Here is a 144,179-nt window from a genome sequence, read left to right on the forward strand (position 1 = left end):
TTCTATTAAAATAAGGAATTTCCCATTGAAGGCAGAGAAAAGTTTTTTTTTTGCTCTCTCAGCAGATCCTAAGTCTCGGGAGCTATCTTTCTCAGAGCAGTGTAAGCAGAATATTTCAATATTTTAGAGGGAACGATAAGTAGATAATTGACAAGGAAGGAGGTGGAGGTTGAACACTGATTTTGCGGCAGCCTCAGGTCCAGAGCCTTTCTGGATAATCCATTTTTCCCGTACCAGCAGAGGCACGTGATAATGAAACAAGAATACACGCCTGGCCCGCTAATGACACCTCTCCCTTGTCTCTAAAGCACCATGGAGTGGCAGAAAACAAAAAAAAACAAATATAAAATGTAAACTGAATGTGAATGGAGTGACCTGCTAACCTATCATCGACTCCCACGTCCCCCGGCCATTTAGGGTCCCGGCTGTGGAACTATGCACTTGTACTCCTTGATGGTTCTGCTCTACAACACACCATAGGGCCCATTTTGAAGATCCTGCCTTGGTTCGACTTCACCTCACATTTATCTGGATGAAACGCCATTTGCCATACTATGGCAAAGCCCATTGGCCCAGCTGATCAAGATCTTGTTGTAATTCTTGACAACCATCCTCACTGTCTACGATACGTCTTATCTTCGTGTGATCTGCAAATTTACCAATCATGCCTTGTGCATTCTCTTCCAAATTGTTGATATAGATGACGAACAGCAATGGACCCAGCAACTATCCGAGGCACACCACTCTTGCCTCCATTCTGAAAAACAACTTTGCACCACCACCTACCATTGAGTTAATTCTGTATCCAGTTGGTTAGCTCTCCCTGGATCCCAGGCGATCTAATCTTCTAGAGCAGACTATCCAGAACCTTAAAGGCCTTGTTGCAGTCCATATAGACGACAACAATGACCCTGCCCTCATTAATTTCCTTAGTTACTTCAAAAATCTCAAACTCATGAGACACGATCTCTCATGCACAAAACCACTGACTATTCCTAATCAACACATGTCTTTCCAAATGCATGCAAATCTTATCCCTCAGAATCCTTCTCAATAGTTACAGAAGAAATTGATTCATTTCGACATCACCCATCTCCCATGACTCCACAGATAGATGATCACACTGATCCTTAAGGGGACGTACCTTCTCCCTGGTTACCCTTCAATATACTTTTAGGAATTCCCTTTACCTTCTTGCCAGGGATATCTCACGTTCCTTTTTTGTCCTCTTGCTTTCTATCTTAAGTGTACTCCTACATCCCTCACACTCAAGGGATTCACTTGATCCCAAGTTTGGAGTTTGACATGGGCTTGTATGAAATTCTGAAGTACATTGGTGAAAAGAGTGTCAGATTCAGAGGGCGTAGTGATTACAGAGGTAATGCAAGGAGAAATAAAAGCAAGCAATAGTGAAGGCTGAATGTCATTACAAGATCTGAGGTAATAGAGGAGTGCACTTTGACCCAGGACTGAAATTTAAGCCAAGTAGACTTGGCTGAAAGCAAAGAAACAGTCAAACCAGTTTGCAGTTATGAGCAGGCATGATTTTAAACTTAGCGTTACCTTAAGTATTCCAGCACCTGGGGCTAAAATGGTTTTGTTGTAATTATATGTATGTCTAGTCAGCAATTATTTTGGCACAGCATCACTACAACCCAGTATTACAGGAGATCTTGTACATCTCATGTAATCTAAAGACCATTTGCTTTAGAGTCATACAGGGTGGAAACAGGCCATTTCACCCAACTTGCCCACACTGGTCAACATGTCCCAGCCACATGTCCACCTACCTGCGTTTGGCCCATATCCCTCCAAACCTATCCTATCCATATATCTGTCTAACAGTTTCTTAAATGTTATGATAGTCCCTGCCTCAACTACCTCCTCTGGCAGCTTGTTCCATACACCCACCACACTTTGTGAAAAAGGTACCCTTCAGATTCCTATTAAATCTTTTTCCGTTCACCTTAAACTTATGTCCTCTTGTCCTCGGTTCCCCCACTCTGGGGAAGAGACTCTGCATCTACCTGATCTATTCCTCTCATGATTTTATACACCTCTATAAGATCACCCCTCATCCTCCTGTGCACCAAGGAATAAAGTCCTAGTCTACTCAACCTCTCCCTGTAGCTCAGACCCTGGAATCCTGGCAACATCCTAATAAATCTTCTCTGTACACTTTTCAGCTTGATAACATCTTTCCTATAACATGGTGCACAGAACTGAACTCAATACTCTAAATGTGGTCTCACCAATATCTTACTGCAACATGACTTCCCAACTTCTACACTTTCTTGGTTATTTCTGAGGAGCTCTGCAGAAGGCTCTGCTTTCTCAGGTAGACTGTCATGACCTTGTCCTTGGCAGAGCAATTTACTAGCTGCTGAACCAGGGCACCCATAGCTTTCCATCATCTCATTTAAGTTTTCAAAACAGACTCCTGTATTATTATGAGACAAACCACCTATATTACTCTGTCAGTAGTAAAACACACGATTGCACTTGACACCAACAATCCCCTTGTGTCGGCAAACCAGGACATCATCTTGCATAACAAAGGAAAAGGGCAAAATGAGCAGCGGTGAAATTTGAGGCAGTTGCCAGCAAAGAGCTAGCAGCTTATGTCAAGAAAGAACCTTTACTTCATCAATTATCATTATGAAGTATAATGCAAGCGTCTAACAGGATACCGCTAGGGGTGATGGTGGAGGTAGAATAGTGGCTTTGAAAAAGTTTTAGATAGGTACTTGGATTTGCGGAGAATGAAGGGATATGGGTCATATATGCAGGTGGATGAGATGAATTTATATCGCCATCAAGTTTAGCACGTTGCAGCCCTGTTCTGTATGTATGATCACACTATCATGATCATCTAAAGAAATGAGATCCATATTGTCTAGAGTTCAGAAGGATGAGAAGGATCATTTTAAAGCATAAATTATTAGGTGGCATGACAAGGTAGGTGGCGAGATGTTTCCACTAGTGGGAGAATATTGATCAAAGGGGCATAAATACAAGGTCCGGAGGAGATATGTAAAACTGACATTGGCAAGCAGTTCTCATGGAGGGGGTGAAACCCCACAATTCTCTTCCAAAGAGTTATGGAGCCTAAATCTTTTGGCACATTTAAAGAAGGAGATAATTTTTTGAAAGATTGAAGAATTGAGGACTGAGGGCTGTGGGGAAGAACAGCATGATCATATTGAAGATCATATCCACGGTCATCTCACAGACGACACCACCAGTGTGGGCCGGATATCAATTAATGATGAAACGAAGTATAGGGAGGAGATTGAGAACCTCAAGCTTCTGTAACTTCTGCCAGACGGGAGCAGGGAGGAGGAGGAATGACCAGGGTTGGACGTCTGATGATGTTGGCTGCTTCTTCGAGGCAGCAGAAAGTGTAAACTGAGTCAGTGGTGGGAAGTCTGGTCTTTGTGATGAACTGGGCTACATCTTACTGCTCCCATACTGACAGCACTATCAGCAGCAGTGCTGCACTCTCAATGTGAGCAATCCCACCATGGAGAAACAGTGGCTGAGCATTCATCAATATCTCGTATAAAGGCAAGGCCAGAAGTGATGGTTTCAGATGTTCTGCACTCTGGGTAAGAAGGAACAAAGATGAAAACAGGCCAGACAGCTGCTAAATTGCAAACAAATATGTAGCACATGAAATAAAAATAGAAAATGCTAGAAGTACTCAGAAGATCAAGCAACATCTGTGGAGGTGGAAAAATTGGGTTATACTGTTTTCTTAGTGGCGGAGCCAAGAATCAATTATTTAGGGTATGGTGATGGCACAGCGATTAAATTACTAGACTATTAATTCCCAGCTCTAGAATTTAAATCCTGTTAACAATCTGGAATTAAAAAAATAAAACAGAAATTAGTGACGGTGACCACAAAATTAGCAAATTATTGCAAAAATCTCACTGGTTCATTCAAGTTTTCTTCAGGGAAGAAAACTGCCGTCCTCACTCTGACCTATACATGATGTTTCAGAAACATTTAGACAGGTACATGGATAGGGCAGCTTTAGAGGGAGGTGGGACTAGTACAGATGGAACATGTTGGTTGGTGACCTCCCAGCGGAGCGAGCTGTCCGTCGGGGAATGTTGCCGACTGGCCCGCTGCAGACTGCAGGAGTACGTGCTGAGGGACGCACTGAAGCTTGGTGCAGCCAATGCCAAGGCTCTGTGGGGGAGGACCACAGTCTAGGGTACTTCCGCTGCTGGACATGGGGGGCAGGGTGTGGTGGAGACCACCATAAGGGATTCTGTGTAAATTTCTGTGTAAATTTGGAAATGAATATCTGCATTGAATGTGTAACCTCTGGAAATGTCGGATGGGGTATTTGAAAAGAAGATGGTTTGTAAATATTTATTACTTGAATAAAGTATTTTTTGATTTAAAAAAAATGTTGGTCGGTGTGGCAAGTTGGGCCAAAGGGCCAGTTTCCACACTGTATAACTCTATGACCCCAAAAAGTGAATAAATATAAGATCACCAAGTATCAACCACTGAATTTAAATGTGACAAAGTTGCTACCAGCCCAGTCGACCTTGTAAGGTCCTCCTTGTGAATTGCTGAGTCTAGAGTACAGCTGAGTCTAGAGTATAGAAGCTCGATAAAGCCATCCTCACAAAATTACACCTTCTAAACAATGTTCCATTCATCCAGTACAATCCCTTGTCACACTGGCAGTACAAACCGACCAGTCGGAATGTCACTTTGGTGTGCAGTTGAGAAGGAGTTACCCTCCTCTACATTGACTCCAGATTCATGAAATCCTGCCCCAATTCAACAGTTGAATCAGTGCTGCTCAATTGTGCACAACTATTAAAGCAACTGAAAGCAGCGAGGGCACAGATTGTGCTCCGGAGAATGTCACCAAGAGAGGCCAGGTGGCCACTTCTGGCCAAGTCTCGAAGGATACAACTACCAGTCTGAATGTGCAGCTGTTAGTGAGCAAACCAACACAAGGGATTAATCTACTCTAGTTCATTCTCAGCAGACTCCACTGTTGGAGTCATATCTCATATATAGGACATGGTTTGCAGATGAATCATTCCTGCTCCGAGAAATAACTGCAGATATGTCTCTGGATCATCCCCAGGTTTCTTCAGCTGACTCATCAATGACCTTTATTTCAGTAAAAGGCTAGAAATAGTTTGCTGATGACTGCATGATGTTCAATTTCACTCAAAACTCCTCAGCAAGTGAAGTTTATGCCTGCATTTAGCAAGACTGAGACGATGGGTTGACAAATGGCAAGTGGCACAGAAATGTCAGAAAATTGCCATTTCCAACAAAGCAGAGTCTAACCACTAACTCCAATGTGACAAAGGTCTTAACCCAAAACATCGCCCATCCATGTTCTCCAGAGATGCTGCCTGATAGATTCATTGAGTCTTACAGAATGGAAACAGGTTCTTGGGCCCAACTTGTCCACACCGGCCAACATATCCTATTTACACTAATCCCACCTGCCTGCATTTGGCTCATATTCCTCGAAACCTGTCCTATCCATGTATCTGTCTAAATGTTTCTTAAATGTTGTGATAGTACCTGCGTCAACTCTTCCGGCAGCTCATTCCATACACCTACCACTCTTTATGTGAAAAAGTTGCCCCTCAGGCTCCTATCCTTCCCCCCTCACCTTAAACCTATATCCTCTGGTTCTCAATTCCCCTACTCTGGGCAAGAGATTCTGTCTGCCTACTCGATCTATACCTCTTATGATTTTGTACGCCTCTAAAAGATCACCCCTCCTCCTCCTGCGCTCCAAGGAACAGATCCTAGCCTGCTCAACCTCTCCCTTATAGCTCTGGCCCTCGAGTCCTGGCAAGATCCTAGTAAATCTTCTCAACACCTTTTCCAGCTGGACAATATCTTTCCTATGACATAGTGCCCAAAACGGAACACAATACTCTAAATGTGGTCTCACCAACACCATATACAATTGCAACATGACCTCCCAACTTCTATACTTAATGCTCCGACTGATGAAGACCATTGTGCCAAAAGCTTTTTGACCACCCTATCTACCGGAGAGGTGCCACTTTCAACAAACTATACCTCTGCTCTACAACACTCCCCAGAGCCCTACCGTTCATTGTGTAGGTTCTGCCCATGTTATTGCTCCCACAATGTAACACATCACATTTCTCTGTATTAAATTCCATGGAGTTTATCCGAGGAGTTACTCCAACACTTTGTGTCTTTTTTAAAAACCAGCATCTGCAGTTCAATCCGCCAACATCCTGGAGGTCACCATTGAAAAGACACATTGCCGACAAGTGAGAAATTGAGTATCCTGACGCAAGTGACTCAGTCCTTGACACCCTAAAGCCTTTTTATCATCTACTAGGCACAAATCAGGAGCATGATTAAATACTCTCTACATGCCTGGATGAGTGCAGATCCAAAAACATTCAAAAGGGTCGATGCCATTCAGGGCATAACAGTGCACTTGGTCCCAACCCAAAACATCATCTGTCTATTACCTCTGCTGCCTGACCCACGAATTTACTCCAGCAATGTGACCTTTCATCAGAACTGGGGAAGAGTGGAGGGAAGTCATTTGGGAGCTGCACTTTGCTTAGCACTCATGACATTGATAAAAATTACTTCAATTAATTAATGTTTGTATGTGCAATTGCCCAAATCAGCCCGTGTCATCAAAAACTATATACCTGGTGAGGCACCACATTGAACAGGTATAACTAATGATTTGTGTGCAATACAAGATGGCACTGGAAACGTGGGACACTTGCATAGCACTTCAGTATAATCTACTATTTTTAAACTCTTGTACTTGGGTATGATTAGGCACTAATAAGCAGTAGTTCATTTGCCGAACTAATTCGATTTTTTTTTCCAGCGTAGATATTTGCCCACAGATAGAATTTACATAGATTTCAACGTGGTACCATTTTTGTAAGTGGTATAGAATAGCCATTGGATATTTATTGTTAACTTAAATTTGAATGCTATATTAATTTTAACATTTCATATTTTGCATCAAATTTGCATCAATTTTAATTAATGTAATATCTAAAAAATGTTACAATCTGGTAATTAGATTTTGTTGTTGGAACGTAGCGTAGGAAAATAACTGCAGATGCTGGTACAAATCGAAGGTATCACAAAATGCTGGAGTAACTCAGCGGGTCAGGCAGCATCTCTGGAGAGAAGGAATGGGTGACATTCCTTCTCTCCAGAGATGCTGCCTGACCCACTGAGTTACTCCAGCATTTTGTGATACCTTCGATTTGTACCAGCATCTCCAGCATTTTGTGGTACATTGTTGTTGGAACGAGTGAATTAACATTATTCACTTCGACCTGACAATAACCAAAAAGCAGTGGATACCATCCAAAATATAATTTAAATAACAAATCTATATATATTACTAAACTCTCATCTTGTATGTGCTTCTATTAATTCTGGAAAGACAGCCGAAACGGTACACGATAGCGCCACAATTTTAGGCCCACCCTACTCATCATTCCCCCGCGGTCTCAATAAATCAAGTTTTCAAAAACAATAAACTTAATAAACTTTAATAAATGCGCCCCCACCCCACCCCCGCTGGGTGGACCAGCGGGAGGACCGGCGCTTGTCCTGAGGGTCCAACAAGGTGACTGTCGCCACCGTTCACCTCCGAGCTGCAGGAGAGGTTTTGGGTCCACGGCTCGCTTTGGCTGCAGAGCTGGCCGCACGAGGCCGAGGTGAGTGGCTCCCTCTCCCCTTCCCTGTCCCCCCTCGTCTGCCCACGGCCCCGGAGGACACTCCCCATCTGGCAACGGGTCCACGGATCATCAGTTGGGGGAGGGTTGCCGGACCCGCAGGAGAGGTTTGCACCCAATAGGGGTTGCCACGCCCGCAGGAGAGATTCTAACCCAACGGGTCCACGCCTGACTAGTTTAAAATAAATATATAAACAAGAGTTTATTGAGGTCTTTCAAAATATACCACATACATGCAAAGGCCGGGTTCTGTTGCAGAATCAAGACTCCACTGGCATTTAGAGATTAATACAGGCGGAAATAACTGCAAGATGAACACGTCATATTTTAATTAGGACAATAACCCACAGACTATAACCTACAGCTTCCTACTACAATGTTTGAAGAGTTTTAAAATGTTTAAAAGATTAATTTTCAATGATGTTGGCTAATTATTATATATACCAAAATAAAATCAAAGCACAAAAATATTCTTGAGACACAGGGATAATATGCAAATTCCAACAAGACCCAAAGTCAGGATCAAACACAAGTCTCTGGAGCGGTGAGGTAGCCGTGCTAACCACTGTGCAATTGTGCTGCCCCAATTTATTACTAAATTACTATTTATTTTCTGGAAATTACACAAATTGTATAACTGTTCCTAAATGCTGATTAATTTTAATATATGTGCAATTATATTTGGTATTTATTGGAAATTTTATTTATTTTTTCAGCTATACAAAAACAATATATATTTTATTATATTTATGTTGAGACTGCAAGGACCGTTTTATGCCACCAATGGCTTAAAGTCATGGCATCATATTGAATGGAGAAACCAACAAATACATTTTAAGCTTTCCTAACAAAAGTATTTACTTTAGTAAGTCACCAATACACATGCCTTCTTTATGTTGTTTTGCATTATTGTGGTCTTTTATGCAGTTGATTTTAAAATTACATCAGGTCAAAGTCAAGAATATAAAACTTCAGAATAATTGTCAGAATCATTTGATGTAGAATAAGTCAAGAGGCCACAAAAGGAGCAACTGTATCACCGTTTTCCTGCTGTTACTATTCACTGGATGAGCCAATGCCAATGCAAGGCTCAATAAATGCGGCTTAGATGCACAAAGGAGAGTGATTACAGTGTGGTGCTCCTTTTACACTATTCCAACAATATCACCTGAAGTGTCATATTACTGTTTTCCATGAGTCAAACCATGTGTGAAAGAATCAGCCATTGGATTACTAAACTGTAAGCGATTTAGTCCTTTAAAGTGACCTTAATCCCTACTTAGTGATTTTAGTGAGGAACATTTCATATGGTAGAAAAATGTAATGTAATCTGACAGATTCTGGCACCTAGATCCTTTATAGAACCAACATTAATGAAGGGTTATGAAATCTCAGTTGACAAACTTTATCCGAAATAAAATACCAACACTGGAATAAAGTTTGGAGTAACCTTGACTAGTTTATAACCACTCCTGCTCATGACTGGGAAACTGGTTTGACTGCTTCTTTGCCTTCAGCCAAGTTTGCTTCTTGCCTCAAGTTTCACAATTGTGGGGCAAAGTGCACTCCTCAGTTACTTCTGGATGCTGTAATGAACTTCAGTTTTTATTATCGTTCATTCTTCTCTCCAAATCCTTTACCTCTTAATTCCCTAACTCCAGTGCTTTTGAATCTGACGTTCTATTCCACAAGTACTTCTCAACTTCACCTGTCACACTCATCTTCAAACTTAGAAGTCTTTACTCTGCCATCGAAACACTGATTTTATTTACATTATGCTTACTCACCTGAGTTTACATTTTCCACTCAGTTCCAGATCAATGTGATTTTCACGCATTTCCAAGAAGAATTGCGGATTTATTATGTTAGTTCCTATCCTACCCTTTTCTCAGCTGGTAAATTGGATTAACATTAAACCATGCAAAAATGTGAAAGCATATGATGTTAACAGTATTTTTGGAGGAAGAGAAATAAAGTATGATGAATCATAAACTCATTTATCCCATACTGGTGAAAGGTATAAATAGATTGTCTTCTCAATTGATGTACTCTTTCGGGTGAACTTGCCCCAGCAAATGTGAATAGGCAGCGAGATATTGAATAGTGGTGTCGCTTGAATACTTGCAGCAGTTTCTTATCTAAATATTTCCAACAACCACTTGCCAGAGTGGCACAGTGGTGCAGCGGTCGAGTTGCCGCCTTACAGTGCCAGAGACCAGAGTTCGATCCTGACTACGTGTGCTGTCTGTACAGAGTTTGCACGTTCTCCCTGTGACCTGCGCGAGTTTTCTCTGAGAACTTCGGTTTCCTCCCACACTCCAAAGACATACGTTTATAGGTTAATTGGCTTGGCTTGTTAGTGAGTGGGGATCACTGGTCGGCACAGACTTAGTGGGCTGAAGGGCCTTTTTCTGCGCTGTATCTCTACACTAAACTGAAAGGGAGTATGATAGGTTTTAAAATGCATGAAAACTTGGTCATTCTAGAGCTATCACACCACTAACACATGAAAGGTATGACTTAGAAGCAGAATTAGGCTACTAAACCCATCAAGCCTAATTTCCAGTAAGAATGGAGCATGCTGATCTAATTGCAACCACACATTCTAGTCTACCATAGAGTTATACGGCATGGAAACAAGGCCCTTAAGCCCAACTTGCCCATATTAACCAACATGTCCCAACAACACTAGTCCCACCTGCCTGCATTTGGCCCATATCCCTCTAAAGCTATCCTATTCATGTACCTATCTAAATGTTTCTTAAACATTGTAATCATACCTGCCTCAACTACCTCCTCCGGCATCTTGTTCCATACACCCCGCACCCTTTGAGTAAATAAGTTACCCCTCAGGTTCCTATTAAATTTTTCCTACTTCACCTTAAATCTATGTCCTCTGGTTCTCGATTCCCCTACGCTGGGCAGTAGGGAAATCACTTTTCATCCCAAAACCTAATTTCTAGCTCTTATGGCGAGTCGTAGGCGAAGTACGTTGAGGTAGACGTTTATTGTAATATTAACAACCGTGACAATCAACGCACCAAACGACAGACAACCATAAATCTTACTGTCTCTCTCGGAGGACTAAACCAGACTGCCTAGTTCCTTTACCTGCGCACCACCTCACCTCTTCTACCAATCAGAGGGTTCGATGGTCTGGACCAATCCCTGTGTCCCTACATGACCCCCCCCCAGAACCCTCTGTGCGGTACCGGGCAGGTGCCCGGACCACCCGACCGGAGCGGGTGCGTAGAGGAGAGGGGGGCCCTGCCGGGGGTGGGGACGGGGAAACCGGCACCGCGGGAGGAGGGGAAACTGCCGGAGCCGGAGGCGGCAGTGGCAAGGAGACCGGGGGAAGCGGGGTCCCGAACGGGGGCAGCGAGGGGGAAAACTGCTGTACGGGAGCCGCGGCCGGAGGACGGCCCCGGCGAGGAGGTTGAGCCGGTGACGGGCTGGTCTGGGTCCAAGTAGGCAGGCTTGAGGCGGGACACCGAGACGACCTCTTGTCGTGTACCCACTTCTAACGTGAAGGTGACTATGCCTCTCTTCACTACCCTGAACGGACCCTGGTAAACTGGCCGGAACGGGGGGCGGTGGGCATCGATGCGCCGGAAAACGAACTCGCAGTCGCCCAAGGCCGGCGGGACGTGTGAAGGGGGATCCCCGTGACGAGAAGCAGGGACCAGGGCCAGGGACCCCACCCGCGCTCGGAGTGAAGCTAAGAGTGCTGGAATGGAGGGATGGGGGGGTGGAACATTGGGGGAGAACGTCGCCTGGTACCCGCAGGGGCGAGCCATAGACCAGGTCTGCCGAGGAAGCTCCGAGATCGTGCTTCGGAGCCGTGCGGATACCCAGGAGAACCCATGGGAGCTGGTCGGCCCAGTCGGGGCCGGACAGGCGGGCAGTGAGTGAGGCTTTAAGCTGCCTGTGGAACCGTTCCACCATCCCGTTGGCCTGGGGATGATAGGCGGTGGTTTGCTGTAATCGGGACCCGCACAGCTGAGTCAGAGCCACCCACAGGGATGAGGTGAATTGGGCGCCCCGGTCGGTAGTGATGACGTCCGGGACGCCGAAACGGGCAATCCAATTTAGTGCCAGAGCCCGCGCGCAGAAGGCTGCTGAGATGTCGGACAACGGGAGCGCCTCTGGCCAACGGGTGAACCTCTCGACTATCGTGAGGAGGTGGGTGTAGCCCCTGGAGTGGGGTAACGGGCCGACAAGATCCACATGGATGTGGAGGAATCGGACTGCAGGGACCGTGAACTGCTGGACGGGGGGCCGAGTGTGCCGGTGTACCTTGGAGGTTTGGCACGGAATGCAGGAGCGGGACCAGGCGGCCACCTGCCTCCGCAGCCCGTGCCAGACAAATCGAGCCGCAACCAGAGCCGAAGTGGCCCGTATGGACGGATGTGCCAGGCCGTGAATAGTGTCAAAAACCTGGCGCCGCATGGAAGTGGGTACTACCGGGCGGGTGCGCGGCAGAGAAACGTTGCACCAGAGTTTGGTATGCGTGGGACCACAGGCTACCTGTGCCAACCGCAACCCCGAGGTGGTGTTGGGGTACAGGGAGGGGGTGTCTTCCAGGCGCTGAGCCTCCGCGAGCTCCTGGAAATCCACCCCGGAACTTACCTCGGCAACCGGGGAAACCGCCGGTCTGGACAGGGCATCCGCCACGGCGTTTAGCTTTCCCGCAATGTGCCGAACGTCGGTGGTAAATTCCAAAACGAAAGTGAGGTGTCTCTGCTGGCGGGCCGACCACGGATCGGAAACCTTAAAAAAAGCAAACGTCAGTGGCTTGTGGTCAGTGAAAGCCACGAAAAGGCGACCCTCTAAAAAATAGCGAAAATGACGGATCGCCAGGTAGAGGGCCAGGAGTTCCCGATCAAAGGCACTGTAAGCTATCTCGGGGCGAATGAGCTGGCGGCTGAAAAAGGCCAAAGGGTGCCAGAGGCCGTTAACCTGCTGTTCTAAGACGCCCCCCACCGCCACGCCGGAGGCATCGACGGTGAGGGCGGTGTGGGCAGAGGAGCGCGGGTGGACGAGCATGGTGGCGTTCGCGAGGGCCAGCTTGGCTGCCGCAAAAGCCGCGTCGGCAGCAGGAGACCACACGAGCTCGGTGGGGTTACCCGCGAGGCATTGGAAAAGGGGGCGCATGATTCGGGGTGCTGCCGGGACCAATCGGTGGTAAAAATTCACCATGCCTACAAACTCTTGTAACCCTTTGATAGTGTCGGGGCGGGGGAAGGAGCGGATAGCAGCCACCTTCTCGGGCAAGGGAACGGCACCGGCCTGTGTGATCCGATGGCCCAGGAAATCTACTGCTGATAGTCCGAATTGGCATTTGGACGGGTGTAGGATCAGACCGTGGTCCTGCAACCTTTGGAATATGGAGCGTAGGTGGGACCGGTGTTCGTGAGCCGACCGACTTGCCACAAGAATATCGTCCAGATATATGAACACAAAAGGCATACCCCGACCCACATGATCCATGAGGCGTTGGAACGCTTGGGCGGCGTTTTTGAGGCCGAAAGGCATCCGCAGCCACTCGAAAAGCCCGAACGGGGTGATCGTGGCGGTCTTAGGGATGTCTGCGGGGCGAACCGGGATCTGGTGATACCCTCGGACTAAGTCCAGTTTTGAGAAAACCGTGGCACCCTCTAGGCTGGCAGAAAAATCCTGAATATGCGGGATCGGGTATCGGTCAGCCGTGGTGATGGCGTTCAGACGTCGGTAATCGCCACATGGTCTCCACCCCCCAGATGCTTTTGGGACCATGTGTAACGGTGAGGCCCACGGGCTGTCTGACGGGCGTATGATCCCCAGCCGTTCCAAAGTGAGGAACTCTTCGCGAGCGACTGCCAGCTTATCAGGGGGTAGGCGGCGGGCTCGGGCGAAAACAGGCGGTCCCCCCGTAGGGATGAAGTGCACGACTCCGTGCTTGGCGGCAGGTGTGTCGAAACGCTGGACTAGGAACTCTGGGAATTCAGCGAGTATCGCAGCAAACGGGTCGGAGGTCGTGGTGACGGCCTGGACGGTCGGGCTGGATGACAGGAGCAGGGGGGTCAACGCTACTGGACGACGACTGCAGGCTCTTCCCGCGGACGTCAGGGATTAACGAAAAAGCCCAAAGGAAATCCGCTCCCAGGATTGCCTGGCCTACATCTGCGATGATGAAAGTCCAGTTGTAGGTCCTGGAACCAAAGGACAGGGACATGTCCCGTGTTCCGTAGGTACGGACAGGGCTGCCGTTGACCGCAATGAGTGGGGGGCTGGTCTTACCTGATCGCGCTTCCTGGCAGGATGGAGGCACAATGCTGACGATCGCCCCAGTGTCCACGAGGAAAACGGTACCCGCATGTTGCTCCGCAAGGTAGAGGCGATGGTTCTGGCCGATCGAGATTGCCTCTACATTTGATCGGCCGAGGTATTTCCCGAGAATGTGCAGGGGCTTCTACAGTTGCGTGCCGCTGCTCCCCACCGTCTATGAAAGAAACACCAGCCGCGCTGGTGTGTTTCTATGTCGCGGGCCTGTTTCAAAATGGCCGCCGTCGACGTAGCAGCCTGGCGGGTTTTTTGAAAAGTGGCGGGCGGATGGGCGCCATCTTGGCCGCGCGGTCGGTCGCTCACCTGTGTTGAAACCCGATTTACTGAGCCGGGGCGCCTCGCCTTTGCCGCGACCAGTGCGTCCGCCTTTTATGCGAAATCCATCGGGTCCCCGAAAGTAACGTCTGCTAGGACGACGCGGACGTCCTCTGGCATCTTCTCGCGGAATGCCTCCTCGAACATGAGGCATTTGGTGTGTTCTCCCGCTAGAGTCATCATCTCCGTCATGAGGACCGACGGCGGTCGGTCCCCGAGCTCAGGTAAGTGCAGGAGTGTGCTGGCCCGCTGTTGTTGGCTGCGCCCGAAGGTTTTCAGCAGCAGCGCCTTGAGGCCTGCAAACTTGTCGGTTTCTGGCGGGTCGGTGACGTACTGTGCGACCCGTGCGGACGTCTCCGACGGCAGGATGCTCAGTAGATGGTAGAACCTGGTCGCGTCCTCCTGTATTCCCCGGAGGTGGAACTGTGCCTCCGCTTGGGCGAACCACAGGCGCGGTTGGTGGGCCCAGAACGGGGGCAGATGAACGCCGACTGCGTTTGGCGTCGATGCCTCCCGAAGGGACATCTTGGTGATCTGTGATCACGTCGGGGTCACCACTATGGCGAGTCGTAGGCGAAGTACGTTGAGGTAGACGTTTATTGTAATATTAACAACCGTGACAATCAACGCACCAAACGACAGACAACCATAAATCTTACTGTCTCTCTCGGAGGACTAAACCAGACTGCCTAGTTCCTTTACCTGCGCACCACCTCACCTCTTCTACCAATCAGAGGGTTCGATGGTCTGGACCAATCCCTGTGTCCCTACACTCTCACTTTAAAACATTGCAAAACTTGCATTGCCCTTTTAAGAAGAGTTCCAAAGATTCACGCTCCTCTAACGGGGAAAAAATTACCTCATCTTAATTGGATAGCCACATAATTAACCAATTCCTCCTAGTTCTAGATTCCCCCACAAAGAAACATCCTCTCCACACCCACTGTGTTAGTGGCACTCAGGAGCTTTTATGTTTCAAACAAATTGCTTCACCCTCTTCCAAACTCCAGCGGATACAAGCCAAGCTTGTTCAATCTTTTCTCATTAAGACATTCAGTACATTCCAAGTTTAAGTCTACAAAATCTGCTCCTGCAGCAAATTAGAATCGTGATTGATGGAGCCCTCAGTTGCATTTGCTGCATATCCTACATGTCTGGTCTTACCCCCTTCTGCCAGACAAGAGATGGACATCCCTTGGTCCTCACCTTTCACCCCACTAGCCTCCACATCCAGCATATCCTCCTTTGGCACTTCTGTCAGTTGCAATGGGATCCCACAACCAGTCACATCTTGCCCTCTTATTCCCTTCCTGCTCTCCAAAAGGATCACTCTCTCTGTGCCTCCCCGATGTATTCATACCTCCCCACCTACTCCTCCTGTGCTCTGTCATAATGGTCACCCTGGAGCTTGCAGTTGCCTGTCATTTCAGCATCCCTTCCCATTCTGCTTTCTCCAGTGCCAGGTTGGTCAAACATTAGCTAGAAGAACAACACATCATATTCCACATGGGTAGCCAACAACACCAATGTATGCGCTAAATTTCTACCAGTGTGTTAACATCCTTCCTTAGATAAAACCAGTACTGTACATAATATGCTAGATGTAGTCTGACCAACATCCTGTACAATTGAAGCACATCTTCCCTATTTTTGTAGTTCATTCTGAGAACTGTCCAATGACTTGCTGTGCATGAACATTAGCCTTGTCAGAATCATGTATCAAGACACCCTCTGCATCCCAGAACTCTCCAATCACTTAACATTTAGATAAAACTAGACCAAGTGGACCCGTTGGGCCCAAACCTCTCCTGCATTGGTGCAGCACCCTCCCCTCCCCCCCCCTCCCTCCCCTCCCTCCCTCCCCTCCCTCCCCTCCCTCCCCCCCCTCCCTCCCCTCCCTCCCCTCCCTCCCCTCCCTCCCCTCCCTCCCCTCCCACCCCCTCCCTCCCCTCCACCCCCTCCCTCCTCCTCCCTCCCCTCCACCCCCTCCCTCCTCCCCTCCACCCCCTCCCTCCTCCCCTCCCTCCTCCCCTCCACCCCCTCCCCTCCACCCCCTCCCTCCTCCCCTCCACCCCCTCCCTCCTCCCCTCCCCTTCTTCCCCTCCCACTCCATCCCCCTCAACCCCCCTTCTCCCCCCCTCCCTAGGAGATAGATTTAAACTGTAAAATGTGAATAACTTAAAAAATAGAACACCAATTTCAATTAAACTTCTTCCATTAGCACCAAAGGGATGACGGTGAGTAAGGTGGGCCTAAAATTGTTGTGCTATCATGTACCGTTTTGGCTGTAGTTCAGGAACAAACAAGAGTTTTAGTATATAAACATAGCACAAAAAGTAAGGAAATTTGTGTTTGGTAGATTATTTCTTTGTTGTAACAATGCTTCTTGGCAATAAATCTTATACCGTTGGAAAGCATGTTTATTTCCCTTTTAAATGGTGCCACATTTGTAAGGAACATGCATTTGTGGGATGAGCAGCAGAGCTGAGTATGTGGGTTGCGCCCATGAAAAATCTCCCAAATCTTCTCTGCCAATGCCAAACAGTTTATTCTGCCATTGACTCTTGTTCTGTGTTGTTTGGTGGATTGGATGATTGAAGTCTGAAGAAACAAGACATATTGGCAATTTAACAATTTATTCATTTAATAAACAGGAGCCTCAGTAGCGTGTGGAAGAACCATACACAGCCACAACAGCCTGGCACCTCCTCCTCATGCTGGTCACCAGCCTGGTCACACACTGTTGTGGGTTGGCATCCCATTCTTCAACCAGCATTTGTCGCAAGTCAGCCAACGTGGTTGTGTTGGTCACTCTGGCACGAACAGCACGCCCAAGCTGATCCCACAAGTGTTTAATGGGGTTGAGGTCAGGACTGCTGGCAGGCCATTCCATCCTCTCCACTCCCAAATTCTGGAGGTAGTCTCTGAGAAACCCTGCTCTGTGGGGGCGAGCATTGTCATCTTGGAGGATAGAGTTCGGTCCCAGACTGTGGAGATATGGGATTGCCACTGGTTGCAGAATCTCATCTCGATATCTCTCTGCATTGAGATTGCCTCCAATGATGACAAGCCTCGTTTTTCCAGTGAGGGAGATGCCGCCCCACACCATCACACTGCCTCCACCAAAAGATGTTACTCTATCGGTGCAGCAATCAGCATAGCGTTCTCCGCGTCTTCACCACACTTTGACCCTATGATCCAACTGCCGTAGGCAGAATCTGGACTCATCGCTGAACATAACGTTCCTCCACATGTTCAGGTTCCAGTGCATGTGTTGCCGACACCAGCGCAAACGGGCCTGACGGTGAAGGGCAGTCATGGCAGGCCTCCTGGCAGCCCTATGAGACCGGAGATCGGCTGCGTTCAGTCTGTTCCGAATTGTCTGGGCAGAGAGCCGTCGGCCATATCGTCCTGCAAACCTTGACTGCAAATCTGTAGAAGACAGCCTACGGTTCCTAAGTGCTGACAGGGTGAGGAAACGGTCTTCTTCGGGTGACGTCTTCTTGGGACGCCCACTTCGCGGCCTGTCTCTGACATCCCCCGTTATATGGAACTTGGCCTTCACTTTGGAGATGGTATTAGGGCTCACTCCAAATAATGCCGCAACTTGGTTTTGCGGAACACCAGCTTGAAGTTGCCCTATCGCACGGGGCCTATCCAGATCAGTCAAACGTGGCATGCAGATTCTTGGAGCAGACACCTACTGACCACTGTAGCAGGGCCCATGCTCACAGATGCTGCCAATCAGGTGCCAATCAGGCACCTGATTGTCAGCACCTGGGGGTACCAGAAGCTCAAAACAAGAGTCAATAGCAACAGCAGAATAAGCTGTTTGGCATTGGCAGAGAAGGTTTGGCAAATTTTTCATGGGCGCAACCCATATACTCAGCTCTGCTGCTCATCCCACAAATGCATGTTCCTTACAAATGTGGCACCATTTAAAAGGGAAATAAACAGGCTTTCCAACGGTATAAGATTTATTGCCAAGAAGCATTGTTACAACAAAGAAATAATCTACCAAACACAAATTTCCTTACTTTTTGTGCTATGTTTAGATGTTTTTAATAAAAAGATTTTCTTGTCACAATGTACAATTTAATATTTTCTCACATTATTCTTCATTTTCCAGATTTTTGTTCACTCTCTTAACCAACATGTAACTCTTCTGTAACATCTTTATGTCCTCTTTACAATTTACTTTTCTACCTACTAGGAAGTCTAGCAATCATTCCTTCAGATGACAAATTACTCCAGCATTTTGTCCATTTTTGTAAACCAGCATCTGCAGTTCATTCGGTACCTTCATCCAAGCCATTTATATAAATTGTAACTTGAATCCCCAGCACTGATTCCCATAACACATCTTTAAAAAACATATTACATTAGCATTTTGGAAGGTCATGTTTGAATGAGAGAACTTGGAAATTTGTAGTTTGTTTGAACTGCCTTAAATATAGCACTCAAGTAAACTCATGGGGTATATCTGCATCAACACTACAAACTCAGCATTATTCCTCATATTTTTGTCTTTCATCCCCACAAGTCTATTGTTGCGCATATACTTTATGAAAGAGAAGTGCTGCAGATAACAGAAATCAGCAATACCAAAAATGCTTTAAATACTGAGGTCAAGTTACGTCTGTGGAGAGAGAAACAAGAGTTAACATTCCTGATTGTTGACATTCCAACATATGTTCAAAAAGTTAGAGGAGAAACAACTTTAAAGAGAGCGGGGATGGGGGTTGGGAAGGAGGGGGGTAAGTGAGGTTGCAGGGAACAGAGAAGACATTTGTCATTCCACCTTTTTTCTGAAATTTAGAAATAAAGAATGTTTAATTTTGCCAGTTCTGATGAAGGCCTATAAATCTGAAACGTTAGCTCTGTTTCTCTTTTGACAGATGATGCATCCAAGTCATTTATAAACTCTTCCATCATTTAGAGTCATACAGTGTGGAAACTGGTATTTCGGCCCAACTTGCCCACACCGGCCACCATGTCCCAGCTACGCCAGTCTCACCTACCTGTGTTTGGTCCATAACCCTCCAAACCAGTCCTATCCATGTACCTGTCTAACCATTTCTTAAATGTTGGGATAGTCCCTGCCTCAACTACCTCCTCTGACAACTTGTTCCATACACCCACCACCTTTTGTGTGAAAAAGTTACCTCAGATTCCTGCACCCAGGATGGGGTGCTTCACACTAGGGCATCAGAGATGTCCTCATTCTTCAGGAAAAGGGGCTTCCCTTCTTCCATTATAGATGAGGCTCTCACTAGGGCCTCCTCTATATCCCGCAGCTCGCTCTTGCTCCCCCTCCCCCCATTCGTAACAACGACAGAATCCCCCTTGTCCTCGCCTTCTACCCCATCAGCCAGCGTATCCAACAAATCATCCTCCAACATTTCAGTCACCTCCAATGGGACCCCACTACTGGCCACATCTTCTCATCTCCGTCCCTTTCTGCATTCTGCAGAAACCGTGCCCTCCGACACTCCCTGGTCCACTTGTCCCTTCCTACCCAAACCACCCCCTCCCCAGGCACTTTCCCCTGCAACCGCAGGAGGTGCAACACCTGTCCCTTTACCTCCCCCCTCGACTCCATCCAAGGACCCAAACAGTCTTTCCAGGTGAGACAGAGGTTTACTTGCACCTCCTCTAACCTCATCTATTGCATCCGCTGCTCTAGATGTCAACTTCTTTACATCGGCGAAACCAAATGCAGGCTCGGCGATCGTTTCACTCAACACCTTCGCTCAGTCCGCCTTAACCAACCTGATCTCCCGGTGGCTGAGCACTTCAACTCTCCCTCCCACTCCCAGTCTGACCTTTCTGTCATGGGCCTCCTCCAGTGCCATAGTGAGGCCCACCGGAAATTGGAAGAACAGCACCTCATATTTCGCTTGGGCAGCTTGCAGCCCAGCGGTATGAACATTGACTTCTCCAACTTTAGATAGTTCCTTTGTCCCTCTCTTCCCCTCCCCCTTCCCAGTTCTCCCACTGTCTTCCTGTCTCCACCTATATCCATTCTTTGTCCCACCCCCCTGACATCAGTCTGAAGAAGGGTCTCGACCTGAAACATCACCCATTCCCTCTCTCCTAGATGCTGCCTGACCTGCTGAGTTACTCCAGCATTTTGTGATACCTCAGATACCTTTCACCTTAAACCTATTGTCCTCAGTCCTCGATTCCCCTACTGTGGGCAAGAGACATCAACCCGATCTATTCCTCTCATGATTTTATACACCTCTATAAGATCATGTATTGTTTATGCATTATGCTCTTCATGATTTTGGTCACCGACAATCCAGTTCAAAATTTTGATAAACAGTGGGTATTCAATGAGAATTATGAGTTGTGAAGCATTTTTATTTCTCATTTCTAATAATTGATGGAAATGTACTTACATTTTGTTAATTTTTTAAATACTCAAATTCAACATCATATTTCCCACAATAAGTTTCTCAGTAGGATGCCCTGTGCCCCATTTATGTTCATGTTCTGTTCAGCCAGGCCTTTTTGGGTTTTATTTGGGGACCCATTGCAACTGCTCGAAATGACAGCAACCTTAACAGCAGTGCAGACCCATTTCTGAAAATCAGTAAGCTGCACAAACAGGGAGCAATTTTATACCAGAAACAAAGTACTGCAACTAAAACACTTAATATGGAGGAAATCAAGGGCAATTTACACATTTGTTTAATCCCTGCTGAATTCAGCAACAGTTAATCAAATCACAACTATTATCCCAATTTGAAAAGTCCGGGAGCAGAGCAAGGACGCCCGTTGGCTGAGCAGAAAAGTAAGTGCTAATTACAGTTGAACAGGCAGTTTAAAAAGAGCACCAAAAGGAAGCTAGTAGTCAATTTGAAAAGTCCGGGAGCAGAGCAAGGACGCCCGTTGGCTGAGCAGAAAAGTAAGTGCTAATTACAGTTGAACAGGCAGTTTAAAAAGAGCGCCAAAAGGAAGCTAGTAGTCAATTTGAAAAGTCCGGGAGCAGAGCAAGGACGCCCGTTGGCTGAGAAGAAAAGTAAGTGCTAGTTAAGTGAGAAGTCAGGTAAATTGGACAATCAGGCAATTTAATTGGTGATATAAGCAATAGTTGCAAAAGGGTGCAGCCCAGTGAGGGAAGTGCCCAGTGAGAAAAGTGCGAGTCTTCGGCGAGGAGGCTGAGGTGAGGAGGATACAATTGTTTTAAGCCAGAGCTGGTTATAGGCACAAGGTGATGGCGGAAAAGTTGGTGCAGTGTGTTTCCTGCAGGATGTGGGAAGACAGGGACGTCGCTGGAGCTTCTGGGAGCTACACCTGCAAGAACTGTGTCCAGGTGCAGCTCCTGAAGGGACGTGTGGTGGAGTTGGAGAGGCAGTTGGATGACCTCAGGGCCATCCGGGAATGCGAGTGTTTCCTCGACAGGACCTATTGTGAGGCTGTCACGCCAAGGGTCCAGGTCGAGCGAAGGTGGGAGACTGTTTCAGGGGGGAGTGGACGTGGACTACAGGAGACCCCAGTGGCTGTGCCTATTGCAAATAGGTATACCCTCTTGGGAACTGTCGGGGCAGAAGATGTTTCCAGTCCGAGTGGCGGACCTGTTGGCAAGGATACTCGACAGGGGAGACCGAAGTCTGGAAGAGCCGTAGTGGTCGGTGACTCCATAGTCCGAGGGACGGACAGAAGATTCTGTGGCAGCAGGAGGGACTTGAGGATGGTCTGTTGCCTCCCTGGTGCCAGGGTTCAACACATCACGGACCGGCTTCAGAAAATCCTAGTGAGGGAAGGCGATCAACCTGAAGTCGTTGTGCACGTGGGCACGAATGACGTCGGGCGGAAGAGGAAGGAGGTGCTACAGCGGGAGTTTAGAGAGTTGGGAAAAACACTGAGAAGTAGGACGTCGAAGGTGGTTATCTCTGGACTGCTACCGGTACCTCGTGCTGGTGAGGCCAGGAACAGAGAGATAGAGGGTATGAATTTATGGCTGAGGGACTGGTGCAGAGAGCAGGGATTTAGATTTCTGGACCACTGGGATCTCTTCTGGGCTAGGGGTGACTTGTACAAAAGGGACGGGTTGCATCTTAACAGCAGGGGGACAAACATTCTGGCAGGCAGGTTTGCTAGTGTGACACCTGTGGCTTTAAACTAAGTAGTGGGGGGGAGGGGTTAACAAATTGTGAATATGAAGATGAGGTAAAAGGGAATACAGGAGATATTGCAAAAGACTCTCGGAAGAATGGGAACAGAAGTTCTAGAGGGGAAAAGAAATTAAGGGCAGGGCCAATTGTGAACGATGTGAGAGGGGAGGTAAATACAGAAGTTAAAGTGTTGTACTTAAATGCGCGTAGTATAAAAAATAAAGTGGATGAGCTTGAGGCTCAGTTAGTCATGGGCAAGTATGATGTTGTACGGATCACTGAGACATGGCTACAAGAGGACCAGGGCTGGGAACTGAATATTCAGGGGTACACAACGTATAGAAAAGACAGACAGGTGGGCAGAGGGGGTGGGGTTGCTCTGATGGTAAGGAATGATATTCATTCCCTTGCAAGGGGTGACATAGAATCAGGAGATGTTGAATCAGTATGGATAGAAATGAGAAATTGTAAGGGTAAAAAGGCCCTAATGGGAGTTATCTATAGGCCCCCAAACAGTAGCCTCGACATAGGGTGCAAGTTGAATCAGGAGATAAAATTGGCGTGTCAAAAATGTAATGCTACGGTGGTTATGGGAGATTTCAACATGCAGGTAGACTGGGAAAATCAGGTTGGAAATGGACCCCAGGAAAGAGAGTTTGTAGAGTGCCTTCGAGATGGATTCTTAGAACAGCTTGTACTGGAGCCTACCAGGGAGAAGGCAATTCTGGATTTAGTGTTGTGTAATGATCCTGATCTGATAAGGGGACTAGAGGTAAAAGAGTCATTAGGAGGCAGTGATCACAACATGATAAGTTTTACTCTGCAAATGGAAAGGCAGAAGGGAAAATCGGAAGTGTCGGTATTACAGTATAGCAAAGGGGATTACAGAGGCATGAGGCAGGAGCTGGCCAAAATTGATTGGAAGGAGGCCCTAGCAGGGAAGACGGTAGAACAGCAATGGCAGGTATTCCTGGGAATAATGCAGAGGTTGCAGGATCAATTTATTCCAAAGAGGTGGAAAGACTCTAAGGGGAGTAAGAGACACCTGTGGCTGACAAGGGAAGTCAGGGACAGCATAAAAATTAAGGAGAGGAAGTATAACATAGCAAAGAAGAGTGGGAAGACAGAGGATTGGGACTCTTTTAAAGAGCAACAAAAGTTAACTAAAAAGGCAATACGGGGAGAAAAGATGAGGTACGAGGGTAAACTAGCCAATAATATAAAGGAGGATAGCAAAAGTTTTTTTAGGTACGCGAAGAGGAAAAAAATAGTCAAGGCAAATGTGGGTCCCTTGAAGACAGAAGCAGGGGAATTTATTATGGGGAACAAAGAAATGGCAGACGAGTTAAACCGTTACTTTGGATCTGTCTTCACTGAGGAAGATACCCACAATCTCCCAAATGTTCTAGGGGCCGGAGAACCTAGGGTGATGGAGGAACTGAAGGAAATCCACATTAGGCAGGAAATGGTTTTGGGTAGACTGATGGGACTGAAGGCTGATAAATCCCCAGGGCCTGATGGTCTGCATCCCAGAGTACTTAAGGAGGTGGCTCTAGAAATAGTGGAAGCATTGGAGATCATTTTTCAATGTTCTATAGATTCAGGATCAGTTCCTGTGGATTGGAGGATAGCAAATGTTATCCCACTTTTTAAGAAAGGACGGAGAGAGAAAACGGGTAATTATAGACCAGTTAGTCTGACATCAGTGGTGGGGAAGATGCTGGAGTCAATTATAAAAGACGAAATTGCTGAGCATTTGGATAGCAGTAACGGGATCATTCCGAGTCAGCATGGATTTACGAAGGGGAAATCATGCTTGACAAATCTACTGGAATTTTTTGAGGATGTAACTAGGAAAATTGACAAGGGAGAGTCAGTGGATGTGGTGTACCTCGACTTTCAGAAAGCCTTCGACAAGGTCCCACATAGGAGATTAGTGGGCAAAATTAGGGCACATGGTATTGGGGGTAGGGTACTGACATGGATAGAAAATTGGTTGACAGACAGAAAGCAAAGAGTGGGGATAAATGGGTCCCTTTCGGAATGGCAGGCAGTGACCAGTGGGGTACCACAAGGTTCGGTGCTGGGACCCCAGCTATTTACGATATACATTAATGACTTAGACGAAGGGATTAAAAGTACCATTAGCAAATTTGCAGATGATACTATGTTGGGGGGTAGTGTGAATTGTGAGGAAGATGCAATAAGGCTGCAGGGTGACTTGGACAGGTTGTGTGAGTGGGCGGATACATGGCAGATGCAGTTTAATGTAGATAAGTGTGAGGTTATTCACTTTGGAAGTAAGAACAGAAAGGCAGATTATTATCTGAATGGTGTCAAGTTAGGAGGAGGGGGAGTTCAACGAGATCTGGGTGTCCTAGTGCATCAGTCAATGAAAGGAAGCATGCAGGTACAGCAGGCAGTGAAGAAAGCCAATGGAATGTTGGCCTTCGTAACAAGAGGAGTTGAGTATAGGAGCAAAGAGGTCCTTCTACAGTTGTACCGGGCCCTGGTGAGACCGCACCTGGAGTACTGTGTGCAGTTTTGGTCTCCAAATTTGAGGAAGGATATTCTTGCTATGGAGGGCGTGCAGCGTAGGTTCACTAGGTTAATTCCCGGAATGGCGGGGCTGTCGTATGTTGAAAGGCTGGAGCGATTGGGCTTGTATACACTGGAATTTAGAAGGATGAGGGGGGATCTTATTGAAACATATAAGATAATTAGGGGATTGGACACATTAGAGGCAGATAACATGTTCCCGATGTTGGGGGAGTCCAGAACAAGGGGCCACAGTTTAAGAATAAGGGGTAGGCCATTTAGAACGGAGATGAGGAAGAACTTTTTCAGTCAGAGGGTGGTGAAGGTGTGGAATTCTCTGCCTCAGAAGGCAGTGGAGGCCAGTTCGTTGGATGCTTTCAAGAGAGAGCTGGATAGAGCTCTTAAGGATAGCGGAGTGAGAGGGTATGGGGAGAAGGCAGGAACGGTGTACTGATTGAGAGTGATCAGCCATGATCGCATTGAATGGCGGTGCTGGCTCGAAGGGCTGAATGGCCTACTCCTGCACCTATTGTCTATTGTCTATTGTTTCAAGTAATTTGCTGCAAAATATATGGGAAAATAGAATGAACTAATTTGAAAAATAAAATTCTCCGGATGATTTCTCCCTCTGACCCTAAAAAAGTTACTCACTAAAATCATGAGCAGCATTGCCTCGGGATAAACATAGAAAATAGGTGCAGGAGTAGGCCATTCGGCCCTTCGAGCCTGCACCGCCATTCAATATGATCATGGCTGATCATCCAGCTCAGTAGCCTGTACCTGCCTTCTCTCCATACCCCCTGATCCCTTTAGCAAAAAGGGCCACATCTAACTCCCTCTTAAATATAGCCAATGAACTGGCCTCAACTACCTTCGGTGGCAGAGAATTCCACAGACTCACCACTCTCTGTGTGAAGAAATGTTTTCTCATCTCGGTCCTAAAAGACTTTCCCCTTATCCTTAAGCTGTGACCCCTGGTTCTGGACTCCCCCAACATCGGGAACAATCTTCCCACATCTAGCCTCTCCAACCCCTTAAGAATTTTATATGTTTCTATAAGATCCCCCCTCAGTCTTCTAAATTCCAGAGAGTACAAGCCCAGTCTATCCAGTCTTTCCTCGTATGAAAGTCCCGCCATCCCAGGGATCAATCTGGTGAACCTTCTCTGTACTCCCTCTAAGGCAAGAACGTCTTTCCTCAGGTTAGGAGACCAAAACTGCACACAATACTCCAGGTGCGGTCTCACCAAGGCCCTGTACAACTGCAGCAGAACCTCCCTGCTCCTAAACTCAAATCTTCTTGCTATGAATGCCAACATACCATTCGCTTTCTTCACTGCCTGCTGCACCTGCATGCTTGCTTTCAATGACTGGTGCACCATGACACCCAGGTCACGTTGCATCTCCCCTTCTCCCAATCGGTCACCATTCAGGTAATACTCTGCTTTCCTGTTCTTGCCGCCAAAGTGGATAACCTCACATTTATCCACATTATATTGCATCTGCCATGCATTTGCCCACTCGCCTAATCTATCCAAGTCCCTAGCATCCTCCTCGCAGCTAACACTGCCACCCAGCTTCGTGTCATCCGCAAACTTAGAGATGTTGCATTCAATTCCCTCGTCCAAATCATTAATATACACTGTAAATAACTGGGGTCCCAGCACTGAGCCTTGCGGTACCCCACTAGTCACTGCCTGCCATTCCGAAAAGGACCCGTTTATTCCTACTCTTTGCTTCCTGTCCGCCAACCAATTTTCTATCCACCTCAACACTGAACCCTCAATACCGTGTGCTTTAAGTTTGTACACCAATCTCCTATGTGGGACCTTGTCGAAGGCCTTCTGAAAGTCCAGATACAACACATCGACTGGTTCTCCCTTATCCACTCTACTAGTTACATCCTCGAAAAATTCTATAAGATTCGTCAGACATGATTTGCCTTTGGTAAATCCATGCTGACTTTGTCCGATGATTTCACCACTTTCCAAATGTGATGCTATCACATCTTTAATAACTGACTCTAGCATTTTCCCCACTACCGATGTTAGGCTAACTGGTCTATAATTCCCCGTTTTCACTCTCCCTCCCTTTTTAAAAAGTGGGGTTACATTAGCTACCCTCCAGTCCTCAGGAACTACTCCAGAATCTAAAGAGTTTTGAAAAATTATCACTAATGCATCCACTATTTCTGAGGCTACTTCCTTAAGCACCCTGGGATGCAGCCTATCTGGCCCTGGGGATTTATCTGCCTTTAATCCATTTAATTTACCTTACACCACTTCCCGACTAACCTGGATTTCCCTCAGTTCCTCTATCTCATTAGACCATGAGATAAAGCGCTGACTGAGAGATGATATTGATAAACCTTAATTCTAGAGGATATGTGGTAGGGTTGGGAATTACGATTGATGGACTAGTTCATCCTCAATTTGAATAAGTTATTAATCTGGTACATTCCTGCTCCCCATTCTTATGCTCTCTTATGATCTTGTTATATTATAAAAAAATAAGATCCTAGAAATACTCATCAAGGCACACAGTTCTAATGTGGTCTTTGTCCTGAAACATTAACTGTTACCCCCTTCACCGATACTATTTACCTTGTTGAATACTCCCAAGATTTCTTGTATTTATTTCTGTCTAATTATCAGCAACAGCAGTATTTTGCCTTTGTTCATGCTTAGTCACCTCTGAAAGATTTCCACCCACTTTCTGGATGCTATTTTTCATTTCACTTATTGATTTTGCTGTTACTGTGAACCATATTTCCCATATCATTTGCATCTGTGTTATTGGCCAATTCTTTGGACTATTGGATGCAAGCCAATTGGACAACTTGCCCAAATTTGCAATTGGACAACTTGCCCAAATTTTATTTTCCAGAATTTCTCCAATCTTTTGTTCCGAATCACTTGTGAACATTCAGCATAAAATGTTTTCCCCGTTCACACGGCAGAGATATATAATGCAAAATATCATACTGTTTAAATCATAGACAGCTTTGTGCAGAACATGGAGAAAAATCTCATATTACTTACCTTTAACTATTCTTTAGTAAAGAAAGTCCAACCAATTTCCCTCCAAGAGTTCTGCTTAATTCCTGCTCTGTTATTCTAATAGATTCAGAAGTCAGTCCGTTAGGAATTATGGCCATGACTGTTTGTGGTATACAACAAGCCTTCATCTGTATAATCATTGTACTCCATTCAGTTTGTGGATGGACAAGTCTTGTTGGCATGAAAGCAGATAGATAAACGAGCAAGATATCATTGATCAGTTCTAACTCAGATAATTTATTAAAATCCTTGTATCGATCAGTTAGATTGGTGCCTTACAATTTATGTGATTTTTGTTTATTCAAAGCTGTTAAAGAATAAATTGTTTAAAAATGTAGGTAGTTGGTCATTTATTATGTGCAATGCAGAAAAAAACAGAAAATTCCATGTGCATATTTTTGTATTTCAGACAATATAGGCCACAATGGGGTTTTGTAAATGTCTTAATAATGCCCTGCATGAGATGCCTTTAGTGGTCTTCATTATGGCATTGAGTTAAAGTTTTGGATGAAAAGCTTTCTAGTTTAAAAGGTGAATAAATTAAGATGAAACCACTTTAAAAATATACAATCGTCCACAGGGATAGGCATCTGGGTAACCAGTCGCCCTTTACAAGAGCAACTTTAACAGTAGCCCTAGTCCTTCCTCCATAGCCTTCCTCCAAAGACGTACAGGTTTGTAGGTTAATTGGCTGGGTAAATGTAAAAATTGTCCCTAGTGGGTATAGGATAGTGTTAATGTACGGGGATCGCTGGGCGGCACGGACTTGGTGGGCCGAAAAGGCCTGTTTCCAGCTGTATATATATGATATGATATGATAAACCTTTGTCCACTGTCCTCTGACGCCACACTGGAACCTGTCTCCACCACATCTACATGCAGTAAATTCTTGATCACAATTATATGCTGCATTTTATTTTATTTTAAATGTTTTTATTCATGTTACTCTTGCTTCATTCCTCCTTTTTGTTACACCTGCCACATTGACACTTCCAGCAAAGGAAAGCCTCCCACTATGTCCAGACCTCTGGCCATTTTATATACTTATATTAAAGTTCCCCTTGGAAATTTCAAATCTAAAGAAATCAGACACAGCTCTCCAGTCCTTATACCCATCAGCCCGCATCCCAGGAACCGTTCTCTTGAACACAATGCTCCTAAATGAGACCAAACCAGTATTATGGAATGATTTATCTACTGCTGGCTCTTGTACATTTCTCAAAATCATTCCTATTTTGCATCCAGGTATTATCAGGTAACCAGATTTATAATTGCCAGCGGATTGGCTAGCATACTCAGGCACATGTAATTAATTTAGATATATACAGTGCATATGCTGTTTGGAATCATATACAATCTAAACCCAAATTTCAGAATGTTCTGCTGGAAGCTACACTCTCCCAAAGGGATGTGTCCTATTCAATGCAAAGACATCTCTTACAAATAGTTTCCAAATGCATTCTTTGCATCTCACACATGAATGATAAACATCATGACTGGGGCATTCTGGTTTTGTGGAATCTCTATGCATGTTTGACCTCTATTGCCTCAAGGAAATACCAATTGCTTCTAACTTACCAAAGTCCAGCTTCCTCTGCTGAGAACAAGGTTGCTAAGGTTATTTCTGAAATACAATGGACAGGCTGTAAGCCGGGATTGTTGATCGCAGCAGAGGGAAATGTCATTTCACTGCTGGAAAGATCCCTCAGGAAATGAGTTTAAATTAATTCAGAGGTCAAACTTACTACAATATTCTCAGGCATGTTGTGCACCTGAGCCGAAGAAAGCAGAAAACATTTCATGAAATGGCTCAGTAACAGCTTCAACATTTTCGTAATTACTTCATCAGCTCTAAGGGTATAGTTGTTAGTGAGACCTTTGAAAAGCTTGGTTAATTTATCTCTGGAGGGGGAAAAAAAATTGCTATCTCTTAACCACCTATGCTAATACCATGGCTAAAATGACCCATTCTCAACCTAGAATATAGAAACAGGGAACTGCAGATGCTAGTTAATACACAAGAGGACACAAAGTGCTGGAGTAACTCAGCGGGTCAGACAGCATCTCTGGAGAACATGGATCAGTGATATTTCGTGTCAAGACCCATTCTCAATCTTTTCTCAATTGAGAAAATCTACTATTTTCATACATCCCCCACATTTTAAAAAGGTTGCTGTAAATTAAGAGGATCTTGCTTCATATTTCAGTGTTGGAATACAAATGGCAGTGCTGTAGGACATGCAAGTCAAAATTTTAATATTTTTAGTTAATCGTTTTCCCTTACAAATTCCAAAAATGAAGAGCTGACAAGTTTGGAACAGATATTTTGGGCTGAAGGGCCTTTGTTGTACTGTTCTATGTTCTCCCTTCCTTTTTGGGGAGCTGATGAATTCTAGCAGTTGACTTTATTATTGAAGTATGTTTTTTTTTCTGCCAAGCAGCTCTACATCTGGCCTTGCTTTGCAGATTCTATTCTGGAAAATCATCTTGACTATTTTTAGATCATCAAATTGCTTTTTGCACTGCCTTCCAAGCGTAAAGTCTACATAAACTTGCTTATTGGTAACATCTCACCCAATCTAATAAATGTGTTCTCATTGCTAATTAGTGGGGTTTCAGTAAATTAGTATACTTCACTTATCAGAACAGAATAAATTAGTCATCAGTTATGGTCAAGAAACTGTCCAACTACAATTTATTTTAAAGTATAGCTTTAAATAGTCAATTTAGCTTTTTGTGAAACATCTAAATTTATTAGTGAACAAACTGATTGACAAGTCTAATCCTGCCCTTCCTCAAGATCAATTCCCCACAATTAATTGTAATCAAATATCAAAACTCTGGCTGGTAAACCCAACTACTCAGGAATGTTGAAGCCCATAAAAACATTCTTAACATCAACCAGCAAGATCATCCAACAAGTTTGTGAAATGAACTGAGCGAACAGAAAACTGAATAGTTAGTCAGAAAATGTGTAGCTCCATGCATGGCCAAAACTACAAGAAAGCAAATTTATTCTGCAGATAGCACTAAAAAAAAGAGAACTAGGTTTTGTAAATAGCATGATTAGCAAAGCATCAACATGCAGTGACTTCAATTTTAAGAATTACACAAGAAAGGCAGCTGCAGAATCTTCTACCCTGGAGAGGCATCTGATGGATTGCCATGTGACCCCCAGCTGATAACCATCTCAAGGAAAGAAATAATCCCAAATTAAATGTGGAGACATTTGGTCTGTCTATAGCTGGTTTCAATATCAGACTCCTAAAACCAGCTCGGGGAAGACTGAGACTATTAATGCTTGCGCCAGCAACCTTTCATTCTCCCTTTAAGATCTGATGTGATTGTGGGGCCCAAACAGTTTCTTCAGCACATGCTTCGGAGGTGGCAATAAATTGCAATCAAGAATAGGAAGGAATTCAGGTGTCACAAAAAATGTTGTAATAAAATCTATTGCAGTTTTGAAAAACCTAATAAGTATTTGGATATCTGGGCCAACTTCACAAAATGGGTCAGTACTAGATACAATCAAGGTCATTGGTACGAGAAGAATGTAGGCTTTAGGAATGAGTCCTTAATAATAACATTCCTGCCCTAAAAACTTAGCTTTTGATACTGATTGCTTCCTTCATTGGCAAGCGTCAATACAAATGATATTATGTATTGAAAATAAAATAACAACTCGGTCTATGGAAAAAGAAAATTCCTTGTTTGACTTGCAATTTTACCATGTGTGGATTGTGCAGGATATTTTTCAATGAATCATTTATTTCCCACAGGATTTATCCATGAAAGTAATTGTGATATGTTGGGACAATGAGAAGTATCCAGTGTTGGTATTATGAATGTTATCAATTTAAATTATTTTCAGAAAATGTTTAAACTCGTACTGAAGTTGGCAATGAAGCAGAAAGTCTAATAAGTTGCGTACTGGATCTCAATCAGAGCGTTAAAATTAACACAAAATACATGCGCCGTCACTGGGTATGTCTTAGCTGAGCTAATAGATGGGGCACTGTGGAGAAGGGGAGTGGCTCCATCTCGAGGGCAGCAAAAATTGGCAGGATATTGAAAGCTTCACACAAGTGTTATACTGCAGCCAATTACATAGTAAGATTAACAGCAGCTGTAACAATCACTGCAGTCCTAACCATTGCGCAGCCGATGGAAAATGAAACTGTGAAAACTCCAAGATTTTCTTTAAGGGACAAATTGTAAAAGGAAATAGATTTAAACATCTTCAAGAGCAGCAAAATAATTTAGATATGCTAGTGGCCAGCTCACTACCACCTTATGTTTTATTTAACCAATATCGCAATGCACGTCACTAATGATTTTATTGTTGGAATCTTGACTTAAATAAGGTAATAATAAAAAGGCTTTAAGACCTAATCACCATGAACCTACTTTCATTGCAGCAGCTGTAATGCACCCTACAAACCATACACTCCTTTAGAGTGGTTAACATGATCAATTTAAATGGTTATACATAGTTTAGACAGGGAAATGGAAGGAAGGTGTGTCCCAAATGAGAGAAAGAGTGTGGATTTCCATTTCAATCCAATTTAGTGATGATTTTCAGTTCTGCTCTTAGACTGCATGACAAAGGCAATACTGATAGAAGTGGTTGTACTGGTAGTGGGTTTGCAAATGTCTGTATTTAAAGAGAATAAGTTTAAAAATAAATAAATTAAACCCAAGACCAGGACATACCCAGCAATGTGGGCTAAATAGAGGAATAAAGGAGTATGGCAGATGATCCAGAAAATATAAATAGCTAGTTACAACCATCCTGTTTACTATGCGCTTCCAATGTCTTCTTGGGATATAAATGGAAATCATCCTTACATTTATAAATTCTGTATTCCTGGCAAATTTTTAACACCAGCAATTCATGCCACTGTTTTTATGATAAATGATCAAAGGATCCTCATAAATTCATTCATGTAGCATGACACACTTATACACTATGCAGAATTTGTTTTAAAACCAACTCCAGGTCTGTTGCTGTAAACAATTCCCTCACACTCTCTGCTCTTTATAATGGTGGGGAGATTGTTTGGGGGGAAAAAAGGCTTAGGTATCTCTGCATGTGCAAAGCCTTTTCTGCCTTGTCCAATACCTAGTGCCCTGTGCCTGATAGAATATCAAGCACTTGTCACCTTTCAATCCCACCCCTCTCCAACTGCATAACCACTGGAATTCTTTTTACATACATGATCATGAGCCAAGGAATTTCTCAGCACAATGTTTCCACTGGAATAGTTCAGTATTTAATATTTTTAACTTTTAGCCAAAAGGCAGAGCCTCCCTAAGTGGGGGAAAAGGCGTCAAAGGAGGATCAACATATGGTCAGTCAATATTCCTGTGACTCCTGTTGCATTGGAAGGTGGCGACTCTTTCCATGGACGAGATGGCAATTACAAGACTGCATCATAATCCCACTCCAGAAAGGTTCTTCCCATCTCTTTGCAAGTAATCACGCTGTAGTTTTGATGCCTACCTGTACATCACGTTTTTTTTTTGTTGTTGCTCTGAAACTTGTGTCCTTCAATAGCCTTCTAGATGCAGCATCAGCATTGGGTTGAACAGAATCAAACCCACACATACACCGATCAGTCAAAACATTATGACCACCTGCCTAATATGCTGTTGGTCCTCCGTGAGCTGCCACAACAGCGCCAACCCACCGAGGCATGGACTCTACAAGTCAAGTCAAGTCAAGTCAATTTATTTGTATAGCACATTTAAAAACAACCCACGTTGACCAAAGTGCTGCACATCTGACCAGGAAAAAAAAAAGAAACATACAGTGGCAGGCAGCCAAACACAACGGCGCGGCCATCTTGAACAAAATGTTAATTCAATCACCCACAGTCCAACAATAAAAGCACTAAACAGGCACCCAAAATTACCCAACCCCAAAAACCCCCCAAAACACAGTCCAACAATAAAAGCATTAAATAGGCATTCAAATCACACACCCCAAAACCCCCAAAAACACAGTCCAACAATAAAAGCATCAAACAGGCACTCAAACCACCCAACCCCCAAAACACACAAAAAAAGAAACATCCATCAAAGAAACATCCATCACAGTGAGTCTCCTCCAGTCCTCTCTCTCCTCACTGTGATGGAAGGCCACAATGTCTTTCCCTTCTCCCGCTGTGCCTCGCCCGCAGTCAGGTTGTTGTGGTTGCAGGCCGCACCGGACGGTCCACAGCGGGCCAAGCCCAAGGCGCGTCGCGTCGCAGCCGCTCCCGCAGCCTCCGAAGACGGCCGGCTCCGCCGATGATAAGTCCGATCCGGGGCGGGCGAACACGCTGCTGCCGCTGTTGTTGCACGTCGGGGCGGTCGTGGCTCCCGACATTGAAGCTCCCGACATTGAAGCCCCCGCCCAGCAGAGAAGTATCCCGCGGCCATCCTAGGCCGCGCCGGATGGTGAAATGTCCGCGCCCCATGCCCCGCGATCCGGGGCGGGCGAACACGCTGCCGCTGCCGGAGCTCCCGATGTCGGCATCCACGCGGCCCGAGCCTAAGGCGAGTCGCAGCTGCTCCCGCAGCCTCCGAAGACGGCCGGCTCCGGTGGTGGTAAGTCCGATCCGCGGGCTCTGCGAACCAGAGCCCTGGAGGCCGACAGCTCCAGGAGTTGGGCCGATGGTAGGCCGCAGCAGGAACGGAGACACGGCCCAGAAAACAAAGGTCGGGTCTCCGTTCTGAAGGGACACATATTTACAGTGTTAGTTTCCCCCTCCCCCCCACATACACACATAGTACACAAACACAAAAACACCACATCACAACTACAATTAAGACAAAAAAAAACAAAAAAAAAACAAAACAACAAAACACAAAGACAAATGGACCGCAGGTGAGCGGCAGCTGCTAGGGCAGTGCCGCCATTTTGGTGGCCTCTGGTATCTGGGACCAAAATAGCAGCAGCAGATCCTTCAAGTCCTGTAAGTTGCGAGGTGGAGCCACCGATCGAATTTGTCAATCCAGCACATCCCACAGATGCTCAATCGGATTGAGATCTGGAGAATTTGGAGGCCAGGACAGCACCGTGAACACTTCATCATGTTCCTCAAACCATTCCCGAACAATGTGTGCAGTGTTGCAGGGCGCATTATCCTGCTGAAAGAGGCCACTGCCATCAGGGAATACCATTGCCCTGAAGGGGTGTACCTGGTCTGCAACAATGTTTAGGTAGGTGACATGTGTCAAATTGACATCCACATGAATGACTGGACCCAGGGTTCCAGCAGAACATTGCCCAGAGCATCACACTCCCTCTACCGGCTTGTCGTCTTCCCACAGTCAGATCGGACCAGAGGGAATAGCCTCTGTTGCCCTCACAAATCGATGAGCCTTGGGCGCCCAACACCCTGTCTCCTCGGACCACTGTCGGTAGATACTCACCACTGCTGACCGGGAGCACCCCACAAGCCTTGCCATTTCAGAGATGCTCTGATTCAGTCTACTGGCCATAACAATTTGGCCCTTGTCAAAGTTGCTCAGGTCTTTACTCCTGCCCAATTCTCCTGTATCCAACACATCAACTTCAAGAACTGACTGTTCACTTGCTGCCTAATATATCCCACCTCTTGACAGGTGCCATTGTAACAAGATAATCAATGTTATGCACTTCACCTGTCAGTGGTCATAATGTTTTGGCTGATTGGTGTAGACCTCCAACTGCGCTTAATCTTCACAATTGTCAAGACCAGATGGTGATGTCCAAGGCACCAGGTGATAGATAATTATTTTTCTTTCTGGACCTACCAAAATGTCTGAAATGGTGCATAGTTTACCAAGTTCACTTTGGGTTCACCCTCCCAGCTGCTGACCTTGATGGCACCCTTCAGCCATTCTTGCCACACCACACTAAATGGTATTCCTGCTAATCCTTGAACCCTCAGCATGACCTTCAATGAGTGTAGGAATGAGCTGCAGATGTTGGTTTAAACCGATGATTGACACAAAAAGCTGGAGTGACTCAGCGGGACAGGCAGCATCTCTGGGGAGAAGGAATGGGTGACACTTCGGGTCAAGACCCTTCTTCAGATATGACATTCAATGAGTCAACTAGGGAGGAATCTTGCTCCATCTGCAGTCCTTTCATTAATCCCACTACTTTGTGCAGCCAACTCCACAATCCATCAGATTTAATGATTGTAATGCACCTTTTAATAGAAATGAAAGTGACATCTGCACAAGATCTCAATTACTCAGCCAAATTGAGCTGGAAACTGGCAAGAACTGTGTCAGATTCAAAGCCTCGGACAAACACCAAACAGAAATTTACTTTAAAGACAACCTTGATTATTACATTTCGAGTAATTCTCATTCTTACTGCTAAGAAAACTATAATCCAAAATTTGAAGATACTGGAAATCTGAAATTAAAATGGAAAATGTTGGAAATACTCAAAAGGGTCAGGCAGTATCTATAGAGAGAAAGTTAAACAGTTAACATTTCAGATTGATAACCTTTGTTCTCCCGGGTGGGGGGGGGGTGAAATAACTTACTTTATTTGCCTAAATTCTGTCTCGAGGACAAACATCCAACTGAACACTAGGTGGCATGGTTGTATCATATTATTAGCCACGTGCAGGATTGCAACCTGAGCTCTGAAGTCTGATTGGTTCATTATTTAAGAATACCTGATCGGTGTAAATGGTGAAAGAAAACTTTAAAGGTCTTTCTGAATAGCACATTCACTCCCTTAAAATACTTCACGGTTCTAATCAATTCTTTCTTAGTGAGAAATGGATCTCAAACAACAGGCAAATTCTGCAATGCCATTCGCTCATTCCTTTTCCATTTCTCCCCATAGAGATGCAATTCTCCTCCCCTACAAGATACCTGCATCTATTAAGAAGGCCAAACATAGCTTCGGCAGAGAAGAATCAGACTGATAGGAAAACTGAATGTGGTCTAGGATCATAGTTTGAAGATTAATTAACTATTTGATAAGAGATTAATTAACTATTTGATAAGAGATTAAAAGGATTAAAAGGGTCGTTGAGACCCTTCTTCAGAAGGGTCTCAACAATTCTAATCAGGTTAGTCAAACACAATTGCTTCAGTAAACCCACGTGTTTCTCTTTAATCAACTAATACTTCTCTAATTGCATATTAATGTTCCTTCACAAGACTGTGGACTAAAACAAGCAGCCTAGGGAAGAAGTATCAAAAATAATATACCTCAATAATATTTACAAACTTAAGTTTATAGAGCCCCTCACATCGAACAACGAACTTTATTTAAAATCTGAACATACCAGAATGCTGTGAATTCAGAGCATTTAAAGTCAACCTGATTGATGCAAACACTATGTAACCAGAATACAAACTGGATTTAACCCTCGCCCACAGCCTATACACCCCCACTTACCTCAACTAGATACAGAAGGTCAAATGAGCTGAGACTCTGCAGGTTAGTTGAATACTATGAAGGAAAGTGACCTCAATGGTGATAACCTTAGAAGGATATTCAGGCATATAGACGCTATAATTGAAAACATTGAATATGAAACAAAATAGATTGATTAAAAGCATTACAAGTTATCTGTTGCTTTATATGAATGAATTATTTTCTCCTAAGCTCTAGGAATCTATATTTAAATGTATGGGGATTCTAATCATACACTTTCAACAGATACCCCAATGTAATGCTGGGGATTCCCAGAAGTTTCTCAGGAATCCACTGTCAGAAGACTAGGATCCAGCCATGTACTGAAGTGATGTTTGTGTTAGCATTTATCAATCAGCTCATCCTGGACCTATTGCAGATCTAAGGACGTACTTTCCCGTAATTGAGCAAGTGTCAAGTGATCTTTTTGAATTGCCAGCACATTTCAAACCATTATGTTTATACTAACAAATCCCTTGCTCTGGGAAAGAAAAAAACATTTGGCAACAGCTCATCAGCTAAGCACTTAGTTTGTGAATGGCCAAAAATTGTTTTAATTATATGTATTAGTTTATAAACATTAATGGTTAAGGTCTATTCTAACTTTGATTTCTGAATCAAGCCACATTCAAGATGTCTTCAACACAGGAATGATGGGTGCAACATCATCAAGACAGACAACCTCAGAAGAGGCATTATGCCAAGCTCTTACCTATCTCATCAGAAGGCAATAAAAAGATCCCATGCAACTATTCCAGGAATGGGCAACTCCTCAGTTTCCCACTCAACAATTATTCCCAAAACATTATTTTAAAAATTAATGTGTAGGAAGGAACTGCAGATGCTGGTTTAAACGGTCCGCCTTCGTCTTTTTCATTCTTTGTGTTTTTAGTTTGTTGTAAAATGTATGTTTTAGCTTATCTTCAGTTTATGTATTTGTGGGGGCTGGTGGAAACTTTTTAAAATCTCTTTCCTCGACAGAGTTGCAACTTTTTCCATGTCGTGTCTCTGTCTGCACTGTGGCCTAACATCGTGGAGTTGGCGGCCTCTTGTTTGGGACTTCTAGAGCTCCAAAACCGTGGAGCCTATGGACTTTAACATCTCGGAGCGGGTGATCTCTTTGCCAGGGGTCGGCCTTTGGTGCTCCAACCTGCGGGACCTACGGACTTTAACAATAGACAATAGGTGCAGGAGTAGGCCATTCGGCCCCTCGAGCCAGCACCGCCATTCAATGTGATCATGGCTGATCATTCTCAATCAGTACCCCGTTCCTGCTTTCTCTCCATACCCCCTGACTCCGCTATCCTTAAGAGCTCATCGTGAAGCTTGCGGTCCCTGGTTAGGGACCGATTTTGGGAACTCCAAGCCGCAGGAGTTTCGACCGTCCCGATGCGGGTGCTTAGACCGCCCCGAGGTGGGAGTTCAATCGCCGGCTACGGATGGTTCAACTCCTCCAACTGCAGGAGGAGAGAAAAGAAAATAAGACTTTATTGCCTTCCATCACAGTGGGGAATGTGGAGGAGCCACTGAGGTGGATGTTTATGTTAAATTTTTATGTAGTTATGTCTCTTGTTGTTTTTTTGGTATGACTGTATGGCAAACCAAACTCCTTGTATATTTCAAAACATACTTGTCTAATAAATTACGATTATGATTAAAAACTAAAGATAGACAAAACAGCTGGAGTAACTCAGCGGGACAGGCAGCATCTCTGGAGAGAAGGAATCGGTTGAGACCCTTCTCCAGACTGTTTAGAGATAAGGGAAACAAGAGACATAGACGATGATGTGGAGATAACAATTAATAAAAGATATGCAAAAAAGTAACGATGATAAAGGAAACATTCCATTATTAGCTGTTTGTAGGGTGATAATGAGAAACTAGTGCGACATGGGTGGGGGAGGGATAGAGAGAGGGGGAATGCCGGGGCTACCTGAAGTGAGAGAAATCAAATTCATACCACTGGGTTGTAAGCTGCCCGAGCGAAATATGAGATGTTCCTCCAATTTGCGTTTAGTCTCACTGACAATGGGGACCTCGGACAGAAAGGTCTGTATTGGAATGGGAAGGAGAATTAAAGTGTCCGGCAACTGGGAGATCACGTAGGTTCAGGTGGGCTGAACGAAGATGTTCTGCAAAATGATCGCCCAGTCTACGTTTGGACTCGCTGTTGTACAAGAGTCCACATCTTGAACAACGGATACAGTAGATGAGGTTGTAGGAGGTGCAAGTGAACCTCTGCCTAACCTGAAAGGACTGTCACGGTCCCTGGACAGAATCAAGGGAGGAGATGCAGGGACAGGTGTTGCATCTTCTACTGTGCAGGGGAAGGTACCTGGGGAAGGGGTGGTTTGGGTGGGAAGGGATGTTAATCAGGGAGTTGCGGAGGGAACGGTCTCTGCGGAAGGCGGAAAGGGGTGGAGATGGGAAAATGTGGCTAGTGGTGGGATCCTGTTGGAGGTGGTGAAAATTTGAGGATTATGTGTTGTATGCGATGGCTGATGGAGTGGAAGGTGCGGGCTAGGGGGAATCTGAATCTGTTGCGACTAAGGGGAGGGGGAACAAGGGCGGAGACATGGAGTGAGGGTATCATCTAACTTGTCTTTAAAATCAATATTCTCGACGGTACCTTTCTGTGCACAACTTTGATTACATTTGCCTACTTTAAAATGTCCAGTTCCAACAGCAGTATGTTAATTTAACTTGGGTTTATATGGACCAATGCAGTGTAATATATTGGCATTTTTCTTCTGAAACGAATGTTTCTTGCATCTTTTCTTTGTTCAACAAATAGCATGTTGTATATTAACACATAACTCAGAACTTTTAAAATTTTGTCAGTGATGGCACTAGATCAGAAGTTACATAAATCTCAGCAAGTTCTGACTTCAAAACAAATGAAGTGCTTTACCGAAAATATTTACATTCCTCCCCAAATATAGCAGGTCATTAAAGTACAGTCAATAATTTAAGAGGTAAATATTAAAGTACTTTATGAAGATTAGGCTCTTAAATATGGTATTTATTTGGCAGAAACCAAATTATTTGGTTTAATGAAAGGACTTTGCTAACCTTCCTTCCGGAGACAACAGGAAAGCAGTCCCATGTGCACATAACAATATATTAAAACCTGATGTAAATATTTCATTATATTCTGGGAGAATTGTTATTGCAACCTCTTATTACTCCTGATAGAAGAACTCCTATATCCATAATTACATCAACCAGTTGTAAAACGAACAGCAAAAATAATCTTGTGATTTCCTTATTGAAACAAAGACTTGACAGGCAACAAACACTGTTCACGGTGGAAATAAATGAATTATTAAAGCATTTTACAATGCATGCATACACTGAGCACACTATTAGCTGGGCATTGTAAAAATAGAGGCACTTTGCCACTGAAAACACCATTAGAGTGCCACATTAAGTGTGCCGAAATATCATGTGGAGAACAATGAAAAGGACATCTGTAGTGCAGTGAGCACCACAGAAAGATATTTTTTAAATTGACAGAAGTGATATTATTAACAGCAATGCTTAGTCATAAACCTGGAAAGGGACCCTATCAAGATCAATTTTTCAGCAAGGCACCAGATAAATCAAATCCAAACAAATTGCAAGACAAATTACAATGATGGTTGCCAATATTCTTACTGTATATTTCATAATTTAAATTAAAGAAACACTCAGAAGTAAATGTCAGTTCTTTTAATAAGTTGTTCAATTTTCTAAACAGAATGCAACCGTGCGCTGATTATTCAATCCTTTGAATGAGGTAATACATGAAGGCACGTCTTCACAAAATATACAGGCATTTAGACTTTGCATTGAACAAAAATGTAAGCACACAAAATTAGGAATCTTAATATACAAAGTTTAAATTTTTTAAACTAAAAACACACAAGTTCTAGTCACGATTGTCACAGTTTTATAACACACTGAAACAGTAGCAAAATAAAAACAATTGAAAAGACATCTTGTTGAATAAGCGCTGACAGGTTTAATCAATATTAAAAACCCTTCATTTTCCGATTGTCCTCTAAAGACCACACTAAAACGTTAAAATTTAAACAAGGAAGCAATTCCTATTTTTAAAAATGCAATGTTTTTGTAAAAAAAGACTCCATTCTAATGCCGCTGCTACATTGTTACTAAAAAACTCTCCATTAATAAATTTCAAGGATACAAATAATACACGCAACTCTGAAAAGATCACAAAAATCTATAAATAATGTTTTTTGATTATACAAAACTATTACATATTTTACCTGTTTGACCTGTTGATAGTTTAGGTTAGGTCTCCAGTTTTTTTTAATATTTATTTTCTTGAACTTGCCTATTTTATTAAGTTGTTATGGTAAATTGAATTTAAAGAAATTCAAACAAAAGAGTGCAAAATATTTTCAAGTGTGCAACACAATTTAAAAATATACCTTAAATGGTTTTTTGATCTTCAATTTAAAATAAAAACTGAATTCACATTTTACCTCTTCAAAACAACTTTGTAGTTGTTCTGATATGGTTCAGTAATACCCAATAATGACCAGGAAACTCATTAAAAATATATATGCCAGGTTTCATGAGAACAAGATTTATGTGGTTAAATATGAAAACTCTAAAAATGATCAGTAGTAATTGCTATTGTACGAATCTTTCGTCAGGCATAGAACTCAATTTTCATAACATTGCCCATTTGCTGCATTGATATTTTAAAAGACCACTAGATTGCATGAAAATTAAAGTTCAAAAAATATTTTATAATTTAATCTTCTAAACAGAACATTAAACAAAGTAACCACTGCATCCCAAACCATCAAAATGCTATAAATACAGTATCAAGTTTCATCAGGAGAATGCAATAACATTTAGTGGTTGTTCTTAGTGCTATAGTCCAATCACAGCAAACAACAAAATGCAACACTTTAGAATTGAATTTGTCCAGGCGGTAAGACCAGAGTGTCCCAAATTCACAGATAAAGACTGCAGTACTATATAGCAAAACAGCACAATCTATTTAGGTCTCATTTGGAATGGTATTCGGTAAGTAAAGTTTCATGTTGTCATTGAAAATAACTATGTACTATAAAACCACTTCAATAAGATTTCTAAAAATCTTTGCTTAAGTTTTTAAACAGTCCAGGCTTAGCCATTTAACATATGCCAGTATCAACTTTATTTTGCAAGGTAATATGACAGTAGCTTGTAAAACAAAGTATTGCTCAATTAGTGAATTGAATACTGGATTTTCAAATGTGGTTACTATATTAATGATTGATAAAGACAGACTCTACACATGATATTTACTGTCCCCAAATAATGTATTGAATATGCATTGAAATCTAAGGGGAAGATATACTTTAGTGACAAAAGTTTCTGATTTTTTTCTTTTTGGGAAAATATGATATAATTTTAGCATGATAATTCAGTATTAACCAAAATATTGAAAAATTGCTTCCTATTAAGTACTGCAGCTTTATGTATAAATATTGAAAGCAATGTTCTTCCACACACTTAATGCAGGGACGCCATGCAATGGAATTGGTTCAACTTCAACTGAAACCATGCAAGTTTTCCAGAGATGCACATCAGTTTTAAATAGGATGTTTAGATTTGCTGCTAAACTTTGAAACATTATCTGATAGCAATGCTCTTGACAAGACCACAGTGGAACTTGCGCATATGCCTATACAGGTCACCCGACTGCGTAAATCGTCTTTCACACCATTTACAGGCATGTGGCTTCTCCCTGGTGTGTACAACTGCATGACGGCTGAGGTTATGAGAGTACTGGAAGCTCTTTCCACATTGACCACAGGTATAAGGCTTCTCGCCCGAGTGAGTTCGCTCATGACGCTTCAGCGTATACATGCAGGAAAAGGTTTTGCCACACTGCGAGCAGGTAGGCATGGAACCATCAGTAGGCATTTTGGCCCGAGGGCCATCTTTTTCCCTGAAGTGAGAACTCAGATGAAGCTGAAGAACATGTGGACTTGGGAAGCCTTTGCTGCAGAGAGGGCAAATAAAAATATGTCCTGTTGACATCACCATCCTGGTGTTTGAAATATCAGATGATGGCATTTCATCTTCACTACCATCCTGTTCGTGTTCTATTCCATCATTGTGTGCCACAGCATTCGCCGGAAACACAGGTCCAAAGTCTGCATTCATGCCATTGGCAGAATTGCCGTTCTGACTTACTGGATCCATTTCTTCACTACCCTCCTGGTCTGACAGCAACTCTTGTTCATCTCCAACAAGTGGTGCGGTGCCCTGCTGTTGCCTGTCGGAGGCCAGCTGTCCAGAAACGTAGGGGGAGTAAAATAAATCTCTTCCAGACACAGGTTTGAAAGACAGATCTAGAGCACAGTCCACATCAGCAGAAGCCTTGATATGGTCAATAGTCCTTTGAGGCAAAAGTCCTAGAGAACTACTGACACTTGACTTTGTTTTTCCATTTGCTGCATTGCATTGCAATTCTGTAGATACGGAAGTTATACCTACAAGATCAGACAATATCCTAGAATGTCCATTAATCTTTTCACTGACTGTGGGATTTTTATAACCCACAATAGTACAATTTTGCTTGCTTTGTGCATCAAAATTATGCAGTATCAGTTCATTACTTTCTGAAGAACTCTCTTCTTTGACCAATCGAAGAGCATTACCGTTCATTTTTTCATCCACACGTAGTTCTTTATCTTTCAATTTCCCCTTACAGACTTTCACAATGTTGTACATGTGAAGGTAACTGGCTGCGGCTAACACATCTTCAACTGGTAGGCTATTAAACTGAAGTTTTCCTTCATACATGAATTCAAGAAGCAGGCCAAAGGCAGGAGCTGTGACAATGTCACTATTTAAATGCACAATGTCTCTTTTGTCCAGCTGGTCCCTGTAGAATAGATGAAAGTACATGCTGCATGAAGCAAGCACTGCACGATGGGCTCTAAACTGAACGTCTCCAACTCGAACAGTACAATCACAGAGAAAATCCTGGTGACGCTGCTGACTCAGACACTGCAGCAACTGCCGGCAATGGTCTGGAAACTCCATTCTTCCTTCATAACCTCCTAAAACACGAAAACCGAACAGAAATTAAAACACGAAAAAAATCCAGCCTGCATGTAATTAAAACTGCGCCATCAATAGTTTAAGATGCACTCCAGCCCAACAGCCCAAACCAACAAACTTAACATATACACGAATGTCTAACGAGCGCCCAGAGTTGGTGCAGATGGCAAGTGAAACACGACAGCTGACAGAAAAAAAATGTTAGCAATTAAGCAAATTAGGCAACCACCACTCGAAGCAACTGGCTTCCACCAGAAACCAAACTTTAGAGACTTTAAACAAAAGGCAAAGCAAATGTTACATCAACGATCACTCGAATTACAAGCAAACAATTGTTTACTTTATACCTTGTCCACAACAACGCGGAGAAAAGCAATTTCTCACGCCCCCTTTGGGTTCCTCAATCGAGAGTCTAAATGTCCTGAACACATTTTGTGTTTTTTTTCTCTCTCCTTTCTTCGAACACCCACGGAGGGAACAGGTTGGAAATCCGAAATTGATCCAGAGGAAGGTGTCCCAAAAGTAGGAAAGGCGAGAGAAAGCACAACACTGACTCCAGGAACAAGCTGGAGGGAGAGTCAGCTGCTCTGACATCACGGGCAATGTAAATGCTACCTCCAGCTGTGCTTCTTTTAATGCCATATGTTCCTTTAAATCGACTTCGCAGCCAAAGCTTGAGGGGGAGGAGTCTTTTTTTATCGCCCACTGGCCGGACGAAAAAACAGTTTCCTCTTTGCACCCTTCACCTCTTTCGTCCACCCCCCACCACCCCCCTTTTCGCTTAACACCACACAAAAAAAAAACCAAGATATTGAACGTGCAAAACAACTTTCTGAGGTAAAATAAGACAGACCGTATAAAGGACGCAGTTCTAGAATTACAATATCGGTTGCAAAAGTAAACTCTACCTTTTGACTTCGGCCTCAGGGGGTGGTGAGGGGAGAGGGGGAGCGATCAGTCTCCCAAGAGAAAGGAGGAAGTAAGGAGGTGAAAATAAAGCGAGGCGCACACGCAGCATAACTCCCCGAGTTGCAGAAAAAGTTGGACTAGGGGAGGGGGGGGGGAAGGCAGGCGAGGCAATGTAGTGTAATGCAGCGAGGCGGCTGCAGGAGCTGCCCGGGCCGCCAGCTCGCCCGCTCTCGGGGACGGCGGTTGGTCAGGAGCGCGTGGTTACGCGCGGGCCGGAGCGCGCGCTTCTCGTCAGGTGCCGCCGCCGCTCACCTGGACACGGCGACTGGTGCGAGAGGCCGGTCCTTCGCCGCCGCTCCCGGGCCCCGTGTGTGCGAAGCCACCGTGAGGTCCCTTCATCTGCGGCCCAGATATTGAGCGGCCGCGCAAGCCAACTGTTGTGGAGAGTATGTGTGTGTGTGAGACTCGCCTCAGCGCCCGCTCTCGCGATACTTACCTATGTTGGCGGCTCCCAGAAGGTCAGTCGGTGGCGGGGAGCCGGCATTGCTGGCCGGCCTCTGCAGACCTGTCCTCCCCCGTCCCGGGACAGACCCAGACCCAGCTAGGCCGAGGCACCGGCGCTGCTCATCCGTTCCCGGCCACTGCACCTGCACTGCACTGCAGAGTCCTACCAGCACTCAATACAAACAACAAACTTTACAATAGACACGATGTGCTGGAGTAACTCAGAGGGTCAGGCAGCATCTCTGAAGAACATATCCTCCCGCTGAGTTACTCCAGTACTTTGTCTTTTTTGTTGTTGTAAACCAGCATCTGCAGTTCCTTGTTTTTACATTGACTGCTTTGTTCTCCTCCCTCTCCGTGTTCTCCAGAGATACTGCCCAACCTGCTGATTTGCTCGCTTTCCGTCTTTTTTTCTTGTACACCAACACCACTAGTTTCTTGTTTCTACATTTCGCTGCTCCATTGTAAAATCTCCTCAAGGTGTGCCTACTTCCAAAAAATGGTCAACACTGCCCAGTCCATCATGGGTACTGACCTCTCCACCATCAAAGGGATCTACAAGAGTCGCTACCTCATAACAATAACCAGCATCATCATCATCATAACCCACATCACCCTGGCCACACTCTCAGTTTATTTCTGCCATTGGGAAGAAGGTATGGGAGCCTGAAAACCAAAATCAGGAGCAGCTTCTTCCCTGCAACCATCACACTATTAAACACTACAACCTCCAAATAGGAGGCTCTGAACTATATCGACTTGGGGACATTATTTTTAACTTTGCACTACTATTGTCTATTTGTTTATTGTTATATATATAGAACTTTTTTTGTTAAGATATATTACAATATCTTGTGTTGCTGCAAGTATGAATTTCATTGTTCCATTTCGGGACATTGACAATAAAACAATCTTGACTACTTTGAAGAAGTGCTCCTGCCTAACCATGTTCTTCACAGAGGCTGCCTGACCTGCTGAGTCCAGCACGTGTCTTTTTTTTGTAAAACAGCATCTGCAGTTCCTTGTTTCCACAACTTAAAACTTTAACCTTGTTTCATTTGCATTAATACGTTATTCACTTGTCTATATTTCAGGTAGCCTTTCAGGATTTTTTTACAAGGACATTTATATATACTTTTGCTGTGTCTATTACTAAATAGACCTGAGACGCGTTTCCATTGTGTACAGTTAAATCCAAAAATGCAAAGAAAAGTAGGAAGCACTCTAAATATTTCAGCCAATATTTGCCTTAATCTAAATCAATCCAAAACAATTATGGCTTGTGACATCCTGCTATGTGCAAAATTACACATCATTTGAGTAGAAGAGATGGGACGTCATGTTACAACTGCACAGGGCATTGATGAGACCAGACCTGGAATATTGTCTGCAGTTTTGATCACCATGCTAAAAAGGGATGTGATTAAGCTATCATGGAGCTTTTAATCAATAGCAAGCAGGAGAGTCTGGTCCAAATACGGACCTAGAAGGAGCGAACGAATTCTATCCATTCTTTTGAATAAAACGCCTACAAGCGACAGCTTATCAACTGAGTAGTACTCAGCTCAGTGGGACTGGGAGGGCCTGGACTTGCTGGAAGTGTACAGTGCTATGCTTCTGGCTGGCAGCATGTCAGACTCCATGAAGAAGGGCATCGTCACCCTCATCTTCAAGACAGGAGAGAAGGATACAACAGGAATTGGAAACCCATTTTACTGCTAAATGTGTCCTATAAGATCCTGTCCAAGGCCATCAAGTCAAGTCAAGTTTATTTGTCACATACACATACAAAATGTGCAGTGAAATGAAAGGTCACCCACAGTCCAGCAATATGGCAATAAAAAATAAACAATTTCACACACAATCACAACCAACACAAAACAAAAAACAAAACAAAAACATCCATCACAGTGAGTCTCCTCCAGTCACCTCCTCACTGTGATGGAAGGCCAGAATGTCTTTTCTCTTCCCCTGCCGTCTTCTCCCGCGGTCAAGTCTGCTCTGGGACAGGTGATCCACCCAGGTGTGAGATGTTCCTGGGCTGCTGTACATGGTGCAGATGTGGCTATGCCCTGCTCCTCCACTCTGGGAATCACTCAGGCCATCTTCCTGTTCAGCTGGGGGTCAAAGATGGGGTGAATCCGATGGGTTACAATGTACAAGGCCATGGCAAACGGGAGCAACAGCATACCCAACTTCACACTCAACCTAATGGCTACCTTCCTGTGTGGCTGCAACAGGCTATGTACAGAGACAAAGTATGTGGGCACTAAGTGTCACTAACTGCTCAGGCTCATCTGTCCCATGTTTTAGAGATGCAGCATGAGAACAGGTCCTTCGGCCCACTGAGTCAACCCCAACCTTTGATCACCTGTTCATACTAGTTCTGAATATGTGAAGAAGGGTCCTGATTCAAAATGTTACTCTGCCATGTTTTCCAGACCTGCTAAGTTACTGCAGCATTTTCTGTCTTCCCTTGGTAAATCAGCATCCGCAGTCTCTTGTTTCCATGCTAGCTCTATGTTATCCCACTTTCTCATCCACTCCCTACTAGGGGGCAATTTTACAGAAGTCAATTAACCAACAAACATGCACATCTTTGGAACGTGGGTGAAAACTGGAGCACCCAGAGGAAACCCACATGGTCATAGGGAGTATATGCAAACTCCGCACAGGCAGCACCTAAGGTCAGGGTCGAACCCAGGTCTCTGGTGCTGAGGGGCAACAGCTCTACCAACTGCGCTACTGTTGCGAAAGACAGGTCTAGCACCATTACCGCACAATGTGCTAGTCAGCTAGACAATGCCACACTATCCATCCATTATGATGCTGGATCATTGCATCTCAATTTTCATTTTTCTTCACACCTGAGACAGATGAGAGATTCTGGAGGGATAAACTCACATCAGTTTCCTTTGAGGCCACTTGGACTGTCAGTGAAAAGTTGAACTGAGTGTGGAGAGTGCTCGAGGACCTCCTGAGCAGTATTCACATCCACATGTTGCATTCAGCATTTAGCCGCTGTGAGTACTGTCTTTGTGTGTAAATGCTTGTGTTGAGTTGTCAGGACTAAAGAATTAAATTCTCAGCCAGGTACCGTACACAGAGTACTGTACTCACTTGCAACTTGCACTCAGACAGTCAGATGTAAAGATAAAAATATATTATGTAATCCCCTATAGCAGAATCATTTAGATTTCTAGATTTTATTGTTGTGCTTTCAGCCAGCTGTGAAGGATGAAAACTGAAACAACTTATTGAAAGGGACGTGATGTACCTTGACTGTGGGTCAGAAACGATACAAATTCTATTCAAAGTGGAAACTATTGTCAAGGTAATATTGGGCTGATTGGTGAATAGTTATTGCATCAATAAACTGCAGATGTTGGAAATCTGAAACAAAGATCTGAAGATGATGGAAGCACTTAACAAACACCTAGATGAGTAGGCATCTGTGGAGAAAGAAATAGAATCAAAGTTAGACACAAAATGCTGGGGTAACTCAGCGGGTCAGGCAGCATCTCTGGAGAAAATGGATAGGTGAGGTTTCGGATTGGGAGCCTTCAGGCTCTATATACATGATCAAATAGTTTAAGGTCAAGGACCCTCTATCAAAACAGGTTGAACGATAAAACAATGGGATTTTAAATGACCAAAGATGTCAAGGAAAGAGTTTAACATTTTTCAATTGGAGACTGAAAGAGAAGAGAGATAAAAAGACACAAAATGAAATAGAAAGGTATGACCACACTTATAATGCGGAAAATAAAAGGTGTATACCTGAAATTATTAAATTTTCAATGTTGAGACATGTGTTCAAATATGAGCAGTAGATGACTTATATTGGATGGTGTTGGAGCAATGTAGGAAACTACAGGCAGAGTAATCTGCAAGGTGGAGAGCTAAAGGAGACATGATGCTCCACTGAGACTTCAAAACTTCACTGTGATGAGATATTGCAGATTGATATTGGTGATCGTTGGTTGGTGTGGACCCAGTGGGTTGAAGGGCCTGTTTCCACGCTATATCTCTAAACTAAACTAAACTAAATTATACAGCCTGCCTTGGGATTACTTTGGAATCTTCTAATTTGTCCTCAATTAACAAGGATCGTATGAAAATCATTTGAATACATCATTTATTCAAACAACCAAAAGACCATAAATCATTTGATGCGATCATTTACATTATTGCTTGAGTTGCATCATTGTAAATTAAATCTTGTCTGAAGCTTCTTTTATTGCAGTTGTAGGAATCTGGTTATCAATTTTACCCTGTAATTGGAATAAATGTCAGATATAAAAATTAAAAGAAATATAAAATCATATGTTAAAGATATGAAATAAAATGATCCGCTGTTTCTATTTAGCTGATACCACAGGATATTTGTGTTACAAATAATGTTCAAATGTTTCAAGAGCTTGGCAGCAGAAGAATATTAATACATGTCGTGATTCTTTACAGAGCAAGTTCTCAATTTCAACCATATTATTAGAAGGCACCTTGCCATGGGGAGAAAGAGAGAGGGAGAGCACAGGGATAGGCACCCTGGGCCACTCTTGGCAACATCACGGCAGCTAGTTACAGAATGGCATTGGCAGAGTGCTCGAGAACAGATTGTCTTCTTCTCATCTTGGCTAAGATAGAATGTATGACTCAGGGGAGGGGGCTAGAAAGGAGAAAGGGAAAATAAAATCTAAAAACAAAGGCCCGTGCAAATGTGTCTTTACAGATTGTTCATAATTATTGTTCAAAAACATTAGGAATTGTACAACATGTACGCTATGAGCTTCATGCAAACAAGGTATTTCATTGAGCCCCGGTGAATATGCCAATTTAACCCGAATCGCACCTATAGCTCTCTTACTTTGATACTTTAACAAATATAGACCTAATGAAATAACATAAAATTTAAATTTAAAATTTAGAAAATAATTGCACACTCAGATGGCTCAGATTTTATAGTTTTAACATTCAGAGGGTACTGCAGTGAGTTGGATGATCCAGGCAAGGCACTGATTAAGGGCTCTGTTTAATTCAGTCTAGTTATCTTATGGGAAGAGTAAATCAGTCAGTGTTCTTGCTCTTGGTGATTATTTTGTGCTTGTGTGTACATGTAAAAAAATTAGGATTAATCAAATAGTTTTCCAACAGTGTCTGAGAAAACTATTTGGGTTAAGTATTAAACTGCATGCAAGGTACCTCCTGTCCAGATTTTTAAAAAGCAGCGCATAGAATTATCAAGAGAGAAAACATTCAACTTCAAATTCAATTTGAATGGTGAAAATAAAATATGATTTTTTTTAAGTGATTACATGTGTGAAGCAACTAGATTTGAGCTCATTGCAGTGTTTACATATAATTTATATTTAATTAATTATCATTTTAAAGACACTGGATTTTTACAACTTCCACATAAGGAAATAATGTGTACAGCAAAGAAAAAATGCTCAAAGCAGAAAATAAAACTGGCTGTATTTTGTGAACAGAAAGTTTATACTAATTAACTCTCAATTAATATGTATAACTGCATCAACAGCATTCATAGTATACTGTTAAGACCTGTTAAGTTTGAGAGTGTATGTTCTCAGAAGTAAATCACCTCCAAAGGGATATACCCCTGGCCAACGTACTTTTTCAGCACTGTCCATAGGGCATAAAAACAAATGTTAAATATACATTTAGAAGGATAGAAGTCTGAAGAAGGTTCCCGACACAAAATGTCTTCTGTCCATTCCCTCCACAGATGCAGCCTGACCTGTTGAGATTCCTTTGCACTTTGTGCTTTGAGATATATTTGATTGATGTGATTTGATTTGCTCATGTTTATTCAAAAGAAAAAACAAGCTCTCTATTTTTCCCAAAGGACCATAAAGCCATTAAATTATTTCAATAATAGTTTCAGTTTATAGCAAACATTTTATCTCTTCCTCAGATGAATGTAAAGACCCTGAAATAAAATGTATATCCCAACAAGCAAATTACATTTAAATAAAACAAACCCTGCTCATTACAGTCATGTGTTAATAATGTCATAGCAGTCAGCTAGGAGCTTCTTCCAGATGGATATTTCTTGGTTTGGAGTTTATGCTTCAGATGGACATTTCACTTAGCCCAAGATTTCAATCTGTGGAAAAGCTCAGTGTGAAAACAATGACAATAAGATACAATAACAAAGGCGTATTTTTCAGCCAGTTTCATGTGTGCCATAATAACCTATGTCACATCACCATCAGCCATGTAAAACAATGGGAGTTTCAACTAAAGTGATGACTGCCATTTTGCATTAACTCCATTTTGGCTCAATGCCTGAGCAATTCATGTCATTCTGTCATTTCCCCATGGTCCTGGAAATAGTTTTCTTTGAAATATTTATTTAGCTCTCTTTTGAACATAATTGAAATGTTTCCACTATTGGAATCAGATCACAATCACCCAATACATAAATATTTGTGTCCCTCAGGTTACTTTTGTTACTTTTGCCCATCATCTTCATTCAACACCCTCTATTTCCTGACCCTTCTACCTAATGGAACAGTTTCTCTCTTATTTTCATGGTTTTCAATACCTCTATTATACACTTCTCAACCGTCTTCTAAGAACAATCCAGCCTCTCTCATCTGTCCACTCGAATCATGGGTGATTCGAATCTAAAGAGTTAAAACTATGACCAACCAACATGAAACTTAAAATGGGATGCATGTGAGCCCAAATGTAGGGTTGGAGGAGAAGGTTGCAGAAACAGCGAGGTCTGAGCCCACAGTGCAATTTGAAAATGGTAAGAATCTTCAGCCGAGATCCTGCATGTCTGAGAGACAATGTAGGTCATAGAGCACACGAGTGATGAATGAATGGGATAATGAATTCCATCTATCTAGCTTTACCCTCTCTCATTCTCATGAAGGTGCAGAAAGTAAAGGAGAAATAAGTGAGGGCCAAAGCAGAACTGCTAAATAAAACTAATTTATAATAAACAGCAGAAGCTCACCAGACACTTACCTTGAACAATGTCAATTGAGATTACAAGTATTTGTGGAAAATATATATAGCATTATTTGTCAGAATTATATTTACATTGGAGCAAACTTTAATGTTTGGAGCAGGTGATTCCTATATCATTATGTATCTTTGTTCCATCATTGTGGAATATAAATTCAATGAGATGCTTATCAATGGTTTCATCTTAAATATTATTGCAACTACAATTCAATTATTGGAACCTGATGATCTGACAGATATACCATGAAACATGCACAAGAAAAAGAAAAAAATGAAGAAGATAATCGGCTGTAACTTGCCATTTCCATTAAATGAATGATTTGGGACTGCAGAAGAGGAGACTATCGATCATAATATATTATAATTTGAGGTGTTGTAATTATCTTCAGCGAGGCTTTCCCACAGAGCATGATTCTGCCATTTAAACAAACCTGCATTTCTTGTTCTCTAACTGCTGATCTCATCACAAATAAAAATACAGTTCCAGGATGTGTTCTGATCAGTATCTTGTCTGTACGGTTACTACCCCATCAGCAAGCAATGCTGAGTCATTTCACTGTGGAAGTTTGACTAGGACATTGCTGTAGGAGGAATAGAAAAATGGCAAATAAGAGGTAGAAAGAAGGAACTGTGGATGTTGGTTTCCACAAAATGACACAAAGTGCTGGAGTAACTCAGCGGGTTACTGAGTTAATGCAGCACTGAGTTACCCACTGAGTAACTCACCCCCGCTGTGTTACCCCAGCATATTGTGCCCCAATGGCAAATAAGAGCTGGCCAGGTGGTGGTGCAGAAGTTCAAGAGTCAAGAGTGTTTTATTGTCATATATCATGTCATATATCCCAAACAGAACAATTAAATTCTTACTTGGAGTCAAATTGGAATCTTCTCTTTGTAGTAGACGGTTCACACTTTAAGATGTTGGATGAAGAAACAATGAACTGCAGTTGATAGTTAATACACAAAAGGACACAAAATGCTGGAGTAACACATCAGGTCAGGCAGCATCTCTGGAGAGCATGGATAGGTGACGTTTTGAGTATTGGCCTGAAACATCACCAATCCATGTTCACTAGAGATGCTATCTGACTTACTGAGATACTCCAGCACTGTGTTCTTTAAAGCTGTTGGATACCAGCTATAGATATTGTCTATTGGATTTAAAGCTATACCAAACTATGATTTAGGCTACCTATTATTGACCTACATAAGAAACATAACTAAAGAAACTTACAGTTATTTTTATCTTAGTCCATAAGCAAATAACAATTATGCTGGCAAAATATAGGATTATTATAATGCTGTGCTAATCAGACTTGTTATTTGTAATTATTTAATAAAAAGGAATAATTTTTCATACTATAATATATTGGAATGCTTTCCTCCTTCTTTAAACAGAGGGATGTGGATGTAATTTGTACCATAAAAATGAGAATCATAGAAAAAGTACAAACCAGAAGGAAGCCACTTGTATCCTCATGTCTGTGCTGGATTGATAAGAATTCTAATTTGTAAAATTGGAGTGGAATTACCAGAAATCCATGATCAGGTATTCTTTCTTTTTTTCCTTAACCTATTCACAATCTTGATCATAGAATCATAGAAACATAGAAATATAGAAAATAGATGCAGGAGGAGGCCATTCGGCCCTTCGAGCCAGCACCACCATTCATTGTGATCATGGCTGATCATCCACAATCAGTAACCTGTGCCCAACTTCTCCCCATATCCCTTGATTCCATTAGCCCCCAGAGCTCTATCCAACTCTCTTAAATTCATCCAGTGATTTGGCCTCTGCCCTCCGTGGCAGAGAATTCCACAAATTCACAAATCTCTGGGTGAAAAAGTTCCTTCTCACCTCAGTTTTAAATGGCCTCCCCTTTATTCTAAGACTGTGGCCCCTGGTTCTGGACTCGCTCAACATTGGGAACATTTCTCCTGCATCCAGCTTGTCCAGTCCTTTTATAATTTTATATGTCTCTATAAGATCCCCTCTCATCCTTCTGAACTCCAGTGAATACAAGCCTAGTCTTTTCAATCTTTTCTCATATGACAGTCCTGCCAACCCAGGGATCAATCTTGTGAACCTACGCTGCACTGCCTCAATTACAAGGATGTCCTTCCTCAAATTAGGAGACCAAAACTGTACACAATACTCCAGATGTGGTCTCACAAGGGCCCTATACAACTGCAGAAGAATCATAGAAAATAGGTGCAGGAGTAGGCCATTCGGCCCTTCGAGCCAGCACCACCATTCAATATGACCATGGCTGATCATCCAGAATCAGTACCCCGTTCCTGCTTTCTCCCCATATCCCTTGATTCCGTTAGCCCAAAGAGCTATATCCAACTCTCTCTTGAATACATTCACTGCCTTCTGTGGCAGAGAATTCCACAGATACACAACTCTCTGGGTGAAAAAGTTTTTTCTCATCAGTCCTAAATGGCCTACCCCTTATTCTTAAACTGTGACCCCTGGTTCTGGACTTCCCCAGCATTGGGAACATTTTTTCCTGCATCTAGCCTGTCCAATCCCTTAATAATTGTATATGTTTCTATAAGATCCCCTCTCATCCTTCTAAATTCCAGTGAATTTATGATAACAGAGCTTTATAACATGATTATTGAGTTATGATGCTAGATCCAATGATACCAAAATAAAGATTGTAAACAGAATCAAATATTTAACTATTATCAGTGACCACATCAGAAGACAATACACTGCAAAGTGAAAATTTAATTAAAATACAATTAAACATAAATACGAAATGTATTTATTTGAATGTGAAAAAAAAAAGAAGATAAAGGAATTGTGCAGATGAATGGTTAGTTATAAAAAAGGAACTATACATGGTTAGTTTTCTTAGAATCAGAAGTAAATGGATGACTAAGCACAAAATTCCCTTCTGGTATTCTTCAAAGTAATGAATGACAATACCAGTTAAAATACATATATATGTTTTCCTCCTTTCTATTCAATGCTGCCAGCTGAAATGAAGCCAGGTTTCGGTCACAGTAAGGTCATACAAACTCGTTGTGCTGCATTCAAAGGTATGCAGAGGTAATATATCATTAATTTCACGTCAAGAAGGCATTCATATTCCTACAGGTATATTATTTGGATTGTTAGTCATTCACACATTGGTGTTAGTATATTGAGAATATGACCTGCATACCAGAATATATCTTTATACAGGTTGACACTCCAGCAAGGTATTAAAGGAATCCAATTATTTAATGTGATATTAAACTGATCATATCCTTTCCTATCCCAATAGCCATTAAAAAGATTATTATGGGTGTTCTATTGTTTGAAGAAAGGTTCTGACCTGAAGTGTCACCTGTCCATGTTCTCCAGGGATGCTGTCTGATCTGCTGAGTTACTCCAGCACTTTGTGTCTTTTTTTGCAAATCAGAATATGCAGTTCTTTGTTTCTTCATGTCTCTCTGTTTGTTAGTTTGCTGCCATTAGCGACTCTGTTAAGGTGGATGTAAAAAGAGACTGATATCCAACAATAGTCTTTCCTAAATACAGTATCTACTAAATAGTTTGATCATATTAACTAAAATTGTAAAAAGTTAAATCCTTGGTTTATGTTGAGGTATCTAAACTCACCCACTATGGTAGAATGGTACTTGCAATTGTCTAGTTCAGATAAGTAAATTTGTGAGGTTCTAATTTAATTGTTTAGTTAGGTAGCTTTACAGACTGGAGACGACACAAGAGACTACAGATGCTGGAACCAGGAGCAATAATCAAACTGCTGGAGAAACTCAGTGGGTTGAGCAACATCGGTTGGGGTAAAAGGAATTGTTGATGGAGTCTCTGCATCAGGACTGAAAGTGGAGAGGGAAGATAGTCATTTTGAAGAGGAGAAGGAGAGGGGCGAGACAGGGAACAATAAGTGATGGATGGACCGAAGGAGGGTGTTGGAAATTCCTTGTTGTAGCAATGGTGAATCTCTGGAATTTACTCCTGGGAGTTGTGGAAGCTATCTCAAGTGAAGTATCTGTACTTCAATGATTGGGCTCACCTCATGGAACCCCAAAGGTTCCATCATGTGCAGTCTACAAAATACAGTGGTACAAATTTCCATGGCTACTCTGACAGCACCTCTCAAAGCTCTCACCTCTAACACCAGGAACCACAAGGGCCGCACAGGCTGAATGGTGGCTGGGCAAGGAGAGGAACGACAGTTTGCTAGTCGATGTGAGGTTCCGGATCGAGGCAATGCTGGAGACCTTGCAGCAGCCTGAGGCTCGACTGGGTCAGGCCCCACTTCAGGAGACCAAACGCGCAAACCAGGCGCAACCTGCAGCAAAACAGAGCGGTGGAGGGCGCCAATAACTTCGCTTGGTCAGGCCGACCCTGCAACACCGCCGGACAACGGGCCTTTATTGTCAGCAGCACTTAAAGCAACTTGGCGACTATTGTATATATTGCCTCAGTGGCCTTTTTCTATACACTTTGTATTTCTGTGCTTCACAATCTGTGATTGTGCTTATGTATCGTAATACTTTGCTGAACTATATGCAAAAAAAGTTTATTTTTGTATCCTGGTACATGTGTTAATAAAGAACTGTGGAAGACCACATGTCGTGTAAACACTCTGTTTAATCATTAACCGAATACAGTTCCGTCGCTCACCCGCACGTGCCCGAGTTCAAATCCCAACTCCAAATCTTTTGTTCTCCTGGCACACGACGGCCCGCCCCCCCCCCCCGACCGCGTGATTGGTCGGCCCAGATCACGCCTGGTCCACATGAGAGTTCGAGCCCCACAAATGAAGGTTCGATACCAACGTGGCTCAGCCCGCCACATGAACCTCCCAGAACCGGAGTAATGGAGGCGGTTTGGCTGACGAATGAGGCGGCCTGATCGCGTATACACGTCTCCTGTGTTCAGGGTTGCAGCTGGCAGAGTTGAGAGCGGGTGCAGTCATGACGGTGGACACCCTCTGCGGCGAGGTTGTGCCACCTGCACTGGTTGGCCAATGTCCAAGTGTGTCGGCCTAAGACGGTCCACGGAGACAGTCTTGTGCCTGCCGCCCATGTCGATGACAAAAGTCGTGGCACCGTGTTGCAGTACCCGGAAGGGTCCCTCGTAATGCCTTTGCAGTGGCGTACTTTGGGAATCGCAGCGAACAAAAACATACTGGCAGTTTGTGAGGGCTGGTGGTTCGTACGTAGAGGCGAGTCCTTGGCAGGATGTCAGGATGGCAGAGAGCATGCCCACCTTTTCCCGGAGGCGCGTCAGCATGGTGGTGGGCTGTTCCTGATGTCCATGTGCTGCCGGGATGAAATCCCCTGGGACCGTGTGCGGGGCGCCGTTCACCAGCTCGGCTGAGGAAGCTGCCAGATCCTCCTTCGGGGCAATGCGCATCCCCAGCAGTACCCATGGCAACTCGTTCATCCAGTTCGGACCCGCGAGCTGTGCCTTTAAGGATGCCTTCAGGTGACAGTAAAAACGTTCCACTAGCACGTTGGCTTGCGGGTGGTAGGCCGTTGTGTGGTGCAGCTTAGTGCCAAGCAGACGGGCCATTGCTGACCGCAACTCGGAGGTGAACTGTGCACCTCTGTCGGAGATGTCCACCGGCACACCAAAGCGGGCGATCCAGTGGGCAGTGAGGGCACGTGCACACGTCGCAGCGGAGGTATCTGAGAGCGGGACGGCTTCTGGCCATCTTGTGAATCGGTCCACGATGGTGAGAAGGTGGGTGACACCTCTGGATGGAGGCAGCGGTCCCACGGTGTCGACCTGAATATGGTCGAAACGCCAATGTGGCAGGTCAAAATTCTGCAACGGTGCCTTGGTGTGACGCTGAACCTTTGAAGTCTGACAGGGGATGCACGTCCTGGCCCAGTTGCCGACCTGCTTGTACAACCAGTGCCACATGAACTTGGCCGCCAACAGAGCCGTTATTGCCCTCATGGAAGGGTGAGCCAAACCATGCGTCATGTCGAAAATCCGGTGGCGCCAAGCTGCGGGAATGATGGGTCTTGGCCGTCCGGTAGACACGTCGCAAAGGAGCGTGGTGTCAGCAGGTCCAAATTGCACATCCTCCAACAACAGGCCTGAGATGGCGGTGCGGTAGACTAGCATCTCCTCATCCTCTCGCTCTGCGGCTGCCAGGGCCGTTTAGTCGACACCTGGGGCCAAAACGCGGATGGCATTGATGGCGGTGCGGGACAACGCATGTGCGACCCAGTTGCCCTTGCCCACGATGAGCTGAACGCAAGTCGTGTACTCAGAGATGTAGGCCAAGTGACGCTACTGCCGGGATGACCGTGGATCAGACACCTTTGCAAACGCTAACGTGAGTGGCTTGTGATCGGTAAAAGTTGTGAAATCCCTACCCTCGAGGAAGTAGCGGAAATGCCAGATGGCCAGATAGAGAGCAAGGAGCTCTCGGTCTAAAGCGCTGTACTTCTGCTCGGGAGGTCTCAGGTGACGACTGAAAAAGACAAGGGGCCACCAGCTACCATCGTTCACTGTTCAAGCACACCGTCCATGGCTGTGCCAGATGTGTCAACCGTAAGAGCGGTCCGTTGGCCCGTGGATGGACCAGCATCGTCACCTTTGCCAGCGCCTCTTTGGCGTCGTTGATAGCGGTTCGTGGCTGCATCATCCCAAAGGAGGTCTCTCTGCTTGCAGGCTAGGACCTTGAACAGCGGCGGTTGCATGATCCTGGAGGTTGCTGGCATGAAATCGTGATAGAAATTCACCATGCCGTCGAACTCTTGGAGTCCACTCACCGTAGAACCACCCTGCCTTGAAATATATCACTCTTTCTGCATTGTTGTTGAATATAAATCCTGAATAAAAAGATGGTGCCCAAGCCAGACGGCTCTCTACATGTTGGTCCCAGAAGCGGATCTGCAATTATTTATTACAATTGACCACCCCATTTCTTATTCCCTTTATTTTGTATCTGTACATGGTTGTAATCATGTATAGTCTTGATTGTAATCATGTATAGTCTTTCCGCTGATTGCAGAGCACGCAATAAAAAAAGCTTTTCACTGTACCTCGGTACACATGACAATAAACTAAATTAAACTCCCCTGGCTAGTTGTGTGTGAGAGTAGCTTTCGCAGAAGTCTGTCGTGGCTCAAGTTGATGATGGTCACGTGATCTCCAGAGTAGTTAAATATGGGCTATAAATGCTGTTGTTGTCAGTGATGCCTTGGTCCCACAAATACATAAATAAACAAATAAAATTAATCAGAACATGGGATGATTATATTTTAACTCCAGTTTCATCTTGCCCATTTGTTAATCATTCACCCTGCATCGGATTTGAAAGCAGACCTGTTTTCTAAAAATCAAAATAGTATGGACACTGGAAATGAGAAATTAAGGCAGATAACATCTGTGGACACTTACTGTAGGTCAAGCAGCTTCTGTATCCTTGTAAAAATTAGAGTCATAATTAGAGTTGTTAAATTAGATAGTTGTTAAATTAGATACTTTGGATTAAAGTCAATATGAACCAAGAAGAGATGAGACAGTGACATAGAATGATAATGATATTTTCCCAATGTGGATACTCCCTGACTTATGCAATAGGTGACTAATGTAAACGCGCACTTACGTAAACCATTCTGTATTCAGTCTCTAGTGCAATCAAGGCAGTTTGTAATTTCCACAACTACGATCACTCAAGTTTATATCGGAAACAAGCCGGTAATGGCCGTGGTGCTTACCCGGAAAGCCGCATGCCGTAGAAAGTGTTCTGGATGCAGCCAGACCCCGCTGAGACAGTTAGAACTCTCAGTGAGTTATTTTGGGCAGGGGATGGGATGGTGGTTCCCACTTACATAAAAACTGACTTACATCAGGTTTCACAGAATGTAACCCTTGTGTAGGTCATGGAGTGCCTGGAAAAGCTCCTCTCACATAAGGACTTTCTGTTTAATTTCATTTATGTTTGACATGTTTTTTCCTTTTGTTTCAGATACATTTTGGAACACATTACCTTGCTCCCTTTATGTATTGCCTCCCCCTCCTATTTCTCTTATTTTTTGAAGATTCTTTTTGTTTGTGGCATCTTTAAAATGTCCACAGGTATTAGACAATAGACAATAGGTGCAGGAGTAGGCCATTCAGCCCTTCGAGCCAGCACCGCCATTCAATGCGATCATGGCTGATCACTCTCAATCAGTACCCCGTTCCTGCCTTCTCCCCATACCCCCTCACTCCGCTATCCTTAAGAGCTCTATCCAGCTCTCTCTTGAAAGCATCCAACGAACTGACCTCCACTGCCTTCTGAGGCAGAGAATTCCACACCTTCACCACTCTCTGACTGAAAAAGTTCTTCCTCATCTCCGTTCTAAATGGCCTACCCCTTATTCTTAAACTGTGGCCCCTTGTTCTGGACTCCCCCAACATTGGGAACATGTTTCCTGCCTCTAATGTGTCCAATCCCCTAATTATCTTATATGTTTCAATAAGATCCCCCCTCATCCTTCTAAATTCCAGTGTATACAAGCCTAATTGCTTCAGCCTTTCAACATACGACAGTCCCACCATTCCGGGAATTAACCTAGTGAACCTACGCTGCACGCCCTCAATAGCAAGGATATCCTTCCTCAAATTTGGAGACCAAAACTGCACACAGTACTCTAGGTGCGGTCTCACCAGGGCCCGGTACAACTGTAGAAGGACCTCTTTGCTCCTATACTCAACTCCTCTTGTATTGTCTGCTGTTTTACCTGAATCCCAGTATCGGTACTATTTTGGTTTTTGGAAAACAGATTTGCATTAAAATCTGAAGCAAAGTAAATGATTAACAAATGAGCAAGAAGGAAGTAAAGTTTAAAAAAAAATCATCCCTAAATTTTATGTACATGTTTTTATTATACAATTCCATAAGAGTAGCATTGTATTGTAGAAACAAATGTACTACTTTCTTTCTTTTACAGATTAATTAAAAATAACTTTTGGATAGCTTCAAGAACTCAAAACTAAGGGATCGCAGGAAAACCACATCTTTTTTGGAACATTCACTGAAAATATTCAAAGAATGTTAATGATTTTAAGTTAACAGTTCATTTAACAATCAAACAGGTGTTGCTAATTTTAGAAGATATTTCGGAGTACACTTTATATTTTTTTGATGTTAAGTTTTCACACATTTTGTGTTCCAACTGGAACTTAATTTTGGTGTATGATTTTATTTAATATTTGCAGAATTGGTTAATTCAAAGTGTAAGCACTTATTATAATTTATTTCTCTGGATCAGTTTCAGTTACTTGTCCATAATTAAAAGTAAGTATCCCGTCTAAGTTTATAACTTTTGTCCCCTTTACCATAATTTTTTTCTGAATCCAATCTTTCAGAAGGTCCCATTACTCTTCTCATAGTCTTATGAAATTAAAACTTTTCTTTTTACTTATCCTCTTCAGCTCTAAACATACTTGCTCCAGTAAAATTCGACACCACTTGTCTTCTCTTCATTAAGTGAAGTACTGCATGTAAATTGTTTACTTTGTACTTTTAATTTTTAACTGTACAGGCACTCACCGACTTAGGTGAGGGTTACATTCGGTGAACCCTTACATAAGTCAGATTTTACGTAAATTGGAATCACCATCCCCATCCCCTGCCCCAAAATAACTCACTGAATGTATTAACTGTCTCAGCAGCGTCCGGTTACATCAGGGGCACTTTTTTTGCGGCGCGCGACCTTCTGGGTAAGCTCCACCGCCATTGCTGGCTTGAGTTCCATCTCACCGTTGGGGCACTTTCTGCAGGGCGTGGCCTTCTAAAGCATGACCATCATTGCTGGCTTGTTTCTGGTGTAAACTTGAGTGATTGTAATTGTGGAAATTACAAACTGCTTTGATTGCACGAGGGACTGAGTACAGAATTGTTTACGTTAGTGCGAGTTTACGTAAGTCGCCTTTTGCATAAGTTGGGGAATTTCTGCATTGTGACTTTTTGTCAAGCTTTACATGAGGCTAGGATTGCAAAGAATAGGTATGATTTGAGTGGGCCTTATTTTAGTTTGAGAAGCTTTGCACAAAGATATCTTAAAATGAACTAACTATTTAATGGTCCATGGCTGGATTTCTGCAGAGCAATAATGCAATGGGTTTGTTGATATTGAGCCAAGACAGTAGATGTTTTAGACTTTAGGATATTCTCATGTTCAAATATACAAGCCCTTTTGTTTTGCTTGTCAGCTCCTCCACTTATTTGAGTACTGATGTTAACAGCTTAGTCAAAACCACCACTTTACTGTCATCTCAATGCGTATGACATCCATCAAAAACATTGTCATCATCAACCAATTCCTTGTACATCTGTGAACCACATTTACTTTCTAATCTTCTACATTCACCTCTTGGGGAAAATTATCTCAGTCCCACCAATAACTGCACCTCATCAGCATGAAAGGATAAGGTTATGTTGCTGATGATATGGATGCCTAGGAACTTGAAGCTGTTGACAATCTTTCCAGCAGGTCCATTGATGAGGACAGGGTTGTGTTCATCTCTCTGCTTTCTTAGGTCCTAACTAACTAATTTATTCTGCTGATATTAAGGGTTGGGTCTTTGTGTGATGTCACATGACATGACACTTCCCGATCTCTTTCCCGCAGTTTGTTTCATCATTGTTATTGATCCAGTCAACTTAGTGGTATCATCACCAAACTTGTAGATCGAGTTGGCACTGTATTTGGCCACTGAGTCAAGGGTGCAAAAGGAATAGTAGTGGACCTGAGGGGTATGTTGAAGGTCAGGGTGGACATCATGACCAATTCTAACCAACAGAGGTTTTTAAAGTTTTAATTGGTTCTTGGTTCACTTATTTAAAATCTCAGCTAAATGGCATTGGCACTGCTATTTCCTCCTATTGAATGATCTACCTCCTGAATCTAATGGCCCATTTGCCTCTAGGCTCCGTGCATTCTCTATTTGTGAAAATCATGTTTGAGAGAGCTACCGGCGATCTGTGGGGTGGCAAACGCACCCAGTGAGCCGTAACCATACATCAACAGCAGGTCTGGCTCGCGTGCTGCGGAACTGGGAACCTACCCGGGGTCGTTTGAGGCTCGTCCCTTGCTCGAACCCGAAGACCGGGAACTGGGGAGGAGGGTGGAGGGAGTCAGTGACGGCAGCAGACACTAGACAAAGGGCTGTCTTCATGATGGCGGCGGACAGAGGAAAGGATCGGTGCTGCCAGGACAACGGGCTTTAAGGCCAAGATAAGATTGCACTCTTAAGAACATTTGAAACTTTGTGGGTGCCAGAAACGTGGCGACTCTTTTTGTACTGTCTTGGTGAAGTCTACTATTACACTACAATCGATGCACTTTTGTACTTCTAATGTAATCTATAAATTGTACTTATCTATGGTATGATTTATTGGATTGTATGCAAAACATAGAATTTCACTGTACTGAGGGTACATAGGTACATGTGACAATGTCACCTTCATCATCATTAGTTGTCTAGTGTTTCCTACACAAGAATTTCTGCCTCTTCTAATCTTTGTCGTTCAGTAAGACTGGTTTGAATCCATGACGATGGCTTTGATTGCCATTCTTGTGTCGGTGTCAATTTTTGCTTCTCAATGAAGTGCCATGAGATATTTTTCGCAGTATATTTCTGAGCTTTGGAACAATTGGACAATGGCTAATTTTCACAATGAGATAATGGTTTAAAGTATTTTGGTGCATGTGTATTGCAGATGGAGTCGAGTCGTGTATTATTCATATGCAGAAAGACATTAAGGTACAGCTACAATGAAAATCTAAGCTAGAAATGGGACCAAATAAAAGGATTAGAATGTAACTGAAGCTGGTTTGTAATCTGCATGGTATGCCTTCTAGTTTAGTTTAGTTTAGAGATTCAGCAGGGAAACGGGTCCTTCGGCCCACTTAGTCCATGCTGACTGACTATCATCCATATTTTATTCTACACACCAGGGAAAATTTACAAAAGCCAATTAACCTAGAAACCTGCATGTCTTTGGGATGTGGGAGGAAACCGGAGCACCTGGAGAAAACCCACGTGTAACATAAAATTCCTTACAGACAGCACCTATATGTCACTGAAAAAGGACGAAGCAAAAACAGGTCGCGTTTTTAGAACTGTATATAATATTGTACACAAAGGTAGGCGCTACACAGATATGTCTTCTGATATTAAACTGCAAGAAAGAAACGGCATCGACAGTGTACATTCTACACTCTCGTAAGTCATGTGCAGATGTTTCTCACCACATGCGAAAGACAGTGGTGGAAAATATAATTTCAAAACAATCTAAAATGTCTATTATGATTGATGAATCTACTACTATTAATGGGAAAACAGTTCTAGTAGTCTGCTTGAGGGCAGCAGTTGGTGAATCTTCCCAACCTATATCATTCTATTTTGACTTAGAACATATGAAACTTGGTGCAAATGCAAAATCTATATATGCTTACAAAGAGGTGGTTTTTCAATACAGTACTTAAAAGAAAATGTGATATCACTTGTAACTGATGGTGCATCAGTAATGTTAGGACGAAATGCAGAGGTTGCAAAACTATTTCTTGATGCCAATCACAGGCTTGAACTCAGCATAGGTGATGCTATAAATGAAGTTGCAGGTTTGAATCATTTTCAGATATTTTGTGATAAATTGTATTCCTTATATCATAGGTCTCCTAACAATCGGGATGAGTTAACTGCATGTGCTGAGGCTCTTCACTGTCAACTGTTGAAAATTGGTTGTGTTTTCAGTGTGAGATGGGTTGCTTCGTCTTACCGAACTGTAAAGGCAATGTGGCAGTCTTATAAAGCTATTTGGGAGCATTTTGGAAAAGCACGCTGTGATGCTTCAAGATCTAGTGCAGAGAGAGCAAAGTACAAGGGGCTGAAAAAAGTATTAGAGTCATCAGCTTTCGTAAATAATTTGGGCTTGTTGATGAACAGTTTGCTAGAGTTGTCTGAACTGTCACTTGAACTGCAGAACTGAAATTGTACACTTAGTAAAGCACATGAGGAAATTAAACGAACTATCAAGGTTCTTGAATGTCAAATAGAGAAGCCAGGAAAATTTTATACTCAAGTGGAGAAAGCAACAAGCCAGATGATATTTAATGGAATAAATTTGAGAGCTGGTAAAGTACCTACTATACATAGACAACAGTTTTTGAGGAGTTTGGTCAATAATATGAAATCCGGGTTTGCAGAAAGAAAGAGGTGACAGAAAAAAATGGAGATTATATATCATTATGGAACATTTTGTAATGTAAACAGAGAGAGAGAGAGAGAGAGAGAGAGATGCCAGAAAACAGCTATGACATATAATACACAATAAACTATATTATAAATACACAATAAACAAGTTATGCATTCTTGTACTCTTACATGGGTATGACCGCACATTAAAAATTCCCCCCCCCTCCCCCCCTTCCCAACCTCAGCCTCACGGACCTTAGAGTACCCCTAGTTCCTAAAACCCATTTCCATCACTGCCCTAGTGAGACCACACCTGGAGTATTGTGTGCAGTTTTGGTCTCCAAATTTGAGGAAGGACATTCTTGCTATTGAGGGAGTGCAGCGTAGGTTCACAAGGTTAATTCCCGGGATGGCGGGACTGTCATATGTTGAAAGAATGGAGCGATTGGGGCTTGTATACACTGGAATTTGAAAGATTGAGAGGGGATCTTATTGAAACAAATAGGATTATTAAGGGATTGGACATGCTAGAGGCAGGAAACATGTTCTTGATATTGGGGGAGTCCAGAACCAGGGGCCACAGTTTAAGAATAAGGGGTAGGCCATTTAGAACAGAGACGAGGAGGAAGTTTTTCACCCAGAGTTGTGAATCTGTGGAATTCTCTGCCTCAGAAGACAGTGGAGGTCAATTCTCTGGATGCTTTCAAGAGAGAGTTAGATAGAGCTCTTAGCGATAGCGGAGTCAAGGGATATGGGGAGAAGGCAGGAACGGGGTACTGATTGCGGATGATCAGCCATGATCATAGTGAATGGCAGTGCTGGCGCGAAGGGCCGAATGGCCTACGCCTGCACCTATTTTCTATTGTCTATTGATACTTTATTGCCACATGTACCTAGGTACAATGAAATGAAGAATTGGATGCATAGCTCTGGATTAACTGAAGCTTGTAGATAGAGTTGACCATATCATTTATGGGTGACTAGTTGAAGTCTTTGGGGTGACAAAGTTCGATAGCTTCTTGTCTGGAGGATTAGTGGTCATAATATTAACCTTGGGCCTTGACAGATGTTTTCTTTCTTGCCCGCTTCAATGAGTAGAAGCAGCTCCACGAGCAACAGAATTCTCAAATGTTGCTAATGTTTACACTCTTCCACCTTTCAGTTTTCATTGAACATTCATTCTGGTCGGACATGTGCAAAAGTTTTGCAATCAGATATTTGCATAAAGAATGCCAGGACAAACTTTATCTTCCCTTAAACAAACAATGTTTTTTATTCGGTTTAATATCCTTCTTTATCCATGTTATTCCTTCTCTTTGTGCTAGCTTGCTTTGTACAACTCTGCAACCTGTTCGACCACTTTAGACGTGCCAAGAGTATATGGGATGATTTTGCCCTGTGTTTCCTGCAGCATTACAAAGGAACAGTTTTAATGTCACCCCATTGCTACGCGCATGCAAATGAGATTTCAGGCAGCCTCTCCTTTTATCGCCTTGGCTACTGTTTAAAACAGAAATATTCAATCACTTCTAATTTGCTATTTGCTATTCACTTATGGTTCAATGCTTTACTCCAACAGGTCAAGGACTGCAGGACAAAATCTTTGTTTTTGAGGCTACGTGTGAACATATGAAACTTTGAGGCTGTTCTTGGATGATAAATGCAGTTTTCTCACCATTCTGTTCAGCGTGGTGTGTTTGTATTATTAATGGTGAGAATGCTTATGCTGTGTATATGGAATGCTTAGCCCAAGGCAAATAACTTCTCTTTAGCTGTACCTAAGTTACTATGTGCCCTTTTTTCTGTCACCAACTCAAAATGTTCAACTCGTACTGTGAGGCCATTTATGGGTATTACATGATGAGGCCACTGCCATTGAAAAGGTGTTGCAAGGCATTTTGTAGCAGCTTTAAACAAAGAGAATAAAACCCCACTTGTTTGGTCAGTACAATTGATGCTTTTGTTCAGAATGTACAACTTCCCCATTAGTTTGTCTGAAGAAATTGTATTGCGTATGCTACAGCTGAAAGAGTGGAGGAGAAACATTGTTTAGTAATTATGGCTAAGTGCCCACCGGATCTTCAGTACATGCAAGAGGTCTGTCTAAATGCCAGTGTGCCAGCCTTTCATTGAATTATTTTAAGCCAGATGCAAGAGCTTGCTCCAGTTTCACATGGTTTGGTAATGCATGATAGAATACATTTCTGCTGGAGTACAGATTTAGTAATCTGTACTTCAGACTGAATTAGTATTAAAATATATTCTGTCTGCAGTTTTATCCAAATGAAACTTTCAACATTATAAATAAACATTTAATATCTACGTAGGTTCTCATTTCTCAGTACTAGATTAGCAAGAATTATTTAGTAGTTAGGGGTAGTGACGCTGAACATGTCTTAAATTCTAAATAGAGAAAATAATAGTTTGAAAATGTGTAATTGATTTTGTGTTTGCTAAATGTCGTGTAAAAAGTAAATTGTATTGGAGCAGATGTTGTGTTTTGGCTGGGACTTTCATACAAAAGGGGATGCTGCTAGCTATTGCCATCAGCTGTCTCTAGTCTCCATGGGCCTGCTGTGTGGCAGCTTTGGTGTGTAAAATCAGCTCGCTGCAAAATGTGACAGTACTGGAATATGAAGGGAAGCAATTGAATACAGAATTTTAATGTTAACAATGCCAACAAATAACAATAGTGGGAACAGGAGAACTTTCCTCTGAAGAACAGTAAAATAAGTTAGATTGGAATAAGAGTATAGTGTGAATACCTATTTCTACAGTTGTCATTTCTAATTGGGTGAAAAACTAATAAGGAGTAAATGATATGTAAAAGGATTCTATAGAAAAAAACTGCACAGTATAGAAAATAAGTTACTGTGATGGTTTTATTACTGGCATGATTCAGGGAATGAGTTTAGTCTTAGTTTAGTTTATTTAATTTATTGTTATGTGCACCGAGGTACAGTGAAAAACTTTGTTGCGAACTATCCAGTCAGCAGAAACACTATACATGATTACAAATGAGCAGTCCACAGTGTACAGATACAGGATACAGGGAATAAAGTTTAATGCAAGATAAAGTCCAGTATATTCCCATTAAAGAAAATCCGAGGGTCTTCAATGAGATAAATAATAGCTTAGGACCGCTCTCCAGTTGTTGATAGGATGGTTCAGTTGCCTGATAACAGCTGGGAAGAAACTTCCTGAATCAGGCGGTTTGAAAAATTGAACTCACTTTAAACTTCTGGAAATACCAGATTATAAACACAAATGGGAAGGAAATGTATTCCCAACCCCTGATGTGACCCAGGTATGCCTGTGATACAGGGAAAATATGATTGCCGTATCACTTAGTGAAGTGTTGTGGGTAGTACTGTAAATTCAGACAATCGGACAGGGGAAAAAAATTCAACCTTGTAGCATTGAGCACAGAAACAGATCCTTCAACTCACCAAGCCCTTGCCAACAATACAATACAATACAATACAATATATCTTTATTGTCATTGTACAGGGGTACAACGAGATTGGGAATGCGCCTCCCATACGATGCAATAATTTAATTAGCTAGTCAGTATTAATTTAAACAGCCCAATGAAACAAATTGTAACAGTTTTAAAACAGAATAAATTGCAAGTAGATCTGTGCTGGATCACTGTGCGATGTGACCATCCGGCTCAGCAGGACCGGTTCACAGCAGCTATAGCCCTGGGGATGAAACTGTTCCTGAGTCTGGAGGTGTGGGTGTAGAAGGCCTTGTATCGCCTGCCCGATGGTAGAAGTTCAAACAGACTGTTGCAGGGGTGTGAAGAGTCTTTGTGGATACTGGTGGCTTTTCTGAGGCATCGTGTGTTGTAGATGCCCTCCAAGGCTGGTAGCTGTGTTCCGATGGTCCTCTGAGCTCTATGGACTACCCGCTGAAGATCTTTCCTATCTACCTCCGTGCAGCTGAGGTACCACACAGGGATGCCATGTGTTAGGATGCTCTCTATGGTGCAGTGGTAGAATGTCGTCAGAAGCTGTTGGGGTAGACCAGACTTCTTCAGTGATCTTAGGTAGAACAGTCGTTGCTGTGCCTTCTTGACCAGCGCAGCAGTGTTATTGGACCATGTTAGGTCCTCCGAAATGTGAGTGCCCAGAAACCTGAAGCTGGACACTCTCTCCACACTGTTCCCATTGATAAAGATCGGGGCGTATTCCCCGTTGTGTGACCTACGGAAGTTGATGATCAGCTCCTTGGTCTTGGTGGTATTTAGGGACAGGTTGTTATCAGAGCACTAGTCCGCCAGGTTCTGCACCTCCGCTCTATAGTTTGTTTCATCCCCGTTGGTGATCAGCCCGATCACCGTTGTGTCGTCTGCAAACTTGACAATGGTGTTGGTGTCGAATGCAGGAACACAGTCATGTGTGAATAGGGAGTAGGGCATGGGGCTCAGAATACAGCCCTGTGGTGTGCCGGTACTCAGGGTGATAGTGGAGGACAGGTGCGGGCCCATTCTCACTGCCTGCGGTCGCTCCAGCAGGAAGTCCAGGATTCAGTCGCATAACGACGAGCTGAGGCCTAGCTGGTGGAGTTTGGTGATGAGCTTGGTGGGGATGACCGTGTTGAAGGCAGAGCTATAGTCAATGAATAGCATCCTCACATACGTGCCCTGTCTCTCCAGGTGAGTCAGGACAGTGTGAAGAGCCAGTGAGATGGCGTCCTCTGTGGATCTGTTTGCCCTGAATGCAAATTGATGTGGGTCCAGTGAGTCAGGGATGCTGGATTTGATGTGTGAGAGGACCAGCCTTTCAAAGCACTTCATGACTATCGGAGTTAGGGCAACCGGACGGTAGTCGTTCAGGTTGGTGATCTTTGCTTTTTTCGGCACCGGCACTATGGTAGCCGACTTCAGGCACTTGGGAACCGTAGCCAGAGATAGTGACAGGTTAAAGATCCTGGTGAATACCTCAGCCAACTGTTCAGCACAGTCCTTAAGTACCCTTCCTTGAACTCCATCCGGGCCTGCAGCCTTGCGTGGGTTGACCCTTTGCAGAGCGCTCTGTGTGTGTGCTCAGTTGCAAGACCAGTCCCTCCGCCTCGGCTGGGGTTCTTCCACTCAAGGTGGTGTTGCCACTCATGGTGGTGTTGCCAGTTTCAAAACGGGCAAAAAAGGTGTTTAGCTCGTTGGTTAGTGTCATATCGCTGTGGGGGCAGGCAGGGCTGCTCTTGTAGCCAGTGATGTCCCTGACACCCTGCCACATGCTTCTGGTGTCCGTGGTGTTGAAGTGGTCTTCCACCCGTTGCCTGTGGGTGGCTTTGGCCCTTTTTATACCTTTGTTCCGGTTTGATCTGGCAACACTGTATGCTGAAGTGTCACCAGATTTAAAGGCATTGTTGCGTGCCCTCAGCATGATCTGTACCTCCTTATTCATCCAGGGTTTCCGGTTTGGGAACATCTTTATTTCCTTGTCCTCCGTGACATTCTCCACAGTTGATGTAGGAGAGCACAGTGGATGCAAATTCCTCCAAGTCTACCTCTGAACCGTAGGTGGCCTATTGTGCAAACAGGTCCCAGTCGGAGCAATCAAAGCAGTCCTGGAGTTGTAGGGTGGCATCCTCGGGCCATATTTTGACCGTCTTTATTGTAGGTTTGGTCTTGCGGATGAGGGGTTTGTATGATGGCAGTAGAAGCAGTGAGAGGTGATCGGATTGTCCCAGGGGTGGGCAGGGGAGAGCTCTGTAGGCATCCTTTATGTTACTATACACCTTATCCAGCGTGTTTGAGCCCCTGGTAGGGCACTGCACATGCTGGTGGAATTTGTGGAGCGCGGCTCGTAGGTCGACCTGATTAAAATCCCCGACAATAATGAAGGTGCCGTTGGGGTAGGCATCCTGCTGCTTACTGATGTCCGAGTGCAGCTGTGCTAGTGCTAGGGTAGCATTAGCCTGTGGGGGAATGTATGTGGCCATGATGATGACCACAGTAATCTCCCGAGGCAGATAGAACGGCCTACATTTGAGCAGTAGGTACTCCAGGTCTGGGGAACAGTAGCTCTCTATTGCGGAGTGGTTGGTGCACCAGTCATTGTTAATGTAGAGACAGAGCCCACCGCCCTTGCTCTTACCGGAGTCCTTTGTTCTATCAGCACGATGTAGTGACCGGTTCATGAGCTCCATGAATCAATCGAGCTCTACGAATACAAATCTTACATTAACCCCATTGCACGGTTCTCCTCATTCCTATCAACTCTATCAAGATTCTACCACTCATCTCCACTCTCTGAGCAATGTACTTTGGCCACTTAACCTTTGTCAAAACAAAAGGACGCAAAGTAACTCAGCGGTTGAGGCAGCATTTCTGGAGCAAAAGAATTGGAGATGTTTTGGGTCGGAAACTTTCTGAAAGAAAGTAGAGGTGGGGAGGTGAGGGGAGTGGGGAGGTGGGGGGGGGGTGGGTGGGGGTGGGGGGGGGGGGAAGAATAAACTGGAGGCGAGAATAGGCCAGAACAAATCAGGGCTGGCAACAGATGACCTCAGGATGGGTGGCACCTATAATGGCCTATTGTTGACAGTGGAAGGTGTGATAATAAGAGGGATACAAGGATTGTTTGAACCTCAGCGGCTGGAGATGGGAGGGAGCAGCTTGAACTGCTCTGCAACTGTACCTTCAGAATGATCATTCTCTTTTATCAATTTCAAAACTTATTAAAATAGAGTTTCCTTTACAATGAGAATTGAATTATGGAAGAGAAGACAAGAAGATAGGTGACAAGAAGAAGGGTCCTGACTCGAAACGTCACCTCTCCATGTTCTCCAGAGATGCTTCCTGACCTGCTGGGTTACTCCAGCACTTTGTGTTCTTTGTGTAAATCAGCATCTGCAGTTCCTTGCTTCTGCAAGATCACTACAACCCCTCTATTTACAAAGAAAAATTATAATGACTAAAAATCAATTTGACCTAAAAATCACTCCAAGCAAATAATAAATGATTTTGAAATGTTCAAGTAAAGTTGGATAAAACTGGGGCCTACCATAAGTGGCCTTAGATATCACGGAATCATATTATTTTGCAGGCTTGTTAAAGGGGTTCCTGTAATTTGACCAGGTCAGAACCTGGGACTGTGGATAAGACCTTGGTTGTACATTATTGACCATTTCAGCCCATTTGTGAGGTTGCTTGTTGCATCTTTGCCATGCATAACAATTGAAGAGTTCATGCAAGCTTTATTTTAGATCAGTTCAGTTTAGTTTATTGTCATCGAGGTACAGTGCAAAACTTTTGTTGCGTGTTACAACCAAGAGTTTTGCACTGCTAACGTCAAGGAATTTTAAAGTTGAGGTACTTATTGTATGTCTTGCTGGTTTAGTTTAGATTAGATTATTATTGACACTCATACCGAGGTACAATGAAGAGTTTTTTTGTTGTGTAGTATCCGGTTAATGAAAAGACTATACATGATTACAATCAAGCCGCCCACAGTGTAGAGATACAGAATATACGTATGTTATATCATTTAGTGCAAAATAAAGTCTGATTAAAGATACCATAATCCTCTGTATTATGGTAAAATGCTAATAATCCAGCACCTTTTGGACATTAGTGATGTTGGACTAGAATTCCTGAAATAATGGATGGTAGTCCTCTTATACCCAAGCACACTTTAATTTCTTTTTTTTTTACATGTTACGCAGGAGAATGACCTGGTGACTTTGAAGGGAGTGGAAAATATTTGGAAAAGGTGCAGAGAGATTTACCAACATAATACCAGGATTAGGGGGGCATCAGCTGCAGGGAGAGGTTGGACAGACTTGGATTGTTTTCTCTGGAACACTGGCGGTTGCAAGGAGACCCGATAGAAGTATATACAATTATGAGCGGCAGAGATAGGAAAAACAGTCAGAATCTTTTTTCCCAAGATGGAAAAATCAAATACTTGAGAACATAGCTTTAAGGTAAGAGGGGGAAAGTTTAAAAGAGATTTGCGGGGCAAGTTTTTTGCATAGAAGGTGCGGAGTGCCTGGAACATGCTGCTGGAGTTGGTGATTGAAGCAGATACATTAGTGATATTTAGGACTGCGATGAGGAAAAACTTTTCACCCAGAGAGTTGTAAATCTGTGGAATTTTCTGCCACAGAAGGCAGTGGAGGCTAATTCACTGGAGGTATTTAAGAGAGAGTTAGATTTCACTCTTAGGGTTAACGGAATCATGGAATATGGGGAAAAAGCAGGAATAGGGTACTGATTCTGGATGATCAGCCATGATCATATCGAATGGCGGTGTTGGCTCGAAGGGCCGAATGGCCTACTCTTGCACCTACTTTCTATGTTTCTATTTAAAAGATTTTTGGATAGGCATATGGATATGCAGAGAATGTAGGGATATGGGTTATGAGCAGGTAGGTAAGTGATGTTCTTGGCATTATGTTTGGCACAGACATTGTGGGCCAAAGGCCCGTTCTTGTGATGTACTGTTCTATCAGTGTTCCAGAACCATGCTGTGTCCGGTTCACACATGTTCCTGGTTGTTTTGGACACCACCTGGCCCATAGTCCAAACTCCTGACTCTAGCCGACACAGCACTTGCACTATGAACCCTGGCTCACCTTCCCGGCTAACAGGTGAGCCAGATGCTGGATCGTCAGGGTCTTCAAACAATCAAACAAAGCAGGATTAAAAGATTAAAAGAGTTTAAAAGAGTTTTATAAAAGAGTTTTATTGCACTTTTACCATGGAGTGAACCAGTCAACAATTGCAAAATAATTTTAGATTTTTGCAGAACTTGTCTAATTAGAACCAGTGTGTTTCATGAGCATCACTGTAGAACGTATTAAGAAACCAGTTCCTTTGTGAGTAATGTCTTTGTAGGTTGTATTTGTGATGTTTTTTTAAAAAGCCAAAAGTTGGGCATAAAGGAGAGGAATATTAGAAATTGTTTAAAAATATAATTTTTTTGCTGCAGAGCAATTTTTATTTACATTGGTGAATTATAAGCCCATGATAAGATGTTTTATTAGTCCCCTGTTCACTTTTAGATTTGAATTAAGATTGTGTATATTTTTCTTCATTTTGAACATTCTTGTTTCTGTCTCAATTGCTTGAAATCTTGCTTCTTGCAAACACTGAAAAATAATTGGACATCTTGGGACCAGGTCACGCTGGCATGTGCTGGCTGCCAGCAGTATTTGTTGCCTTTAGTCATGATGACATACACGAGTTTACCTGTGGCCAGGTGTATGGGCCAAACCTGCTGGTCTGAAGTTCCCTAGCCTCCAGTTGTGACGGAGCCTGCAATTGCATATTTATAGACTCTGGCTTTAAAACATCCCTGAACGCTGGTGCAGGCCTTTCCCAGCTTTGCTATCTTTATGCAATGGAAGAACTCAGCGGGCCAAGTTGCACCTGTGGTGGGAAATGGACAGTCTTTCAAGTCGAGACCCTTCATATGCACCAAAACACCAAATGTCCATTTCCCTCCACAGATTCTATCTGGCCCGCTGAGTTTCTCCGGCAGTTTGTGTTTTGTTCCAGATTCCAGCTTCTGCAGAAACAAGGAACTGCAGAAGCTGGTTTACAAAAAAAGCCACAAAGTGTTGGAGTAATTCAGTGTCTGGCTCGCTGAGTTACTCTAGTATTTGTGTCACCAAGATTTTTTAATGTCTTTATCTCTCAGACACATAGAAACATTAAAAAAAATTTAAAAGCAAAATGTTAAAACATTTATAAGTAATTAAAGGCACTGAATAAAACGGAGTTTTTATTCTGCTATTAGTATGGAGTGAGATAAGTTTATTCTACAAAAATGTTTACTTAACAAAATGCGAATGAGTCATTTTATACAAGACTTCAGATTTTGCTCATATTAAAATAATGGGTGGCACAGTGGCGCAGCGGTAGTGTTGCGGCCTTACAGTGCTAGAGACCCAGATTTGTTCCTGACCTTGGGTGCTGTCTGTGCAGAGTTTGTACGTTCTCCCTATGACCACATGGGTTTTCTCCGAGAGCTCCATTTTCCTCCCACATTTCAAAGATGTGCAGAGTGGTAGGTTAATTGGCTTCTGCAAAATTGCCCCGAGTGTGTGGGATGCAAAAGTGGGATAACATAGAACTGGTGTGCAGGTGATCGATGGTCGGCATGAACTCAGTGGGCCGAAGGGCCTGTTTCCACACTGTATCTCGAAGCTAATAAGCCCTTAGATTCTGTGCCAGATCTCAGGTCTTACACTGCAAGCTTCCGAATCTATATTGAAGATACTGTGCTCGTCCTAACCTGGTGTAAGATCTAAGATCTGGCACAGAATTTAAGGGCTTACTCTTCTATGGCCAAAATCTGAACTCCTGCATTTGAAAGACAAAGTATCTGACTCAGTCTCATTTTGTTAAGTAAACATGTTATTTTTGTAGAATAATCTTGTCTGTCCACATAATATAAGCAGAACAAAGACTTCCACAGAGAGCAGTGTAGAATGGAACAAAAAACAAAGTGCTGGAAGAACTCAGTAGGTTAGTCAACATCTGTGGAGGGTTTAGACAGGTGACATTTTGGGTTAGGATCCTTCTTCAGACTGATTAGAGAAGGGGGGAGAAAGCTGGAAAAGAGAGGTGGCACAGTGGCGCAGCGGTATAGTTGCTGCCTTACAGCACCAGAGACCTGAGTTTGATCCTGACTACAGGTACTGTCTGTACGGAATTTGTGCTGTGACCATGTGGGTTTTCCCTGGGTGCTCCGGTTTCTCCCACATTCCAAAGAGGTACAGATTTGTAGGTTAATTGGCTTTGGTAAAATTGTGCCTAGTGCGGAGGATAGTGTTAGTGTGCGGGGTGATTACTGGTTGGCGTGGACTAGCGTTTCCACGCTATATCTCTAAAGTCTAATGTAAAGGAAAGGTGAGAGGTGTGCCTTGCAAGTGATAGGTGTTGAAAGGAATTGCACATGTTGGTTTACACCAAAGATAGACACAAAATGCTAGAGTAACTCAACGGGTCAGGTAGCATCTCTTGAGAAAAGGAATAGGTGACGTTTCATGCCAAAGAATAGTTTTGACCCCTATTTCTTTTGAAGGGGGAGGGGAAAGAGAGGGACAGAGGAGCTATCTAAAGTTAGAGAAATCAATGTTCATACCGCTGGGGTGTAAGCTGCCCAAGCGAAATATGAGATGCTGTTCCTCTAATTTGCGGTGGGCCTCACTATGACAATGGAGGAGGCCCATGACAGAAAGGTCAGACTGGGAGTGGGAGGGGGAATTGAAGTGCTGAGCCACTGGGAGATGAGGTTGGTTAAGGCAGACTGAGCGTAGGACGTGGCACTAAAATTTGCTCGCTATTGGCAAACAATTGTGTGATGACACGAATAAATAAAAACAGGGAAGTTCAATGAATTCACATCATCCAAAACAGAACTATGAAAACTGAACAAGGCTGTTAGTTGGGTTGGTAAAAGATAAATGTTAGTACAAAACTCTGTGCCAGAGTTCACATTGAAGCTAAGGACAAATCTAACTACACACATGTTCATTAATGCATATATTGGATTGCAAAGTCAGAGCTTATGCTTCACAGCGCCAGAGACCCGTGTTCGATCTGGGCCTCGTGTAATGCCTGTGTGGAGTGTGCACATTCTCCCTATGACCGAGTGGGTTTCTTCCATCCCATTTCATTCACTGGGCTTTACATTTCCCCCCTTTTCTTTCCTTGTCTGAGCCTCTTTTGTTTCCTTTTCATCTCTAGCCTTAGGCAGATGGATGGAGAAAGTGATACTCCATGAGTGACGTTGGAATGAGTGACGTTTCGGGTCGAGACCCTTCTTCAGTCTGAAGAAGGGTCTTGACCCGAAACGTCACCCATTCCTTCTCTCCTGAGATGCTGCCTGACCTGCTGAGTTACTCCAGCATTTTGTGAATAAATACCTTCGATTTGTACCAGCATCTGCAGTTATTTTCTTACAATAAAGTGTTGTGGTGTGTTTGGGAGGGAGAGTGTCCATGACTGATAGTGAGGCATAAGTGATGAGAAGAGATGGTGTAAGGAAACAAAATAATTAACTCCATTGCTTGGAGAACATCAATGGGCGTCCCTGATCTGAGGAACCTTGATTACTATTGATTACTATCTCTGATCCCTACTCAATCCAATTAAAGGCTTGTTTTAACATCTGTCTGCCTCTCAATCTATTTGTCTAAACCAAACCCATCCCATCTGCTAAATATTAATGTGACACTGTTTTGTAACAGCATTGTTCACCAAATGCCCAAATAGAATATCAAAACCATATGCATGGGAAAAGTTTTAATCATATGCATTAGCCTTTCTGCAGTATTCTATGGAAGTAGGTGATAAGTATTGTTGTTTCTAGTCTGGGTTAAAGTTGTATCTGCAGATATTTGCTCGATTAATGCATTAGTTTTGTGCGCATGGTATTTTTGCAATAAAATTACAGGACAACACTTGGACTCCAGATTGCAGCAATATAGTTAGGCTTACAAAAAGTTTTCTTAAAGAATTGCATCGTGGGAACAGGCCCTTCTGCCCACCGAGTCCACACCAACCATTGATCACCTGTACACTAGTACTATGTTATCCCACTTTCACATCCTGCATGCTAGGGGCAATTTACAGCAGCCAATTAACCAACAAACCCGCACATCTTTCGGATGTGGGAGGGAACCGGAGCACCCAAAGAAAACCCATGCAGTCACAGGGGGAACGTGCAAACTCCACACAGACAGCACCTGTAGATAGGATTGAACCCTAGTCTCTGGCCCTGTAAGGCAGCAGCACTACTGCTATGCCACAGTGCTGCTCTGTATGGTGTGTATGGCTGAAGTACAAACAAAAATCAGAAAACAGCAGGTTTGGGCAGTACTTTCAGAGAGAAAAACAGCGTTAACATTTTAGGTTGACGTCCTTTCTTCATAGTGGTTGGCTTATCTTTCTGTGAGAATCGTGTCTTAATTTAGTGAGGGATCTCAACTTACGGGAGAAGTAGTACTTGTGTCTGAAATGACGTTGTGCTCATCACCGGCACCCCTTCTTTGTTGCCAATATTGAGAGTGGTCCACTGATCATTGGTTAACCTGCATTTTCTACTCACAACTAGGGCCCATCCAGGGTGAAAATAACTAACTTCTTTGCTTGTGTCTTTCTTTTTCTCCATTTCTGAAATGCAATAACAATTGATGAACAGCTATTTCTAAAGCAATTTTTCATGTTTTCCCTTCAATCATAGGAGCAGTCCATCCAGTGATCAAACCTTTGTAGTTGGGGGTGCATGTGCAATATAGATCAGCATTTTGTACCCATTACTCATATCCATTTTGTAACACGTTACAGCCAGTAATCACAAAACCCCATGATTAAACTACAATTTATCACAGATCAATTGACGCTTTTCATGCTTCTATTTATCTGCACATTACTGAGAGTGAAGTTTACGATGTTAACAGTATTTCATTATTTCATAGAGTTGTATGATTTTTGGGGGAGGTAAAAATAGAAGTTTTCAACAAGGTTGGGTATATCTATGAATCATTGAAATTTGCAGGATGTAATGACAGTAAAAGCATGTGAGGTAGTGAGCAGTGCAATGAAATAGTAGGATAGAGACTTCTTCCATCAAATAGGCTTTAGTGAGGTCAGCTAGGCTGTCTAAAGAGCTTGTTTAGTTTGGTTTAGAGATACAGCATCTATACAGGCACTACTCCCCACTGTCTTCACAGATAATCGATTGCTCACACACTAGTTCCATGTTATCCCATTTTCACATCCTACACACTAGGGCCAATTTACAAAAGCCCATTGACATACAAACTTGCACGTATTTGGAACGTGGGAGAAAACCGGAGCACCTGGAGAAATCCCATGCGGTCACAGGGAAAACAGGTGCTGTCTGTACAGAGTTTGCACGTTCTCCCTGTAACTGTGGGTTTTCTCCAGGTGCTCCGGCTTCTCCACAACTTTCCAGGTTTGTGGGTTAATTGGTTTTTGTAAATTGTCCCTAGTGTGTAGGAAAGAACTAGTGTATGTGTGACTGTTGGTTGGTGTTGATTTGGAAGTCTGAAGGGCCTGTTTCTATGCCACATCTATAAGCTAAACTAAAGTATAAACTCTGCACAGACAGCTCCCAAAGTCACAATCGAATCCGGATCTCTGGTGCCGTGAGGCATCTATACCGCTGTGCCAGCATGCCACTCTAAATGCCCTTGTAAATGTAAGCAGTTAGTAGGAGCTGCGAGAAACTGGAGGGAAACACTCACACAAATTGTGCATCATCTAACGGACAATTGGATAGGTGACGTTTCGGGTCGGAACCCTTCAGAGTCGAAACGTCACCTAGCCATTTTATCCAGAAATGCCGCCTGACATGCTGAGTTACTCCTGCATTTGTGTCTATCTTTGGTATATGCCAGCATCTGCAGTTCATTTTTATTACAGGATAACTGTTCTTTCGATTACAGCACAAATGACCTAAGAGATATTTGAGATAACCAGTCACTCGATGCCTGCTTTGCTTCTCGATATGCTCACTAAGTTTATGAATGCAGAGGTAAAATGAGAGGGTTTGGAATATTTTTCATTATTGCTCGCCATCAGCATTTAGGAAAGCAAACTGAACAGTTGATGCAACAAAATAAGCCTGGAGTTACATCGACATATTCTTCTAATTGTAAATTCTCAATTTGAGCACAAACACCATGCACAGTGGTATGATAATTAAGCAGGTGCAGTATGTAAAGTGCGAGCGTGAGAATATGGTTTAGCTTTAAAAGGTTGTAGTGGCACTTCAAACGCTGGCATTTTTCGTCAACCTGTTGATGGGACTGTCAGTCATCCTAATGCAGTCTGTGTGGGTTCATTAATGCAAAATTCATAGGACCGGAGAGTAAACAAAAAAACTGCAAAGTGGATTTGCCTTATTGTGAATAGGTGGTTTTAATGCGGAGCTGCCGATGTGGCCACTGAAAGATGCAGGGCATCACTAAGCTATGGAGCTCCAGTCTAGAGCAGACAGTCTGCTGACTCAAGCTTGACCTCTCTATTGGGTTGCACTCCTGACTGCAGTCTGAGCTGGCTCATTGAGATGCAAGGCACAGCAGAACAGCCCGCAGCTGTACGCTGGAGGCAAAGTTAGAGAATGGATCCAGAGACTGACCGTAGAAAATCAACAAAGAAGCTGTCCTATACTCTCTCAATAGCCAAACAAAACCAAGGTCCTCAGTAAACACATGTTCTTTATTTAGCATAAAGGGGGAAAAACACACTGACTCCTATTCGATATTTTTTTCCATATCTTCTTCGTAAAGATCTCCGTTAAGCCTCTAATGCAGTTTGAAGCCAACCCATTGTGTTAGTGGGGAAGAGGGCGTGGTCCTGCCATATATTCTGCTCCAGTTACTTTACCCAAGTGTATTTCAAGATTGATTTTTTTTGCTGTTCTGACATAGGTTTGCTGTAATCTTTGAACTACAGATGAGAGGGCAGTTTAGTTTAGTTTAGATTAGTTTATCATTGTCACGTGTACCGAGGTACAGTGAAAAGCTTTTTTGTTTTGCGCTATCCAGTCAGCGAGAAGACTATACATAATCACAATCAAGCCATCCATGGTGTACAGATACTTGATAAAGGGTAAAACGTTTAGTGCAAGTTAAAGTCCAGTAGAAGTTGTATAGGTGTGTAAATCATCTCTGAAAGTCTTGCAACTCAATTTCAATAGATTATGATCATGGTATTTGTGGAGATCATGATCTGAGGAACAATCTTATTAAATAAAAACAGAACAATATTATTTATCAGGGTATTTAGAGAGTTCATGTAATTCCACTGTCTTTTGATTACTCATAAGTTATATTTAAACAGATTTCTAGTTTAGGTTAGGAGTATTTGTTTCATTTGAAACTTCTCTTTCTGTTATTACTCATGAGAAAGTGTTTAAATGAAGCTTTTTTTTAATCTCTAATTTAGTATTGCGTTATTATTGTAAAATGTACGAGATATAGGGAAAAACTATTTTGCGTGTTATCCAGTCAAATCATTCCGTAAATGAGAACACCAGGTAGTGCAAAGTAATATAGTGCCACTGCTACAGAGAAAATGCTGATAAAATAGTGCATGGACTGCAACAAGGTAGATTGATAGATCGCAATTTCATCCATCGCATAATGAAAGATCCGTTCAAGAGACAATAAGATAATAACAGGGATGAAGCTGTTCTTGAATCTGGTGGTCACAAATGGTCACCAAGTCCTGGAGTAACTCAGTGGGTCAGGCCGCATCTCTGGAGAACTTGGATAGGAAAACATACTTTGTGTAGGAAAGAACTGCAGATGCTGGTTTAAATCGAAGGTAGACACAAAATGCTGGAGTAACTCAGCGGGCCAGGCAGCATCTCTGGAGATGTTTCGGGTCGAAACCCTTCTTCAGATACCAGCATTTAGTGTCTACCTAGGAGAACATACTAACTCTATCAAAATAGACAATATCAATGACCGTTCTGAAGGTTGATGTACTTCTGTGCTGGGGCCTGATACAAATAAAATTGTCTAGCAGGTAGCATGGTACGCAGCTGTTAGTGCTGGTGCCTCACTGCTCCAGGGATCTGAGTTCGATCTTGACCATGGGTCCAGTCTGAATGCAGTTTGTACATTTTACCTGTAGCGCATAAACTCCTTTTGGGAAGGATCCACCCACATCAAAATGTTCTTAAAAAGGAACACAAAGTGCTGGAGCAACTCAAGCAGCATCTCTGGAGAACATGGTTAGATGACGTTTTGGGTCAGGACCCTGCTTCAGACTCCAGTTCTCCAGAGATGCTGCCTGACTTGCTGAGTTTCTCCGGTACTTGGGTCCTTTTGGATAAACATGGATCGTTATCCTTGGTACATAGGAGGTTGAGGGGAGAATTGATAGAATTATTTTTTAATTTAAATTTCCTCAAGGTTTCTGAAAATGTGCTGGCAGGTTAATTGACCACTGTAAGTGACACCTTGATGTAGGTATGTTGATAGAGCTGTTGATAGACATGTGTGGAAGAATAAGTTGCAGGGTTTTGGGGAAATGAGAAGAGAAGAATGAGATTGGTCTGTTAGGAGCAGGCAGGACCCTGATGGGCTGAATGTTCTCTTTCTTTGTCATTATAATTATGCTAGCTGTTACTGATTCCTGTAAACAACTTTATGATTAAGAGATCTGGAAATCTGATCAGATGGCCTCTACTTAAAGACAGTCTGCATCCCTTCACATTTTTTATGAGTGGACAGTCAATGGCAGAGTGGATTCAGCCAGAGCCCTCAGATTCTCAGCTGTAGGGAAGATATTCATAGTGCAAGTGATCAGCAGCAAAGTAATTCACTCCTCTGCCAATGAGTTAGTTAAAGCTATGAATTTTATTCCCAGGAACTGACTGTAGTTTAGTGCGAGAGACGTGATGCCCATTAATAGACAATAGACGATAGACAATAGATGCAGGAGTAGGCCATTCGGCCCTTCGCGCCAGCACCGCCATTCACTGTGATCATGGCTGATGATCCACAATCAGTACACCGCTCCTGCCTTCTCCCCATGTCCCTTCACTCCGCTATCTTTAAGAGCTCTATCTAGCTCTCTCTTGAAAGCATCCAGAGAATTGGCCTACACTGCTTTCTGAGGCAGTGGAGGCCAATTAACAGCCATTCGTGTCTCTCATTTCTTCACTACTCATCTCCCTAGTTTAGTGTATGATCAGTTTTCCCTTCCCTTCTTGGACGAACAGCTTTGTCCAAGAAATTGCAGAGAGTTGTGGACGCAGCCCAGACTATCACGCAAACTAACCTCCCTTCCATTGACTCCATCTACACTTCACGCTGCCTCGACAAGGCCATCAGCATAATCAAGGACCAGTCTCACCCACTCTCACATTCTTCCATCTCCCATACTGGCAAGAGTCACTGAAGTTTGAAAATGCATACCTCCAGGACTTTATTTTGCACAAAAGTTATACCCTTTATTATGTGCAGTAACTGTATACTGTGGATGGCTTGATTGTAAACATGTATGCTCTTTCCGCTGACTGGGTAGCATGCAACACAATGCTATAATAAAATATAATATAAATATAATATAATATAATATAATATAATATAATATAATATAATATAATATAATATAATATAATATAATACAAATAAACTAAACTGAACTAGACTAAACTAGACAAAACTAAACTAATCTAAACTAAGAACTCCCACTAACAAGGGGGAGCCAGCGTGCTTTGTAACTTTGTCAGCGCCGTAGGTGGCTGCTGTTTGTGTACATTGTGTGTGCAGCAAAGAATCTCACTGTGTCTAGTCACATGTGACAATAAAGTATTCCTATTCCTAACAATGCAAGCAAGGGCAGAAATACTGTTGGTGGTTTGACATTATTTTAACATCCATTGGCATAATGAAACCTACTGACTTGTGAAAACTTTTGCAATTTAAATTATGGTTTGTCCGAAATCGGAAAGGTTACTAGGTCATGGGAAGTTAGTTATACAGTATCCCATATTACTGTCAACCTGGTTTAGGCATAAACCTATTTAGGTCAATGTTGTACCCAAAACTAACTTTGCTGTGTAACTTCATTTGTTAGAATATGTTTAATTGCAGGGAAGATTGTGGAAAATAAATGATTACTATGCAAAAGGACAAAAGTGTTGGATGAACTCAGTGGGTCAGGCAGCATCTCAGACTCTAGAGACCAGGTTCCGGCCTGAAACATCACCTATCCACGTTCTCCAGAGTTGCTGCCTGACCCTTTGAGTTATGCCAGCACTTTAAGTCCTTCTGTTTAAACCAGCATCTGCAGTCCTTCTTTCTACATCACGGTGCAAGGTTCGCAGCTGGCATACAAGACATAAAAATGTTCAAACTATCTACCAATTAATTTTCTGTATCTTGTCCACAGCAAGCAATGCGGACCCAATTCAATTAGCTCAATTCATATCTGTCTATGTAATGTTTGAAGTAATTCCTCTGTCTCTTTCATGTTCTCCCTTCAAAAATGCTGCCTCTGGCTGTTCGTAATGTGCACAGCAGTGTTTTATTATGTAGAAACAAGAACTGCAAGGAACTTTAAAGTCTAAAGTGCAGATGCTGGTTTATACCAGAGGTAGACGCGTGGAGTAATTCAGCAGTTCAGACAACATCTCTGGAGAAAAAGGATGTGTGATGTTTCAGGTCTGCCTGACGTGGTGAGTTACTCCAACACTTTGTGTCTATCTTTAGTGTTCTATCCTCATTGTTCTCAATCTGCTATTACCAAAAGAAACTGTTCACCCAAAATTCAGCATGCAACAAAACCACAAGACAGCTGTTGTGATCCAGATTGATGAACATGGGTTTCTATGTGGAATGTAAATTCCACCGCGTACAAAATAAGTGCTTATAACGCAGAAGTAGGAGTTAATTTGTGGTTTATATCACATAACAATGCGTTTTATTCAACTTTAATTGAGTCATGCCTTGGCCAGCAGAGGCGTTAGCTTGCCACAATGATCTCCTTTCCTTGGATTCTGAGAATCGAGAGTATCACTTGTGATATGACTCTTGAACTATAAAGAGAGTTGCAGCTTACCACTTGGATCTAATTTGATGACAGAAATGTGAGGAAAAAAACACCACAGAAATAAAACAAACTCTGGAAACGGTTTCTCTGGAACATCGGAGGTTGAATGGAGACTTGATGGAAGTACATATTATTATGAGTGCAATAGATAGCTCAGAGGACCATCGGAACACAGCTACCAGCCTTGGAGGGCATCCACAACACACGATGCCTCAGAAAAACCACCAGCATCCACAAAGACTCTTCACACCCCTGCAACAGTCTGTTCGAACTCCTTCCATCGGGCAGACGATACAAGGCCTTCTACGCCCGCACCTCCAGACTCAGGAACAGCTTCATCCCCAGGGCCATAGCTGCTATGAACCGGTCCTGCTGAGCCGGATGGTCACATCGCACAGTGATCCGGCACAGATCTACTTGCACTTTATTCTGTTTTAAATCTGTTACAATTTGTTTCATTGGGTTGTTTAAATGAATGCTGACTAGCTAATTAAATTATTGCATCGTATGGGAGGCGCATTCCCAATCTCGTTGTACCCCTGTACAATGACAATAAAGATATATTGTATTGTATTGTATTGTATTGTAAACTGTCAGAGCCATTTTCCCAGGGTGGAAATGTCCAACGGTGGTGCAGCAATAGAGTTGCTGCCTTACAGCGCCAAAGACCCCCGATTGATGCTGACTACGGGTGCTGTCTGTAGAGAGGTTGTACGTTCTCCCTTTGACCGCGTGGATCTCCTCAGGGTGCTCCACTTTCCCCCACATTGCAAAGATGTGCAGATTTGTAGGTTAATTGGCAATAACAGGTCTGTAAATTGTCCCTAAGTAGTATAAGAAGATAAGTCTGAAGAAGGGTCTCGACCCGAAACGTCACCCATTTCTTCTCTCCAGAGATGCTGCCTGACCTGCTGTTACTCCAGCATTTTGTGTGTAAATGTCCCTAGTGTGTCAGATAGAACTAGTGTATGGCACGGACACACTGGTCGGCAAGGACTTTCCACCCTGTACCTCTAAATGAAAAAAAATGAGACAAAACTAAACTAAACTAAATAAAGCAAGACTAAAAGAAGATAGACACAAAATGCTGAAGCAACTCAACGGGACAGGCAGCATCTCTGGAGAGAAGAAATGGGTGATGTTTCAGGTAAACTAAACGAGACTAAACTAAACTAAACTAGAGGGCATAGCTATAAGGTGAGGGGGAAAAAGTTAAGGAAGATATGTACTAGGCTAATTTTTTACACAGAGAGTGGTGGGGGCATGGAATGCATGTAGGTAGCAGTCGAGTACATTCCTACTTCTGGCTTCACAATTCGCAACTCTTCGATCCTTTTGTCTCACACCTTTTTTAACTCTGGCCTTTGTCCAACCAGCATCTCTGAAGAAAATGGATGGATGGCGTTTCAGATCGACATTCTTCAGCTGCTCATCACCTGTTCATGTTCTCCAAGGATGCTGCCTGACCCACTGAGTTACTCCAGCACTTTTATCTATTCCTCTACATACCGGTCACCTAATTTGCACTTGGCCTCACCAATGTAGAGGTAGCCACATCGGGAGCACCAAATCCATCAAACAAGGTTTGAAGAGTGCACGTGACACTTTGTCTCACCTAGAAGGGCTATTTAGGTCCATGGATGGTGTTGCAGGGGAAAGTGTCAGGGGATAGGGAAGGTTTTGTGGGGGATAACGAGTGGACCAGGAAATAACGGGGAGGATCAATGCTTCCTGAGGGAGGTGGAAAGGCCAAGGTGTGGCTGATTGTGGGATTCCATTGTAGCTGATGGAAATTCCCCTGAACCCACCCCTGCCAACCACAAACAAGCTGCCATTACTCCAGGTAAACCTTTCCTCATGTCTCTCACTCCCTCTCTCCCTCTCCCCTCTCCCCCTCTCCCTCCCTCTCCCTCCCTCTCCCTCCCTCCCTCCCTCTCTCCCCCCCTCTCTCTCTCTCTCTCTCTCTCTCTCTCTCTCTCTCTCTCTCTCTCTCTCTCTCTCTCTCTCTCTCTCTCTCTCTCTCTCTCTCTCTCTCTCCCCTCTCTCCTTCTTCCCCGCTCCCGCTCTCTCCCCTTCCCCCCCCTCTCTTCCGTTCTTTCCCTCTTCCCCTCTCCACCTCTCCCCTTCCTCTTCCCCTCTCCACCCTTCCCCTCTCCACCTCTCCCCTTCTTACCCACCCCTACCCCCCACCAAGGATCATGCAATCACTGAAGTCAACTGCAACTTCTGCCTACATTTAATTGTTTTATTTATTAATTTAACCCAGGAAACACCGCAGTGTTGCCTTTATTACCAATAGCAACCTCCTGTATTACAACAATGGTTATGTCTCCAAAGTACTTCATTGGCCTCAGTGCTTTGGTAAAACTGAAAAGTCACTGTTTTAACTGAAGTCCTTCTTTCACAATCCCAACCACACCAAATATTGATGTACCTAATTTGAAAGGAGCTAATAAGTCCTGAAATCTTTGGGACATAGGACAGTTACTTTAATTTGTTTTCATCGGTTTAATGATGAATTAAAGCTAGAGGCCAAGCACAACAAGCTCTAATCGGATAGCTTTGCAACATTAATTTTGTAATGAGCAATAGTTACTCCATCATTTTGTGATACCTTCGATTTGTTATTTTCCTACACAACTTGCCGCTCCACTGCAATTTCTCCTCAAGGTATGTCTACTTTGAAGAAGTTCTCCTCCTCTCTTCGACGAGAGTTTAGCAATATGTTCTCTTGCTGCTCCCCCTCTGTGATTCCTCCTGCCCTCCTACTCTACGACCACGTTTTGACTTCTCTAACTTTAGATAGCTCCTCTGTCCCTCTTCCCCTCCCCCTTCTCAGTTCTCCCACTGTCTTCCTGTCTCCACCTATATCCTTTCTTTGTCCCGCCCCCCCCCCCACATCAGTCTGAAGAAGGGTCTCGACCCGAAACGTTACCCATTCCTTCTCTCCAGAGATGCTACCTGACCCGCTGAGTTACTCCAGCATTTTGTAATACCATCATGTCTGTCGCTTGTAGGATGAATTAATTGTGACAATGTATTAGCTGTTTAGCTCTTCTCTCTTTCTTTTCATGACTAACTCCCCCTTCCCACCTGAACCCTCATTGCTTTATAAAGTGAGGAACTACCCTGCAGTACATAAAAATTCAAAACTCATCAATTGATTACCTATTCAAGGACCTAAAATATCTAAATCTCTCTAAATCATTCGCACTCTTTCAGATTTGCGAGGTCTATTCCTTCCACCACTTTCTGTTTACCTTCCACATTTTCTTTTTATTCCTTTCACCCTTCATGACATGACTCCTGTTGCAGAGAACTCTGGATTGTGCGTTAGGAGCCATATATGACTAGCAATTGGCAATTCTCAGCCTTGCTGGAGTACCCTTAAGAAATTAAGTTATTGTTAAATACGTCCAGGATAACAGATTGAAGGAACTAGTGTTGCAATTAGAAATGATTTGCTGATAATGTAAATAGGACTAGATTTTCTTGCACATTAAGATAATTCATTGTGTACGTTATTTAATTCTATTCTTTATAAATTAATGAAAGGATGCAGATACAGTGTTATATCTTTGAAACAATTAATTTGTTCATTTGTTGTGCAGTGTAGACCTTTCGAAAATGAAGCTATTCTTAAAGTGTCACAATATAAAATGTTAGTAACAGCACAGACAATCTAACATCTGCTGTGGCATATTAAAGAGTTCTTTAAAAGCAGATGTTTCAGGGAGAGAAATCATTCATCTTTCAGTGACATGAAGTGAGAGTTAATGTTTTTATTTGCGTGGCCAATTTCCCCTTCAGACATGTTTGTAACTGGATTTTACTTTGTTTAAAAGCAGATATTTCTGAGTAAAACCCTCCTTCCCCAGTGAAAATATTGTGATCCTTCTTGCACCCGAGAATGGTTCCACAATGATTGAGTGTTGGTTAAAGCATATGTGATTTTATATAAGAGATTTTAAAGCATCATGAAAGTTTGGGTCTTGGTCTTTAGTCACATTTTAAATGATTGGAGTAATATCAGTAGGTTGCCTAATTGATTAAAATTTTTTGCTGAGGGAGTACAGGCACCTTGCGTTTTACCTGGGCGTTCCTGCTTGAAAAGCAGGATGTAATTCAAAATCGGGTAAATTAAACATAAAGCGGCTATGCTGACAGCAGTAAATTTGAGCTTGTTATTCCAAAAATATAAGCATGTAAAACAGGCTTTGGTATTAGAGGAACAAGTGTATGATTTCAAAAATGCATAAATCAAACATGCACAAAATGTGAGGTGCCTGTATTTTGTTTTTGCTGTTGCAGCGACATTTCTAGTTCTATTCAGAGCCTTAGTGAGGTGAATGATAAAGTAAAAACACAGCACTGGATTTTATATTAAAAAGAGGATCTACTTATTTCCTTGAATATTTGGCTTTAAAATCAGATTTCAATCATGACTTTATACAAATATTTTCTAAGTTATAAACAGTACTACGTTACTTTAAGCTGTTGAATTATTACAGATACAGGATTCATCCCTTCTACTTTACACATTCAGGAAAAGCACATAATCCTTTCTTTGGGAGTTGGGAGATGAGTATTGCAGAGCAGGGGAAAGGAGCAGGTGACTAAGGTGATGGGAGATGGTGGGAGAAAGTGTGTACACCGGGGTGGGGGGGGGGGGGTGGGTCGGGTGGGGGCAGGGGGAGGGGAAGAGACGGAGGTGGGAGGAGGCATTAGTTTAGTTTAGAGATACAGCATGGTAACAGGCCCTTCGGCCCACCGGGTCCGTGCCGACCAGCGATCCCCGCGTATTAACACTATCCTACACATACTATGGACAATTTTTACGTTTACCAAGCCAATTTACCTACATACCTGTACGTTTTTGGAGTTTAAATGACTTGAAATTGGAGAATTCAATGTTTGACCCATTGGGTTGTAAGCTACTCAAATGCAATATAGGGTGCTGTTCTTCCAGTTTGCTCTGGCCTCCAGTTGGCCTCACTCTGGCAATGGTAGACACCAAGGTGAAAGGTGAGTATGGGAATGGAAATGGGGTTCAAATTGGTTTAATAGTTAAAGTGGTTGGCAACTGGGAAATCCTGTGGGCCTTGGTTGACAGAGCGCAAGTATTCACTAAAACGTTTGCCGAGTTTATGCTTGGCCTTACTGATGGAAAGGAGGCAATATTAGGAGCACTGAATGTAGTAGAAAAGCTTGGAAGAGGTGCACGTTAACTGTTGTCTCACCTGGGAGGATCGTTGGGGTTCCTGGATGGAGGTGAGAGAGAAGTAGGGACAAGTGTTAGGGCTGGGAGATGAGCAAATGGAGGAAGGGAAAGCCCTACTTCATCACTGTGAAAGTCCCGACCTGAAATATCGCCCTTCCATTCCCTTCAGAAATACTACCTGACCTCACTGAGGTACTCCAGTGCTTTATCTAATACTAACGCAGCACTGTGGTGCAACAGTAGAGTTACTTCCTTACAGCGCCAGAGACCCGGGTTCGATCTTGACCATGGGTGCTGTCTGTACAGAGTTTTGTATGTTCTCCCTGTGATAGTGTGGGATTTCTCTGGGTGCTCTGATTTCATCCCGCACTCGAAAAATGTGCAGGTTTTAGATTAATTGGCTTCTGTAAATTGGAAATTGTCTCTTGTGTCGGACAGAAATAGTGTATGGGGTGATCGTTAGATGGCATGGATTCGGTGGGCCGAAGGGCTTGTTTCCATGCTGTATCTCTCAAGTAAAGTAAAGAACATTCTATTTTTTAGAATTGTTAAAATTGAAATTTCAGAGCTGTTTGTTTATTGTGAATCTCCTGCAAGGAATTAATCTCATCTATCACTGTAAAAACTGACTTTTGTTTTTCTAACCATACTTGACACATGCTTTCCTGCGTGATTCAGTGTTAGCTTTGGGAATATGATGTGTGGTAACTTTGTCACATCTGAGTTAAAATGTTGTGGGTTCAAATTTTGCTTCTGAGAAGTTGGGCACAATGTCTGGCTGACACGCCAGTGTTGTACAGAGGGAGGTATTGTCAAAGGTGTTGATTTTCCTGGATGCAATGTTAAATTGAGACACCATCTGCCTTCTCAGTGGATATCAAGGAATTATATTATTGAAAAGAGTGATTTTTTCTTTTGATACAAAGGCCAAAATAGATTAAATCATCTGGTACTTTATTTTAACTTAGACTAAATTACAGCGTGGCCTTTCAACCCACCAACAGGCCTTTCAGCCCACCAAGTCCATGCCGACCATCGATCACCCATGCACTCGTTCTTTGTTATCCCACATTAGCATCCTACACACTAGGGGCATTTTTACTTGAAATCGGAGCACCTGGAGAAAACCCACACGGTCACACGGAGAATGTACAAACTCAGCGCAGACAGCACCTGTGGTCAGGATTGAACACTGGTCTCTGGCGCTGTGAGGTGGTAACTACCGCTACACCACTGTATCGCCTGCAATGATAACATTGTTTTTTTTAGGATCTTACTGTCTGCATATTATTGTTGTCTCTCCGACTTTAGTACGTATGTATTGAACATACTGGTTGTAAAGCATTGGTTGCCCCAAATTAATGCTAACTGCAACATACTGTAAGGCAGATTCTTTCTGACTTTTCTCTCTGTTTGTCTGAAAGAATTAGGACGTCTTGTTTCATTCTTCTGAAAATTAAGCGATGCTTCAAAAACCGAAAGCCTTCTGAATTTTTACTCTGGACTTTGCTCCATACAGTTTGAAAGATCAATCTGAGAAAAATGTTGACTCCTGACAATTTCTTTACAGATGATGGACAATAATCTCTATTTTGATTCTTGAAGTAGAACCTAGTATGTGAAATACACATTGCCTTAATTAAATCAAAATAATAAACATCCATCTTCAAATTATTAACTTTCTCAAGATTATATATTTTTAAGATGTTGTCTAACCTTTGGTCTTGGTATCATGTTTGGCACAGACATTGTGGGCCGGAGGGTCTGCTCTTGTGCTGTAGGCCGTTCTAAAATGTTCTATGTTCTAAAAGGGTGCAAAGTGCTGTAACTCAGCGGGTCAGGCAGCATCTCCGGAGAACATGAATAGGTGATGCTTTGGGTTGGGACCCTTCTGTAGACTAACGATCCCAACCGAAACGTCACCTATCATGTTTTCCAGGGACACTGTCAAACCCGCTAAGTTACTCCAGCCCCATTTTGTGTCTTGCTTTGGTATAAACCAGCATCTGAAGTTACTTTTTATTATCTTAAAGTAATAATTATTTCTCTCTTCTGACCTGTGTTTCAATATTATGACCACCACACAACCCATCTCCCTTCCATTGACTTAAACTACACTTCATGCTGCCTCGGCAAAGTCATTAGCATAATCAAGGACCAGTCTCACCCCCAGTCATTCCCTCTTCTCCCCTCTCCCATCAGGCAAGAGCTACAGAAGTTTGAAAATGTAAACCTCCAGATTCAAGGACAGTTTCTTTCCAGCTCTTATCAAGCATCTGAACTGGCCTCTCACCAACTAGAGAGCGGTCTTGGCCTACCATCTACCTCAATGGAGACCTTCAAACTATATTTAATCAAACTTTACTGGGCTTTATCTTGCACAAAATACTAAACATTTTATCCTGTATCTGTACTCTGTGAACGGCGTGATTGTAATCATGTATGGTCTTTTCGCTGACTGGCTAGCATGCACCAAAAAGCTTTTCACTGTACCTCAGTATATGTGACAATAATAAACTAAACTAATATAAACAAAACAAAACTAAACTAAACTAAATTAAACTACACTAATCTAGTAATGTTCATAAAAGTCAAACATCTTACAGCAGCACTCTTTAAAAAAAGGCTAGAGCATAAATGTTATACTCTGTGCTGGGAACATAACACTTACCCATTTGAAGAGACTTGGTGATAGCAAGCACTCTGACCTGAGGTTTTACAAATTGAGCGCTAATGAAATCTTTTGCCTAGTGGCAATAAAACACATTTACTCTAGAAAATTCTCTCTTGCACAGGCAAGTAATCTAATAATTATTTTGCTTCCAGGGCCTAATTTGAAACTCCCTAAGCACTTATTTTTAGATAACTGGAATGGTAGTACATTCGGAGTTTGCGTTTGGTAATTGTTAACTAGCGTGCGTGGAGAGCTTTGATGATCTAATGTACTGTGCCACAGAGTGGATAGAATGTGGTACTACACACACATTCTCACATAAGAGAGTACCATCTGGAGGCCATACACTTCCTGAAAAGGAAGACCAAAGGGAGACTGATGGTGAGTCAATCACAGGCCAATATTTCCAACATACTCAGTTTTAGAGCAATGATGGCAGAGACTTGGAAAGTCTCCAGTTTATAGTTGGAAGATACATTTAGAAGAGAGGAGAAATTTCTCTTAAAGGACACAAAGTGCTGGAGTAACTCAGTGAGTCGGACAGCAGCTCTGGAGGATGTGTAGGAAAGAACTGCAGATGCTAGTTTAAATCGAAGATAGACACAAAATGCTGGAGTAACTCAGCGGGACAGGGAGCATCTCTGGAGAGAAGAATGGGTGACGTTTCGAATCGAGACCCTTCTTCAGTGGATTGGTGACGTTTCAGGTCAGGACCCTTCAGCTGTGTAACGGGAGCAGAGAGGTCAAGACGGTTCATGCCTTGCCAGCATTTGGAAATAAAAAGATCCAGAGAGGGTAGGAGATGGGGGGGTCCAAGTAGATGGGGAATGTTGGAGATGGGAGGAGGGGTTGTCAGGGAATGTGAGGGGATTTGAGAAGTCAAGACAGTTGGTGACAGCTTGTGCTGAAGAAGGGTCTTGCCCTGAAACATCATCTAACCGTGTTCTCCAGAGATGCTGCCTGACCCGCTGAGTTACTCCAGCACTTTGTGTCATTTTGTTTATTTAACAAGCATCTGCAGTTCCTTGTTTCAGCTGTTTCTCTTTGGTGTTAGGTAGGAAGACTGGTTCAAAGCTTTTCTCGTAATTTGTTTTCTATGTAAAGTTTAGCAAACTGTTGATGTATATTTTAATCTGATTATATAAAAAACTGGTTTAGAGTTTAAAAATTCAGAGTGGAAAAAAGCCCTTCGGTCCACCGAGTCTGCGCTGACCACTGATCACCCGTACACTAGTTTTATGTTATCCCACATTCAATAAACTATAAACATTAAATTAAATTAACTAACTAACTAATTAACTAACCAGCTAGTTGTGAAATTCCTATAAAGCTGTTCTTGCCTTGGGTTGACTTGCCATTCTGAATCTGAAAACTTCTGGTTAGGGGGTATCGAATTTTGCATCCATATTTTGCTGCGTATTTTTTTTAATTCTGCATTTGGACTCCTTCATATATACTGATGAAAGGTCACAGATCTGAAGCTTCAGCTCTTATTTTTGTTTGATCCACAGATGTTGCCTGACTTCCTGAGAGTTTTGTGTCTGTTTTCCAGATTTTCAGCCTTTGCACTTTTTATTTTATTATCTGGGTCTCACTCTCTTCACTTTGTCAATAAAACAATTGGTCTTTTGAAAGAACATGAGGTTCTTAGGAATGGGTCTTTCTACCTGTAGGTTAACCTACAAATCTCTATTCACAAAATGCTGGAGTAACTCAGCAGGTCAGGCAGCATCTCGGGAGAGAAGGAATGGGTAACGTTTCGGGTCGAGACCCTTCTTCAGACTGATTTTTCACAAAATGCTGGAGTAACTCAGCAGGTCAGGCAGCATCTCGGGAGAGAAGGAATGGGTTGTAGCGTCCTAGTCGTCGAACCCTCAGATTGGCCAGCAAGGTCACGTGTGGGCGCGACCGTAGGGATTGGTCCAGAGAGCGACATCGCTGATTGGACAGCGTTGTCATGTGCGCTTTTGGCGCCCGAAAAGAGATGTGAGACGTCTTCGAAGAAGACAGTGAGTTTTAATGGTTGTCCGTTATCTTGTAAGAAAACTTTGTAATCGAATATTGCTGTCGCAATAAACTTCTTCAACAAAGAACAAGTTTCCGGACTCGCCATATTGGTGACCCCGACGTGATCTGGGCGATCACCGACCATGAGCGAACACGACGCCCCGTTGTTGACTGCTGCGCCTGGCACACCGGAGTTAAGCGCAGTCAGCGTTCACCTTCCGTCGTTTTGGACACATCAACCACAATCTTGGTTTGTCCACACCGAAGCCCAGTTTCATTTAAGAAACATATCGACAGATGCGACGAAATATTACTACCTCGTCAGCGCTCTATTGCCGGAGACGACCACATGCGTGATGCGGTTCATCGTCAACCCTCCCGCGGAAGACAAGTACGAGGCCATGAAGGCACTGTTACTACGAACCTTCGGGTTCCATAGGCATGACCGAGCTAAAAAACTTCTGCACCTACCGGATCTCGGAGATCGGCTGCCGTCCGTTCTCATGGCCGAGATGATGATGCTAGCCGGTGAACATACGGATTGCCTCATGTTCGAGCAGGCATTCCGAGAGAAGCTTCCCGAAGATGTCAGACTTATGCTCACGGATTGTTCTTTTAAGGACCCCGAGGCATATGCAGAAAAAGCTGATGCGCTCATGGCGTCCAAATCGAAAGGAAGCGTTTCGATCAACAAGGTCTCGACATCAGTGACCATGCCACAGCGACATCAAGATGGCGCCGCGTCTCCCGCCAGTCCTCCAAAAGCCCGCCAAAAGGATCCGCACAAGCGCGGCTGGTGCTATTACCATCTACGATGGGGTGGAGAATCCCGCAACTGCCGCTCACCTTGTACTTTCGCGGGAAATGCCTCGGCCGATCGTACATAGGGGCAGTTGCGATTGGCCAGAACCGACGCCTCTACGTCCGAGACCGATTCACGGACACAGAATTTTTGGTGGACACGGGAGCCATTGTCAGTATAGTGCCGCCGACCGACCTTGAGACCAGATCGGGTAAGACAGGTCCTACCCTCATCGCGGTTAATGGCAGCCCCATCCGCACGTTCGGTACGCGGAAGATGTCCCTTGTTTTAGGCCTCCGCACGTACGAATGGCCATTCATTATAGCAGACGTCAGACAAGCGATCCTAGGCGCAGATTTTCTCTGGGCCTTTTCACTGGTCCCCGATGTCCGCGGTAACGACCTCCGACCCTCCGCCAGCGAGGAGCCCGTCGCTCCGACAATCGCCTCCCCGCCCAGCCCTACTGTCCAGGCCGTCGTCGCGGCCCCTGACTCGTATGCTGAGGTCCTGGCGGAGTTTCCAGAGCTGCTCATCCAGCGTTTTGACACCCCTTCGGCCAAGCACGGCGTGGTCCACCACATCCGCACCGAGGGCCCTCCCGTTTTCGCTCGGGCCCGGAGGCTACCGCCCGACAAACTGGTGGTGGCGCGGGCGGAATTTAGGAAGATGGAGGAAATGGGCATTGTCCGTCAGTCTGGCAGCCCGTGGGCCTCGCCGTTGCATATGGTCTCCAAGGCATCTGGGGGGTGGAGACCATGTGGCGATTATCGGCGTCTCAATGCTGTCACCACGGCTGATCGCTACCCCATACCGCACCTGCAGGACTTCTCGTCTGGGCTGGAAGGTGCGGTGGTGTTCTCCAAGATCGACTTGGTACGAGGATACCACCAGATTCCTGTGCGGCCGAAGGACATACCAAAAACTGCCACGATCACTCCGTTCGGGTTGTTCGAATGGTTGCGCATGCCTTTCGGTTTAAAGAACGCGGCACAGGCTTTCCAGCGACTGATGGACCGTGTGGGTCGGGGTTTACCCTTTGTGTTTATTTATTTAGACGACATCCTGGTCGCCAGCTCCTCAGTGCAGGAACACCAGGTCCACTTGCGGACTGTGTTCCAGCGGCTCCAAGACCACGGGCTCATTATCCAACCCTCCAAGTGTCAATTCGGCCTCCCTTCTCTCGATTTTTTAGGGCACAGAATCACCCCTGCCGGCGCCACCCCTTTGCCCGAGAAGGTGGAGGCTATCCGGGCATTTCCCAGGCCCACCACAGTGAAAGGACTACAGGAGTTCGTAGGTATGGTTAACTTCTACCATAGTTTCGTCCCGGCAGCTGCGCGGGCCATGCGCCCGCTCTTCCAGTGCCTTGCGGGTAAACCTGTAGAGTTGATATGGTCCCCGGCCACGGAGTTGGCTTTTGCAGCAGCTAAGGCAGCTTTGGCAGACGCCACCATGTTGGTCCACCCGAGCCCCTCCGCCCCCACGGCCCTGACGGTTGATGCGTCTGACGTGGCGGTGGGTGGGGTTTTGGAGCAGCAGGTCGGTGGCCTTTGGCAGCCCTTGGCGTTTTTCAGCCAGCAACTGAGTTCGGCTGAGCTGAAATATAGCGCATTTGACCGAGAGCTTCTGGCCCTCTATTTAGCTGTTCGTCATTTCAGGTATTTCCTTGAAGGCCGCCCGTTTGTGGCCTTTACAGACCATAAACCATTAACTTTTGCATTTTCCAAATTGTCCGACCGATGGTCTGCCCGCCAGCAGCGGCACCTGACTTCCATCTCCGAATTTACCACCGATGTCCGTCATATCGCGGGTAAGCTTAATGCCGTTGCTGACGCCCTGTCTCGGCCTGCTTGTTCCCCCATTTCGGCGGTGGACTGCGAGGTGGATCCCCAGGAGCTTGCGGAGGCACAACTTTTGGCGGATACCGCCTCGGCATACCAGTCCACCACTTCGGGGTTGAAATTGGCTCAGGTAGCCTGCGGGTCGGAAGGCACAAAAGTCTGGTGTGATGTTTCCCTTCCCCGTCCCAGGCCGGTAGTGCCGCCCACCCTTCAGCGCCGGGTTTTCGATGCCATTCACGGGCTGGCGCACCCGTCCATCCGCTCCACCTCTGCTTTAGTAGCCGCTCGGTTTGTCTGGCATGGCCTGCGTAAACAGGTAGCTGTTTGGGCCCGTTCCTGCGTTCCCTGCCAGACCGCTAAAGTCCAGCGCCATGTCCAGCCCCCCGTACAGGAGTTTGAGGTCCCAGCGGTCCGTTTTTTCCACATTCACGTGGATTTAGTCGGGCCCTTGCCTCCCTCCCGGGGCTACACCCATCTCCTCACGGTGGTGGATAGGTTCACCCGGTGGCCAGAGGCTTTCCCATTGTCCGATACCTCTGCTGCCTCTTGTGCCAGGACTTTGGCCCTCCATTGGGTAGCACGTTTCGGGGTTCCGGCGGTTATTACCACCGGCAGGGGGCCACAGTTCACTTCGACCCTCTGGGCCACGCTAGCAGAGCTGTACGGTTCCCGGTTACAACACACTACAGCATACCACCCCCAGGCAAATGGGCTTGTGGAGAGGTTCCACCGTCAACTCAAGGCGGCCCTCAGTGCGAGGCTAGAAGGCCCGGACTGGGTGGACCAACTCCCCTGGGTCCTTCTGGGCATCCGGACTGCTCCTAAGCAGGATCTCGGTGCTTCGTCCGCGGAGCTAGTATATGGCTCGCCACTTAGAGTACCCGGGGATTTGCTTCCGGACCCCTCCGTCCAGCTGCCTCCAGTCCCATCAGTCTTAGCATCGCTCCGGGCACGCGTGGGTTCCCTGGCCCCGGTTCCGACTTCACGTCATGGGTGTCCCATGGTACACGAACCACCTGCCCTGCAGGACTGTGAGTTTGTATTTCTGCGTAGAGATGCCCATCGTTCCCCGTTGCAGAGGGTCTATGAAGGGCCGTTCCGGGTTTTGCGTAAGGGGACGGTCACCTTCACCTTAGACGTGGGCGGCAGGAGTGAGCTCGTCTCGGTGTCCAGGCTTAAAACTGCGCACTTGGATCCGGACCGCCCAGTCCTGGTCGGCCAACCACCTAGGAGAGGCCGGCCTCCGGCAGTTCCGATCAGTCCAGGACCCCCCGCTCCGGCAGTTCCACCAAGTCCGGAATCCCCTGCTCCTGTGGTTCAGGCTGCCCCTCTCCTTACTCGTTCTGGTCGCGAAATCCGGCTCCCTGCTAGGTTCCGTACCTCGGGTTCTGGGGGGGGGTCATGTAGCGACCATAGAGAGTGGTCCTAGTCGTCGAACCCTCAGATTGGCCAGCAAGGTCACGTGTGGGCGCGACCGTAGGGATTGGTCCAGAGAGCGACATCGCTGATTGGACAGCGTTGTCATGTGCGCTTTTGGCGCCCGAAAAGAGTTGTGAGACGTCTTCGAAGAAGACAGTGAGTTTTAATGGTTGTCCGTTATCTTGTAAGAAAACTTTGTAATCGAATATTGCTGTCGCAATAAACTTCTTCAACAAAGAACAAGTTTCCGGACTCGCCATAGTGTGACGTTTCGGGTCGAAGCCCTTCTTCAGACTGACCTTGCGCCTTTAACCTACAAACCTCTATGTCTTTGGAGTGTGGGAGGAAACTGGAGCACCCAGATAAAACCCACGCCGTCACAGGGAGAATGTACAAACTTCAAACAGACAGCACCGTAGTCAGGATTGAACCAGGGACTCTGGCGCTGTAAGGCAACAACTCTACCGCTGCACCTCAGTGCCGCCAGATTACATCAGTGATTTAATAATGCGGCCATAATGTAGAGCTGGGTAATTAGGCAACATATTGTTCCATTTGACACAAGCACTCCATGTGACAATCATGATTTGTGGTGGTTATTAGAAGACAAATTCTTGTTTATCTCATTTGCATTTTATAAATTGCTGCTTCAGCAACTTTGAATCCATGTGCAAGGAGGAAATTAATAACCTGTTCAAATACAAACTCAGTTGTATTTTCTTTCCTTCCATCAAATATATATTTAATTTATAGGTAAACTGAAAGACATATTACACAGCCTTAATTTAGTCATTTTAAAATGCAATCTTCACTATTTTGAGATGGATCGTTTTCAATTTGTGTAATATTTGTTTCTTTCATCCTTTAAGGATTTCCTTTAGCAATTGGACCTATTTCCAGACTCTATTCAATCAGATGGCATGTGCGTTTTACAGCAGTTTCTTCCCTTTAAAGCACAGTCTCTTCTTTCAGTGATAACTGCTAACTAAGATCTTCCAATGATGGCAGCATGTCTGAGAGCAGTATTCAGACTTTAGAGATACAGCGAGGAAACAGACCCTTTGGCTCACAGAGTCCGAGCCGACCCTGTACACTAGCACTATCCCACACACGAGGGACAATTTACAATTTACAGAAGCCAATTAACCTACAAACCTGTACATCTTTGGAATGTGGGAGGAAACTGGAGCACCTGAAGAAACTTCCTGGTCACAGGAAGAACATACAAACTCTGTACTCACCGTGCCACTGTTCATTTGATGTGGCATGAATTCAAATATCATTGAAGGTCCCTGACCTGAAACGTCCCCAATGCATGTTCACCACAGATGCTGCCTGACCAGCTGAAATTTTCCAGTACTTTATGTTTTGTTTTGTAAACCAACTTCTGCAGTTCCTTGTCTCCTCAAGTATTATTGTTCTGACCACTTATCCCTGAACATAAATAAGCAACCTAATTAAGAATATATTTTTCTATTGATGTGCAGTTTCTGATTTATTTTGTTTTACATATTCCTGTGTACACATTAAATGATGGATGTATAATTCAGCACCACATGTAAGTGATAATGTCCAATGACATTTAGTTCACAGTGGAAGACTGTAATGTTTATTCAGATACAAGAAACTGGTTTGTAAATGCTGGTTTATGAAGAAAGACACAATGTGCTTGAGTAACTCAGTGGGTCAGGCAGCATCTCTGGAGAAGATGGATAGACAAAGTTTCAGGTCGGGATCCTTCTTCCTATGACTAATGAGTGATAGGTGGATACAGATGAGGGGGATTTTGATAGGCAGATGGTTGGAGAAAGGCCAGAGATGAAAAGACAAAAGGTGTCAGATAAGAACAGAGGAGGTACGAATGGGTGTAAAGGAATGTTGGCTTGCTTTCATAGGTTGGGGCATTGGGTACAAGAGTCATTTGGAGTGTTGCATGTGGTTCTAGTCGCCCCATTACAGGAAGGACGTGGAGGCTTTGGAAACGCTGCAGAGGACGTTTACCAGAATGATGCCGGGATTAGGGGGTATTAGCCACAGGGAGGGGTTGGACAGGCTTGGATTGTTCTCTCTGGAACGCCGGAGGTTGTGGGGAAACCTGGTAGAAGTAGATTATGAGGCGTAATTATGAGAGGCAGGATAGACAGTTAGAACCTTGTTCCTAGATTGGAAAAGTCAAATACTAGAGGGAACAGCTTTAAAATGAGGGGTGCAAAGTTTAATGGAGATATGTGGGAGAAGTTTTTTACAGAGAGGGTGGTGAGTGCCTGAAATCCACTGCCAGGCATGGTGTTTGAGGCAGAAAAGATAGTGACATTTCAGAGACTTTTGCATAGGCATATGGATATGCAGGAATGGGGGGATATGGATATGGATATGGATATGGATGATGTGCAGATAGATGAGAGATGATCTTAGCATCATGTTCAGCACAAACATGGTGGGCTGAAGGGCCTGTTCTTGTGCTGAACTTTCTATGTTGTGACAAAGTTGCCTTCAACAACTCACTAAGAAAAAATAGGCAGTTGTTGTATGGTTGCTGTTGGTACCCAAGATATAGTGTGAAGAAGGGGCCTGGCCTGAAAAGCCACCAATCCATGTTCTCCAGAGATTGCTGCCTGACCCGCTGAGTTACTCCTGCATTTTGTGCATTTTTTCACCTAGTCTTTGACCTGAAATGTTAGCTCTGTTTTCCTTCTACAGATGCTGTCTGGCCTGTATTTCATTTTAGCTCAGATTTCCAGTGTCTGTAGTTTTGTTTGACTGGCACCAAACTAGACCATACTCAGCCACTGAGTATTGCTGTTCTCCCACCACCATTCCCACTCTGTGTTTCCCTCCCTGGAGACTGCAATTGTTTTCACTTTTTGTCCTTCTCAAAGTGTGATCGAAATCTGGAGTTGTGATGGGATGGAGTCACATTAAGATTTGTGCAAGGTTATTGTAGTGGGGCTATTAAATGAAAGCGCTGTCTAGAAATGTTGCATTTTCAAGTTAATTTTATCTCACTGATAGAACGAATGGCCTAGATGAAGACAGAATGGCCAAAATCAAACTCATTCATCATTGGGTGTCCCCAATGGACCACAGTAATTGAAAGAACATTTCATGTGGATACCTCATAGGAACAGTATGTCTTAATAAAGGATTTATGGTTTTCAGTAACAACACAGGTCAGGATGGGGAAAGCATTGTTTTAGGACAAAAATAATAATACAACAAAATGAATTAATATGTCCTCCACAGTATCCGTACATCCTTGAAAATTACTTTGAAATGTTTCTAAAGAACATGTAAACACATATAAGTCTTCATATGTTCCTAAAGACGGATATATGTCTTGTATTTCATTTCCAGTATATTTCTCAAAGTTTTGTTTTATTTTGGGCTTCTTTACATCATTTTACAGTTTCTGGGTGGCACAGTGGTGCAGCTGGTAGAGATGCTACCTCAGCGTCAGAGACCCGGGTTCGATCCCGGCCTGGGGTGCTGTCTGTATGGAGTCATAGTCATACAGCATGGAAAAAGGCCCTTCAGCCTAACTTGCCTACGCCGACCAACATGCCCCATCTCGTCCCACCTCCGGCGTTTGGCCTATCTCCTTCTAACCCTACCCTCTCCATGTACCAATGCAAACGTTTTTCAAACATTGTGATAGTACCTGCCTCAACTACCTCTCCTGGCCACTCGTTCCATACACCTATCGCCCTTTGTGTAAAAGAAAATTCCATTATTAAATCTTTCCCCTCTCACCTTAAACCTATGTCCTCTTAGACCTGCAACCACAGCATCTACAATCTCTGTAGCCACTTCATTTAGGATCCTAGTATATAAACTCTCAGGTCCTGGGAACCTACTAGCCTTTAACCCTGTTAGATTGTCTAATACTAATTATCTGCCGATGACTATGGTATTTATATCCCCTAAGGTGCTTTAAGTATTGATGGGATGTTATGGAGTCATCCAGTTATACAGTATGGAAAGAAGCCCTTTGCCCAAACTCATCCATGCTGACCAAGATGTCCCATCTTACCTAGTCCCATTTGCCTGCATTTGGTCCATAACCCTTTAAACTCTTCCTATCCATGCACCTGTCCAAGTGTCTTTTAGATGTTGTGATAGTACCTACCTCATTTACCTCCTCTGGCAGGTCGTTTTATATCCCCACTACCCTCTGAGTGAGAAAGGTGCCCCTTCGGTGCCTATTAAATAATGCCCCTCTCACTTAAAGAATCTCTATTGTCATTTTAAAAATATTTCTCACCAGTTTGCTCACATAGTCATTTTTTCCTTCCTGAAATGTAGTAATCCTCCTTTCCTGGATTCTGAATTTATTCCAATTTTCGGATCTATCAAAGACTCTTGCCAAATTAATATGATTCTCTCTCAGCTTAATGTACCTCTTTGGTTAAATATGAGTAGTTTTTCCCACATTCCACCCCCTGCCTCTTAGCATTTTGCTATTTTCTCGATCCATTTTTTTTTCCGGGGGACATTGATTATGTTGATAATGTCTGCCACTGCTAGTCTGTTAACTTACCTGCTAACCTATTTGTGCATCCATGCTCTGAGATGCTGCCTGGCCCGCTGAGCTACTCCAGCACTCTGTGTCTTCTTAGCCAACTCTTTCCTGATTCCTTAGAAATTAACTAATTGATGTCTTGCACAGTTGCCTCAGACCCAACTTTTCAATCGCAAGCTGAATATTACATTTTTATCATCTGTGATCACTGCTTCCTAGGTGATCTTTTACTGTGAGACTATGTACCAAATCCGTTCCCTGCTGTTCACACAATATCTGTTCCCCGCTTCCCAATGTACCACTCTAGGAAACTATTCCAAAGCAAGCTATGAATGAATTCTCCTAGTTATCATTTCCAATTTGGTACATGAAGATACATGAATTTGATACATGAAGATTAATACCACCCATGAGTAATGCATTAAAAATGGTTAAAGTGATCTAATAGAGATTCTTAAAAGCATGGAAATGCTTTGAAAGAATAATAGACTGGTAGTCACAAAATGCTGGTGTACCTCAAGGGACAGGCACCATCTCTGGATAGAAAGAAGGATCTCGACCTGAAATGTCATCCATTCCTTCTATCCAGAGATGCTGCCTGCCCCGTTGAGTTACTCCAGCATTTAGTGTCTATCTTTGGTATAAACCAGCATCTGCATTTCCTTCCTACACAATAGACTAGTAGTGACTTTTATTAAAAGAGCAGAGGAAAAAAAAAAAAGATTTTTCCACATTTTGACTAGAACATGGAATATGGGAGAATAAAAAAATGGAGGCTATTAAAGGATACAAGGAAAAGAGGACAAGGATGAGGCATTGTACTAGAATGGATGCAATGGACTGAAAGGTCACTCCAGTGTCTGTTGCAGATTGTGGGCCTTTTTAACCAGTGTTATGCCAAGTTTAGAGCTACTGATTTTGTTTTCTGTTGTGGTGTTGGGAATGTTCCATTTATACTTCTTAAAATTGTTTGCGCTATCTTCTATTAATATTTAAATTGTACACAAGTGGAAAACTGAAAACTCAAATGTCACTGTGAATCTAAGTGCCGATTTTATTTTTAAATTCCTTTACGTGCACCAAGACAATAATTCAGTGTCTTAGTTTGTTCCCTCAGTAACTGTTGCTGTTAGTGACATTTGTGGTGATATCCTCAACAGCAGGGCTCTTTGAAGCTTGGGCACACAGCCACTGAGTTAGATAAAGACAACGGAGCTTTGCCTGAATTCAATGCAATGACTTTCAATGAGATCTGGAATGCAGGGTTCATTCCCTATCCCGTTTAGCTTTTTGCAAGTTGGGGAAAGCATTTCCCTGAGAAACTGAGCCCATTTAACAAAGATGGAAGGGGGGAAAAAAAACAAGCTTTGTGTTTCTGTAGAAATAAAGTGAAAACAGGAGACTTTAAGTAAAGTGAGGTGACTTAAAAATACAAAACCACGGAAATCAAGGAAGAAAAAGGTGCAATGGGGAAAGATTTAAACAAAAAAGGGAAATTAAAAAAAGAACTAGTAAATAGTAAAAAGGAGGCTCCCCTGGGACAAAGGTGGACGGATGAAGAGAGGGATGGCACTTTGCTGATCGATCCAAGGATGGCGGTGGATGGAGGCCCTGCAGCAGTTTGGGGCTTGCCTGGATCAGGAATCACTCATAAGACCTAGAGCACGGACTGGACTTTGAAAACAGTGCCAAGACCTGGCATCTCTTGCATGCGGGCTCAGTAGACCATTTCTGTACATTTTGCTAATCGGGGATTGTGCTTAAGTACTTACTGGACTGTATGAAGGAAAATAATTTCACTGTAAGTTTGCACATGTGACAATAAAAGTACCATTGAACCATTGAAAATAATTACATCCATGCCATGTTCTGTGGGTTTTACGCTGGAGGTGATGTCTGGTCCAAGTGATAGGCATTTCATGTTACGTTTGTCCACACATATTGTTATGTTTAACAGTGGTGAACCTTTGGCAGATTGCTGTGCAGTGGCATGGAGGGAGATGCCATGGAGGGAGATGCCATGGAGGGAGATGCCATGGAGGGAGATGCCATGGAGGGAGATGCCATGGAGGGAGATGCATACCATCTGCAGTCACTTAATATGGTTACAAATCTGAACTGATGTTAATCACTATGGAAGACTAAATATATCAATCTCTAAAGGCTGGACACATAGGGATTCATTTGTTTTAAATATTTGTTTTGTTTTAGTTTAGCTTATTATTATTAAAGTGAAACACTTTTTTTGTTGCATGTTATCCAATTAACGACAAGACTACACATGAATACAATCAAGCCATCCACAGTGTACAGATATAGGATAAAGGGAATAATGTTTAGTGCAAGATAAAGTAAACTCCAATTAAAGATAGTTCGAAGGTCTCCAATGAGGTAGATGGGAGGTCAGGACCTCTCTCTAGTTGGTGAGAAGATGATTCAGTTCCCTGATAACAGCTGGGAAGAAACTGTCCCTGAATCTGGAGGTATGCGCTTTCAAACTTCTATACCTCTTGCCTGATGGGAGAGGGAAGGGGGAGTGACCAGGGGAAACTGGTCCTTGATTATGCTGTTGGCCTTACCGAGGCAATGTGAAATGTAGATGGAGCCAATGGAAAGGAGATTGGTTTGCCTGATGATCTGGGCTACGTCCACAACTGTCTGCAATTTCTTGCAGTCATGGATGGAGCTGATCCCAAACCATGCTGTGATGCATCCAAATAAAATACTTTCTACGCCGCATCTGTAGATGTTGGGGAGGGTTGATGGGGGCATGACAAACTTTCTAAGCCTTCTAAGGAAGTAGTAATGTTGGTGTGCTTTCTTGGCCATTGTTTCAATGTGGCTGGTCCAAGGACAATTACTGATGATATTTACTCCTTGAACTTAAAGCTTTCAACCATCTCTGTATTCAATGCCATCAATGTATTACAAGGTATGTGTACCACTTTGCTTCTTGCGGTCGATCACAATCTACTTTGTCTTGCTGACATTGAGGGAAAGGAATGCAAAAACTGCACTTCTGGAAAAAAACTGCATGTAGGCGGAAGTTATCTAATTGGCAGGATTTGGATGTTGATCATCTATATACTAAAACTCTTTGTTTGTTTGTTTGTTTGTTTGTTCCTGAACTACAGACAAAACGGTACACGATAGCACGACAATTTTGGCCCACCTTATTCACCATCGTCCCTTTGGTGCTAATGGAAGGAGTTTCATTCAAATTGGTGTTATATTTTTTAAGTTATTGACATTTTAAAGTTTAAATCTATCTCCTAGGGAGGGGGAGGGAGGGAGGTGTGTGGAGGGAGGGCGGGAGGGAGTGAGGGGGAGGAGGGAGGATAAGGGAAGTTGAGGGGATGGAGTGGGGGGAGGGGAAGGGGGAGGGGAAGGGGAGGGGGAGGGGGAGGGAAGGGGGAGGAGGGAAGGAGGGGGGAGGGGGGAAGAGAGGGTGCTGCACCCATGCAGGAGAGGTTTGGGCCCAACGGGTCCATTTGGTCTAGTATTTCTTAAGAAATACAAAATACATCTATGCCAGATACTTTATCTGTACTGATATGCTACAGATGTGAGCATTTCATTTCATTAAAATAGTTTAACAATCATAACCTGAAATGTCACGTGTCCATGTTCTGCAGAGATGTTGCCTGACCAGCTGAGTTACTCCAGCAATTTGTTTCTCGTATTAGAGTAATGCCGGTTTGGGAATATTTAAACTGTAGTATTTCTTGGATGTTACTTTTTGTATCAAAGGTGCGGTTTGCAATGAATATGTTTTGTTAAAACATGAAGGGAAGAATGGACAAAGGCCTTTCAAACAGTAGAAAATAACCTTAAGCGAGAGGATGAGATCATGGATTACTATCCAGTGTCTCTAAATGACAATTCATAGACAGGAGGAACAGACATTTCTTGCACTAAACGGAACCACAGAATAATAAAAAATATATAATTCATTAAAATCGTTGAAAACATTAGCGACGCAGTGGTGCTGGTTTCCGATGGGCACGGGGACGGATGCACCAAACATCTGCGTCCTCCATACAGCTGGTCAGCTCCTCTTTTGTCTCTACGTATGCGTCTTCCATCAACGTCTTCAGCATCGTCTTGCATGGTCGTCCCGGGTTCCGTCTTCCATGGGTGGGTTGCCACAGCACAACCTTGTTGCTGGTATTTCTGGATGTCGGTGGCAATAACCAGCGAGCCTCATCCTTCTCGACCTCATCTGCTCGGCCAGAGGTAGAATCTCCCCATAGAGCTGGGCTTTGGTGATGTGGTCCCTCCAACTGACATTTTGAACTTTTCTGAGCATTTGGGTGTAGATACCATCAAGAGACTTGGACAGCACTCGAGTGAGAGTCCATGCCTCACACCCGTACAATAATATTGTCTCTACAGTTGCATGGAAGAATCTCAGTTTGAGACCCTTAGACATCCAGGACGTCCAGATTTTCCCCATGTTATTGAGGGCTTTGCATGCGAGCGCTTTCCGGAGGCTCATGGTCACCACTGTTGAACGCCATGTACGCCGTCTTCTTGGCATTGAGGTGGAGGCCCACTTTCTTGCACTCCGTCTCGACCCAGCTCCTGTGCCTCCCCAATTTGGTCTGACAGCAGGATGATGTCATCAGCGAAGTCGAGGTCTGACAAGTTGACTGACCCGATTCTTCTCGAACGCCTTGGGGTGATTGTGAATATGAATAATGGGATACTTTAGCACACAGCCACTTGTGTATATAACATGTATTATTCAGTTAGAGATGTATTTTGGATACATTGGAGTAATATTGATAATAGTTTATGGCAGGTGATAATTTAAGATAATCACTGGTATTATCTGAATAACTCAATACTCATGTAAAATAAATTAAAAATTGCCACTTCAAACATCTATCCAGTATGATAGATTTTGACTTATGTATGATCTGTGTGTCTATTTGTGTGGAACGTGGAGGGAACTGAGACTGAGGTGATTTGATTATCAAGTAAAAGGAAATATAATACTTGGTGGGCTTGGACTCGGATTCGGTGGGCCGAAGGGGCTGTTTCTACGCTGTATCTCTAAACAAAATTAAAACTAAAATGCTCATTTTGTTCACATAACTGAAGCATCGGCGCCAGAAACGTGGCGACTCTTGTGTAGTGCGTAGGTGAGGTCCGCTGTAGGATTTTACCGGGTTCCATGCAAAACGAAGCAGTTCACTGTACCTAGGTACATGTAACAATAGAGTATAATTGAATCATTGATTTAATATTGGCGAAGGCATGAAAGAGACCTTCCTTCACCTTTCAGAATGCTTCAGGGAATGTTGTGCTTTGATGCCTCATCTATAATGACTGAAAAGACAGCACCTCTCTCTGCATTGCACTAGGATTGTAAACCTAGATTATGGGCATATTGATCGGAAGTTGTATTAAGGCATCCATTAGATGGCTAGTGACTTTTCTAAAAAGAAGCTAATTAAAATATTCTAGTTGGTCAAGGACGAAAACAATAGAAACAAATAGGTTAATGTCAGCAAGGAAATATTTCCTCATAAACAACAATTGGATGTTGGATAGTTCTGTTAGAATCAAACGTGGTGTTTTGATTTATACTGTCTACATCCTTGACAAACGACAGCATTTAAACTTTCTTTATTTTATTCATCCCCTCCAATTCACATGAAAATGCTGAGTGGGATCTCCTAACCTTTTTATGATAAAAAGGCATAAAGTGCCAGAATAACTCAGCGGGTCAGGCAGCATCTTAGGAGAACGTGGATAGGCGACATTTCGGGTCGATGATGTGTTTGGGACCCCATAACATAAATTTCCCTATTGTGTTCAGAAGAAACATGAAAAATGTGTGTCTCATTATTTCCTTTAAAGTTTCTTTACAATTTGTTCCCATTCTGTTTTGTCTATTTTTAAACTCCTGCTCTTGTTTATATTTTTCTCACTTCCTTTTAGCTTCGTCCTATTCCATCTCTTTTTAACATCCTTCCTGATTGCTGCTTTTTTTAGCCCAACTTCCAGTAACTTGTATTGTCCCTAGTGATTTATTTTCAACCTCCTTGTCCAGATGTTATTTATTTCTGAGCACAGCCCTTTTTCCACAATTTATGTTTGAATATCAACCCTGTGGCCAATGCTTTACTACATTCACACATTGTGAAATTTTTAAAGTGCAGATGATTTGGAATCCGTTGTTTTCTCGACGTACGAGTGAGCCCTTTATATTAAGGGATGGCACACTGGTGCAGAGGTAAAGTTGCTGCCTCATTGTGCCAGAGATCTGTGTTGGATCATGACTACAGGTGCTGTCAGTACAAAGTTTGTACGTTGTTTCTGTGACCGCATAGCCTTTGGTTTCCTTCCACACTCCAAAGACGCTGTGCCACTGTGCCGCCCTTAAAAGCCTCATAAACATTTAGATAGACGCATGGAAGAGCAGGGAATAGAGGGATATTGATCATGTACAGGCAGGTGAGATCAGTTTAACTTGGCATCTTGTGTAGGAAAGAACTGCAGTTGCTGGTTTAAATTGAGGATAGACACAAAATGCTGGAGTAACTCAGTGGGACAGGCAGCATCTCTGGAGAGAAGGAATGGGAGACGTTTCGGGTCGAGACCCTTCTTCAGACTGATGTCAGGGGAGTGGGTGGTACAGAGCACACTGCATATAATCCTCCGACATTTTCGCAACCTCCAACTGGATCCAACTGAGCTTACACCCCAGCAGTATGAACATTGACTTCACTAAATTCAAGTAGCCCTTGCTTTCCCTCTCTCTCCACCCCCCCCCCCCCCCCCCTTCCCAGCTCTCCCATCAGTCTTATTGTCTTCAACTACATTTTATCTCTGTACTGCCCACTCCCATGACATCAGTCTGAAAAAGGGTCTGGACCCAAAACATCACACATTCCTTCTCTCCAGAGATGCTGCCTGTCCCGCTGAGTTACTGCAGCATTTTGTGTCTAACTTGGCATCATGTTCAGCATGTGGGACGATGGTCCCATTCGTGTGCTGTCCAGTTCCATGCTCTAAGTCCCATTTTACAAACAGTGTTCTAAAACCACTTCCCAGAATATCCATCAACGCGATTGCATTATTTGAGATGTTGCAGAATGGGTTTCTGAACCGCTTTGGGCTGCAGATCTTGTGGCTCTCTTAAATCTCACAAGCTTTGTTTTAAGACATGACAAGCCAAAAGACTTGCAGTAAATAAAGGCAGATCAGATGGACAGCACGGTGGTGCAGCGGTAGAGTTGCTGCCTTACAGTGCTTGCGTCGCCGGAGACCCAGGTTCGATCCCGACTAAGGGTACTGTGAGTACGGAGTTTGTACACTCTCCCTGTCACCACCTGGGTTTCGCCGAGATCTTCAGTTTCCTTCCACACTCCAAAGACGTATAATTTTGCAGGTTAATTGGCTTGGGTCTGTATACTTGGTATAAGTGTAAATTATCCCTAGTGTGTGTAGGGTTGTGATAATGTGAGGGGATCGTTGGTCGGTGCGGACTCGGTGGGCCGAAGGGCCTGTTTCCACGCTGTGGAAAGAGGCCCTTCTTTCTTTATAAACTGCAAACCTTTTTATTCTCCGATTGAATTTACCTCTTTTATTCTCGCTGGAGTTTACATCCCGCCCAAGCCTGCGTACATGAGGCGCAAACGCAAATCGCTGACCAGGTATTGAGGGTACAGAGTGACTTGGTCATTGTTTTGGGTGACTTTAACAAGGCTAACCTCAGTTGGGAGCTCCCAAAGAACAGACTTCATGTTGCCTACCCCACCAGAGGGGAGAGAACATTTGATCACTGTTTCACTTCAATCAAGAACGCATATCGCTCTGTTCCTCGGGCAGCTCTGTGTCTCTCTGATCATCGTTTAGTTCACCTTATTCCGACCTACAGGCAGATACAAAAATCTGCTAAACCTGTGGTCAGAACAACGAAAAGGTGGACAAGCCAGGGCATCGAAAACCTACAGTCCTGCTTTGACTGCACTGATTGGAATGTGTTCAGTGAAGCAACCACAAGCCTCGATGAGCCTCTGTGACATCCTATGTCAGCTTTTGCGAGGACAGTTGCATTCCCACTAAGACCCGGATCTGGTTCAACAACAACAAGCCCTGGTTCACAGCAGAACTCAGACAGCTCCGCCAGTCAAAAGATGAGGCCTACAGGAGCAGGGTTGCAGACCTATACAGGCAGGCCAAGTACAAGCTGAGAAGAGGAATCAGAGCTGCCAAGGAAAGGTACTCTGGGAAGCTGAGGAGCAAGTTCTCAGCTAATGACTCATCTTCAGTTTGGAAGGGGTTGCAAGAAATCACCAGCTACAAGAGGAAACCCCCCCGCTCCTTGGACAATCGTCAGCTGACCAACGACCTGAACGAGTTCTACTGCAGATTCGAGAACCCTGGGACCCCCTCCCCCGATCACCAATTCACACCTACTCACAGCCTGACTCCAGTCTGCAAAGATTGGGCCCTCATCCACTATACACCTCCTCCTTGCTGCCCAACATCAGTATGGCCACTTCCCCATCTCCAACAATAGAAATTGAGGAGGTGGAGAGGCAATTCAGGAGAGAGAAAAGCCGGAAATCTCCAGGATCGGACAATGTTTCCCCCTCTACCCTCAAGCTCTGCGTCAAACAACTGGCACCAGTCTACACAGACATTTTCAATCAGTCCCTGCAAACCTGTACTATCCCTGCCTGCTTCAAAGTCTCCACTAGTGTCCCTGTACCCAAAAAGACGAGGATCACTGGTCTTAATGACTACAGACCTGTCGCACTGACCTCTGTAGTCATGAAGACCTTTGAAAGACTTGTTGTCCCAGCTGAAAAACATCACACACCACCTGCTGGACCCTCTGCAGTTTGCATACCAGGCCAATAGATCAGTGGATGATGAAGTCAACCTAGGCCTGCACTTCATCCTCCAGCACCTAGACCGCAAAGGGACCTATGCAAGGATTTTCTTTGTGGACTTTAACTTTGCATTTAACACCATTGTGCCAGAGCTACTACACTCCAAACTTTCCCAGCTGACTGTGCCTGAACCCCTCTGTCAATGGATCATCAACTTCCTGACAGACAGGAAGCAGTATGGGAGGCTGGGAAAGCACATCTCAGACCTGCAGACCCTCAGCATAGGAGCACCGCAAGGCTGCGTCCTCTCCCCTCTCCTTTACTCTCTCTCTACACCAACAACTGCACCTCCACAGACTCCTCTGTCAAGCTTCTCAAGTTTACGGATGACACAACCCTGATTGGACTGATCCAGGATGGGGAGAAATCTGCCTACAGTCAGGAAGTGACACAGCTGGCATCCTGGTGCCTTCGTAACAACCTGGAGCTCAATGCTCTCAAGACAGCGGAACAGATAGTAGACTTTAGGAGAGCTCCCCCTCCCCTCCCCCCGCTCACCATCAACAGCACCACAGTCACATCTGTGTAGTCATTTAAGTTCCTTGGAACCATCATCTCCAAGGACCTTAAATGGGGGGCCACCATCGACTCCACAGTCAAAAAGGCCCAACAGAGGATGTACTTCCTGCAGCAGCTGAGGAAACACAATCTGCCACAGACAATGATGGTTCAATTCTATACTGCCATCGTAGAGTCTGTCCTCACCTTCTCCATCATGGTCTGGTTTGGCTCAGCCACCAAGTATGACATTCGGAGGCTGCAATGTATCGTTCGATCAGCTGGCAAGGTTGTTGGCTGCACCCATCCCCCCATTGATGAACTGTACACTTCAAGGGCCAGGAAGCGAGCGGGCAAGATCGTCTCTGACCCCTCTCACCCTGGCCACAAACTTTTCGAAGCACTTCCCTCTAAAAGGTGATTCCGGACTGTCAAAGCAGCCACAGCCAGACATAAAAACAGCTTTTTTCCCACGAGTGATAGCTCTACTCAATAACCAAAGTCTGTAGTCTCTTTTTGCTCTGGTTTATTTCATTCACATGTTTAAAATGTAATGTTGTATTCTTAATGTTTTAATGTTTTATGCTTTATTCTTAATTATTTACTGTATGTTTGTGTTGTTACTTGCGAGTGGAGCACCAAGGCACATTCCTTGAATGTGTACATACTTGACCAATAAACTTATTCATTCATTCATTCATTCATCTCTAAACTAAACTAGATAGGGAGAATCCTATACCATGAGTTTGGCAAGGACACAGAGAGATTGTTAAGCAACAGGTGTTGAGACCAATATGGTCTGGTGACATTTGGTAAATGGCAGATTGTGCCTGTCGCAGCAATTAATTATGGTAGAAAATAAAAAGTTATCCCTTGCTGCAAAGGCAATAGAATGTAAGAGAGAACAAATTTGATTATGATAGTACCACTACAGTTTGGATCTCTTTTATTTAAAGAGGGATATCTTTGCTCAGGACGTGGACAGCAAAGGTTCATTAAATTGACTTTTGGAAAAAGGGTTTCGTCCTGTGAGGAAAGATTGAGCAGAATGGGTATACAGACACTCCACGACGTATGTAATAGGCGATTTACGTAAACGCGAAACTTACATAAGCAATTCCTTCAACCCACTGCTTTATTTCCAGGTTGTGTGTTTTGGTAGCTGTGTGCTACTGCCGTCGCCTGTTTATTGTTTGGAGTTTAGAAGAACAAGAAGCATGACAGGGTAGACACCGAGAAGGTGCTCCCCTTGGTGAGCAAAATAAAAATGGGTCCTATAACCTGAGGGTTAACACTAAATTAAGGAAGAATTTGTTTTTGTAGATTGTAAATCTTTGGAAATTTCTACCAAGAGAACTGTGGACACTAAGTTGTTAAGTGTTTTCAAGAATATGCCAGACAACGGGGTAATTGAGGATTATGGAGTTTCTGCATGAAAATGGAGGTGAGACCATAGATCCCATTGGCCTTGATTTTACTGAATTGTGGAGCAGGCTTGACACGGCAAATCACCATTCTTCCACGTATTACATTATTTTTAATTGTTAATGTGTTGGGTTGTCCTGAGGTTGTTAGCTTTGTACAAAACTTTTGCATAAAATTGATAACTTTCCCTTCTATGGTCTTCCTTAAAAAATGTTAGGACTGACAGTATTTCTCTGAACAGATCTCAGTATTTTTATAGAAAAAAAAATAATGTTGCTTTGTAAATTCCAACTTATTTAGTTGTTAATTTTGAAATATTTTCTCATCCTTTCTACTTCCTCATCTTTTGACCATAAGGTTTTGCTAGAGACAAAGTTCCTTTTGAATAGACCGCTTTGGGCTGTTACATTTGCATCTCTGAAAGAAGTAGAATCTGAGAGGTATCACTTCTGTATCTATTGAAACCTTTCTCAATTTTTCCTCCATTTGACCACATACGATTGGGTTTCCCGTTATCGGAGTCTGGGATTGTTTAGAAAATTTATTGCAAAGAGCAGGTGTGCCAGGATTCTGCCGTACAATGTGTTTCATGTTAAAAACTGCTTTATGATGTACAACTTTGGCTCATTTTAGAAAATAAACTTGAGTTCTTATACTTTTTGCGTAGATATTAAATAGTGTGGTATTGATACTATATCTATTTTATGAATAAAATAGATGTATTTAAATACGCACTACACCACTTGGACGGCACAGTGGCGTAGCGGTAGAGTTGCTGCCTTACAGCGCCAGAGACCCGGGTTTGATCTTGACTACTGGTGCTGTCTGTAGAGAGTTTGTACGTTCTCCCTGTGACCGCGTGGATTTTCTCCGGGTGTTCCAGTTTCCAACCACGTCCCAAGGATGTGCAGGTTTGTCGGTTAATTGGCTTCTGCAAGTTGTCCCTACAGTGTTGGATAGAACAGGTGTACAGGGTGATCGTTGGTTGGTGCGGACTCGGTGGGCCAAAGAGCCTGTTTCCACATTGTATCTCCAAGTCTAATTGACCATTTACAATTCCTAAGAGTTTACTGAACTTTCTGGTTGCTAACCCTTAAGCTTCATAGGTAGGTGTACTCCTCGCGTTAGTCATCTCTTTTGACGGCCACTGGAATGTTGAATGGTAGCTTCTGTTTACACAGTTGTTTTATAGTTGTTTTTAGCTGCATGTTGGAATTTGGTTAGGGGTCTTGTAGTATCTTGGAAATGTGAGCTTCAGCTTATCAAAGACTTCAATGTTTATAGCTGCCTTGGTTTCTCTTGTAAATTACGTTACACAGCTGCTGGGTATTGTCCTTCTGATATCTTACTGTCACTTTAACAGGCTTTAGTTTTTCCATCTTGTTTTAGCATAATATTCACAAATGGGGATGTGGTGTGGGCATTCTGCAAATACCACCAGACTTCCTTTATTTTTGCAGCTGAGTTATTTAAAGAGCAGTCTGTGATTACTTAACTTACTTTTATTGATGCTACCTCCATAAAATGTGTAAAAACCTGAGATGTTAGGGAACTGAAAACAACTTCACACATTCCACATCCCCTTCCCATGAATGGCTTGAAGATCAAGTGATTATTTCAGATTTAGAGCATAGAACAGCACAGCACGAACAGGCCATTCGGCCCACAATGTCTGTGCCGAACATGATGCCAAATTAAATGAATCCCTTCTCCTGCACGTGAGCCATATGCCTCCGTTCTTGCATTTCCAGGTGCCTTTCTCAAAGTCTCTCACTTGCCGCTACTGTATCATTGGATCTGCTTCCACCATCACACCTGGCAGCATGTTTCAGACACCCACCACTCCCTGTGTACCTGTGTAAAAAAAAGCCTCCTTTAAACTACCTCTTCTCTATACCCCTACCCCACAACCCCTTAAAGCTATGCACTTGAGAATATTTGACATTTCCACCCTGGGAACAAAATTCTACCTGTCAATCCTCTCTATGCCTCTCATAATGTTATAAACCGATTATGCTTCCTCTCAGGTACTGATGCTCCAAAGAAAACAACCCAAGTTTGTCAACCTGTAATTATGGCTAATACCCTCTAATCCAAGCAGCATCCTGGTAAACCTCTTCTGCACCCTGGCCAAAAGCATCCACATCCTCTCTGTAATGGAGCAACCAGAACTGCATGCAATACTCCAGATACAGCCCAATCAAAGTTTTATAAAGCTGCATGACTTCCTCTGACTCTTACACTCAATGTGTCAACCGATGAAGGCAAGCTTACCATATGCCTTTCTTTATCACTTGGACCCTAAGATCTATTTATACATTAAATCAATAGAGGTCCCAACATTGATCTCTGTGGAACACCACTGATCCATTCCTTCTCTCCTGAGATGCTGCCTGACCTGCTGAGTTGCTCCAGCATTTTGTGAATAAATACCTTCGATTTGTACCAGCATCTGCAGCTATTTTCTTACACCACTGATCACAGATCTCCAGCCAGAATTACACCCCTTCACGACTACCCTCCACTTTCTATGGGTAAGCTAGTTCTGAACCCAAACTACCAAGTCACCTTGGACCCCATGCATCTTAATCTTCTGCATCGTGAAGTGTCTTGGCAAATGCCTCACTAAAATCCATGTAGACAACATCCACTGTCCAATACTGTTTCAAGAAACCCTTTTGGATACACCTAATAAATACTGCCCCGTCTCAGCCTCTTGCATTAAGGAAGTTCCAGACAATATCGGGGAAGTTAAAGTCACCCACTATGATAATTCTCGTAACAAGGAACTGTAGATGCTGGTTACCAAAGAAAGGCACAAAGTGCTGGAGTCACTCAGCGGGTCTGGCGGCATCTCTGGAGAACATGGATAGGAATCCTTCTTCAGACATTATGAAAATCCTGTTGCTTTTACATCTATCTGTGATCCATCCGTTCCTGCTGATCTCCCGCTGGCTATTAGGAGGCCTATAGTATAATCCCATCAGGATGTGGGGGGACCTCATTGAAATTTACTGTCGTGAATGGCCTGGATAGAGTGGATGTTGAGAGGATGTTTCCATCCGTTTCCACTAGTAGGAGAGTCTAGAAACAGAGACCATAGCCTCAGATTAAAAGGACGTACTTTTAGAAAGGAGATAAGGGGGAATTTCTTTTGTCAGAGGATGGCGAATCTGTGGAATTCATTGCCATAGATCACTGAGGAGGCTAATTAATTGGGTATTTATAAGGTGGAGATTGACAGATACTTGATTGGTAAGGATGTCAAGGGTTATGGGGAGAAGGCAGGAGAATTAGGGTTGAGAGGGAAAGATAAAATAGCCATGATTGAATGGCGGAGTGGACTCAATAGGGCGAATGATCTACTTCTGCTCCTATGACTTATGAACTTATGACCTTACAAGAGTGATTGCACATTTCTTATTTTTGAGCTCTACCCATATTACAAGAGTGGGTGTCCTCAGTGTATCCGATCTGAGTAATTTATGGGCTGGCACTGGACTCTGTGCCATTGACAGAGAGATTTGCATTGATGCAAGAAGTGTGTGGGAGTGAATCTCAGATGAAGAGTGTGAAGCATGAAGCAGAACAATTTTATTGCAAAACAAGCAAGGTCTGTGCTTCAGGGTTGAATATTGATAACCTAGATATTGGTAAAAGGGAAATAGACAGTTGGAAGGAATGATATGGAATTCAAAGGTGAGTAGATGGCTGTGATGATGAAAAGAACTGATAGTCAACGTTGAAGCTAATGAAACAAATAACGTGGTGCTAACATCTGATTATAACGGGTACAACTACCCAATCCAATATTCCCCCCCATGGATTCTGTGTCTCCTACAACTCTCCAAGTGCCCTCATTGCTTGTGGCTCTTTAGATACTTTATGATTAGATTTAAGACACTTTAAGATTCCCCCACCCTGGGAGGAAGACCCTGTGCATTCACCCTAACTATTCTATCATTATTTTCTACACCTCTATAAGATTACCCCTCAGCCTCCTGCGTTCAAGAACAAAGTCCTAATCTGCCGAACCTGGGAGCTCAGGTCCTCAAATCCTGACAACATCTTCGTAAATCTTCTCTGTACCCTTTCCAATTTAATGGCAACTTTCCCATAGCAGGGTAACTAAAACTGAACAAATTACACCAAGTGTGGCCTTACAATATCTTATACAATTGTAACATAACGTCCCAAACTTCTTTACTCAATTCCCTGACTGATGATGGCCAATGTACCAAAAGCTTTCTGGACCACACTATCTACGGGCAACACTATTTTCTGGGAACTATCTACTTGTCCTTCTAGATCCCACTGCACTACAACACTCCCCAGGGCTCTGCCATTTGGTGTTGGCTTGATAAATGTTCAGTCTTTAAACAAAGGCACCTGAAGGAATTCTAAAAATGCTGAAAAAACCCCATCGTTTTTTTAAAGTGGATTTGCAGAAATGTTTGTGGGTCAACTGAATTGTTTTAATGGATCTGTGAAGATGGCAGAAACAGATTTGCAGTCCTCCATAGTTTCCACAAATGAACAACTTATATAGGAACATAAAGCCCAATTTGAACATACAATAGAATACAATACAATATATCTTTATTGTCATTGTACAGGGGAACAACGAGATTGGGAATGCGCCTCCCATACGATGCAATAAATTAATTAGCTAGTCAGTATTCATTTAAACAACCCAATGAAACAAATTAGAACAGTTTTAAAACAGAATAAAGTGCAAGTAGATCTGTGCCGGATCACTGTGCGATGTGACCATCCGGCTCAGCAGGACCGGTTCATGGCAGCTATGGCCCTGGGGATGAAGCTGTTCCTGAGTCTGGAGGTGCGGGCGTAGAAGGCCTTGGTAGAAGTTCGAATAGACTGTTGCAGGGGTGTGAAGAGTCTTTGTGGATGCTGGTGGCTTTTCTGAGGCATCGTGTGTTGTAGATGCCCTCCAAGGCTGGTAGCTGTGTTCCGATAGTCCTCTGAGCTCTATGGACTACCCGCTGAAGAGCTTTCCTCTCTGCCTCCGTGCAGCTGAGATACCACACAGGGATGCCATGTGTCAGGATGCTCTCTATGGTGCAGCGGTAGAAGGTCGTCAGCAGCTGTTGGGGTAGACCAGACTTTTTCAGTGTTCTTAGGTGGAACAGTCGTTGCTGTGCCTTCTTGACCAGCGCAGCAGTGTTATTGGACCATGTTAGGTCCTCCGAAATGTGAGTGCCCAGAAACTTCAAGCTGGACACTCTCTCCACACTGACCCCATTGATAAAGATCGGGGCGTATTCCCCGTTGTGTGACCTACGGAAGTTGATGATCAGCTCCTTGGTCTTGGTGGTATTTAGGGACAGGTTGTTATCAGAGCACCAGTCCGCCAGGTTCTGCACCTCCGCTCTGTAGTGTGTTTCATCACCGTTGGTGATCAGCGCGATCACCGTTGTGTCGTCTGCAAACTTGACAATGGTGTTGGTGTCAAATGCAGGAACACAGTTGTGTGTGAAGAGGGAGTAGAGCATGGGGCTCAGAACACAGCCCTGTGGTGTGCCGGTACTCAGGGTGATAGTGGAGGACAGGTGCGGGCCCATTCTCACTGCCTGCGGTCGCTCCAGCAGGAAGTCCAGGATCCAGTCGCATAACGACGAGCTGAGGCCTAGCTGGTGGTTTGGTGATGAGCTTGGTGGGGATGACCGTGTTGAAGGCAGAGCTATAATCAATTAATAGCATCCTCACGAACGTACTCTGTCTCTCTAGGTGAGTCAGGATAGTGTGAAGCGCCAGAGAGATGGCGTCCTCTGTGGATCTGTTTGCCCTGCATGCAAATTGATGTGGGTCCAGTGAGGCAGGGATGCTGGATTTGATGTGTGAGAGGACCAGCCTTTCAAAGCACTTCATGACTACAGTCACTTCATGACTATATACTTCATAACATTGAGAAAGGAAACCAAAAAACTAATTTAGAATGTGGATACAAGGAAATGCAGATGCTGGTTTACAAAAAAAGACACAAAGTGGCTGGAGTAGGTCAGCAGGTCAGGCTGTTTCCCTGGAGAACATGGCTAGGTGATGTGGCCAAACTTGCTTTTCAAAACAAGATAAATTATGGTCATTGTTGGACTATCCACATGCTGTTTCAAGAAACCCTCTTGGATGCACCTAACAAATTCTGTGCCATCTAAACCTTTTGCATTAAGGAAGTTCCAGTGAATATTTAGGAAGTTAAAGTCACCCAACATGACAAACCTAGTAACAAGGAACTGCAAATACTAGTTTACCAAAGAAAGACACAAAATGTAGGTCAGTCAGCATCTCTGGAGAACTTGGATAGATGACGTTTCAGGTCAGGACCCTTCTTCGGACTGATTCAGAATGTTTTGTGCACATCTTGAACGCCTCGTGCTGTGAGTTGCCCAGTGCCATTTAAAGCCTTAAGCTTACTGGTGGATCTTCTCTCCAGAGCCACCTGAGGGAAGGCTGCTGGTTACTGCTGAAAGAAATGTTTATATTTAAACTGTGTTTATTTTTAAAATCTGAGTTTGAGGCATTGTTTTCACCATATTTAGGCAGTTCCTATCAAGAGGAATACATTCAGAATTTGTATTTTTACATTACATAGGTTACAGGTAAATTTCACTAATTACTGAATGCATTTCAATTATGCTAAGTTTATTCCAATATTTAATTTACAAATAAACTGGTTTTGTGGAAATAACCAGAATAATGTGATTCTAACTGGAAGCTTATGGAGTAATAAAATTGAAAGTTAATATGATTACATTGACTTAGGAAGTGTTCATGAATGGACTTTGGTCTTAAGCTCCAATTTTGGAAGGCACAGTGGCACAGCGGTAGAGTTTCTGCTGCAGTGCACCAGAGACCCAGGTTCGATTCCGACCACGGGTGCTGTTTGTACAGAATTTGCACGTTTTCCTTGTGACTGTGTGGCATTTATCCGGGTGCTCCGGTTTCCTTCCACATTTCAAAGACACATGGGTTTGTAGGTTAATTGGCATCTGTAAAATTGTCTCCAGTGTGTAGGATAGTGCTAGTGTACTGGGTTGGTGCTGACTCAGTGGGCCTGTTTTTGCACTATTCCTCTAAAGTGTAAAAGTCTAAATATAAGCAGGGTGCACTGTGGTTTGGGTGCCAGATTTCCGTTTATCCTTTTCCCCTACTCTGCAGTGCACTCAGTGACTGTGCTGTGTGAAGAATTTAGCCAGAGTTGCATCAGTGAAATACAACACAATGGCAGCCCCTGCCAATAAAGGTTAGTTAGTGCGCTGTGGATCAGGAACTCTACATGGAGATTTGAGAGGCTGTGAAACGACAGCTGTGGAACTTGTCATGAAAGGTGCTGCGTCGGAACTGCAAGCACCTGAAAATAGAGGAAGCCTATTCCTAGTAAAGACATTTAATCGACTTTCACCTACATGAAAGTTTTAACATTATTTCTAAGGTTTCAGATTCATCAATAAGGTCATCAGGCGTTTAGGGTCCAATGTGATACCTTCCGAGCAGTGAAACATCCTGATTAGTCCAAAGAGTTGATGAGTGTAGCTCCTGGAATTCTGTCAGGCAAGCAGCTGTGTTTCTCCTGTACATATATGGGGCAGCTGTACAACCAGCTGTCGCTTGGTTTGAATCGGACAGGCAGGAGCTGCTGTAAATAGACCTGCCTGTATGTAACATAATACTTGCTCAGATTCTTGATGGCAGATAAGTTATGTGCTTCTTCAGAATCCCGATTAAGAATTAAAAACAATTATAAGATGATCCACGATATTGCCCCATGGCAAGGAAACAATTTAATACATGCAAAAAAAATATCTTAATTTGAACTTAATATGTGAAGACCATTACCAATTTTTATTTAAAGACACTGTTTCTTAACTTGGGCTTTTACATCAAAGGGCAAATTTGCTTTTTGATTATTTATCAGAAAGGTCAAGCGGCACGGTGGCGCAGCAGTAGAGTTGCTGCCTTACAGCGAAAGCAGCGCCAGAGACCCAGGTTCGATCCCGACTACGGGTGCTGTCTGTACGGAGTTTGTACGTTCTCCCCGTGACCGGCATGGGTTTTCTCCGAGATCTTCGATTTCCTCCCACACTCCAAAGACCTCCAAAGTAGGTTAATTGGGTTAAGTGGCTTGGAAAATGTAAAAATTGTTCCTAGTGTGTATAGGATAGTGTTAATGTGCAGGGATCGCTGGTCGGCGCGGACCCGGTGGGCCGAAAAGGCCTGTTTCCACGCTGTATCTCTAAACTAAACTAATTATACTGATAACGTTAAACTTTCCTTCATAAATTGAAAATGAGTAAGAACACCTTCTTTGCAGTCCACATGTTTAATGATGAAACCTTTCATACGGACATATGAAATAAGAGCAGGATTAAGCCAAATGCCCCCTGAAGCTTGCTCAACTGTCCATTAAGGTCATGACTAACCTGATTTTGGCTTCAACTAAACTTTCATGCCTGTTTGCAATAACCGTGAAATTTCTTATATTCCAAAAATCTATTTTATTCATTCCAGAGGTGCCAATAGATGTAACCACCTTCAGGAATGGTTTCTCTGTACCCTCACTGAGTGCATGACCTAGCACTATCCCACATTAAACTCCTTTTAAAAATTAAAAAAGTTGACTTCTTCTTCTCATCAGTTCAGTGCCATCCTATTTGACATCAGCTGCTAAATTGATACCAGGTTGTAGATCAATGCATAATATCATACAGAAGAACATTAGCATTTGAAGGCTCTGGGCCTGTACTCGCTGGAGTTTCGAAGCATGTGGTGGGACCCCATTGATGTTTCCACTAGTGGGAGAATCCAGGACCAGAGGGCACAGCCTCAGAATACAAGAACGTACCTTTGGAAAGGAGACGAGGAGGAATTTCATAAGTCAGAGGGTGGTGAATCTGGGGAATTAATTGCCACAGACGGCTGTGGAGGCCAAGTCATCGGGCACTTAACAGGTATAACATAACAGGTATAACAGAGCTTTATTTGTCGTTCGGTACCGAAGTACCGAACGAAACTACATAGCAGTCATAGAAAAAAAAAAGAGAACACAAGACACATAACCCCAACACAAACGTCCATCACAGTGACTCCAAACACCCCCTCACTGTGATGGAGGCAACAAAACTTCCACTCTCTTCCCCACGCCCACGGACAGACAGCTCGTCCCCGACCGACCCACACAGTCCCCGCACCGGGCGCTGAAACGTCTCGCGGCTGAACCGGGCGATGAAAGGCCCGCGACCAAGCCTTGCGCAGCTAAGTCCCGTGGTCGAGCCGCACCGGGCGATGTAAAGTCCGCAGCCGAGCCGCACCGGGCGATGTTAAGTCCCGCAGCCGAGCTGCACCGGGCATTTATACCCTTTACCCTTTATCAAAGCACAAGACTTTCGCACATTAAACTTCTTTTGCCAAATTTGAGTCCACTCTCTCAATCTATTTATACCCTCCTGCAAAGTCCAAATCTTGCAACATGTCCTCCTGCCTATTTTGCGACACCAACAGAGATGGCCATCGTATACACTGCGCCCTGCACGAGGTGTTTAGTATAGTATTAGGGCAGCACAATGGTACACTGGTAGAGCTGCTGCCTTACACCGCCAGAGACCTGGGTTCGATCATGACCACAGGTGCTGTCTGTATGGAGTTTGTACGTTCTGCCTGTTACCGTGTGGGATTTCTCCAGATTCTCCAGTTTCAATAGACAATAGGTGCAGGAGGAGGCCATTCGGCCCTTCGAGCCAGCACCGCCATTCAATGTGATCATGGCTGATCATTCTCAATCAGTACCCCGTTCCTGCCTTCTCCCCATACCCCCTGACTCCGCTATCCTTAAGAGCTCTATCCAGCTCTATCTTGAATGTATTCAGAGAATTGGCCTCCACTGCCTTCTGAGGCAGAGAATTCCACAGATTCACAACTCTCTGACTGAAAAAGTTTTTCCTCATCTCAGTTCGAAATGGCCTACCCCTTATTCTTAAACTGTGGCCCCTTGTTCTGGACTCCCCCAACATTGGGAACATGTTTTCTGCCTCTAACGTGTCCAACCCCTTAATAATCTTATACGTTTCGATAAGATCTCCTCTCATCCTTCTAAATTCCAGTGTATACAAGCCTAGTCGCTCCAGTCTTAAAACATATGATAGTCCCGCCATTCCGGGAATTAACCTAGTAAACCTACGCTGCACGCCCTCAATAGCAAGAATATCCTTCCTCAAATTTGGAGACCAAAACTGCACACAGTACTCCAGGTGCGGTCTCACTAGGGCCCTGTACAACTGCAGAAGGACCTCTTTGCTCCTATACTCAACTCCTCTTGTTATGAAGGCCAACATTCCATTGGGTTTCTTCACTGCCTGCTGTACCTGCATGCTTCCTTTCAGTGACTGATGCACTAGGACACCCAGCTCTCGTTGTACATCCCCTGTTCCTAACTTGACACCATTCAGATAATACTCTGCCTTCCTATTCTTACCACCAAAGTGGATAACCTCACACTTATCCACATTAAACTGCATCTGCCATGCATCCGCCCACTCACACAACCTGTCCAAGTTACCCTGCAACCTCATAGCATCTTCCTTACAGTTCACACTACCACCCAGCTTTGTATCATCTGCAATTTTGCTAATGGTACTTTTAATCCCTTCATCCAAGTCATTAATGTATATTGTAAATAGCTGCGGTCCCAGCACCGAGCCTTGCGGTACCCCACTAGTTACTGCCTGCCATTCTGAAAGGGACCCATTTATCCCCACTCTTTGCTTTCTGTCTGTCAACCAATTTTCTACCCATGTCAGTACCCTACCTCCAATACCATGTGCTCTAATTTTGCCCACTAATCTCCTATGTGGAACTTTGTCAAAGGCTTTCTGAAAGTCAAGGTACACCACATCCACCGGCTCTCCCCAGTCAATTTTCCTGGTTACATCCTCAAAGAATTCCTCCCACATTCCAAAGGCGTGCAGGTTCGTAGGCTAATTGGCCTCTGTAAATTGCCCCTAATATGTAGGATGTGATACTGGGATAACATTGAACTAATGTACTGGTGATTGATGGTTGGCGTGGGCCAAAGGGCCTATTTTCATGCTGTATCTCTAGAGCTAAAACTAAATAATTACATCAATAGGTTCTCCACTCTGTGTGGCTCCAACAAACTTAAGCAAATTTGTCAAATGTGATTTATCTTTCATACCATATTTGACTTGGTGTGTAGAGGACACCTTATTCTCAATGACACCAAAACTGCCTGTTTTATTTTGTTAAGCTGCTTATCCAGTATCCACCCATCTTCACTTCCTGCAGCTGGATACAGCTGGAATCATGCAGGATTTTGTGAACTTCCTTGATACTTCCTATCCAGTTCATTAAGCTCTAACAAAGCATTTTACTAGGGTTGTCAAAGGTGGGGTGCTAAATTCATTCAGTTTATTGACATTGAGGACGTGAAAACGGATTTAACTTATTCTAGGGCTGGCGTAATTATACAATTTGATGGAATATTGAGTACAAATGATGCAACTGACTGCTAATGAGCATGGGATTCTCCAACTCATGCAGATTGTTTAATTACTATTCACTGGGTTACTCTTTTTTGTCAAAGGTTTGTGCTGAAAATGAGTAACTGTTATTAATTCAACATTGAATTCTCCGATTTTAAATAAACTCTAATAACCTCCCGAAGGTAGACACAAAACGCTGGAGAAACTCAGCGGGTCAGGCAGCATCTCTGGGGAGAAGGAATGGGTGATGTTTTGGGTCGAGACCCTTCTTCAGACTGAACTCAGACTAATAATCTCCCCCCCCACTTCCTCCAGCCTTTTCTCCCCCACACCCTTTCTTTCCCCCTCCTTCTCCTGTGCCCATGTAGACTCTCACACCTTTTGGCTCACATCTTTTTAATCTCTGGCCTTTGTCCAACCATCTGCCTATCAAACCTCCCCCTCACCTGTGTTCTGTGTTCATCTATTACCTGCCACACTTTTTCCTGCCCCTCCTATCTTCCAGCTTTCTCTCCCATCATCTCCCCCCCCCTCACCCCACACCACCATCAGTCTGAAAAAGGGTCTGACCCGAAACGTCACCTATCCATGTTCTCCAGAGAAGCTGCCTGATTTTGGAACAGCTCCATCCAAGATCGTAAGAAATTGCAGAGAATTGTGGATGCAGCCCAGACCATCACACAAACCAACCACCCTTCCATTGACTCCATCTACACTTCAAGTTGCCTTGGCAAAGCCACCAGCATAATCAAGGACCGGTATCACTCCCTCTTCTCCCATCAGGCAAGAGGTACAGAAGTTAGAAAAAGAACGCCTCCTTTCCAGCTGTTCTCAGGCAACTGAACTGTCTTCTCACCACCTGACCTTCCATCTACCTCATTTGAGACTCTTGGACTATCTTTAATCAGACTTTATCTTGCACCAAACATTATCCCCTTTATCCTATATCTGTGCACTGTGGACGGCTTACAGTAATTGCAATCGTGTATAGTCTTTCCACTGACTGGATAGTACACAGCGTTTCACTGTACCTCGGCACAGGTGACAATAAACTAAACTAAACTTTACCTATCCGTGTTTCCCAGAGATGCTGCCAGACCCGTTGAGTTACTCCAGCACGTTGTGCCCTGAAAAGATTTTTATTTGTTCATTTCGTGCCTAGTTGTCTTACTATCTATATACTAAAATTCTTGTTTGTTTGTTTGTTCCTGAACTACAGCCAAAACGGTACACGATTGCATGACATTTTTAGGCCCACCTTACTCACCGTCATCCCTTTGGTGCTAATGGATGAAGTTTCATTGAAATCAGTGTTATATTTTTTAAGTTATTCACATTTTAAAGTTTAAATCTATCTCCTAGGGAGGGAGGGGGGAGGGGGGAGGGAGGGAGGGGGGAGGATAAGGGGGGTTGAGGGGGATGGAGTGGGGGGAGGGGGAAGGGGATGGGAGGGAGGGAGGGGGAGGGGGGAAGATGTGGGGGAGAGGGAGGGAGGGAGGGGGAAGAGGAGGGGGGGGGAAGGGACAGGGAGGGGAGGGGAAGGGAGCGGGGAGGGGGGGGGAGGAGGGTGCTGCACCAATGCAAAAGAGGTTTGGGCCCAACGGGTCCACTTGGTCTAATACTTTCTAAATATGGAAATAAAAGCTCTGTAAATTTTACATTGTATTTCTCTATGAAAACGTGTGTGAGATTGGGTTGTCTATTTATTCCTTTTAATGCAAGTCTGAATTGATTAGTCAATGAGCTACAATTGATGTAAAATGACTAATGTTGCAGTTGTTGATCTGGCTCTACTGATAAACAGATGGCCATGTGGAATTCATAGAATATAAGAGAAAACCACATTTTCCCCAGTTTTCTTTCTCAGCCAGTGTGCTTGGCAGTCTGCATGAAATAAAATCACTGCATAAAGAAAGCTATATTACATCTTCAGCACTTCTTGAAAATGCCGATGAAAGGTTATTGGTTTCAAGTTAAATTTTGCAAGTGATTTGCTGTTCTAACTAAATCTGTTTCTTTTGTTTATGATGTTTAAAGTTAGTCAATTAAAAAAATATATATATTGACCTAAAATTAAGTGAGTGCTCATGGATTTAAAAGGAGTATCAATTTGACTGACAAGAGAGTGGTAATGTTCTTAGAATTGAACTTTTCATGAATATTTCTACCTATTTATAATATGTATTAAAGGTGCACACAGACTTTTAAATCTATGTATAATATGCCTTAAAGGTGCACACAGATTTAATTTTGTTTCTGTCAATTACAAGTAATAAGTTTTTCTGCATATTATAAAAGCTAGATAATGATCATTCCTATCCCTTCTATTGGTGATTTACATGAAAGATTTGACTAATTTGGTAGTCAGTAAACTAAATAAATCTCTCAGTCATGGACAATTCTCTGAGCTTACTAGTGCAATGCACGATAAAGGTCAAAAATGGTCTGGAGTCCAACCAGAGCTTCTCCGATAATTTGTTTACCTCTTCTAAAATTTGCAAACATCAAATGGCCTCAGTGAGGCACAGCAGCAGCTGCAGCAGAGGATGCATGTCATAGTATAAGAGGGAATAAAATTAAATCTAAAACAAGCTCTACCATTTCTTTAAGTCATTGATTGAATATTGTTACTCAAGGATGCAATTTGTATATTTGGGCAAAAAAAACTTAACTGACTGGAAGATATCTCATAAAAAGACACAAAATGCAGAAGTAGCTTAGCGGGTCAGGCAGCATCTCTGGAGAATATGGATAGGTGACGTTTTGGGTCGGGACTGTTCTTCAAACTAATTGTTTGCTTTTGAAATACAGCGTGGAAACAGGCCCTTCGGCCCACTGAGTCTGCAACAGTCAGCGATCCCCACACATTAACACTATCTTACACACATTAGGGACAATTTTACATATACACCAAGCCAATTAACCTACAAACCTGTACATCTTTGGAGAGTGGGAGGAAACTAAAGATTTTGGAGAAAACCCACGCAGGTCACGGGGACAACGTACAAACTATGTACAGACAGCACTGTGGTGGATGTAGGGGGAGGGTGGGGAAGAAGAGGGGCAGGATAAAGTCGTGCAAGTAATACGCGGAAACAAAGAACAGCAAATGCTGGGTTATTATCAAAGCTAGACACAAATTGCTGGAGAAACTGTGGGTCAGGCAGCATCTCTGGGGAAAAAAGATGGGTGACATTTTGGGTTGGTCACCCATACTTTTTGAGTGTGAAGGGTCCCAACCCAAAACAACACCCTTCCTTTTTCTGCCTGACCCACTGAGTTACTCCAGCACTTTGTGTCTAGCTTTGATATAAACCAGCATTTGCTGTTCTTCGTTTCCATGTATTACTTGCAAGGCTTTATCCAGCCCCTCTTCTTCCCCACCCTCCCCTTACACCCACCACAGTGCTGTCTGTACGTAGTTTGTACGTTCTCCCCGTGACCTCCGTGGGTTTTCTCCGAAATCTTTAGTTTCCTCCCACTCTCCAAAGACGTACAGGTTTGTAGGTTAATTGGCTGAAGAAGGGTCTTCAGTCTGAAGAAGGGTCTCGACTCGACACGTCACCCATTCCTTCTCTCCTGAGATGCTGCCTGACCTGCTGAGTTACTCCAGCATTTTGTGATACCTTCACTGAGTTACTCCAGCACTTTGTATCGATCTTATGTAATAGGTGGATACAGATGAGGTTGGGGCAGGGGTACGATGGTTGAACAAAGGCCAGAGATTGAAAAGACAGAAAGTGTGAGACAAAGGAATTGAAGAGTTGTGAATTGTGAAGCTAGAGGAAGGAACAGATACAGGAGGTTCCTGATGTGGTCTTCTATACATCAATGAGACCAAGCATGAATCCGTGACCGTTAGGCTGACCTAGCGTCTGATCTGTCTGGGCCTTCTGGATCTCCCAGTTGCTAACCATTTTAACTTGTCTTTCCATTCCCATTTACCTTTCTGTCCTGGGCCCCCTCCATTGCCAGAGTGAGATCACACGCACACTGGACGAACACCTCACATTCTGAAGATAGACACAAAATGCTGGAGTAACTCAGCGGGACAGGCAGCATCTCTGGAGAGGAGGAGTGGGTGACATTTCGGGTCGAGACCCTTCTTCTCAACCCAAAACATCACCCTTCTTTCTCTCCAGAGATGCGGCCTGTCCCGCTGAGTTACGCCAGAATATTGTGTCTATTTTCGATTTAAACCATCATTTGTTCTTTCCTGCACACCTCATATTCCGTTTGGATAGCATACAACCTAACAGCATGAAGCATTTTATGTAACCATATGCCCAAACCCCCCCCCCCCCCCCCTCCGGCCCACCTGGACTGGCACCTATTTCTCCCTTCCCCTTACATTCATTCCTCCAGCTTCACAATTGGCAACTATTCAATCCTTTTGTCTCACACCTTCTGTCTTTTCATCTCTGGCTTTCATCCAACCATCTGCCTATCAATTGCATGACCGGTTTTGCAAATACTTTGCAGCAATTTTGCTCACTAGCTCCCATACGTATTAGACTAGCTTTCACTAAACAGCATCCACAGTGTGCTGCCTGACCCGCTGTGTTACTCCAGCACACTGTCATTTTTTTGTAAACCAGCACCCGCAGTTCCTTGTTTCCTCATGCACAAAATGCATTCTAATTGTAACTGACCCAGGCAGACTTGCCATCTCAGGCGAAACCTCCAATGTAGATTTATGCAGGTGTCAGTATTATGTCTAGTATTTCAAAATATATTTATTGTCAAAATCAACTATTTTTAAAAACTTGTTCATTTCTGAAATTGCTTGTTTGATGTTGAGCTATTCCATGAGTTAAATACCTCTGCTGGTGTTCTTTACACATTTTCATCATTTGAAGATTGCCTTGTTAGTGTAAATAAATGCATGATACATATTTTTGTAAGTCACAGATTAGCTTGCGCCATGTGGCAGTTTGCTATTGCCATTTGGCACTTTGTGTAGGTCCAGGTGGTAGGACAGACAGACTATTCTCTCGAGCTGCCAGAATGTGACATCTGCTTAGCAACCAGATGTTGCTGTAGCGAAGTTCAAGCCGTTTTATGTGAATCCTGCACTCAAGCAAGCATTCGGATGAAACAACCACGCAATAGAACACAAAGCTCGCCATTGTTTAAGCACTCATTATGTACTGCTTCACAATAAAATCAATTCATTTTTTTAATGTTGATCCAAATCCATTTCAAATTAAATCAGTTTATCTTCAACAAAAGACACAAATGTCTATTAAATATTTGCATCATTCCAGGCCAAATTAATAAGATGAATATTACAGATTTCCTCTAACGTAGTGCAGCTTTCCTGGGGGTGCACTTGGTCATTAGCGAGAACAGGCCTTTCTCTTTGTGACCTCCTAGTTTAGTTTATAATTGTCATGTGTACCAAGGTACAGTGAAAGACTTTTTGTTGTATGCTATTCAGTCAGCAGAAAGACTGCATGATTACAATCAAGCCGTTCACATTGTACAGATACAGGATAAAGGGAATTGATTGATTGATACTTAAGGGATACTTAAGGGCTAAGGGAATCAAGGAATATGTGGAAAAAGCCAGAACGGGGTACTGATTTTGGATGATCAGCCATGATCATATTGAATGGCGGTGCTGGCTCGAAGGGCCGAATGGCCAAATGGCCTACTCCTGCACCCATATTCTATGTTTATTGTCACATGTACTTAGTACAGTGAGATTTTGTTTGCATACAGTACAAGTATGCCAGAGTCATCACATAAAGTTAGAAAAGTATTCAATATAGTCCTTCTCTCTTTCCCCTCCCTCCCCTTTTTGTTCTCGGTCAACAGTCCTTGAATCTGAAATCTCTGAAGAAATGGTCCCTGAATCTGGAAGTGTGCATTTTCACACTTCTGAACTTGCCTGATGGGAGCGGGGAGAAGAGGGAATGTGCCAGGGTGATACTGATAAATCTCGAAGATAACTTGGAATGCAACTTAGAGGGGAAACTATGCTAATGTACACTAATAGAATGATTCCCTAATAACTTATGGAAGCTACTGCACAATTAACCTAAAGTTTGCTCAGTAGTGTAAGCTATACTCTAATAGGTTCAATCTTGGATCCATATAGTTAATTGATGATTATTGGATGTAGACACGTTGCATCTTAGTATTCCCCACATCTGAACTATACCTATACTGGTCTTGCTAAATGTCAATCTCTGCAGGTTTCAGTTGATCAATGTGGACCCAACAGATGCTGGCTTGTACCAAAGATAGACACAAAATGGAGTACCTCAGCGGGTCAGGCAGCATCTCTGGAGAACATGGATGTGTGACACAAGTGTCCTGACCCGAAAAGTCCCCTGTGCATTTTGTCCAGAGATACTACCTGACCCGCTGAGTTACTCCAGCATTTTATGTTCAACTGATTTAAAGCGATTTTACAAGTTACTTGCAGAAGTTCAAATAACCAATTTTGACACAACACTCACTGTAAAATAAATAAAATACAAGGATTGAGTGAGGTATCACAAAATGCTGGAGTAACTCTGCAGGTCAGGTAGCATCTCTGGAGAGGGAATGGGTGACGTTTCGGGTTGAGACCCTTCTTCAGACTGAGTGAGAGTTACCAAATTTTTTATTCAATTTACAGAATATCTGGAGAGCAAAACCAAAAGGCTATGGCAAAGGAGCAAGATATTGTAACTAATCAGATTACTCCAGCGCAGTGTCAAACTATTCCGATAAGTACATTTGATTACACTGATTTATCAATCACAAGAAATAAACAGAGTAGCAACACACACCCTTGAGCCTGCAACAAGATGTCTGATACTGGGACTCATGTTTAGTTTATTGTCACGTGTACCAAGGTAGTGAAAAGCTTTTGTTGCGTGCTAACTGGTCAAGGAAAAGACAATACACGATTACATTCAAGTCGGCCCAAGTGTACAGTTGCATGATAAAGGGAATAACATTTAGTGTCAGATAAAGTTCAGTAAAATCTGATTAAAGATAGTCTGAGGGTCCTCAATGAGGTAGACAGTAGCTCAGGACCACTCTCTAGATGTTGATAGAATGCTTCAGTTGCCTGCTTACCTGTCCGATCCTGAGCTGTCAGAGTCCAAAAATCAGTTTTAACCCTGAACGACTTAGGGAATTCTAAATATTTTCATCTCTCTATGCAGAGACATCTCATCTTAGTTCTAAGTGGGCAATAGCCACATCTACAAAATATAAAATTACATCAAACCTACCCAAAGTCAATGGACCTTGGAACCAGAAATGTATCAAGATAATTTTCAATTGTATGCCAAAACAAGGAACTGCTGATGCTGGTTTACTAAATAATTGCCGAAGTGCTGGAGTAACAGTGGGTCAGGCAGCATCTCTGGAGAACATGGATAGGTGATGTTTCTGGATGGGACTCTTCTGCAGACCGAGCTTCATTCTGAGGAAGGGTCAAAACGTTGCCTCTCCTCTTTCTCCAGGGATGGTGCCTGACCTGCAGTTACTCCAGCATTTTGCATCTACTTTGGCATAAACCAGCATCTGCAGTTCTTTATTTCTACAATAATGCATCAATGTGGCAAGTCTTTTTTGTAATTCCATCAATTTATTTCCAGAAATACTGGAAGTTCACTAACCCTTAATTCTAATAAATTGAAGGCAGTCATTCTGCAAGCAACAAGTTACTGCCATCCATTTTTTTTTAACAATAAATATGTTCTATTCTATGCAGTACTCTGCTGGTTCACTCACAACCATATTAATTATATCAAATAGTCAACTTTGTTCTCCTCTCATGGGATTTATTAAATTGAGGAGTCAAGAAAAACTACAAACCGGTTGTATAGCTCGAGTGGTCTGAAGGTTGGCAGCATCCCTGCTGTAAATGAGTGATGCACACATCCACCTTGGTGAATAAAGGTCAGAGGCCTTGGATTGCTTGCTGCGTTTGTACTCACTGAAACAAAACTGGCCCAGAGAATATACTGGGAACTAGCCACGTTTTCTTTCTTATCCAGAGACACAAAATATTTCATGGGTCTAGACATGTTCAGAAACTCTGCATAAAAGCAGTTGTGAATGACTGACAGATTGAATCATTCTTTGTCTTGCAGAAGTGGGAACATGTGTCAGCTGTCACTGCATCTGCTAATCGTGGATGTGACAGGCTCGAGTCCCCAAGCAACAGATTGCAAGTCCCAATTCTAAAAATCTTTGACTTTTATAAGGAACAAGTGAATTTTAAAGAGAACAAGCTAGCATGTCCCAAAACATCTACAAATTTAAAGATAAGCTGCAAAGGTCAATTATTCTGCAACCATTATTCAACCGTCTGGTGAATACACCAACAAAAGCTTGTTTCAAAATGTCACATTAGTTTATAGGAAGATAAAAGCATTGTTCTGCATTTTAAGGTCAGATACATCTCTATCCTAATGTAGTGTTTTAAAATATTTTAAATCCACGCACAAATCATTTATTAAATTAAATGTTAATACATTAATCTATTACATCCATTGTGGTTTAAAAATAACCCTGCCATTACAAAAAAAATCATTAAAATCAATGTCTCAAGATCAAACCCATACAAAGTAGAATATATTCACAAAAGAGGCTATTTTAGACATTGAATGAAAAATTATGGCTGTTTTATGTTCATGATGCTGTGACAGTCTGCTGCCTTGTGGCTGCTGCTCAGATTTTTAGGGAAATTGTTTATTTCACTAAAACCGTTGCTCCATCAATATTTTAAAACAAATCCTCACTACATTTGTCAAAAGCAATCATTGTGCAATAAGCTGAATTACTTCTAGAGTGCTGAAAAATAAAAATTGAACTCAAATTTGAGCAGCAATTGTTTGCAGTGCGCTAAGCAAATCATTTATTGAAGTTTAATGCATTTACTCATTAGACTGTGGTTTAAATGTGTCCCACCCTTTATTAAAAAAAATTATAAAATCAATGTCCCAAGATTAAACCCATATGAAGAATATATTCACAAAAGAGGCTGTAGGAAATTACAAAATACTTAAGTAATTATATGGGGAAGGACTAATCAAAATAAAAAGGAATGCAAAGACGTCCACAAATAAAGACTGCTGTTAATAAAATGACATTCCATTCATCCTGGTAACTACTGTACACTAAAATGCCAAATATTTGTTTGTTGTTTTAGATGCAAGGATTACAAAAGAGTAGAAACAAGTGACCAGTAATCAATATTAAATGAAACTATCTTTTGGAAGATTAATATCAATAAAATCTGGTCTTCTCGTAAAGTGTTGTTTTAAAATATATTCAAGGATATTCTTGTAGTTAGTAAAGCATCTCTGCACATTGGTGTTTACAACAAGGTGCATTACTGCATGTTTAGCATTAATCAAAATAGTCTTACAATATTAGAAATCATACACTTTATTGAACTGTACAGAAAGAGCTGGGAAAACTCAGGGTTGGCAGCATCTGTGGTGAAATAGTTTAATACTTTAACAAGTTTTAATCAGATATCCCAAACTCCACAAATGTTACTGATTATTTCCTGCATTTGATTTGTTTTCCAACATTCACAATTCTTTGCTAGATTAAATTGTTTTTGTAGATTTCTCTTAATTTTTGCAAAAAGAACTTACAATTTCAGCAGTCTTTATTTAATTTTGTTTTTAAAGTTAGAGAAGTAGTTTCAAAACTTTCAGGTTTATAACATTTGCTTCTTGGGACGCGAGATTCAGATTTTGATAATGATGTACAGTTAAAACTTTGGCTTATAAAGGTTAAAAGAGTGAGAGTAGAGATTGAGGGAGGCATTTTCAGAATTCAGGTCAAAAAGGTCCAAATGCATTATCAACCAATAGTGAAGTCAATGTATTCACATATGGGTCAAAGTTGAAGGAGAAACGGCAGATTTGCAGGCCAGAGGTTGTATGCAGTTAAGACTTAAAGGAATTGGAACAGCTGCTGCCAAACCAGATCAGCAAGGTAACACTCAATGGGTGAAAGGGAATGGATCTGAATCAGGATTATGTCTGACAGCTGGATGGATCCACTATTGCAATTGGAAAAGCAACCTGGAGAGTTTATAAATAGTTAATTGTGAAAGTAACAGACCGAGACAAACTGTAATACTACGTTCAGAAGGTGACATAGGTAATCTTGGTGATTACGATTATAAAGGCCAAACCTCCAATATTTTAATCAGTTTTGAGGTAAAAGTAAAGGTTGAAACCATATTCTGAATTGGGCCTTTCCAAAATTGTGACAATTGAAATAAGCACCACTTTACTGAAGATAAGACACAAAGTGCTAGAGTAACTCAGTGGGTCAGGGAGCGGCTCTGGAGAAAATGGATAAGTGACGTCTCAGGTCAGGACCCTTCAGACTGAATATAGTCTGAAGAAGGGTCCCCATCTGAAACACCACCTATCCTTTTTCTCCAGAGATGCTGCCTGACCTGCTGAGTTACTCCGGCATTTTGTCTATCTTTGGTGTAAACCAACATCTGCAGTTCCTTGTTTACCACTTAACTGATGCATATATCTTTTTAGCATCAATCTGCACATTAAAAACAGACCCAAAACTAGCTCAAGGTAGACATTATTTTACCCGCTTATTTCTATCCTTGTTTTTGATTTCATGTTTTCAGAATTTTGAGATGTACAATTTCTCTTCCTTAAGACGAAGGGAGGAAGATCCAATTACAGGTCACAATTCCACTTTGTGGAATGCAATATTTGTGAATGTTCCATCATACTTTGGGATCGATGATCCACAAGTAAAACTGCTTTGTAGCCAAGTTGCTGATAAGGCAGCATATGGGCAATGAATGATCTTTATGTGGAATTAAGGGAGAAAATAATTTTAAAACACATCTATTACTATCCTTATTTGCTACATCTATAATAAAACTGCCTTGCGGGCACCTCATTCACAACCCTTCCCCATACCACCTTTCTTTCAAAGAGTTGGTTTGCAATTTTGTTGATTCTAAATGAGAAATAAAACTAAAGATAACAAGTTGGGCTGTCTTCACAGCTAAAACAGCTGCTGACTTCATTGACAGCACAACCAAAGGAAAGCTGATACATAGGTTAGAGCTAATGAAGCATTTTCTGTGCAGATATTCCATTACACATGGTTATCTAGGGTAGAGCATTTAACAGCAGAGAGTAAGTGAAAGAACATGGATGAATAGCAAGTTCAAAAGGATGGCGTCTTAATCTCACTCAAGGTCTAAAATGGTAAGATTCTTCTGGTCACCTTTATGCTATTGCTACACTGAATGCAGGGATGTCACAGTGACAAATCAATCTAGGTTAAAATCAGAGCATTGATGGAATTGACAATTCATATACTAAAAAATCTGGTTCTACCAGATTCAATGCCTGATTTTTGTAATGATCAAAACTTTAAGCGTACAAATTTAGACCAATAAACATTAGAAAATAAATTTGGATTTATACACCAAAAGTTAAATATGTTGCAACATTCTATTAGTACAGATGACAATAAAGTGACAGAGCTGAGTAGTCAATATCACTAAACAAATCTGGGTAGTCTCCTTAATCCTGTTAAGAACTGTACAAAAACCCCAACCACCTCTCCCGATACCTGTAGATTGGACCAAACACCCAAAATTGTAGTGCCATTGGCTACGATATTTAACAGCCAGGTCAAAAGGCATTAACGAGTTTGCTTTAAACTGTGTACCAATGTTTTAATCCTAATGTGGGTCCAGGCAGTCTTGCAGTTTAATACTGCACCCTAGTGGCAAGAAAGCACAGCCTGAAGAAAACAAATAGTTTGGGAAGGAACTGCAAATGCTGGTTTAAACTGAAAATACACAAAATCCTGGATCAACTCTGTGGGACAGGCAGCATGTCTGGAGAGAAGGAAGATAAATATTTGTGAAATATCTGAGAAAACTCAGTTTGAAAAAACACTTATTTCCTACATCCTTCTTCAAGATGGCGGCAGATGGAGAGGATCTGTGCTGCCAGGACAACAGGCCTTTAGGACCATGACTGCACTCTAAGAACGTTGAAACTTTGTGGGCACCAGAAACGTGGCGACTCTGTGTACCATCTCGGTGAAGTCTACTATTACATTGCAATCGTTGCACTTTTGTACCTGTAATCCAAACTCCCTGGGTCTTCAACATGGGAAAAGATTCATCTAGTGCTTCATTCAGCATATATCATCTATGCACCTGACACAAACCATCATCCTTCGTCAAACACTAAAGTGAAAGTCAGGATAGGATCTACCAGTAGAAACAAAGAACTGCAGATGCTGGTTTATAACAGTGCTGGAAAATTCAGCATCTCTGAAGATCATGGATGGGTGACATTTTGGGTTGGGACCCTTTTGTCAGAAGCATCCCGACTCCAAATGTCACTCATCCATGTTCTCAGGATGCAGCTTGACCCAGTTACTCCAGCGCTGTTTCTTCTCTAGTATCTACAAGTAGTCACATTACGCCTTGCATACACAACCATATATGGGACATTTAAGCAGAAGGCACAAGAGTTAGTACTATAATTTATTATTTTATTCAATTGAAATTATTATAATTTCATTTATTTCATTAAATCCTCTAATTGCTACCTGCAATAAAAAGGCCAGAACAAATCTAAATCAACGGCCCTGAAGCTCAGCGTTACAACTACCTGGAGCAGGATGAAGAAATGGCAGATCCTGTGCTTGCACAGAAAGGGTGGAAAGGCAGATCTCTACCCACTCCACCCATCCATCTCAAATTCTATTCAGTACTTGATTTCTGCATCAAGAAATTATTCAGTCATCTTGTAGATTCAAGCAAGACTGAAGTAATTGCTAAGAGTTAGAACAACATTTCAACAACTACCCAGCACCAAGATCCAAACCTCCCATTCTTCAATTAAGAAAATTCTCATGTTTTAAAAACAGACTACAGTAAAACTTAATTGTTTTAACTACTGAATTGTTCACAAATCCTCGAAGTCCCCCTCAAATATCACCAGGCCCCAGGCTCCCACACTGCCTTGAAACTTACACTACATTTCCAGCAACACTCTAATGGATAAAAAGTGGTGAATATTAATTACAATACATCTAATAGTACAGGAAATCTGTCAGTCTTGCACAAAATTCTCAGGCATGCAGGGTTAAGAGCTTATCTTCACAACCAATGGATTTGCTAAATTAGAAAACTACCACCTTGTCCAAATAAAAGGTGACGAATACTTCTATTGTTATTTGTGTTGGAGATGAATGTACTCGAGTAACAGCAAAGTTTTGCAAAACAGTTAAAAAAGTTTTATTATACAAATACACAATTAAAATAGTATATTACAGTGTAGAATTTCTTCCATGTGTACACACAAGTGGAAATCACACTTCAATGCAAAAACTTTCCTATACAAATCAATCTCTAAATCTTCCACGGAGTTGCTTTCACGAGATACAGTCACAGCAGAACACTTTATCTTCAACTTCATCACTGAAAGGGGAATGAAATTACGTTAGTACAAGAGCAACATTAATTAACATTAGCAACATCAGACTGTTCAGTTTATAGGCTCACAATAATAAATACCTCATCCAACCACAAAAATGCATTTTATGCAAGTCCTTGTGTAGCAAAATGAGAAGTAGCAAATCATTAGTAATATTCACTCTGCAGGTTGAATTCTTTACTACTACGAAGTAAGAAAGGAATGGAGTGTCTGCAAATCATTAATCTCTGGAAAGCAACTGGGAAAGAAGCCAGAATACAATACCCAGGATAACATTGCCCTGTCTTTACAGTGGACTCGAAATGGAAGTTGAGCGGCAGGGCAGTCAAGGAGAGGTATAGAAGTGGGTATTCCTCCAAGTCTAATTCAGTATGGCCTGGAAAGAGGATCAGAATCCATATTCACACAAATGGGAATTCTTAGCATTTGAAATCAAAATTTTTGACCAGAAGGCCATTAGATCCTGGAGGGCAGATGTTAACAATGCACTGCCCAAGGCTGCTTGCCATTGAAGCCTAGCTGGATGCTACAAGTCCACAGTGGGAGACCATTTGGCCCATTAAACTTTCTTCAGGCAGAATCCACTGACAATATACCTCCAGCCTAATTTCACCCATTATTTCAATATCCAGCAATGAGTCAGTTAAGGTATAGAAACTTGAAATTGAATTTATCTCCCACAACCTCAAAAAAAGGCAGATTAAAATATGGGAGAATCTAACTGACATTTAAAAACATTGGTTCAAATATTAAATATATAAAAGGATGCTGGTTAAGTTGGAACACAGAGTTTGCAAGGTTGCAAACCACAAGCCAAGTACAGAAATCAAAGAAAATATGTTACTTACTCAGCAACTGAACATATGGAACAGAAATTCTTTGTGCAGTTGTCACACATTTTGGTGCAATCTTGGCATAGCAAGTGGTTACATCTTGAACATGGTTCTTTGAAATTGGATGGCTTCAGACAGATGAAACAGTTTGTGACTGGTGGCTTGATTGATGCTATGCAAACAAAAATTAGCATTTTAGGACAAACCAAAGTAATCATTTCCAATAAAAGCTAGTGTAGTTATTTTTGCAGAAACAAAATTGAATTTTGTAACAGCTTTGAAATTCTGGAATTCACTGTTCTGGTCTAAGATTAGTCAATGAAGGATCCACCATAATTGTAAAAATACAAGAATAGATGATCAGTCATGCCTCCCAATCAACAGTTAGCAGCAGTAGAAACCAACAAGCCACAGTATGATCACAAATGGATTGGGGGGGGGGGGGGGGAGAGGAAGAGAAATATTACTGGCCTTCAATTTAACCAAACTCACTGGGTATCCCAACTTAGAGGAATGAGGAATACTATGGCTTGGAAAGCTACATTAAGACTACATACAGTTTAATAAGATCAGCAATTCACCAAAATATTGCCATACTACCAAATCAGCTCATTATAAGTTATTACAAATATATAATGCCAAGTAATTCCAGCAGTGCAATCCCCATGCAGGCAGACATTTCAAAAGAAAGCAACTTTGTGAGCGCAATGCTCAGATTTCCCACACCCCAAGTGTCAGTAGTGAATGAACAAAGTGACCTGGTATCAGAATAAGGCTGGATATTAGTTATACTATTCATTTCAGTTTTCAGCCGATTAAGTTATTGAAAAAAAACCCGTGATCAATTAGCAACCAGCACCTACAATTCCTTGTTTCTACTCAAACCAAATTCTTCAGTGTATCACACATTGAACTTTAAAATTGATTAAACTCTTGAAAATGCATAAAATGCAAGTCTTAAACATCCCTTTTGAAATGCAGCCACTTAAATATCTACATCAGTGCCCAGAAATTACAATTTTAGTTGCTTTTAATGTTGTGGATGGAGGGATAAATGAAAGCAAAATTTTCCAAATGTCACTTCAGCCACTGTGCCATCACCATCTGTATTTCAAAGCTCTATTCCTTCACTCTCACGACCCCACCATTTGTTGTGCATGCCCTACCCTCATTTGACCTTCCAAAATACTTTACCCATTTACAAGGAGTAAATTCCATCTGGCCGTGCTCTACCATCTTGCCAACTAGTCAACATTATCCTGCAACACAGGACTATTTTCATTAACAATACCAATTTTGACAACATCTGCAAGCTTGCTAGTCACAGCAGAGGTAAAATCACTGATGTTCAAAGCCTCACCCAAAAACAACTTTCAGCAAAATTATATGGCAGCCTAGATTTTTGCTCAAGATGCTAAAGACTTTGGATAAGTAGCCTTTTGACTTGGGTTACAGCATGCATTAGAATTACTGGCTTGTATACCTATAAATCACCATAAAACTGCAAATATAAAAACATTTTAAACAGCTGTTGACATCAATCAATTCAAAATGACTAAATTATGAACCCAATAAAGTGCAGAAACATTCAACACAAATTGTAATTTAAAGCAAGTGAACTTACATTTATGCAAATATGACAAACCCCTTAGAAGTTGTCCATTTTGTCCTAGAAAGGTCTGCCCACAGAGCAAGTCCTGTTCTTCAACACCATTACACAAGTTGTCAGGTGCTTTTCTGCAGTTATCCTCAGCTTGCATGGAATCCATTGTATAATTCTTATCCATCTTACCAGTCCACATGACTCCCATATAAGCCTGGGCTCCATTGAACAACAAGCTCTTGGTTTTTTCTGAAAATAAAAAAGTTAGGACATTTGAAGTTGAATTTCACAATACAAAACAGCTACTCAATTGTCAAGATGATTTAGTTCAGACATTCAAAACCCTTCAGGTAGGAAACAGACTCAATAACATTTCTATCTCTGACTGCACATGTGCACTGCCCAACTGTTGAAGACTTATATTAGTTCACAGATACAGTATGCAAAGAAGCCCTTGAAGCCCACCGAGTCCACACTGACCAGAGATCACTCATGCACTAGTTCTATCCTACACAATAAGGACAATTTGCAGAGGTCAATTAACCTTCACATCTTTAGAATGAGAGGAAACCAGAGCACCTAGAGAAAACTCAGAGGGAGAGCCCACAAATTCCATATAGACACACCAGTGGTCAGGGTGAAACCCAGGTCTCTGGCACCGCAAGGCAACAACTGTACCACTGTGATGCCCCAAATACACTATTTTAAAGGTAAAAACAAGTAGAAGCAGGAGCAGCCTCATCACAAATTCTTCAACTCTCCCATTAGAGGAACATCGAGCAGTACAGCACAAGAACAGGCCCTTCAGCCTACAATGTCCATGTCAAACATGATGCCAACCATCTCTTATGTACCTCTAAACATGCCTATCTGAGTCTTTTAAACACTATCATACCTGCCTCCACCACTATATTCCAGGCATACCACCCTGTGTAAAAAAAATTGCCCCACACATCTCCTTTAAACGTTGCATCCAATCACAAACCTACCTCCTTTCCATTGACTCAATCAACACCACACTGTCTCAACAAGGCCAGTGTAATCAAGGACCAGTCTCACCCCAGTCACTCCCTCTTCTCCCCTCTCCCATCAGGCAAGAAATACAGAAGTGTGAAAACAAATACCTCCAGTTTCAGGGAGTTTCTTCCCAGCAGTTATCAGGCACCATAATCATCCTATGAGTGTGGCCTTGAGCTACCATCTACCTCATTAGAGGCTCTCAGATTATATCATATCATCATATATCTACAGCCGGAAACAGGCCTTTTCGGCCCTCCAAGTCCGTGCCGCCCAGTGATCCCCGTACATTAACACTATCCTACACCCACTAGGGACAATTTTTTTTACATTTACCCAGCCAATTAACCTACATACCTGTACGTCTTTGGAGTGTGGGAGGAAACCGAAGATCTCGGAGAAAACCCACGCAGGTCACGGGGAGAACGTACAAACTCCTTACAGTGCAGCACCCGTAGTCAGGATCGAACCTGCGTCTCCGGCGCTGCATTCGCTGTAAAGCAGCAACTCTACCGCTGCGCTACCGTATTGCCATTTATCTTATATTAAACAACACACCCTTTATCCTGCATCTGCACACTGTAGTCATGTATGGTCTTTTCACTGACAAGATAGAACACAACAATAAAACTTTTCAATGTACCTCAGTACACATGACAATAAAAAAACGATGTC

General features: G+C 43.2%; 2 protein-coding genes across 6 annotated transcripts in view; both read right to left on the minus strand.

Moving 5' to 3' along the window:
- Positions 1-41,223: 41,223 nt before the first annotated feature.
- Positions 41,224-93,733, minus strand: LOC144597296 (zinc finger and BTB domain-containing protein 18.2-like). Of its 5 annotated transcripts, XM_078406470.1 has the most exons (3): positions 46,007-46,073; positions 45,510-45,560; positions 41,224-44,600 (listed from the first exon to the last, which is right to left on the minus strand). In XM_078406470.1, the coding sequence occupies exon 3, from the start codon at positions 44,581-44,583 to the stop codon at positions 43,162-43,164; it is 1,422 nt and encodes a 473-aa protein (XP_078262596.1). In that variant the 5' UTR covers positions 44,584-44,600; positions 45,510-45,560; positions 46,007-46,073; the 3' UTR covers positions 41,224-43,161. The 5 variants fall into 5 exon arrangements, with proteins under 5 accessions (XP_078262596.1, XP_078262595.1, XP_078262597.1 ...); XM_078406469.1 differs by lacking the exons at positions 45,510-45,560; positions 46,007-46,073 and adding an exon at positions 93,638-93,733; XM_078406471.1 differs by lacking the exon at positions 45,510-45,560 and having other exon boundaries at positions 46,007-46,172.
- Positions 93,734-139,835: 46,102 nt separating this feature from the next.
- siva1 (SIVA1, apoptosis-inducing factor) overlaps positions 139,836-144,179 on the minus strand; it is a 4,939-nt gene continuing 595 nt past the window's right edge. Inside the window, exons 2-4 of the mRNA XM_078407146.1 lie at positions 142,509-142,736; positions 140,900-141,056; positions 139,836-140,035 (exon numbers count right to left, since the gene is read on the minus strand). Coding sequence (XP_078263272.1) covers positions 139,990-140,035; positions 140,900-141,056; positions 142,509-142,736 — 431 coding nt within the window. The 3' untranslated portion in view covers positions 139,836-139,989. The remainder of the gene's footprint in view (positions 140,036-140,899; positions 141,057-142,508; positions 142,737-144,179) is intronic.

This window comes from Rhinoraja longicauda, chromosome 10, assembly GCF_053455715.1.
Source record: "Rhinoraja longicauda isolate Sanriku21f chromosome 10, sRhiLon1.1, whole genome shotgun sequence".
In the NCBI taxonomy this organism is placed as follows: domain Eukaryota; kingdom Metazoa; phylum Chordata; class Chondrichthyes; order Rajiformes; family Arhynchobatidae; genus Rhinoraja; species Rhinoraja longicauda.

Coding starts and splice junctions, on each gene's coding strand:
- LOC144597296 (XM_078406468.1), bottom strand. CDS start 45,195: ATGTCAGAGCAGCTGACTCTCCCTCCAGCTTGTTCCTGGAGTCAGTGT. Junction 44,601..44,948: donor TCCGCGTTGTTGTGGACAAG/GTATAAAGTAAA, acceptor TTCGTGTTTTAG/GAGGTTATGAAGGAAGAATG.